Consider the following 143,098-nt stretch of genomic DNA (forward strand, 5'->3'; position numbering starts at 1 on the left):
TATCCATTACTCGTTACCATGTGAAGATTACATACGTGTCTACGTACTATACCCTAGCCCCTAAGCTTATTAAACCCTTAGGGGAAACAAGAAACGTGTGTCCAAACATCATAACATGGTACATCTTATTCGTCTGCATTGCAGTTCACATATTGTGCATTATATAGTCAATTATATGCATTACTCGTGACCATGTGGTGCATTATTCGTAGTGGTTTTCAGCCATTATTAGATTACTATTGTACCCTCATAATGCACAAAATAGGACAAATAATGCAACACGGGATTAATTACCCAATGTTGATCTTGACCGTCCATTTCTCTAATCTAATGGTTGATATTAAGAAGGAAAAAGGAGGAAATATAGGAAAAGGAATGAATACATCCCTATATATATATATATATATATATATATATATATATATATATATATAGGGTAGTGATCTATGACAAACACCCCTTAACCAAATAACTAGAGAACAAATTATAGTCACAAGATCAAAAAAATTAAGGGTTAGTATTAATTTTTGAATTTAAGGAGATATTAGTTCCATTAATCATAAATTTACTCTATAATAAAAATGCAGGGTTATTATGGTCAAAATTAAAGATCTGTGGTAAATGGCCACTCAATTGAATGAAAGTCTACGTCTACGAATTGCCACCAAAATTCAACTCCGACTGGCTAGCAAACAAGCGGTGCAACAGCCATCTATTCGCGGCGGAGGTGGCCATCCACCGAGTCTTGTTGAGCAGTGATATTCGCACGTTCGAGCCATGGGAGGCCGACTTTTTCTTCGTCCCCGTTTATGTCTCCTGCAACTTCAGCACCGTCAATGGCTTCCCCGCCATTGGCCACGCCCGCTCCCTCATCTCCGCCGCTATTGATCTTGTTAATTGCATTTCTAGAGAGAGAGAGAGAGGCGCACGATTCCATCTCTTGGATCTTGCGGGCGGTGTGGCGGTGGTAGCGTTTGATTTTGGCGGGGGCTGCTGCTCCGCCTCCTGCTCGTTGCCCGACGCTCCTTCGATGTGCTGGCTGCCGGAGCCGCTTTCCAATAAATCCTCTTTAGCTTTCGCCATCGCGGTGGCTGATTCTTCCTTCTGTTTTTTTCTCAGAATCAGTCAGCCATTGTTTTCAATTGCAACAAAATCAGAGGAGATCGATAGTGTAGAAGCTCTTACTGGGAGAATTGGAGAGAACATGTTGAAAGGGCTGATGAGAAATTGATGAAGATTAGGAAAACCAGAAACATTTTTCAGGTTCAGCGTGGTAGAGATATTTGGATGGGCTCATTTGTTTGGTGATTTGTTTTGAATTTTGATCTCAGATATATGTACTATATATATTAATTGACACATGTTTTAAAGATTGCATTACTGGATTTGTATTTCATATACATTATATCCTTGATTGGTGATTAATAAAAAAGAGTTGGTCTCTGAATTCTGCAAAAAATTTCACCTTTGACATTTCGCATCCGTGTTTTTTTTGTTAATAAGAGTGAAGTAAAATCATAATAAGAGTGATGTGTTTTGTGAATAAGAGTGAAGCGATATCATAATAAGAGTGATGTGTTTTGTGAACAAGAGTGAAGTAAAATCATAATACGAGTGATGTGTTTTGTGAACAAGAGTGAAGTAAAATCATAATACGAGTGATGTGTTTTGTGAACAAGAGTGAAGTAAAATCATAATAAGAATGATGTGTTTTGTGAGCAAGAGTGAAGTAAAATCATAATAAGAGTGATGTGTTTTGTGAACAAGAGTGAAGTGAAATCATAATAAGAGTGATGTGTTTTGTGAACAAGAGTGAAGTGCAATCATAATAAGAGTGATGTGTTTTGTGAACAAGAGTGAAGTAAAATCATAATAAGAGTGATGTGTTTTGTAAACAAGAGTGATGTGTTTTGTAAACAAGAGTGAAGTGAAATCATAATAAGAGTGATGTGTTTTGTGAACAAGAGTGAAGTGAAATCATAATCAGAGTGATGTGTTTTGTGAACAAGAGTGAAGTGAAATCATAATAAGAGTGATGTGTTTTGTGAATAAGAGTGAAGTGAAATCATAATAAGAGTGATGTGTTTTGTGAACAAGAGTGAAGTGAAATCATAATAAGAGTGATGTGTTTTGTAAACAAGAGTGATGTGTTTTGTAAACAAGAGTGATGTGAAATCATAATAAGAGTGATGTGTTTTGTGAACAAGAGTGAAGTGAAATCATAATAAGAGTGATGTGTTTTGTGAACAAGAGTGAAGTGAAATCATAATAAGAGTGATGTGTTTTGTTAACAAGAGTGAAGTGAAATCATAATAAGAGTGATGTGTTTTGTGAACAAGAGTGAAGTAAAATCATAATAAGAGTGATGTGTTTTGTTGGCACATCAAATAGGAGTATTTAATTTCACCATGAATAATGTTCTCAACTTTCGTCATATTGGATGATTCCACTGCCTACGGCAAATTCAAGGGTTCATATCCATTGGCAAATTATGTGAGTAGTATATACAATAGTAATTGTTAGCAAATTTGACAAATGGAATAATTAGTTTTAAGTTGAATCTCATGTATTTTTGTTAGTAATATGTTTGGAGTGATTGGATTGATAGAATGATTCTTCTAAGATAAGTTTATTTTTTGACAAACCTTGATTCAAGTTATACGTACAGAAAATGCCAATCAGCTGCTTAACAATCAATGCAAATTTACAACAAAAAATGAAGAAACACAAGATCAAAACATACAAATAATCCATTCAATCAAAGCTCATCCTCTTCCTCCTCATATACAATCACCTCTCTCTCCTTCTCCTCAAGATACCCATACTTCCTCATCACATACAACACCGCCCTAGTCATATTTCCGACGAACACCACCGCCATCAGCACCAGCCACAGGATCATCGACACCCTCGCCACGTGGTACCCGTGGAAGGCTCAGCAACGTCGGAGCTACGATCGACGTCGACAAGTGGTACCCGCAGTGTATCCACGATCCTACAATTATTTTATTTTAATTTAACTATCACCAAATCCACAATCTTAATCATTCTCTAATAATGCAAAATATTGAGAACAAACTTGTTTGATCCCCTCTGGATTTCAGAAAAAATTATGCACCGGCGTCTACCTCCTTTTCGCCGGCGATAGGTATGCCGTCATTAACCTCTGCATCAGTTGGTCGGACACCTCCCATGTTTGAGCTCGGCGGCGGAGGCTGGGGAGAGAAGGAAGAGAGGGGAGAGGGAAAAGAGTTTGAATAGAAGCCCAATTTTTTCTGAAATTGGAGTTGGAAATTTGAAGGAGACGATGGAGTTGAATACAGATTCCAAAAATGCCCTTGTTAATTTGTTTTTATTTAAAACATGTAAAAATAGCTAAGCCATATGGTTAATTTGGAGTATTAAGATGTGTGGCTGAGATTTGTTCTCTAGTTATACACTTAATATTAGTTATACTTTGATCATCACCCTATATATATATATATATATATATATATTATAATCAATCGGTATACCGAAGCATCGGTATATATCGACGATTCGGTACACCGATATATACCGATATACCGCGGTATAGAAAATCTAATACCGTTACTGCACTGAATCTTTCGGTTCATACCGTAGCGCAAACTACGGTTTACCGAAAAATCGATATTTTCGATATGATAAGTCCGATATTCCGGTATTTCGGTATAATTCCCCACTCATATGTTGGAGTTCAAATGAAGAAGGAAAGGCTGCCGATTTTGACTGCGAGTCTTAGTTCTAAACACGGAATTTATTTTCATTTATAGAGAGTATTTTTATAAAGAAATTAATGCTAAAATTACAGAATCGCATGCATTTAAAGTATAAAAACATTTATAGCAACCTCTTTTTTTAAAAAAAATTAACTTCATATATCTTATATGAGAGGACTCGAACTCGGCACCTCATACAATAATGTATAAGCTCCTTGCCGCTAGGACAAAGGCTCTGGACAATATTTATAGCTACCTCCTTATATGCATTCATGCTATGTTCATGAAATATTTTATTGTATTGCACAACTGTCGATCTTGTTATTTCCTGGTGTGGGCAAAAAATACAAAAGAACGAAGCCTGGCTATCGATATACATATAATTAAGGACTTCGGAAAAAGAAGACAAATTCTCTTGAGACTTGAAATGACTCAAGTCTACACACCTAAATGTACAAAACCCAAAGGCATGAAGTATATTCTTTGTAATGCAACAGCCGTACGTGAAAAGGACTATATACTTTTAAAGCAAGCTTACGCTTCAAACAATCCAAAACACGATTTGCTTGGCCAAAAACTATGACAGACGAAACCAAGAAACTGAAACAGACACAACGACCAAGTTTAAAACTCAAACATTAAACTAGAGGGCACTTCACAAAACCTTTTCAACCAAAGTTGAAGCCTCCTGGAGGAACATTTGGCTTGCCATTGGTGAAACTGAAGCCTCCATCTCCTTGATTTGCATCCGCGCCATCAGCCAGATTTTGATCTTCATCTTCCTCAACCCAGTACTTCTCTAATATCTTCACAGCCTTTTCGTATATTTCATTGTTGTCATGGCTCTGGAGATTCTCTATTTTGTCCAGTCCTTCACTCTCGTCAATCATTTGTGCATATAGATTGATTCCACCATTTTGGCCGTTTTCTTTATCAGCCTCGCCTACCTTCAAAATGTTCTCAAGTCCCTCCAGGCATACAGTAACAATCCTTGCATCTGGACAAATCAAGAGATCACACAGCGGCTTAATACAACCTTGAGTCACCAAGAATCTGCAATTTGACATTACATGTAGTCAGTAAGCATGTGAAGTTCCACAATCATAAAAACAAAATAAGATATATAAGGGACATAAGTCTGCTGATTCCAGCTAGCAAAAGCAGGAGTTAGGTGGGTCCAGAAATGCAGGAAATGTGGATAAACCAGTAAAGAGATCATTACTAGATCAATACAAAAGAATGTGAACTACAAACAATTCCTGAGAAAGAAAGCACAAGATGGTGCCAATGTATGATAAATCTTGAAATAATATGGCCTACGATGTCTATACTAACATCACTGCAAGTCGGTGACAACAGAAATAACTAAAATTAATTTGAGTTACACCATACTGAATGCCCAAAGTGATAGATTTCAAAATGATATTAATAATGAACAGATTGTGGACTGTGGATTTGTTAATAGAAACAGAGGAGGGTCAAATCGGTACCCGCACCCAAAAATGGCTAGGCACTCTATCCGATACCCAACCCAAATATTATTTTGGGTACCTGATACCCAGCCTGAATATTATTTTGGGTACCCGATAACCGATGCAGGTAACCCAACCAATCAGGTCCCGGAATGGATGCAGCAAACACAACGAGTCTTCTAAATGCCACGCATATGCAGTCCTTCCTAAATACAAATACCAAATCAAGGACAGAAACATTCCAGCCTCAATCATATATGAGAGCATAACAAAATATGTCAAACTAAAAGTGTTTACACAGATTACAAGACTTAATGCTACATACTACATAACACGTGTGTGTATTTCTAGCACTAATTAATTTGGAGTATTGTTATTATTCTCTCACCCTAATTTACATTGTCAGTTCTACAATTATTGTTATTACTCCTATTTTGTCTATATATTCACTCATAATTCACAAATTAATGTTACAGATAAAGGCAATGAAAACTTACACCCCCTTCGAACTTAATTAATCTGTGGTGTTGGAGGGAGAGGCTTAGCCACTTAAAAGTTAATTAGAATTGAAACCCTAACCTAATCCTCCTTGAAATCGGGTATTGGGTAAACTGAATATGCAATACGCACACACCCATTACACCCGATCATATACCCAATACCTGCCGGGTATCAGATCGGAATGGGTAATACCCGATATCCGATTTGACACCCCCTAGATACAGAAATGTGGTGCCTCACCTTATAACCAAAATGACTCTTGGCTTAAGATGAACTATTTTCTGAAAATTCCCTTATACTCCAAAATGCCTAGGCATGGCATGCTATAAATTCATTGATCTCTCTAACATTTTCAAGAAACCCCTAATTTCCAGTGCAAGAGCAAACACAAATTCTTAGATAAAGAAAAACCTTTACATTTATGCATACATTGTGATATTATCTACAAAGAACACTAAATGCATTTTCTTATTGCTTGTGATGGTTTCTGATAAATGTAATTATATGCAATTTTTCTATTTTACCCTGATTTGGAGCTCACATATTATATTCACATACATTAAATAAGATTATTTTTTAATATCGGAAACTTTAAAGACAATTCAAATTAAGAGAGTGGATTACAGTTTGGGCATCCCAGATCGGAATTGAGGACTAATTTCTTGAGAAGGAAGGGGTATATGTGAAAAGAGGAAGGGAGTCACATTTGAGGGTAGAGGGATTACTTAGCATGTCCTTCCAAATTACTTCAGACGACCACCAACCTATTCGTTTTAAATTCCATTATTGGGTGCTTCCAAACTTATCTCTAGAAAAGCATTAAGATCAGCTACATATAAGTATTATGCCTCCACATATATAAACCATATAACTCTGACATACCTAGTCTGCTCTGGTGATCCACCAGAGGTTGCATTCGAGATAGCCCATGCAGCCTCTTTCTTTATATCAAACTCTGCATGTTGGAGAAGTTGCACCAACGGCAGAATGATGCCTGACTCAATGACAGCCTGTTCCAGAAAAATAAGGAAACCAGTCACAAAGCACCAGATAAAAATAGGTAGATTACAAATAAATTTGCTTCTCTACATATTTCTCCCTCACTTCTGAAGAAATTTCAAATAAAAATCAAAGTCTGTAAATTGCCTCTTCGTGCATAATTACATTCAGTTGAATTCATATTGAGATTATAAAATCTAGCCTTATCCTTTCCTTTAAGATTAAACTTTACAGTCATACTGTCCTCTAGGTTTATCAAAACTAAATCATACTTCACAACACCTACCTACAATAGTAAATATTGACTTGTCTTTATCTAATATAGCTGGAAAGTATAAACTATTGGAAATGTTTAATTGGCCTAACAAAAAAAATATGTTTACTTGTTTGGACTATTCCTCAAGTATTGCCATATAGAATGTCTTACATTATCTTCTCAATTATCAAGTATCAACTACATGTGTTAGAGAAGACATTAGATTTTGTTTTCGGTCCATATATTGCAGGAAGAATAGCTATCTAACAAAGACCCACTTCTAACGATATAAAAAATCAACAACCACCGAAAAGCCCAAAAAATTTGAAAAAGTCCATTAGTGTCCATTCATTTGTATTTGGTTAAGTCGATGCAGTATGGTCCATTCATGGATTGGACAACTGAAATGCATTTTATATAATGGATTCCCTAGCAGGAACAAAGAAAGGGTGTCTGTTGAAGATACCTGAATTTGAGCTTTATTACCAGCAGTAATATTAGAGATTGTCCAACAAGCTTCCTTTTTTATGCTTTTCTTATGGTTCTGAGTAAGCAGCTGTTGGAGGCAAGGGAGCACTTGATTGTCTATCACAAACTGCCAAATAAATTAACTGAGTAAACATTCCGAGAACATGAAATTGAAGCCGAAAAACCCCTATAATGAGTATTGCAAGTGTTTTGTGTCTAATGTTCCATCTGAAAACGGTAAACTCAAATATTCTTATATTTGTCTCACTAGTACTCCACAGCGAGTCATCAAGTCATGTGTATGAATACGACAATTAAAACTAAATAAGATCCATGTGAAGATGCTTGCTTAATTAGATCCCCAAGTACACTACAAAAAAAATGACATGCATATAAGATTCTACAGATATTGTCTTTCATACATATCAATTGAGATCTTAATACAGGACACCATTACAGCTAATTAATAAAGTCCTTCATGCATACAAGAACGACTGTTCGGCCTACTACACCTCACTGCATTGAAAAGGGTAAATTCGAACAATCTTATATTTTTCTCACTATTACTCCACAGCAAGTCATCAAGTCATGTGTATGAATACGACAATTAAAACTAAATAAGATCTATGTGAAGATGCTTGCTTAATTAGATCCCCAAGTACACTTCACTGCATTGAATAAAGAAATTATACACATGCATTAATGTATACATATGATTTATAACTAAGAAATTAGATAAATAGGAACAAGAAGACTAAAGCAACATAAACATAACTTGTAAACTTTTACAAGAATATTTGGTAGTCACTATATCATCCATAATCATAATGAAAGTATATCCAATAATCTGAACCAATGGGGACCCAATTTTCATTGTAACTAGATAAGATCTTACCAATACTGGAAGCACATTCATCTCCAATAATTAAAAGGAGAGATAAAATGCATCAAGTTCTGAAGAAAATAGTATGCAGAGAGGAAATGTATGAAGTAACCACATACCTGTGTCTGGGCATCATCACCAGTGACAATATTCCCCACAGTCCGAAGAGCAGGTACTAGAACAGTGGCCGATGGATGGCTTCATGAGAAACAAATTGATGTTAGCAACATATAATTGATAGCTACACATTTTAGTACTTCTGCAGTGAGGCAATATATAAAATTCCATGAATTGAAAGAAATATAACAATAATATATATCTATACATAAAGAAAAAGAAAAAAGAAAAAGATAAATGAAACAGAGCAAGAAAAGGAACATACAGTAGGAGCTCTACAAGCCTTGGACAGACACCTGCCTCAATCACAGCTTGGATTTTGTCATTTGTTCCATCAGACAGATAAGAAAGAGCCCAACAAGCATCGGTCAGAACCTCCTCATCATTTAGATGAATAAGTTGCCGTAGAACGGGCAATCCAGGCCTTACCTTGAAATGTGCAGAGAAAGACAATGCTAATTTTGAAGGCTATTTATAATAAGAGCAGATCTATGGAAGAGCAATGACCAGTAAAGTTTTTGCAACATCCCAATTAAAATCAGTGTTGTCAAAATGTCGTTTGGGTCGCTCGGGTCGCCAGGGTCGCAGCCAGCACCGACCCAACTTGGGTGGGTTGATCGAGATACGGGGTCGCGGCTGGGGCGACGGGGGCGATTGGGTCGAGCCGGAGTCGATACTGTGGGTCGCAGTCAAGTGGAGAAGAAAGAAAATAGAAGATGAACAGTCTGTATAATATTTAAATACTCCTATACTAAATGGAATACAACCTTTACTCTCCTAGATTACATAAATGATTTAGTGGTGCAGGGCTGCTGGCACGTTTTCCTATAGTAATTAATAGGCAGTCTCTCTTTCTCTCTCATTACTCATAGACAGAGTAATATTTAACACATTCTCCATCTCTGTCTTACTCGGCTCTCCATTTCTAACAAATGTTTAATTAATATTTCATAGGCAATTATGCATCTCTCTTTCTTTATAAGCTGCTGTTATATAAATACATTACCTATATTATAATAAGAGCACAAACCTATCTACAACTTAGTTATATTAATAGGGTGAAATGGTAGGTCAATAAAATTAAAAGTTCAGCGTGTTATGCAATTTTTGCACTATTACCACATTTGATTGGTGGGGCGCACGACCCGGTCGACTCATCGCCCCGTGACCCAAAATTTCACTTAATCGCCCCGGTGCGACCCGCGACCCTAACAACACTGATTAAAATTAACAAGAAACTAGACCTCATATTCTAACAACCTGCTCAAATGGAGTAGGTGGCTTCCCACGACAGAAATTTGAAAGTGTCCATGTAGCATTTCTAAGCATAGAGAGCTTCGAGTTATCATTTAACTGAGCTAGCAGTGGCATAAGAGCACCATGCCCAAGAACAAGATCCCTACAAGTTGGAGAATCACCTGCAACATTACCAAGAGCCCAAACTGCCTGCACAGAAAGAGCAGTTAAAGGAAGATGCACTAGCACTCACTTGGATACCAATAGCAAACGATGACCATATACATTTATATTTATTAACAACCTGGGTTAAGAAGTAACATAATTTTGAGAAAACTCTCCAAATACCTGCTCACGAACATCATCACTGGCAGAACTGAGGAGTTCTACAAACTTAGGTACAGCACCGTGATCAATAACAACTCGTGTGTGTTCAGATGTCCCAGAAGCAACATTTGTCAAAGCCCATGCAGCTTCAAACTTTCACAAAAATAAGAAGTTATTGATTATGTTTTGCTTATATTATGAAAGAATTATCCAAAATTCCAAATGGAGAACTTACTTGCAGCTGAGGCAGATCTAGCCTTGCAAGAAACTCAACAAATCTTGGGATAACCCCAGCTTTAATCACCTCATCAATAGGCGGGCTTCGCTCTGCAAAAATATATATGTAAATAATATAATCCAGATAAGAAAGGAAATATAGGCTTATATAGATAGTACCAATTGACAAAAGTTTTCTGAACTGGGTAGTTGCATCTAGTTGAGCATTTGTGTCATTCGACCACACTCCTTGCACCATTGAAGGAATACTTTCTAACTGTCAGGGGAATTCACTGTAAGCATCATCGTAAAACAGATTGCATCAAGTGCTAATAACTTCATCATTTGAATCAAGTAACCGTAGCTTCCCCCAAAATATAGCCAGCTTCAGAGTTCAGATAAAAGTTTTGACAAATCCAACAATAATTTATAGCATAAGAGCTTTCGATATGCATGCCACTTCTTAAGACGTCTCAAATACTTGGACCTATAACCACTGGGAAAAGGTTATTTTGCACTAAAAGGAATGAACAGGAAAGCAATAATCACAGTTAAGTGAAAACTAACCATCCATTGGTTGATTTCACCATTTTAACTGGGAAAATTGGGCTAAGCAAAAGCACATCGAGAAGATAATATAAATACATCATCTTTCAGAACCAATCCTCAATTCCTAGTTAGTTATTTATGACAACTAATTAAAGTCCAAAACCAAAATCGCTCGATAAGAGTTTTCCTTCTCCTACATTATCTCGACAGACCCAATAAAGTACCAAGCGAATCCAATCTGCCAACTATTCCACTCAGAGATCCTAAAAACCCATAAGATCATTATTTTCTCTCCGAAGTCTAAACAAAAATAAAACCCAAGCCACACACGCACCCTCAATTTCAAATCAGTAATCAAAAGAATGACAGATCATTAAGTATTATAGCAATCTATAGTCTATAGCCACGAATTTGCAAAAGGAAAAGGAGGAAAAAACGGATACAAACTTTTTTCTCGACGGCCGCAGAAGATTGCGATGGACCAGGAGAAAAGAGCGGCGTCTGCGGGGGAAAACTGCCATTGAGGAGGCCCTCGCGGCGCTTCTTAAGGAGGTTATCCTCCCTCTTACTCTTCCTGATCTCGACCAAATTGTCTTCCCTCCTCCGCCGCGCCTCGTCCGCGTCGACGCCAATCTTGTAGCCCTTCTTCCGCACCTCCACCCTGCTGCCCGGTCGCAGCGACATGGCTGAGCTCCGATTGCTCTAGTCGAGTTGTTGTGGCGCAGCTGTTGTGTTCGACGAAATGGGCGAGAGAGAAACAGAAGCAATAACCTCAAGAGTAAGGAAAGAAGACAAGAATAGAAACGTGCAAATAGGTGACCCAAGTCTCAGTTCAACCTATTTATCCAAATTCTAAGCCAATGATCGATTAGTAGTGTATCATTTTTTATACTCTGATTCTTGTTAATGGAGACATTTTTTTTTGCACGAGATTTAAAAATAGTGTGTTAAATGAATGACGGAAAAAGTGAGAGAATAAAATAAAAGAGAATAAAGTAAAAGTGATAATTATTTTTGCTAAAAATAAAAATGACTCAATTAACTTGAAACTTCTCAAAATAAAAAAAAATGACTCTATTAATATGAAACGGAGGGAATATATGGTAATATTCATTGTCACTTATTAATCCAATTTTTAAGATTGTAGGAGTAGTTATTTTATGGCACGATTCCAATAAAAATATAAGTCCAATTTACTTACTATTAGTATTAGACTTGACAACTACTGACAAAAGCAAAACAACAACGTTTATTTCATTATAATCGAAGGGCTAATTATAGGTCATGGCGAGAGACCATTAATTCGTAGTTATGTTATGACATTACCTTAAAAAAATTTAGCTTCATTAAATATTTAATATATAAACTATACTATTACTAGTACTACTATACTTATTTCAGCAATAGTATCCCTTCTTTTGACTACTATGATTATAATGAGAGTGAAATTATCAAGATTGTATTGAAAGATTGTATTGCGGCTAACTCGTTGGCATAAATCTACCGTGCTTTTGCAATTTTTTGTTTACTCCGATCTACACATTTTATTCTGTATTCTTGATATAAAAAAAAGGTTATTTGTATTTCTTAGATTGGTGCAAGTATCAATGTAAACACTTTAGGTGAAAAAAAATAATTTTGAATTTAAGAAGCGAAATTGAATGTTAAGCCACATTTCGCCCAATTTCCTTCTATGTTATCATGTTAAGGTGGAAATTGTGGCTTTCACTATGCCAATTAGAAACCTCTGAATTTTATGTTGCATGACAATGATGACAAAATGTTTTAAAGGAAGAAAATGTTGGGATCGTAAATAGTCAAGCAATTTGATTGGATTGTATAAATAAAGTAAGGTTTAATTTTATTAAATTAAACTATATATAGAAACCTACATTTTGAATTGATGATTGGATTGTATAAATAAAGTAAGGTTTAATTTAATTAAATTAAACGATATAGAAACCTAATTTTTGAATTGATGATTGTGCTATATTTATTAAATGATATAGAATCGATCTACAATTTAATTTAGTTTGTCACTTAAATATTGAGTTTATGGGACGCAGGCCTACGCCTAAGCCTAAGCCTACAAGGTGGACTTGGAGTTAGATATTGAGAATTTGTCTTGGGCTATTTGTTGTCCAGTTAATTCGTAGGGGCTAAGTCTTGGACTATTGACTCGAGCTACAACTTGGCCAACCTAAAGATCATTATGCGCTTGGATTAGGCCGGCCTTGTTGTGCATAGGAGAAGGAGATCGTTCAGGTTCATGTTTCAACATGTCCACGTGCATTTTGGTGTTCAAACATGAATTGACACCGTTGGTAACGTGAGGGTGTTACACTAATACTAATGATCGGTCTTGAATGGGTTGGTTGTAACTCCTACGGTTGCAAGTTGGGCTGTCAGTTACTCGTATAATTGCCCAGGACAAAATTGATTACAATAAAACTCCGATGTTGTGGGTAGTCATCCTAATGCATTCAAAAAGAGGCTCAACTCAACAACATTCTTGCTAATTTTAGAAATACAAGAACTTGCTCTCACTTTGAAACTCAAACTTTGCATAGATTTTTGCATTCATACATTTTTAAATCTTTGCACTAACCTTGTCCAGTTCTTCTGAGCTCGTTTTGGCTTATAAGGCTGCTACCTTCAAGACGAAGTTGTTTTAACTTTGGGATGACATATCTAAACCAAGAACATTAATGGGGGTATCTTGTTTTGCGGGAAAGGGTTTCCTTGACTATTTATGTTTTTAAGTTACATTGTATTGTATTTCGATTTTGTAGTTATTTTTCTTTATACTATCTTCTCATCTATTAGTCATATTTGAGATTGTATTAGGTCCGCAAATATTTTGTATCTCAAGCCAATTTATTTAAATGAAAAACCACTGTTAGAACATTTGCATAGATTTTTACATTCATACATTGTTAAATATTTGCACTAACCTTGTCCAGTTTGTATTAGGACAATTGCGAATTGTAATAAAGTTACGATTTAATTTGTAAAGTTTAAAAGGTATAAGGTTAACTAAAAGGTAATTAAAAATTTAAATAAAAATTTTCTCATAGTTTTGATTCAATGACAATCCTGAAAAAATGGATGAAACATTAGAATTTGATAGGATATTTTGTAGAAACACAACAATGCTAGAATGGACGTCTCTCTCATCCCATTATAAAACCTGCTCATAGTTTTAATAATTTTCCATTTCTTCATAAAAACAAAAGAAAAGAAAAGGATGTACTCGTTTTAAAATACTAGCAATTAATTTGAACAAATAGGGAAGTTTTAAGATGATAAAAATTTTCAAAAGTCTAACTCCTTTAGATGGTGAAAAGAAAAATACGAAAAATTGCATCAGATAACTAACAAAATTGTCAAGAAAAAGTTGAACAACAGATGATAGAATACGTGGATCTTATCATCTTATTAAGGTCTTTAGTATTTACCAACTTGAGCATAGGTAGGTTGTATTGTTATTAGTAAGAGAACATAAGAAGGAAATTTAACAAAATCAGGATTTGGAAGGCACTAGAATACCTATGGTAACCTTATACATGGAAGCAGAAGATTCAGATTCCACTGGTGGCACTGCCTTGAAAATATGATACCAGTGAAAATGAAGCAGAGGGTTAAAGCATTTACACTTTTTTCCCAAGAAAGGTCGCTACGAAGACTCGGGATCCTGCACTACAACCAGAACACAATTTAGTTACTCAGTTCTTACACAAAATTAGGAGGTAAGGATTACATTTGTTGATAAGATGAGGCAGTTATGCAGGTTACTACAAATGATTTCTCTTTCTCGGATTGGTTGACTAATTACAGATACATGTTATGTTCTACAATGTGGTACTTACCTCACAAATTCAATCACTTGTGCTGAAAGATATTCTTCACAATCATCACCGATTTTATGATTTGCATATCAGTTTTGCCATTCGCCATTTATCCATTCCTGATGCACCCGCAACTGAGAATGATCATACTTTAACTCCTTGGGAAGCGTCTCAAAGTATACGGAGTATCTTCCTCTTCTATGAACTTTCGTAATCGTACCAACCCACCAACCATCATTGTAAAGAGCATCAACCTTTTCGTTAACTTGAAATCTGCCAGTGACTTCAACATCAGGAGGGCTTGGCCTTAAAAAGAGTCCATCAGTTTCTTTTCTCAAGAGGCTTGTGCCATCATCATTCATCAATGTTTTGTACTCAATCATATAGTTGTCAGCCTCTGTTTCCTCAAGAACAATTGCAGGGAACCAAGCACCATAAAAATCATCTTCATTAATCATGGCTTCAACATGGTCTCCTGAGTTAAAGTTATGTTCAGTCACTGCTTCCACTTCAGGTGAGAACTGCTGTGTTAAAAGGCAAGTTATGTTTAGTCAATGGAGTAAAATACCTTACTACCATAATTGGTAAAGGAATTTATTGAGAAAATTACTTTCACACAAGAGCATACTTATTACCTATCACAAGGTATGGATATTTAGTGGTGTTTGCCTCTGTTTCTTTTTTGAGATAAAATACGATTAGGCTCCAACAACTCTAATACGATTAGCAATTTATTTCACAACAAATAGACTACAATAGTATTTATTTCACAACAATTAATCAGAAACAGCAGGCCACATATCAGCAATTCGAATTCACAGAAGTATCATTTAAAGGATGCTTACATTAGCGTTGTACGATGAGCAGGAGGGCTCTAAAGGGGGGACCCATCTCTCGTTGACCCACTCGCGGTGAGGCCTCAACTTCGAGGGGGTGAAGGAAAGACGCTCCCCTGTCATTTGCAATAACACCTGATATTCATCCGCTTCCTCCAATGTCTGGGTAATCTTCCCCTCCCACCACCCGCCGTCGCAGAAAGCATCAACTTTTTCGGTATATCCTAATCTTCCAGGGACTTCACCATCAGGAGGGCGTGGCCTTAAATGGAGTCCATCGACCTCTTCGTCGAATAGGCCTGTTTCATCATTGCTCATCAGTGGTGGGCAGTCAATTAGATACTTGCCAGCCTCTTTTTTCTCCAAAAAAATTGCAGGGAACCAAACACCTTGAAAACCATCATCATCGCTTCTGGCTTCCACACGGTCTCCTTTGCTAAAGTTGTGTTCAATCACCGCTTTAGACGGCGATGGAGTTTTCTGTACTAAAAGGCAAGAGATATAATAAGCACACGCTCTGTTGCGATTTTAGTTATGGATGAACTGAAATCGCAAGCTCGATTACACCCGCACACAATCCACGGCATAATCGACACAACAACTCCACGATCCACACCAATCAATACAAATCAACACCCAATCAACACTTTAAACTATAACAGAAACTATAAGAACACAGATCAGTAACACCAAATTGCATAAGAGCAACTAGTACTCTACGTAAAGAAAACGATAAGGAATCATGGAGGCAAGCCTATTGACCTTCTTCTTTATCATTGCTGCCTCATTCTCTCTAATTCATTTTTATAGTTGGAACACACTTCTTCTCTTCTTACTCCGCTTAAGCAACCACTCTCCATCTTTGCAGCTCAAGTTCACTTCTCTTCATTTTATCATGCAACACGCTCGTAGTCATTGAAAACTAGGGAGTAAAATGGAGTAACTAACTAGCATAGTTGGAAAAGTAAAATCAAGAAATAAAATCAAATCAAGAAACACATATCAGCAATTTAAATTGACAGAAGTATGATTGCAAGGGTGCTTGCATTTTCCGAAGGGAGGACCCACTGCTCATTGATCCAGTCGCGGTGCAGCCTCAACTGCGAGGCGGTGAAGGGCAGCTGCTCCTTCCACAGGGGGAAGTACACCAGATATTTAACCCTAAAAATTTGGGTGATCTTCCCCTCCCACCACCCGTCGTTGTAGTAAGCATCCACTTCGTCGTTGAGCTTAAAGGAAGGGCGGTTCTCCGGAGGCGGCGACGGCCGCAGCTGCACCAAGTTCAGCAGCTCCCTAAGTGGCCGCTTTCCCTTGTCGTTCTCCGCCAAAGTTTTGTATACCACAAGAACGCTGCTGGATAAGTCATTCGGCGCCCGAAGCACGGTGCCCTCGTACCAAGACCCGCGAAATCCGTCTTCGTCGATCTTTATCTCGATCGCAGCTCCTATCTCGAAGTATTGTAAGATGCCGTCGTCGCCGGCGCCTTCCATTCCGCCCAATTTTTCTAGGGTTTAACTATTGCGGTGATCGGAGATGAAAGAGAAATGGCGGGACTCTAGAGAATTTGAATTTTCAGTTTTCAGATGACGTGTAGTTTGTGCCAAACTGCGTACAGAAGAAGTGAGAGGGTAGAAAGGTTACGCCAGGCCAGACTAAAGATTTCAAATTTAAATTATTTTTTAATAAAGAAATGATAAAATTCACAGCAAAAATACTGCGAGTCTCCAATATTAGAGCATCTCCACTGGGCGGATGTCCCACTCGGACATCCACTAGGACATCCCGAAAACACCTCCCGCCACGTCACTAGAACTTCCCATCCCACTGCCACGTCACTAGGACATCCCCTTCACAATCCGCCCTTCACATCGCCCTTCCCACTAGGACTTCCCGCAATAAAAAAAATCACAAATAAAACAATTTACGTTTACGGAAATAAAATTTCAACACGAATACGAACGGGAAAAATTAACAACTTCATTTAAAAAAAACATACATGATTTGAAAAAAAAGTTACATAGTAATAAAACCAAAAAAAGTACTAACATCAACGTCAACCCTTCCGCGTCCAAACCTCTTCGATAATATCGTTCTGAAGTCGAACATGTGCATCTGTTTGCCGCATGTCGGCAAATGCACGCATCCGCTCGACCTCTCCATGAGGTACCCCCATATTCACATTCGCGGTGGCCACGCCGTGACTTGGACCTGCACCCGTATCATCTTCATTGGTCCACTAAGTCAGTTCCGCACCTTCATTTTCGACAATCATGTTGTGCATTATGATACATGCGTACATGACATCGCCGATGTTGGGAATATACCACTGCCGTGCAGGACTCTAGACTACCGCCCATCGACTCTGGAGCACACCAAATGCCCGCTCCACATCCTTGCGCGCTGCTTCCTGACGGCTCGCAAAGTATGACTTCTTTTGTCCGAGCGGATGCTTGATTGTCTTCACAAAGACGGGCCAGTTTGGGTATATCTCATCCGCCAAATAGTATCCCATATTCTGCTGGTTGCCATTGGCGACGGAACTGATGGCGGGACCAACGCCCGCGCACTGAGCATTGAACAGGGGCGACGACTGGAGAACGTTGATGTCGTTGTTCGACCCGACGACTCCAAAATAAGCATACCATATTCACAGCCGGTAGTCAGCTACAGCTTCTAGGATCATCGTGGGATGCTTGGCTTTGAAGCCAGTAGTGTACATCCTATTCCAGGCGGCGGGGCAGTTCTTCCACTCCCAATGCATACAATCTATGCTGCCCAACATCCCAGGGAACCCGTGCACCGACCCATGCATATCTATCAGGCTCTGGCAGTCTTCGGGGCTCGGACTCCGAAGATACCGCTCACCGAATATCGCTCTCACGCTCGCGCAAAAATTCTGCAGACACTCGACGGCTGTCGACTCGCCAATGTGGAGGTACTCGTCGAACATGTCGGCCGCGCCTCCGTACGCCAGTTGTCTGATTGCGACAGTGCACTTCTGCAAGGGCGTGAGTCCGGGTTTGCCAGCCGCATCCTCCCTGATCCTAAAATACAGGTATCTTCTCTCTAAAGCACCCACGATGTGCAGAAACAGCGGACGATGCATCCTAAAGCGTCGCCGGAATAAGGCTTCCCCAAAACGCGGTTGCGGAGCGAAGTAGTCTGCATACAACCGAATATGTGCAGCAATGTTGTCACGGGGTACTGTAGTTCGACGATGGATCGGCCGAGGTACCGCAGCCTACTGCCGCCGCTGCGCCCTCTGCTGTAGCAGCCTATCTATCGCACCTTCCACAACGACCTCCAATTCATTCTCGCTATCACTGTCACTAGACATTCTAGATATACTTGAAATTAGAGATGTAGAGAGAGAAACTTGTTAACACAAGTGGTGCGAATGAAATAAAATTCAACGAGCCGTATATATAGAGTTTTAAAAAAATTTAAAAAAATTTAAAAATCGAACGTCCGACCCGGACGTCCGACCCACGCCACAATGGCGGACGTCCGGCCGCCCCGTCGCGCCGACGTCCGAGGACACCCGACGTCCTCACGGGACGTCCGTATCCGACCTCCCCTGCCACAATGGCGGACGTCCCGGTCGCCTGTCGCGCACGTCCGACCGGACGTCCGCCATTGGAGATGCTCTTAAGTGAAGTAAATCTCATGCTTAAAAATATCCACCTCCGTGCTCTTCGGATCCATACGCACCTCCTGCCAAGCGCTGAGGTATTTGAATGGTTTGTAATTTAGGGATTGGTAGGTCGCCAAGGCGGCATTGATGATGTCGAGCTCGCTCCTGCCGCTCCCCACCAACCGCTCTTCCTGGAGGTAATACCCTTAGAACTTTTAGATTTCTTCGTTGGCTCTGAATATGGCATTGCGCACCATACTCTCATTGTGCTCGATGGTTCCAGCTGGGCGGTTTTCATTGTTCCGGTGAGAGACGCGCCACCAAAACCTATCACCGCTTTGGTTCGTGCCAACCTCCGGATCTTCGGAGATAATCAAATAGGCTTTGAATAATTGATCCATCTCCGCCGGAGTGTACGGGGTGCTGACACCACGAGGAGTAGGAGTAGGAAGAGGAGGAGTTTGAGAGCCGCCGAGTGTGGGGTGAAATTTTTTGTGTGGAAGTGGGAGTATTTATAGATGAAAATGTGAATTTTGGGGAAAAAATTGAAAAATAAATTAAAAGTGGGGAGAAAAAGGATATAATTTATTAGAAAGTGGGAAAATATTTTTTTATTTAAAATTGATTTTTTAAATTAAATTCGATTTTAAAAAAAAAAAGAAAAATCGAAAATGCCAACGGCTTTGCCATTGGCCAATCCCGTGCCGCCACGTCAGCCTGCTCAGCGGCACGGACGAGCTCGATGCATCGAGCAGCGAGCAGGGGTGAGTGGCGCCAGCGGCACGGACGCCGTCCGTCCCTAAGAGCAGCGCTGCGGATGCTCTAATATCTAATCGTTACTACTCGACGGAGAGTTAATTAATGCTTTGTACATTTATTGTTGTTAAATTTATAATTTCCATTACCATTATTACTTATTACTACACATAAACATCCGTTCATTTGCACTGCGTTTTGGATGTTTGTTTGATAATAACATAAACGTTTGAGGAATAATTAGATATAAATGAATTTGATTGGATCGATGAACTAATTGAAATTTACATTAAAAAAAAGTAAAAATGGTAGTAGAATAGAAGAGAAAGAGAAATGGATAAAATATGAGGAAGAAAAAAAATAAAAATGGTAAAATAAAATTGTAAATATAAATGAAGTTAATTTTGGTGGACAAACTATATTGAAAAATTATTTTTCATGAATGTCTATCATCATATGTAACCATCATCCTATCTAACTTGTTCAACTTTTTAATAAAATAGTTACTTATCCCGTATACACAACCCCAATCCAAAAATATGTCAAAGGTAATGTTCGATTGTTAGAGCATCCGCAATGGGCGGACGATGGCACGCCCGATGGCGCGCATCGTCCGCGCCATCCATCGTCCGCACCCATTGCGGGTGCGCGCCATAGGGCGCGGACGATAGTCGCGCCCTATACTTCAGTCGCGGAGGATAGCGCGGACGATGGCCATCGTCCGCCCCATTGCGGCTGTCGCGGACGATGGCCATCGTCCGCGCCATCGTGGAGGTCGCGGACGATCGACCGCGGACGATGGCACGCGGTTTCGTTTTTTTATAAATACCGTTCATTTGTAACATTTCATTTCACGCGATTTCATTTTCGAAACTTACATTTACATAATTACTTCGAAATGGATTCAAGCCCCAATAGTCCTACGTTTAGCGCAGGGGCGCATTGGCCGGGTACAGAACCCCGGAGATTATCGTTCGTTCGACACCAACACCCATTACGATCCCGATTTCAGTACGGAATCGTATGGGTTGTCTGACATGGAGCCGTCTCCGCACCGCCCAACCGCAGCGGCCGATCCCGACCCCGCCGCGACCGCTTCCGCCCAGCCAGAAAGAAGCAGAACCGGCAGCGGGCGCAGAAGTTGCCGCCTCCCGGTGATTGCGATGAGTACGCCCCTGGCCGTACGAACTACAACGACGACGAAACTTTCACTTTGGCCCGGTGTTGGGTAGATATATCGGAAGGAAGGTCGTACGCTTCCGACCCAGACGGCCACCGCGTTTGAGTCGTTAGCAACAGCGTCGATGGCAAGGACGATGTTGCAGACGCACAGGGCCCTCAAGAAGTGTACCAACCCCGACGAAGCCGAATATCTCCAGGCGTTACTCGATGAGCTGCGTCGGAAGTTGGGAATTGGTCCGACTTAGTTTTTTTTATTAGTTCAATGATGTAACATTTTTTTATTAAAACTTCGCCGTTTGTTATTTAGACCGTTTTTTATTTTCTCGTTACTTGTTATTTGAAAACAGTTAAATTAATTAAACAAAACAATAAAATGATGATGTGGCGCGCCATAGGGCGCGCCCCACTGCGTCGGAGGATAAAACTGCTGACGTGGCGCGCCTTAGGGCGCCCCATTGCTAATGCTCTTACTGTACAAGGACAACAAGATAGATGTGATTGTTCAAAGTGAACTCTAATTACATGAGTTTGGAGCTAAAAAGATAAAAGGGGTCATGATACTTTTACTAGGTGAAATAAAAGGCCAATTCTAAAGACCAATTGAATCAAATGGTGAATATTATCCAAGTTGATCGAGCTGATACTTTTACTAGCTGAAATAAAAGGCCAATTCTAAAGACTAATTGATCCAAATGGTGAATATTATCTAAGTTGATGAGCAGACATACGCATGAAGTGTGTATTGGACATTTTGATACGGTACAACATAATTATCTAAAGATAATACATATTTATGAATATTTATAACTATTTATTAAATGAATCAAATGTGAATATTATCTAAGTTGATGAGCTGACATACGCATGAAGTGTGTATTGGACATTTTAATACGGTACAACATAATTATCTAAAGATAATACATATTTACGAATATTTATGACTATTTATTGAATGACCTGAGTAGGTGATCTACTAAGCCAATCATATGTACAAGTATGAAGACTTTTGTGCAAATACCATTTTAGGTAACTTTTGTGACGCAAGTAGATGGAAAGTTATTAACCAATATTAATTGACCTTGATATTCTTTTCGTCTAGTACCAATTAGAGTTTTTTTTTCTTGTTTATTCCTTTGTAATTTATTATCTTTAAGTTTTTTTTTTCTATAAATTTACGATTTTCTTTGTCTATATAAAGTCCACATTGTTGGACGACAAAAAGCAACATTTGAAGATTAACAACTAATGACTTTTATCTTCTCTCTTGAATTTTCAAGTTATTGATTCTTTTATCAGACGTATAAAACTAATTTTCACATGGCACCAATAGACATACACAAACCGAACCGAACCGCCGGTTCACAAACCGGAACCGGAACCGGAACCTGCGCGGCGGTTCTGAACCGGCAGACGGTTCGGCGGTTCATGCGGGCTAGTTCAGGTTGAAGAATTTCAGAAACCGGAACCGGCAGTTCAAATAAAATTTTAAATAAATATATTTATTTTTTATAAAAGTTAATTTTTATATTTAAAAATTAATTTTCACAAAATAAAACAAGAATTTCATAATAGTCCATATTTATTTGTTAGGCCTATGAATTGTAAGAACCATTCTTGGTTGTTTCTATTTTATAGAGACATCCTTGAATATTTTGTGTTTCACTTTCAGTGTGTGACAAATATGTTGGAGTATTTTCTCTTATAACTACATGTTTAGATCATTCATTCATCTTTTTCCAATATGGGATACAAAACTTTCTTTTGTTTTCTACTTTTCTTTATTTTTTACTACATTTTATTATTCACTAACTTTATCTTTATTTTTGTTATGATTCTTTTTCTAATACAAATTTATAGATAATAATAGCATCAACTAGAATAGTTTAATTAAATTTGAATGTTGCATGTTGATCATAATTTGTATATTTATAGAATGTGGACGTGTTCAAATAATTTGATTTAAATGTAAATATGTTGCTAATTTTTCTCAATATATTGATTAAAATGTGAAAAAAAACAATTAATATAGTTTGTATAATAATGATAAAAATAGATAACTAAAGAATGATATGTATAGCGGTATAATATAGGAGTAGTTTATATATTTATATATTAGTAGTAGACTAATAGTATGATTTTGTATAATAACTATTATTCTAATAGATGTAGTATAATTTATATGAATAAAATTATTATTTGTGAATATATTCTTGATAAATAAGAATAAAAATTATTGAGTGATATGATTTGTATATAGATAAATAATTATTCATATAATAGTTATCGCTAGATTGATATAATTTGTAATAATTATTCTCTTAATGTGTATAATGGTATTTATTAGTTAACATATACATAAAAACTTATACACAAATAAATTGATAATGATAAAGAATTAGAGAATAATACTTTATGTAATAATATTTTTTGTTAAATTATAATAATAGAAGATAGTCAAGATATAAACTAATATAAACAAAGATGATAGAAATCTATCATGTAGTTATAAATAATGACTTTTATCCCACATTGAAAGAAAGAGCAACACATCCAAGAACATATAGCTATAAAAGAGAATCATCCAATACACCCTCTTTCAACTCAAAGGCTCAAGTCCAACATTAAGTGTAAATTGTAACTTATAAGTTGTGACTTGTAATCTCATTGAAATAAACACTAAAACGGGGGAAAAAAAATTGAACCGCCGAACCGGCCTGGAACCAGCGGTTTTGAACCGTCCTATGAACTGTCGGTTTTTTGAACCGGAACCGCCTAGAGCCTTGGCGGGCCGGTTCAGAACCGGAACCGGCAGTTTTTGAACCATGTGCATGCCTAGGCACCATTCATCCTAGTTTTACTACTTATCAACAGAACTTCCGCAACCGTTATGGCGCCATTCACCCCTCTAATCCATCTACTTAAGTCTTCCGCCCCCAATCTTTTGATACATTCTTCGTCGTTCTTCAAACAAGCGACATAAGATCGTATCATACATGGTGGCAGATAGCTTTGGGAACATATGGTCATCGATGTAGGGAAAGAGAAACAACTATTGTTATGCGGAGCACATGATCATGGAGCTGGGGAGGTTGGTTTATCTGAATTACTATCTTTCTAGTTTACACGAGTTGAGATGCAGAAAAAAAAGAATGTAATTGTTAACGATAATGCAAAGCAAGATCAAGATTTTTAGGGTATGTTCACTGTTAAGAGACTCCTACTCTCAACGAAGATCCCTCGATTGATCACGTACGAAACATAAACAATTCCGGCACCCCACGAATAGGGTCGGCAGTTACTCTCTCTCGACTGGCGTGGAGGCTCCCTCCATCGGCACTTAATTTAGGGTTTGTTGTATGGGCAAATAATTCTTCATTAATTGAAACACGGAATTAACGAAAGCCCTATTTATAACCTCTAGGACCCTATGGTTGGTTCGACCTATCCTAAACATCGGGAAAGAACCAACAAAGAAAACCCGACGGAGCTTATAATTCGCTCAACAAAAATAAGTTAATAAAAGGAAACAAAATTACTAAGTTCAACATAATAAAAATAAAATAAAAAAGACGAGCTACTCCTCGCCATCCGTTGCCTACTTGGCGATGTAGTCTTGTAGGCTCTCCGGCGGCTTGAGCTGGTTCTTGGGCCGGAGCTATCTCCCGATCGTGACCTCCTCAGCTGCTGCGGACGTCCACTCTTCTTCCTCCAGAATCTCCTCCAGTCTCTCCTCCTATTCCCCTCTCGTGTCATCATTGGTCTCCGCCGGAGGGTTGGTAGCATCCTTAACCCCCCCTCCACTAGAAACCTCCTTGTCCTCAAGGGAAAGGTTAGGAAAACGCTCCCGTACCTCGGAAAGTGGTTCCCAAGACAGCGATTTCGACCCATCCGACCACGTCAGCATCACATGCTCGACTGCCTCGCCCTTATACCATATGATTTGAGAGTCCAATATCGCCACTGGGTACGCAATGGGGCGGTCACCAACGAATTTAGCCGGTAGATCCACCGACTCATCCCCTTTCACAAACGTACGAAGGAGGCTAACGTGAAAAACATTGTGAACTCGACTCCCTTCCGACAGACGCATGTACGCCACCGGGCCGATACACTGTAGAATCTCAAACGGGTCATAGAACCTTTTTGCTAACTTAGCCGATATCGGCTTGGCCACCGAGTGTTGGTAATACGGTTGCAGCTTCAACCACACAAAGTACCCAACCTCAAAATCAATATGGCGTCGATGCTGATTAGCCATGGCGCTCATGCGCTGTTGTTCTTTCTCCAGATTTCTACGCAGTTCCACCAATAGCTCACCGCATTGTCGGATCAGTTCAACCACATTAGGAGGCGTCTTCACCGACGGTGGGGACGCGCCAAGCAATGGCGGTTCCCGCCCATTTAATGCACGAAACGGAGTCGTCCCCAAACCAGCGTGGTGAAAGTAGTTCAGAGCCAACTCCGCCCACGGTAAGAAGTTTGACCAAGTCGATGGTCTGTCGGCTGTTAACGCCCGCAGATACTGCTCCAAGCCTTTATTCCTGATCTCCGTCTGACCATCGGGCCAATACGTTGCAGGATCTCAAACGGACCATATTTCCTTTTTGCTAACTTAGCTGATATCGGCTTGGCCACCGAGTGTTGGCGATACGGTTGCAGCTTCAACCACACAAAGTCCCAAACCTCAAAATCAATATGGCGTCGGTGCCAATTAGCCACGGCGCTCATGCGTTGTTGTGTTCTCTCCAGATTTCGACGCAGTTCCACCAATAGCTCGCCGCGTTGTCCGATCAGTTCAGCCACATTAGGAGGCGTCTTGGCCGACGGTGGGGACGCGACAAGCAATGGCGGCTCCCACCCATAGAACGCACGAAATGGAGTCGTCCCCTAACTAGTGTGGTGAAAGCAGTTCAGAGCCAACTCCGCCCACAGTAAGAAGTTTGACCAAGTCGATGGTCTGTCGGCTGTGAACGGCAGCAGATACTGCTCCAAGCCTTTATTCCTGATCTCCGTCTGACCATCGGATTGTGAGTGGTATGCGGTGGTGAAATTAAGCTTGGTACCGCTGAGTCGGAGTATCTCTTCCCAAACCGCATTAAAAAACAACAAGTCGCGGTCTGATACAAGTGTCTTTGGAAACCCGTGATGGCGTACCACTGTATTGACAAATATGTGCGCGACTCGCAGAACGTAGAAACGCGTTGGCAATGCCGCGAAGTGGGCGTATTTTGAAATCCTATCCACCACAACTATTATAGTCGTGTAACCTCGTGATTGAGGTAACCCAGTAATAAAATCCATCGAGACATCGTCCCACACCTGCGAAGGTACAGGCAAAGGTTGCAACAACCCGACTAGCTTCGGGATCGAATATTTTGTCGATTAGCATACCGCGCAGGCCTACACAAAATCGCGTACTTCTTTATGCATATTGGCCCAATAAAAACCCACTGCCAAGAGGTGGAACGTCTGCTCGTGACCCGGGTGTCCTGCGAATGGCGTGCTGTGATGTTCTTCGAGCAATAGCTTCTTCATAGCAGAAAACGCACTGACCAATACTCGCTTGTTAAAGTAAATCAGTCCCTCCGCAAAGGAAAAATGGGTAGGGGCTCGCGACATGAAAGTGCATCCGCTGCCTTATTCGTAACACCCTTCTTATATTCAATGTGAAACTTATATCCCATCAATTTACGCACATAGAGTTGTTGATTGGGTGTTTGCGCTACCTGCTGCAGCAGTTTCTTTAAGCTCTTGTGGTCACTTCTGATCACAAATTACCTCCCGAGAAGGTACTGTAGCCAATTCTGTACTGCTTCGACGATCGCAAAGAGCTCCGTATGATAGGTGGAAGCCATGCGACGCCACAGGCCTAGTTTACGGCTGAAAAATGCTATCGGATGGGCATCCTGTATTAGTACCGCCCCTATCCCCACATCACACGTGTCGGTCTCTACGCAAAAAGGCTTATTAAAGTCGATAAACTCAACACCGGAGCGGTAGTCATCATGGTTTTCAGCGCGGAGAACGCCTCGGCCGCAATAGTACTCCAGCTGAAAGAGTCCTTCTTTAGTAAATCCATCAAAGGAGCTGCGATTACCGCGTAATTCGCCACAAAACGGCGGTAATAGCCCGTCAACCCCAAAAATTCCCGCAACTGCTTCACATTCTTTGGCACGGGCCAAGCCGTCATTGCATCTATCTTTGCCGGATCAACCTTCAAGAGCCCCTCTTAAATGGATGTGATACTCCACTGTGTTGATGCAGAATGAGCATTTGGATAGCTTGACGAAGAATTGATGCGTCTGCGTCATAGATAGCACTTCCCGAAGATGCCCACAATGCGATTCCATAGTTGGGCTATATACCAAAATATCATAAAAAAAGACAATCACACATTTCCGTAGCAATGGTTGGAAAATATTGTTCATGGCAGCCTGGAAAGTGGACGGAGCATTTGTTAAACTGAACGGAATAACCATAAACTCGAAATGGCCATCATGCGTTCTGAAAGCGGTCTTAAAAATGTCCGTCATACATTCGGATTTGATGGTAACCCGAATTCAGGTCCAATTTGGTGAAGAAAACCGCCTTGCCCAATTCGTCGAACAGTTCATCCGCCGTAGGAATTGGAAAATGATCAGGTATCGTAGCCAAGTTTAGGGTGCGGTAATCTATGCAGAAATGAAAAGAGCTACCCTTTTTTCGAATTAACAAAACTGGCGATGAAAAAGGACCCCGGTTTCTCTGAATAATACCTTGTTCTAGCATCTACTGTACCTGTCATTCAATATCTGATTTCTGAAAGTACGGGTACCGATACGGCTGCACGTTAACCGGTTTTGTGTTCGGAAGGAGATGAATCCTATAATCAACTACTCGCTTGGGAGGCATTCCCACTGGGAGGTCGAATACTAACTGGTGTGCCTGCAACACCTGGCGAACCTGCTCTGGTAATTCCGCCGGCAGCGAGACCTCCGCAGACATCAACGAACCTGCTTCATCTCCGGAGTCCAAGGGTACTATTTCATAGAATTCGTGTGCCTGAGAGTACGAGGTGAGCAGCGCCAAGGACTACAAGGATATTTGTCTCAGGTTTGGGAGGTTTCCCCGCAATAAAATTCTCTTGTCGTCGCGTTAGAATACCAAGGTTTTTCCAACGAAATCAGCCTGTACTCTTCCCAATGATTCTAGCCATACCAGGCCCAATATGATGTCAGATCCTTGAATATCCAAAATGTGAAGGTCCACCAAAAATTTAGCACCCTGCCTAGTTAGTTTGGTGCGGCGAGACACATGAGAATAGGTTAAAGACGCGTCATTCCCCACATATACGCGGAACGGACGGATGGGTGTCAGAGATAACTGTAACCGCACAGCGACTCGCGGATAAAGGAAGTCATGTGAGCTCCCTGTATCAATCAATTTGTCAACCTCCGTAGAGCCAATAACGCCCTGCACCTGGAACAGTTTAGATCTACTATTGTCGTTTAGAGAATGGAGGTACGAAATATCGGCGGTAATTACTTGGTCGTCCAACTCCTGTAACTCTGGCAGTCCTTCTGTATCACACTCAACATCCTTCCCCATATGGCACAAGAGTTTAACTGCACAAACATACCCCAGGGCATATTTTTGCGGGCAATGCCAACATAGCCCCTTACACATCCGTTCTGATTTATCTGCATTTAACACTCGTATTGGGGCCATCCTTGAGCTCCCCTAGTCCCGATTTGGTTGCCCCGCCGATGACCCGAATTGCGAACAAGGAGGCGTGGCTGTTACAGTCGCTGGCTGTTGTCGATTGTCGCGAGGGGGCCACTCAGTGGCTGCCACTGGCGTTTCTGGGACGAAGCCACCTACGATGAACGAAGCTCCTGGTTGGCGGCCAAACGCAGTGCTAGTGCCATGGCCTCGGCGAGAGACTGTGGTTGTTAAAGTTCGACCTTCTCCTGTATGGGTTGTTTGAGACCCTCGGTGAAAATACGAATAAGGGCGTAATCCGAGAGCCCTTCCACACGATTCAAATATTTCTCGAAGGTATTGTGATATTCCCTAATTGTTCCTGTCTACACCATTTTGGCCAAAGGACCGATGTAGTTACGAAAACTCTATGGGTCGAACAGGTTCTAAACATCCTCCACAAACTCTTCCCATGTGACGAAACTATTATTTTTCTGATAATTAAATACCCACTCCGCTGAAGGAGGGTCGAAAAGCATCACCGAATATTGTAATATTTCCTTCTCAGGTATCGACATGTGATCAAAATAGTACTTCACTCGTGAAATCCAATTTGTCTCATCTGAACCATCAGAGTGCTGAGCCATCATCTTCACCCCGCGTTGATTATCCTCCCTATCATGACGGTACTGGTAGCCCTGATGGCGTGGTGGGTCCCAACAAGTGGGGCGGCGTTGGTTCCGGCCACGACGATGGCGAGCGGCAAGAGGATCCCAGCTCGATGTGCGGCAAGGGTAGGTTAAAGCCAATCCACCTCCCGAATCGTAATCCCGCGAGGAATCCCTCCCTCCATGGCGATCCCCCCGATAATTGGTCGCCCCCCAGCGGCCACGTTCCGGTGGTCTGCTATTGCGTGCCAAGATTGGCGGCGGCGAGGAACTGTGTCCCGCCGGCAAAAGTCATCGTTACGATGCTCCGCGTAGTCCTGTTCATCTGAATCGTATCCCTCATTGCCAAAATCAGATTCACGATTCAACGGATTCTCCAAAGTATCTATTCGAGACCTAAGTTTATCAAACCTAGCCATGATCCGGTCAAACCCTAGTGTGAGAGGGTCAACCGCAGCATCATCGCCCATTGGTCGCTTGCCTTGTTGGTGATCTCTCGCGGCGGTGGTCGCGGATTATTGATGGGTCACGGTGGCCCCCTACATGCTGCCGGCGAGGAGGGCCAATTGAAAGCTCCTGCGCGTTCCCTCCTGTCAGAATCAGCGGGGAACCGCTAACCTCGTTGTGAATATCCATGAGTTCAGGATGAAAAGCACCAGATGTTAAGAGACTCTTACACTCAACGAAGATCACTCGATTGATCACGTATGAAGCACAAACAATTCCGGCTCCCCAAGAATAGGGTTGGCGGTTACTCTCTCTCGACTGGCGCGGAGGCTCCTTCCGTCGGCAGTTAATTTAGGGTTTGTTGTATTACGCAAGTAATTTGGGCAAATAATTCTTCATTAATTGAAACACAGAATTAATGAAAGCCCTATTTATAACCTCTAGGACCCTAGGGTTGGTTCGACCTATCCTAAACATCAGGAAAGAACCAACAAAGAAAACCCGACGGAGCTTATAATTCGCTCAATAAAAATAAGTTAATAAAAGGAAACAAAATTACTAAGTTCAACATAATAAAAATAAAATAAAAAAGACGAGCTACTCCTTGCCATCCGTTGCCTACTTGGCGATATAGTCTTGTAGGCGCTCCGGTGGCTTGAGGTGGTTCCTGGGCCGGAGCTGTCTCCCGATCGTGACCTCCTCAGCTGTTACGGTCGTCCGCTCTTCTTTCTCCAAACTCTCCTCCGGTCTCTCCTCCTGTTCCCCTCTCGTATCATCATTGGACTCCGCTGGAGGGTTGGTAGCAATCTTAGTTGGAGTCCACATAATTGAAATTAAAAACAGGCGTTCAGTGTTTTAGATTTAAACCCAGTTTTGGCTGTAAACAATTTATTTATTTATTCCCTTTTACGTCTTTTGATGAAAATGACCCAGAGGCATGGCGATCGGCCTCGCCAGACGATGACAGAGGTGGCGACAGTGCTGAATTTGGAGGTGGCGAGAACAGCCGGAGTTCGACAGGAGAGCTGGATGTAGAGAGAACAGTGGGGCATCGGTTGCTGTCAATCGATGGCGCTGTGATGGAGACGGTGAGGAGAAAGGTTGAGGGCAACGCTGATGGGATAGGAATCCGACGGCATTGTGGAATCTCTTATAAACCCGGATTCCACAGCAAACTAATCGCAGATGCCGACGTCTCCTCTGCGCCGCCCCTGCTCACCGGCATCCAGTCGCTCGGGTCTGCCCTCTCCCTCTCGGCTTCGATTCAGCACCGTCAGTCCTTGAATCGCGTGACTTGTCATTTGCCTGGTCTCCCCGCCGATGCTACCCGACTTATCTCCTATCCCTCTTCTATTCAGACTCTCTCTCATATCATGCACTAACATCTCACAGCTACTAGTCTTGCCGCTGCGCCGCCGCCTTCGTCTGTCTCCCACTCCCTCACTCTTCCATTTCGATCTCACTCTCATTCGCCTGACGTGGAGCCTCGCAGGCCGCCGACGTCTAGCGGCGGCCACCGCCTCGCCCCCAGCACTCAACGTTCTTCTTTATCTCTCTCCTCACTTCTCCATAGTGCCGTCGAAGATGGGGCGTGCGTGGGTTTTGACTAGAGTTCAATTGATTTGTGAATGTGGTAAAAGAGAGGGGATGGAAGGTGAGGGGTACAACTGTAACTTAGCCACCATTTCTTGATGTAATTAATTGTCCCAGATTTGAAAAGAGACAAGACATTCAAAGATGTGTGAAAATATTTTTAAAGTACGGAGAGCGCAAAAGTGTAATTGACAAAGTTTATTGGCTAAAATTTGAGGTTATTTTCTGGATTGTCGATATGTGAAAATATTTTTAAAGTACGGAGAGCGCAAAAGTGTAATTGACAAAGTTTATTGGCTAAAATTTGAGGTTATTTTCTGGATTGCCGATATGTGAAAATATTTTTAAAGTACGGAGAGCGCAAAAGTGTAATTGACAAAGTTTATTGGCTAAAATTTGAGGTTATTTTCTGGATTGCTGATATTTGAAAATATTTTTAAAGTACGGAGAGCGCAAAAGTGTAATTGACAAAGTTTATTGGCTAAAATTTGAGGTTATTTTCTGGATTGCCGATATGTGAAAATATTTTTAAAGTACGGAGAGCGCAAAAGTGTAATTGACAAAGTTTATTGGCTAAAATTTGAGGTTATTTTCTGGATTGCCCTCGTCACACACATATATATTTTTTTCTTTTTTCTTTTATGAAAAGCAAATGCTTAAGCCATAAAACGATGAGCTACAAAAAAGCAAGCTAAAAGGAGAGAGCACCAACAAATTCTAAACCCCCTGCCTTCTAGAATAAGAGATCCAAAATAAACAAAAAATTAGCCTAACCAAACAGTCCAAAGCAATAAACCAACCACCTCTCACCAAGCCAAAACCCACAAGTTCAACAAAAGTCAGCACAACACACCTCTTCATGAAGTTCTTGTTCATGTCCAGCCTCTGACAACCTTCAACTCATCCACTAACAACCTCGGTGCATATGGAAATTCTGGGCACCATCCTTTCGCCCAAGTTCCAAGACGTCAAAAAAGTCGCTTCTTCTCGAACTCCCGGTTAGGTTTGAAATCTTGGAATGCCATTTTGTTTCTAATATCCCAAATTGTCCACACAACGACATAAAACATGACGGTCCACAAACGCTTATATATCAAATCTTTTGAACGGAGTACCCACCCAAGAAAGCAGGCATGTCTTTGGATTTTTGAAAAACAAAAAGACATATCCCAATATTTATCACTCGAATATTTGCAGAAAAAAACAAGTATTCAACAATTACAAATATTTATTCATAAATCGTAATTCAGCCGCATTAAAGAACATTCATAATATAAGGCTATTTTCTTTTAATCTAAACTATCTTTTTCTTGCAGGAAATTGTAGGGCTGAGTGAAAATTTTGAGACATTGTTACATTATTTTAAAAGTTAGATTTAATTTACATCAGTTTTGCAATATTAATTATGATGTAATTTACAACTAATTAGTCTCGTAATTTAGGAGAGAGTTGTATGAGATAGTCTAATCTAAGATGACAAACTTTGAAGCTAAGCCCATCTAATAAGAGTATACTCTCTATGTTATATAATAGTGAATTTATTTTGTCATTTTGGTATGTTTCATAATAATAGAGTCATTTCTCCTTTTAATAAAAATCAATATATTTCTTCTCACTTATTTTACTCTCTATTACTTTATTCTCTTTATCACTTTATCTATTTTCTATTTTCTATTATTATTATTCATTTACTTGAGTCACTAAAGGCCAAAAGAATTTCACTATATTTAGCTATATCAATGACTACCATATTATAGAGACATTTCGTAGGTTTACTTCCCAACATTTTGACCCATAATGTTCCACGTGTTCAGGTAACAATGACTTCGACTTTAATTACGCGTGGGGTTTACAGCTAATTTGTGACTATGTAAGAGCATCTCCAATGCCGGCGTCAAAACCGCGACGCCGATTTTTCACCGACGCCGGTTCTGACGCCGAACCATTGTGACCGGCGCAGGCGAAATCGGCGTCAAAATCGGCGTGGCCATGCCGATTCGCGCGATGACGCCGGTTCAGACGCCAATCCTCACGGCGCCATTGTAGGCCCCGGATCGGCGTCAAATTTTTAATTTTTTTTAATTCGAATTTTAAAAATTCGAATTTAAAAAAAATTAAAAAATACTATTTATTTATGAAAATTGTTTTTAATATTTAAAAACAATTTTTACAAATAAATTTATACAAGAAATTCGTAATAGCCCATATATATTTAATGAGCTTGCGAATTATGAAACCATTCTAGGTTGTGTCTCTTTTATAGAGACATCCTTGAATATTTTATGTTCCACATTCGATGTGGGACAAAAACCACTCTAGGTAGTCTCTCTTTTATAGAGACATCCTTGAATGTTTTATGTTTCACATTCGATGTGGGACAAAAACCACTCTAGGTAGTCTCTCTTTTATAGAGACATCCTTGAATGTTTTATGTTTCACATTCGATGTGGGACAAAAATCATTCTAGGTTGTCTCTCTTTTATAGAGACATCCTTGAATGTTTTATGTTCCACATTCGATGTGGGACAAAAACCACTCTAGGTAGTCTCTCTTTTATAGAGACATCCTTGAATGTTTTATGTTTCACATTCGATGTGGGACAAAAATCATTCTAGGTTGTGTCTCTTTTATAGAGACATCGTTGAATGTTTTATGTTTCCATATAGAAATATTGTACTTTTTTAATTGTACTTTTTAATTTTTGTACTTTTTAAAAATTATTGTACTTTTTTTAAATTAATGTACTTTTTAAATTTTAATAGTATTATTCGAATTTCCCGTATTTGTCTCGTAAATTAAATTCCGTATGTTGATACGATTGTAAATTAAATTATATAATTGTTACTAGTGATGTGGATATGTAGTTTGAAGGCTATGTGAGGGCTATTTGATGTCCAGTTGATGTGGCAGGAGAATTGTAGTGCTGATGATGTAGCAGTGTGAAGGCTATGTGAGAGCTATTTGACGTCCAGTCTTACTGAAGATGCTCTAATGTCAAAATACAGAAGGCACGTGGTGATTGGTTGGGTCCCATGTTATATCTACACGTAGAAATCTCTAGTCTTAGCAGTTTGTCTTTCACGTCATTAGATTTTGTTGGTCGTTAATTAGAGTCTTCATTTGGCGGTGTGCTAATTTTTTGACTTTGGATTAAGTCATTAGCGGGGATTAATATAAATTGGTAACTTTTGCAATGTCCAGATTTAGCTGACTAAAACCAGATAATCATATTCATGCGTACCTTTGCCTTACTAAAACGACAAATTAATAACTAAACAACTGTAGGTAGTTTGGAATTAATCGTAGTAGGATAAATTGCTGCAGTAGAGGGATATGAAATTTCAGTTACGGATAACTAATCTTGACTGGAATACAAAGACTGATTTACAAGTCTTACATTACAATCCAACTCTTAGTAGTATTTGTTTATTGTTTTTACATAAATTGGAATACTCTAGAGTGACTATCTTAATAATTAATCATTCTGATTTTTCTGCCTATATACGATTAAAATATGCCAATGTTAGATGTGACTCAACGTTTTCTCTCTCTGTCTCTTTTTTAATGTCCACGAGAAACACTTCAACTTTACAATAATGCAATAGCAAGAATAGTTTAATAAATGGATTTAGGAATTAGTTGCAAAACACATTAAGGTGTTTATGCGTATCTGTAACTGTGAGTCGATCGAGTTATTTGAGGTGGGCGAGAGTTTCTTTATAAATGATCAATTTTGAGTTTTAAGCAGAAGAAAGAGGGGTTTTAAAACGCATACATTAGTACTAGTATTAATATTAGGAGCAAAATGCTAAACACATTTGAATTATTATAAAGTGCTCCATATCTGAAGCCCAACTATACTAAAAAAAACACTCCATAAAAAAGGTAAAAATAAAATAAAAAATAAAAAATGTTTGGAAGCCATGTCTAAGTCTAAGCGGCGGAAGGAGCGGGAACATAACGAACCACTCCGCTAAAGGGGATCAACTTCTCGGCAGAAGCGAGGTCAACCTCTCCCTCCAGGGACGGATGCAATGTATAGTGAGAAGGGGCAATTGCCCCACCTCAACTATTCATTAACATGTATGTATATATAAAAATATTATTATAATATAAATTCTAACACTAATTTGCCCCCTTCAATAAAAAAAAAGTTATTTGCCCATTCTCCCAAAAAGTCACGCCACTTTCTGACTTTCCCACTACAATAAAATATTCATTTTCCCTTTCCTCATATTAAAATACACAAACATTTTACACTAACACTTATAAATTAGAAAAAGACCTAATTTGGCTTTATTTGAACCTTTTGAAGCAGGCGCCGTTTTTCAACTTCTTCCTCTGTTTTCCCTTCCATTTCAGAAGCTTCAAGGTTCAAGTAATACCCCTGATATCCGGCCATACTTCTCACAGGTAATTTTTATTACCAAAATTTGATGTATTTGGTAATTGGTATAATGGTATTAATTGTTCATTCTTGTTCAATTGTTCTTATATGGAATATGTTTGTAACTCTATTAATTCTTATAGACTATAGTTTTAGTCTTATTTATTGCACTCATCTAAAATTTTTTATTTGTTTGATTGAATAACTGACTCACTAAATAAATCAAATATTTTGAATTGTTAGTAGAAGATGGATAAATTTCTGAAAAGAAAATTAACGGTAGAAGGAACATCTTCAGTCGGAAATAGAGCAAGTGATGACCTTTCAAAAAGACAACATGTGAAAATCAATTTGGATGCTCTACCTTCTGATCCTGAAAGAATTTCAAGATTGAGAAAGATATATTTTGTAAGATTGATTGTGAAAGAATTTTGAATAGTTTTCAGGTTATGAGACTCCGTCGAGAACAGTTGTAATGTTAGATAACCTTAGTTAACGGTCGATAAACTTTTATCCTTATTATTATACTATATTACTATATTTTAATATTTATTTATTTGTATATTAATATTTTTGCCCCTCCTACTATAATTTCCTGGATCCGTCCCTGTCTCCCTCTGCCTTGTAGTCAAGCGTCTCGTCGTTGTAAATATCCCACCACTTATCCACCAGCATCTTCATGTCCTGCCGATCCATGTTCTCCTCCTCGCCGGTGTATCGCCACGGCTTGGACCCGGCGGCGCAGTAGTGCACCACCTTGACCTCCTCCATCCGCAAGTTCTCCCGGGTGGCGCCACAGCATCGCCAGAACCAGGTTGTAGTTGTTGGGGATGGGGCGGTACACTTCTCGGAAGAACATGTTCAGGAAGTCCTGCTCCGCGAAGGGCGTCGCCGCCGTCACCTTCAGCGTCTGCAGCTGGTCGTGATACGTCGGCAGGCTCGGCTCGAACACGAGCATTCCCGCGTTGAAGTACTTGTGCGGTTTCGGGCCCAGGGATTCGGGCCATTCGACCCGCTCCGGGCTCTGCTGGCAGTAGCCGATCTGGAACTGCGGCGTGTGGCTCCACGTCTTCTTGCAGAAGCAGTCCATCACTGCGTACAAATAGCCGCTTTCCATTTCGAAGAGATGGTCGATGTTCTCGAACACCTGGATATCTCCGTCCAGGTAGATCATCTTGCTGTACTCCACAAACTGCAAATTCGATTTATAAAATCAATTCTGCAGTTAATTTTGTGATTAATTGATACTGACTTCCTATGTCCCTAAAAATTTATCATATTTTTTCATTTCTGTTGTCACATAAATTTATCATATTTCATTTTTTACTATTTTTAATAATGGACTTCACGTCCCACTAATTCATTTTCACTCACATTTTTATTATAAAATTAATATTTTAAAAATAAAATCCACTTCCTAATTACTTTTTCAACTGACTTCCTATTACATTTCTTAAAATTCGTGTTCGGTCAAACTATAACAAAACTTAAGGAACGAAGGGAGTACTATATTATATATACCTCCCAAATGCGGAGCTTGGAGTAGTTGATGACGTAGTAGGGCATGGCGAACTGCGTCTGATTCTCGGGCGGGTACACGGGCTCGATCTCGCGGATGATGCAGCCTTGGTCCACGAGTATCCGGCGGGGACGTCGGGGAGAACGGCCACCACGAGTGGGTAGATGGTGTTGACCTTCCTCAGGCCCTTGGCCAGACCCACCACGCCCTTGACGTAGTCGCCGTTACCGGCAAGGAACGTGACGTAAGCGCGGCTGGGAAGGCTTCCGGCCTTCGCCAGACCCCGATTTAAGGGACGGTTCATGATTTCCGGCGCCATGATTGAAGGGAAGTGTAAAAGCTTTCTTGTTTAGGAAAGAGAGTGAGGTTTTTGTTAATGTGTTCGATAAAGGAGGGGAGCGGCCGCTTTATATAGAAACGTTTTGGGAGGAAAATTTATTAATGTACTACTATTAATCGCCACATACCGTCAATCCTTGCCGGTCTGCTGAGTGTCATTGATCATACGGTTAGTGCACCAGATTCCACCACGTGGCAAACGGGCAGCTTCCTTCCATAAAGAAACAGACAAGGGGTATGGTTATGGATGTTTCCTTGCCGACCATACTTAACTATCTCTTTGAAATTAGGAGATATTTTAGATAGTGTGGTGACCTTCACTTCTCTATACTACTGTATAAATTTATTTTTCGTCCACTAGTATTCCAACACATTCATTGTTACTTGTGGACAAGTTCTTATGAATTTATTTAACCTATGACCTTTTATACGGATTAGTTCTTTTATTAGTTAATTAGAAGAGTATAGAGGGTGACGTGCTTACATAGAATTTTAGTATACTTGTAACAAAAATCTACAAGAAATAGTGGGCTTTCAAAATGGGCTTCATTACTCTTTAAAGGATTGATATTTTCTACTCACTCTAACCCACGAGAATATGTATTTTTTGTTCAACATAAGTTTTAATGCATAATTAGTAAAGTAAGAAATAGAAAGAAAATTTAATTAAAATATTGTTAGTGAAGAATGAGTCTCACCTCATTAGAGAATTTATATTTTTTTTCTAAATTTAGAAAATGCATATTCTTGTGGGATGGATTAAAAAGGAAAGAGTGCATATTCTCGTGTGGGACGGAGGGAGTATTTGTTTAGATTATTTTTTATTTGAGACTATTGGGCATATAAAACTGATTCATCTACTCACCTGATAACTACAGTAGGGTTGACCCAATTCTTATTGGGCTTAGTTTTTAAGCATTAAGTGGGTCTGTTCAAAATAAATGTGCTTGATTCGAATTGCATTTTTTAAAGGGCTGCTAATTGGAAATGAAATACAAAGACACTAATAAAAGAAAGAAGAAAATAAACACCCTTGGTATGCATCTTAGATAACAATTACTACTAATATGAAAATTAAATAAAGCTAGTAAAGTAATTTACCATGGCTGGACAATGGACATGGAGCCAATACATTGGAGCGTTGATGAGCGCTTGAATTGCAGCACAAGACATCGGACTTGGACCAAAATAGAGCAATGGAAGTAGTAGTGGATTGTGATTTTCACATCCTAAAATAGAAAATTTATATTTTTAAGAGATGAACCAAAATGAAAATAGTTTCTATTATTTTTAAGGAATGAAAGTAACACTGATCTACAATAATTTGAAATATTGGACATTATTTATCCAATTTTTACCTATTAAGGAACGCTAGTAGTATTGATCTATGAGAATTTGAAACATTGGACATTATTTATCCAATTTTTTTACTAGTAGTATTAATTAGTAATGAGATATTATTGTTACTTATATAATTTACTAGTAATTGATAATAATGTTTATTATTGTATAACTAAATAAATAATTAGATTAAGATGCTACTTCATTCGTGGTGAGTCGTATTCATTTTTGGTTGTTCCATTATAAAAAAAATTCCTGACGTCATCCCTGAGGAAATAGTAAGAATTAGAGGCGATATAGAAATTATGCGTGAATTCACACACTCAACTCACACCGGAAAATATGGTGTCGTCTTCACTTGTCTCAATTTCTGGCAAAATGGTTTTCCTCCTGGCCATCAATTCATTACTATGCATCCCACATTTAGCTCACTCCTCTACCTGCACAAATCCTCCAATCATCTTCAATTTCGGTGATTCCAACTCCGACACCGGCGGACTCCTCGCCGGGCTCGGTATCCCTATCAGGTTTCCCAATGGCCGTGCATTCTTCCGTCGATCCACGGGTCGCCTCTCTGACGGACGCCTCCTAATCGATTTTCTATGTAAGTAATTAATTACTACTACTTGTCAAATTTGAGTGATGCTGGATCTCTCATTGTCGATATTTCAATTTTTTTCCGGCGATTGTTGAACCAACGCAAGTTAGTTTTCAGTAAAGTGCTGTCCGGAGCATGTGGTACCCCACCCCACCCCACCCCACCCTTGCTAATAATTTGTATTTTATTTGCCATTTAGGATATATCTCAATTAAGGATCGAGACATACTCGATTTTATCGCAATTTTCACACGCAAATTAATGCACTTGTGATTATATAAAATGCCAATAATCATATTATCACTCTCTTATTTTATACTCCTTCCGTCCTAAATTGTGTCATGCCGAGTAACAACAATTAAAAATATAATGTTAATGAGTTAATTACTACTATAATTTTGAAAAAAAATAGGAATAGGAGATAGAGAGTAACAGGAGGGATCAAAAAGATTAATTTGCATTAAAATAGAAAATTTCTCACTTTTGTTGAAATATCCAAAACATGAATAAAAATGTCTTACCTTGGTACAACAAAATTTTTGTAATTGAAAAACATGGATAAATTGTTAAATTATTTTCCAACCCGGTTTCATTCTATAGTACAACATGGAGTACTGCTCCGTCCGTCCCATAAAAATATGAGCAATGGATATGATACGAGATTTAAGATAAAATTGTTAAAGTAAGAGAGATGAGGAGAATGATAGTTAAAGTAATGTTAGTGGATAGGGAGACCTACATTATTAAATTAAATTGATATAACTTTCCAAAAATGGAATGCACATATTTTTATGGGACGGGGGAGTAGTAGTCATCAATATGTACGCAGTAAGTAAATAGTAATGCAATAGTTACATCAAAAATATTTCAGGATCCGGCATAACTATAAATTTTAGAAACTTATGACATGAACACAGTGAATATGCAACTGCTCACTAATTATGCTGCTTAGTGCTTACTAAACTTTGTTTTTGTTATTAGGATTCAACCACAACTTTGAGAAGCATGCACTTTTTTTCCTTGATTTCCATCTTTCATTTTTGAAGATATAATTGAAGAGGATCTAAAGAAATGAAAAGCTCCCATTCATAGTTTTGCTATTCTACATGGTTATTTTGGATTGGAAATGTTTCCATGTAGATAGTCAAGTTATGTTTGAATATTTGATTCTCTATACTAATTCAGTTAATTGTACTGCTTTTCTGAAAAATACTCTGGGCTGCAAACTCAGTACCGTCACGTTGAGTTATGAGAAAGATTCTTGTTAATTTTGCAGGCCAAAGTGTAAATGCAAGTCTTTTAAGCCCATATCTGGATTCTCTAGGATCCAGCTTTTCAAATGGGGCAAACTTTGCGGTTGTAGGGTCAACCACACTACCCAGAAACGTGCCGTTTGCATTGAATGTTCAGGTCATGCAGTTCAAGCATTTTAAGGACTTCTCAGCTGAACTTGCTAGTACAGGTAGTCTAGTTACTGATAAATATCCATAGAATGTACATAACTGTTATTTCACAGACTAGTAGCTGCTGCCATGCTCAAGTCGATGTATGTTACTCCTATAATGCAAAAATGGAGATGAAAGAAGTAGCTAGAATCCACTATCATACATATACACTTCCCTGTCTACATACTCCTTGTTGCCATCAATTTATCTTTGTTTGGGAACGAATATACTACTAGTAATACATTTTGAAGTAATTATTTTTATTCTTTGCAACTACAGGTGTCAATGGTTTGGTAAGTTATGATCAATTTAGGGATGCTCTGTACATGATTGATATTGGACAAAACGACATTGCTGATTCATTTGCTCATGGCCTGTCCTATGCACAAGTGGTTAAAAAGATTCCTTCAATATTGGCGGAAATCAAGAACGCTATTAAGGTAAAGTCACAGGACTAATCTTGCATGGGATGCAGTGGCAGAGTTAGGCCCCGAGAATGCGAGGGGCAAGATTTAGTTTCATTTTGCTCCTATTTTTACACCATTAAACCATGTGGCTCTGCCACTGATAGGATGTAAGAATTCCTTTATGCTTGAGAGCGGCCTTGGGCTGGGTATGATGAAAATCATAGAGTCCTTGCTTAATTTATACATCACTTCATTATTCGGTCACGTTTGGTATGTAAATAAAGTTTAGGCACACACATACATGCACAATCTAACTGTTATTCTGCAATGCAGGAAATACATGATCAAGGAGGCAGAAAATTTTGGGTTCACAACACTGGTCCTTTGGGCTGTTTACCCCAAAAACTTGCTTTAGCACAAAACATCTCACAAAGTCTCGATTCCATCGGATGTATTTCAAGTTATAATGTAGCTGCAAAGTTGTTCAATGAAGGCCTGCTTCATATGTGCACAGAGTTAAGAACAGAGATAAAAGATGCAAGCGTCGTGTATGTTGATGTATTTGCCATCAAGTTTGATCTGATAGCCAACTCGACGTCGTATGGTAATAATCATTAGCTTATAGTCCTCTTTCAGTAACAAGCCTTTCCCATGAAATTGTTGTGTGTATAAAGAAAAATCTCATGTGAATGATGACTGATACAGGTTTCTCAAACCCTGTGACGGCATGTTGTGGGGCGGGAGGGCCGCCATACAACTACGAGAGAAGGGTGGGTTGTGGGTATCCGGGGTATCAAGTATGTGACGAAGGAAGTCGATTTGTGAGCTGGGATGGTATCCACTATACTGAAGCAGCAAATTCCGTTATCGCCTCTAAGATACTCTCCACAGATTATTCAACACCGCCTCTCGCCTTTGACTTCTTCTGTCAGTGATTATATATACATATACTACTACTCTTGTGCTCAGCCATAACTCTATGGTTTGCCATAACCTAGTAAGTATGGTATATATCATGAGTTAGTCTTATCTTATCGCTCAGGCTTTGTCTTTACTACATCTATGATGTTACAGATTTAAGATGATTAAATCTAACGATGATGCTTCTGTATGTATTTGAGAGTGAATTGATATATTGAAACTAGAGTTGGATTTGATTGAATTCTTACACCAGCTGTGAATTGTGATACTCCAAGTACAGATAGTAAGCGATCTCAAAATCAGTTACTGGCATAAGAAATTTAGTGCCAAGTTGTAATAGTAAGCAGTTGAAAAAATTGAAAGTGAGGTAATGATATAATAGTGAAGGAGGAGTGTAGTGATTAATTGAATATAGTGTTGTTGGGACTGAGTGGGAATGCAGAGATTGTGGGAATAGCCTATCTATAGCCGACCCATCACTCAAGTCTTTTTTAGCACAACCTTCATTTGGAATTTCATATTCCTTTTCAGATTGGACCTAGATCAGTTTGTGGATTCATGTGTTTTACTTAACAAATTACAATTTCAGTAGGTTTTATGGCAGCAGACAAAGTTAATGGTCTAAAGCACAAAATATTCATGCTCTCTATAGTTTTAATTTAAGGTACGAAAAACTTGATAGCATTGTTTCTGGGCATCTAAATCTTCTCTAGGCAAAATATTTGAAATGATACATTTATTTCCATGTCTTCTGGTTACTTTATCGCCTACTTTGATTTCACATTTCCGTGAAATATATACACGAATCATTTCTGGATTATAACTAGAACCTCCTCTTTTCTGAATCCACCTCACATCAATAACCCGACCTAGGGAGTTTTAAACGATTTAAAATTATTGCTAAGAAGTAGTACTACATTCGTCCAAAAAAATAGACTAGTTTTACCATTTTGAGTCATCCATCAAAATTAAGCCAATTTCTAAATACGGTAAGTTTTAAATATTAAAATACTACTAATGATGTGGACCTCATAATCTACTAATACTCCTACTTTTTTCTTTTTCTCTTTTTTTACCGATTGCATATTAAAAACCCTTGTCTTGCACAACTATATTTATCTTTGGTGGACTAGTATATTAATATTTTTGGGTTTGGATAATAAAATTAGGCATGTGGTGGTAGCTAGGTCATAACTTTCCGTACCACTTGCAATTGGAGGATAAGCAGTAATTAATTGTGTAGTGCGAGAATCTTATAAATGGGCCGGTCCGGTCGCATTAGAGTTAAACATTGTTTAGTTAGATTGGAATTGGGTCTTGATTGGATTGGAATGACGTTTGATCCCATGCGATTGTAATTAATTAAATAAAAATTATGGAAATCAAAATTGGATGCTGCATATTTAGTCAAAAGTGTAGATGCGGCCGTGCAGGTGAAGTGAGATTAGATTAGATTAGATTAGATTAGATTGAATGATTAGTGAAGGAAGCGCAGCGCCGCCCTTTCCACATGTTTGTCTTTTTCCGCTAATAAAGTCTTCTCCTTTTGATTGCTACACTTATTAGATTTTTAGTAAGTGGAGTATTGAATTTATGTGTGACAACAATCTGACAAGTCACAACATTCATTTCGGTCACATATACAAATTGATGAAATCTCATGCTATTATTCAATTCAAGAACAAGCTCACTTTAAACGTAAAACAAGGGTACTATAGCATCTTAAATGGATAATGTTTATTTAAAAACGAAAAGCACGGATGTTTAAAAAAAACACCAAATTTACGTGATTCCACGTACGCTTCAAAGCTCGAGATCTCGTATTCAGTTGGCTGGTAACTCAATTAAATCCAAAATTTGTGACATGGAATTGGGTTTTTATTCTTTGCTTCTTAACATATTATATTCAATAATAGCAGTATTAAGATACGAGAATGTCACCTTCTTTGTACTTTCATATAACTTGTTATTGGCTTATTGCCATGTTAATGTGTCCAATGATCATTCCACTAATAATAACATATCATGTAGTATAAAGCTGCTAATATCCATGTATATTCACGTTATAGATTAGTCATTCATCCAATTTACTATGCGTAAAATTCACTAATCGACTCCTTCACTTTCTATGCACATTAATTATTTGTATCATCATATTATCTCATCTACATATAAATTGCAGCTTAGTTTGTTATATATACTTTTTTAATCTTAAAAATAGATACTAAGCGTGTGACTCAGAGTTTTAAATTTCTTAAAACTTGCATCAGTCAATTATGAGACAATTAATAGGGACCCAAAAGAGTATGACATAAATGTATTATGGGTGAATAGAATTAATAATATGACTATATTTGTAAGGCATGCAAAGAATCAACTAAGACAGAATATTCCTTCACTAGTATAGCAGGCCACACCCTTCTTAGAAAACCAGAGTGCTGAACTAATGTTCTCCACAAATCCCATCGCTTCGTCTTAAATGGATTAATCTTCTTTCCTTATTCAACTTTACCAATAAAGTTCACCACTAGTATATCAAAATTGGATTTATAAATCTCCTAATTTCTATTTTGATGTTAGCTCCAAACCAGTTACGATACGAGCATTATTTAGTTAGTTAAATTAGAGATTTGCGTATCTTTTTCATATCTTTATTGTAATCATTTGAGAAATCAAGAATATCAATATTATTTTATCGTTCATTCTCTTCTCCAAAGTGAAAAAATTGTCTTGCTCGACGGGCGAGTCGAGTACTCGCCCGTGACAGACATATATCGATCGCTGATCTACGGACGTCAATCACCCCGATAGGAGGTTTATCGTATCAAATTGGTGCTTTCATCGAGATCTCACCCTCCAAAACACCGATCGAACCATAGCTACGTCGCTGCCCGACAGGAATCCACCCGCGCACAACAACTAGTTATGCCTTCCCACCATCTCGAACCAAAGTTGCGCCGCTGCCCGGCAGAAGACGTTCCGCGCACAACACCAGATTTGGTTGTCGAGTCCCGCCTGTCCGCCGAGCTCTAGCCGTCGGACAACCCTACTTCCACAGCCCAATATCACACCGCTAATAGCCCACCAAAGCTGATGTTTTCGACTCTCTTCATCGTGTCATAGTTCCCACCTTGAGGACAAGGTAGATTTCAATTGTAGGGGAGTTGATATGAGCATTATTTAGTTAGTTAAATTAGGGATTTGCGTATCTTTTTCATATCTTTGTTTTCTTCTTCATTAAGTTAGATATTAACATTATAAATAGGAGTTATTGTAATCATTTAAGAAATCAAGATATATCAATATTATTTTATCGTTCATTCTCTTTTTCAAAGTGAGAAAACCGTCTTGCTCAACAGGCGAGTCGGGCACTCGCCCGTGACATACATTTATCGATCTCCGATCTACGGGCGTCGATCACCCCGATAGGAGGTTTATCCTATCATACTCTTAAACTATACCTCAAGTTCTTAGTATAACACTCAAAACAGGTACATTTTGTATAGTACTCCGTCCGTCTCCAAATATTGTCCCACTTTGATCCGACACGAGTTTTAAGAAATGTAATGAAAAAGTGAGTTGAAAAAGTTAGTAGAATGTGAGTAGGAATGAGTTAGTGGAATATGAGATCCACTACCAAAAATGATAAAAAGTGAAATGAGACAAATTTTATGGGACGGCGGAAATAGAAAAATGGGACAAACTTTTAGGGACTGAGGGAGTAATAATTAAAGCAACACTTTTCTTCATTAAGGTTGCAAGACCATGAGAAATACATACATGGTTGATAACATAATTCTGGTACACCACTACTACATTACATCTTATATACTTATACCATATGTTTAAAGTCTTTCTCTCAATATATATGTATGATGCTAACACCGATCGACGTCGGTCGCCGGCAACGTCAGCGGATTACCCTGGATGAGGCAGAAGAGCGGCGGAATGGTAAATTCTGCGACGGCTCCATATGCATTCCAGCAGTAAGGGTCGAGCATCCTCTGCCCCTGCGCAGGAAGCAGCTCCACATCCGTCAGAGTCAGATTGGTGCACGGCACCGCGTCACTGCAGGCCAGGTGCATCGCCGGCGACCTCACGTCGTACGTGCCCTTGATGCCGCTGTATGAGACCCCGCTGATGTACACTGCCGCCGTCTGGTTGGCGCATGACTTGCTGCTGCAGTAGTACTGGTCGATCATTATCGGATTCCTCACGCTCTCCATCACGATGTTGCTGTACGAGACCTCAGACACCATCCCGTACCCGCCCTGCCACGTCTTGATCCGCACTCCGTTGTCCGAGTGCTTGATCACCGAGTCCCGCACCGTTACGTTCGTCACGCAAGCCCTCGTGTTCCTCGGCCCCAGGCTGCCGATGCTGTGGAAACCATCTCCAAATTAGTTTTATTTTTTTTTCAGAATAAATATATAATATTGGATTAATTTAAGTGTACCTTATTCCATGTCCAGGACCACAGGTGATGTTCCTTATGTCTACGTTGAACGTGCCAGCGCCGATTGAGACGCAGTCGTCCCCTGCGATTAACAAATGGGCCTTATAAGAGAATATGGTTATCCACTTATTTATAGAATAGTCGGGATCACCAATTTGTCGATATGAAACATAAAGGGTGTTTGAATAATGAGATAAAAAAAAGGGGAATTAATTAAGTACCATTAGCTATGACAGAGTTGTATATGTTGACGTTGTTGGTGTTCTCGACGTGAATTCCATCGGTGTTGGGGCTGGAAGAGGGTGCTTTGATGTAAAGGGAATCGATGTGGACGTGGTGGCAGCTGTCGAACCGGAAATGGAACTGCGGGCTGTTCTTTATCTTGATTCCTTTGACCATCAAGTTTGAGCTCCAGAAAAACCTTAGTGCCTGTATAGTAATCCTTTCAGTGATGCATGTTTTATTAGTACTATAACTTAATTACTGTATATGTTTATTTAAATTACCACTGGGCTGTCGCAGGGGCCAGGTAAAGTAGTTCCATTCACGCCCTGTGAATATCAAACAATAAGCTCCTTTTGACAAAAAAAAAATGAATATATATTGGAGAAGTGAGTGAGTGAGTTACTCTGTGAGGTTTGCATGGAAGGTCCCACCATTTCTGGCCTCGTCCATCTATGAGGCCACTGCCTTGCATTGACATTCCATCTATCCTGTAAAACACTAGCCACTGTCGCTTGCTGTTGTTTTTCGGCCAAGAGTCCGGACCATCCGGCGCCAATATACTTCCGTCAATCTATAATCATCAACGCTGTCAGTGTGTCACCTTTCACGAACTATTGCATTCAATAAATAGTTACCTGAAAAGTAAGTTCGTTTCTACAGGGGCCAGAGAAGATGGCGGACTGGATCATGAAAGTATAATGCCTGGGGACGAGGATGACAGCCGGGTCCTCGGCTTGGCAAGCGGCGTCCCAAGCCATTTTGAATGACTGCGTGTCGTCAGCCACGCCATCTCCTACCGCTCCATACGACAGCACACTGAAAACAGGAAGCGGGCTGGATGGTGCAAGGGAAGGTGGTGCGGAGATTTGAGATAGGATGCGGTGTTGAGCGGAGTGAGTGAAGGAGCATAATGTGATAGCCAAAAGCAAAGCAAAATGTAGATGCACAGAGTCCATCACCTTCTATACCTATTAGTATTACTATTAGGAAGTTTAAATAAGAGAAGGGGGAGATAATAGGGGCAAGTTGTGGCGCATGCAATGGAAATTTGAAAAAAAAGGAGATGGATTGAGAGGAGAAGGATTCAGGGTAGCATAGGTGTAGTAGAGTTTGAGAGTTGGGGCAGCATGTGACCACTGGATGAGCAAGTTGTTTGAAATGGAGTTGAGCTATATACTGGGAATTGGGAGTGGAAGAAGTAGCTATGCTTTTTTTATTTCTTAGGTCGGTATTCGGTTATTATTATTATTATTATTATTATTATTATTATTGTACCACCCCATTCAAAACCGCCCAATTCCATTTGGGGAATGTTAATGGATTTTCTGGTGAGTAGAGCTCCCACTCACAAAATCAAACCTCTCACGTCACTCATATTATTATATGCCCTAACTAATTAGTAGTAATGTGTACCAACTACCAAACTCGTCTTAAGTATACTGAATCTATCAATTATGTTTGAGAGTTTAAGGACTTGTAGTTAATAAAACGGTTGTTTAAGTTTAGATCATTTCTTTTTTCTCTACCAAATTCCATAATGCAGAATTAAATTTTTTATAAAACAAACAATCATTCGCGTGTAAACAAACAATTTATTTTTGACACGTAGGAAAGCACCGGTGTTACGTATGCAAATTGGATCATACCAATTTCCAATCAACAATTACAAAATCTGCGATTTGGGGACATGAAACTCACCATTTATTCAACTCCACAATGTTACAACAGAAACTACATAAAGAAGAAGTACCACTTCAAACTAGAGAACAAGAGATTCAATAAACACAAGCAGAGAAGCTTATTCAGAGAGACGGTGAGCGAGCATGCCACGATAACAGATTAGGCAGCAAGCGTGGTGGGTTCACAACCATCATGCACGCAAGCTAAGACATCTCTGTAGTCCCTTGAGATGGTGAAGGAGTCATACACCTCCCCATCACTGCTCCTCTTGTACTCGAAAAGAAGGGAGCTACGGTTGAACGCCGTCATCTTCACAAATCCAAAGTCAAGGTCCTTGTAGATGCTCCACACCGTATCAATGGTAGTGAAATCCGATAGATGGCTTCCTCCTCCTCCAACTACAACGTGGATGGTTCCATTCACCGTGCCAGAATAACGTGATTTCTCCGAGTTCACACATTGATTCTGCAAATACCAGATAAGATTTGTGTAGATAGAATACCTAGGTTTATACATATATATGGACAGCAAGGCACCTCACCTGGTAAATAGGGCAGATCCTTTCATAGTTATGCACATGACCATAGAAAGCAATGTCTACTTTGTACTTCTGCCACAGCTTCTGCAAACTCTCCCTTCCCATAGGCTCTTCGAAAGACCCTTCTAAGCCGTACCAACTGTTAGACGAGTAGCCAAGAACACGATGAGCTACGAAAATCAACCAAGGTTGTTTTTGCCTGTCTGCAGATGCCAGACATTTTTCAATGAACTTGTACTGTTCGGATCCTTCCCTCCAATCATGCTCCGAATCTGCAATGCAGAAATGGAACATACCATAGTCCGTTTCGTACCTGCAAGGAAAAACTCCCTCGTTTAAAATCGGAGCGCTACAATGCTAAACCACCGAAGCAAGGTAGCCATTTAGTTTGCATCTATGCTCCTATACTACAGCAACAGCTCAAGTGAACGGCCACGAGAAAGTTAACTGGAATGATTTTACCAGAACTTGGCTCTATTTTCTGCAGGAACGTAGTACATGGTCTCAGCAAGCACACCACATTCCCCACCAGAGTCATTAGTGTCGTAAAAAGAACCTGAATTTGGCCAATCACGCTCATGATTGCCGCTGCAAGAAATATCATTTATGTTTCCAGATTTACAATGAGGAAAACAATACACACACATGCAGAAAGATAAAATAATGAAAAACTGAAGATGAAGTAGCCATAGAAGATCAACCTTGCAATCATATAAGGCTTTGCTGATTGTATAGGATCCACTTGTGCAGTAAACTGATCCCACTGAGAAATGTAACCATTCGCATATGGGAGATCTCCAATGTGGAAAACTATGTCATAGTTATCAAGGTCTTCAATAAGACGATCAGTGGTATTGAGTGAGCCTGGCTGATAATCAGCATATTCATTGGAACCATCACGCTCCGCCTGAAAGTTTGCATCATCCGGTTGTGATTTATATCGATTATTTGAATTACTTAGTACAGAATGGAAAGGACATTGAAATAATTTAGTTTCCTCACACCATGGAAAATTACTACCTTTCCCATGTCACCAAATATTATAACGCGCTGCAATGATTCTTGTCCGGGATATGGTGATGACTTAAAAGAATATAATTTGCTCCAAACATATGAACCATTAGATAATACGTGACCCATCCTATAGGTGTACCTGGAATATCAAGGATTGCGAATTGAGAAAGAGTGATAGCTAAACTCAATGCTTGCCGAGGACAATAAGATTGGAGGGAAGGAGAGAAACGAACACAGTGTTAGGCCACAAATCCTTTAAGAAACTTGTGTGGAAGAAGCCTGGATCACGCCAACCAACTGTACGAGCAGGTCCACCTAAAACCAGTTTTAGAAACTCCATGAGCTACAGTCCCATATGCTCTAAAGTCTACATGGAACATCTATCTCATCATTTCTTCATTCTACAGGATTCAAAGCTATGCCCACATAACATGATCAAGAGGAGCTATAGATCTATTCTTCAGAAAAACATGTCAACCAGCTTCCATGTTGTGCAATGTTAACTTTTTGTTCACAAACTTGACTTGAACCACCCAGTAGAAACATGGAATGAAGTTCACAATCTTCTTTACCAACACTAGAAAGATCTGTCATTCAACATATTACTAGGATGATAAATTTATTATTTATTGAGGGAGTCTAACATATTTGAGGAACAAAAGTTGAAATATTCAGCTTGATTTACTTCACCTCTCCAATTTATACTCAACAAAGTGAGCAAAACCTTTAACCGTAAGCATTTTTGCTTGAACTTTCCAAAAACCAATTGAATTTAATCTAGCGATAGGAACATAGAGCCTCCACAAAATTTTCTTAGTTCATGCTTGTCACAAGAAGTTGACTTAACTGGCATTTTTTGATAACTTGCTAATAAGAGATTCTACTAGTGAAAAACAATACAGAGGGATCATCCTTATTTTGAAGTAGGTGCGCTGAAATTTGAGGTCAGAACCAAGTGGGCTTACCGCACATGCTTCCTCGAGAAAATGTCAGTGTCCCAGCCGGGGAACGTACTTGAGTGTGTCCCTTCCAGCCCCATTCAACAAAAGGAACGGCTTCATCAATATTGTATCCGCTGGTCCAGGTAACTGTCATCTGCAGAGAGCAAAAAAAAAGAGGAATGATAATGCCAACATTTTATCAAAATAAGACAACTGTTTAGACTATCAGTAGAAGAACCAGCGCAATGGCAGGCCAGATTAGCTTACAATGTCCCAAGATTTTCCATGAGCAAGCCGTGGGTATAGAGGTGCCTTTGGATTTGCAAATGATATATGATTTGAAACCGCCACCAGTTTTGGCTGCATGCCATGAAATTCTCATCAGTTCTATTAGAACTATACTGTCTAACAAGAAGAAACTTGTACTACCAACCTACAGAGACAAATAAGCTTTGAGTACTTACATTATCCAGTCCACCAGTAAAGAGCGCAAAAGAGAAATCAGCGCGCTGATTGATCAATTGGAACTTCAACGTAGTTTTTCCAGTGTTGGTGTATTTGAGGTTGGAGAAATTGGCATATTTGTACTGAATCAAACACAAGAAGATAGTATAAAATATTGTGGATTAGATAGATGGAATTAGATTATAAACAAGGAAACCAACCTTGATCGGGGCCGTGCATAAATATGGAGTTTCGCCTTCATCGAGAGCATCTGGTTCCGGCTCACAGATTGATTCACTGTCGCACAATTTGAATGAGAAATACGAGTCATTATTATGTAAACAGCGGAGAGAAAATATGAAAGTAGAGAACGAAATTTACTTGAATTTAGCTGGAGAAAAAACTCCAACCCAATCATCTTCAGAGGGTTCAGCATTTTGAAGATGGACTTCCACCCATTCAGTGTCCTCGCCCTGTATCAAAACTCACTCTATTTTGTTAACGAATGATCAAAATCTTTCCTCAGTCTATATTCATCATTTTCGAATTCAAAGAAATTGTTAACGAATGCAAAGATAACCAGTTCATTATTTACTTTTCGTTGGGCCTAGTCTATGATTTTGGTCATTTGTTTATAGATATAAATGTTTGGTTTTAGTTGTAAATACTTAAGGCATGTTTAAGAATCATGTATTTAATGTTTCTAGTAATTAAGATGTTTATTAAGAGATAAATTAGTAGTAGACTCGATAGGCAAGAGTAAGACTAAAGAACGACTTGAGACTATTAATTGGAACTGGGTGGATATAATGTGTAATTTTGATAAATGCAAGGTGCAGAAATATAAAAAGTGGATGTATAAATAATATTCTTTTCGAATATGCTTTTGATTGTTTGATTGAAGCTAAATTATTGTAAGTTACTATGTCCCTGAAAACTTATACTCCATCCGTTTTACCATAGTTGAGGTGAAACTTTTCGGCACGAAGTTTATGAAAGAGATATTGAATGTGTTGAATAAATAGATAAAATAAGTAAGAGAGAGAAAAAGGTGGAGAGAATAAAGTAGAAAGTGAATAAAACAGAGAGAAAAAAGTAAGAGCGAGTAAAGTAAGAGAGAGAAAATAATTACTATATATGGAAATGACTCAACAATGAAGAAACTTCTCGAAATGGAAAAATGACTCAACTATGAAGAAACGGAGGGAGTAACTTATTTCCATTTTTATCCGTTTTTTAAAATTTATTAGTTCTTCCGTCCCACTGAATATGACTCGCTTTCCTTTTTTTGTTCGTCCCAACCAAGATGACCCATTACTAAATTTGAAAATCCATTTATCTCTACTTTATTCACTCTCTCTTACTTTACTCTACACACTTAGCACACAAAATAAAAATAAAGTTGCATAAAATTTCGTGCCGCCCAAGGTAGGGGTCATCCTCCTTGGGACGGAGGGAATACCTTTTATTTTTATCATTTTTTGTAGTGGACCACATTTCCACTACCTCATTCCCACTCATATTTTATTAAATGGAGGTGTTTCTTTTTTACACGAGATTTAAGAAAAATTGTGTTAAGTGGGTTAGGCAAAGGAAGAATAAAGTAGAAAATAAAAAAAGAAGAGAGATGAAGAGAGAATAAAGTAAGAGAGAGTAAACTAAGTGAGAAGAAATGTGTTGACTTTTTCTAAAAAAGGAAATTACTCCACTACTATGGAATGTATCAAAATGACAAAATGACTCTACTACTATGGAACGAAGGGAGTACTAATATATAAGAAGAATCTACATACCATAACATTTTTAATACACTTTCTATTATATTTTTAAAATTTGTATTGAGTCAAATGGTGACAAATTATTAGAAATGGAGGGAGTATAAAGATACACAAAATAAGTGTGCAGTGTACATTTATTTCTTGCTGTCCATCTCCGTTGAGATTTGAGACATTGTTCAGATAGAAAGAGTAATAATCCCCATTCCCCAAACAAATAAGTTCCAAAAATTGCAAGGATAGTAGTAGTATAAATTTAGATATGCATTTTTCAAGTTAAAGGAAGCCAACTTGGGTGATACAAATCCAAAAACAAAAGATAAATAAATTAAAGAGTCATGTGATTCAAATTGCATACCAGCAGCATATACACAAAAATAAAAAGTTCATTGAGGACAGCATGTGCACAAAAATGCAAATTTAACATGACTACAACTACCACTTAAAATAGAAAAAACAAATAGTACTAGTAAATAGTGTATATATATATATAGGGGGAGAGAGATATACATTGATTCCGAGGAGTCGTGGAGAGGCTTTAACAGAGACAGATTGGCGGAGAGCAGCAACAGTTTTGTGGATTGCTATTTTGGACAAGGGTTGCTCTCCCACCACCACCCTACCACCACTGTGTTTTTTAATAACTGATGAATATGATAAAGAAGAAGAACACACAAATGCAACTGCAAAAACTATAGCTATGAGCTTCATCTTCTTCCTTGCTTAATTATTGTCTCTGCTGCAACCACAGCTCCTATTTATAGTTCCAATTAGAAGCATAAAAAACGTGGGAATATACACATTTCATTTGTTTTGCTTTCTTGCGTGTGATATGAGTGAGTGGTCCTTTCTAGTATGGTATCAAAGCGGGTCCAAGTCGATGATGGATTTTATCTCTTTGTTCTTCTCTTGCCTACTCACGTGATAGACGTCCGATGAGTCATTCCGGCCCACACATGAGGGAGCGTGTTAAAACTCTTAAATCTTGTCCCACATCGATTTGGTGATGATTCTAGCTCTTCTATATATGGATAACCCTCCTCATTATAAGATCTTTTAAGGGGTGAGTGACCAATTTCTAATAGGTGCAGTTTTATTCTGGGCCGTAAGAGCGTCCACAATAGTTTGGACACTCTAAGGCCGAGCCACAATTTTTTGTCCACGGCCACAAATCACATTATTTTTTCAATTGTTGGCACAAATCACATTATTTTATCCCAAAAAAATCGAAAAAATAAAATAAAAATAAAAAGTTTTTCGGCGGCCGCGGCTGCCGGAGCCCTGCAATAGTGAGCCGCGGGCTGGGCTGCAGCGCCCCTTCATGAGCCGTGTCCAGGCCGACTACTCGTCTCACGCCCATCCACCCCCACCCCCTTCCCCCGCTGCGCCCCACCGTTTCCACCCCTATAGGGAGCCGCGGCTCCCTACCGTGGACGCTCTAAACCACATTTCACTGCCCAATGCTTATAAATGTCGATAATATTTTATCCGTATACAAAACTCTAGAGCTATAGTATTGGGGACTACTTTCACCCCCCTAAAATCCTTTGTTACTTTTTCCCCAATAAAAGCTCCTTTCGGAATGGCCAATCAACTGAGATTTTATAATTGATGCAATCCAATGAAAATTCATACAGAGCATACATTATCCTCAAAAAATATCATATTATTGGAATGGTCGGATAAATGGATGAAATATCTATTTCAATAAGGAATAGAATGGTGACTTCTAAGCAAAAAATATACCTAGCGTCTTGTGTTGTTAATGTTTTTATTACCTCGCCTATCAATAAACTTATAAACTCTAGGGATTTGAGAGTAGCTCTGTATGTTTATTTAATTCCAGTTTTTGATATCCAAGATTTATATTTACTACGTTCAATCTTGTTAGATAATACTTCTAGTGACACAACCTATATATGATTTAGCAGCATGCGGTAGATCGAGAGAGGATCTATGTGTTAGATTAGGAATGATGACAATATAGCCAATATCTCAAAAAGGTAAACCTATGTGTGAAGGATTGATGGGGTCTAATTAATCTATTTGGAATTATTGGAAAAGATTGACAACCATAATACTAGTAATCAACGCTATTCGGTGAACGTCAATAATTAGGTGACTCGCCCTATTATCTCCGAAGTCGTTCTTTGGATATCATAACTGTGTTTTAATAGACTAAAATAGTGAAATTTTATCCATATAATTCCCTTGTCTCTATTGTTTTCTCGTCAAATCTGATTACTTGCTTTTGCTTTGTTTACCTGCTTAATTGCTTTAGTTTAGTTAAATCACTTAAAACCCCGTTTCTCCAAATAACATACGAAGCCAAGTATTTGATAGTCAATTTGTGAAACTATTACTCCCTCTGTCCGCGAATAGGAGCCTCATTTCTTTTTGGCACGAGTTTTAAGAAATGACAAGAAAAGTAGGTGGACAAAAGTGAGTGGTATATGGGTCCTACTTGAATATAAACTAAATGGAATGTGAGTGAAATGAGTTAGTAGAATGTGTGGCCTATTACTACCATTTATAGTAAAAATTAATCGGGACTCCTATTCGTGGACGGACTGAAACGAAAAAATGGGACTCCTATTCATGGACATAGGGAGTATCTGTGTTCTATTCCATGTGCTTACTTTTACTATACTATTTCTGTCTTATATACTTGTAATTAGTTGTAGTGATATAAATTGTGCATCACATATATTGTCTATTGTTCTATCTGTTTCACACTTCATTGACAATTTTTATAATATAAATAACTAAACAAAAAATAACCTTTAATTTTATATTTAAATTGAAGGTTATTAATATAATACTCTCCCGTCCCATAAAAATATAGACTTTTTTATTTTATTTTGGTATGTCCCATAAAAATGGTCAACTTATATTTTTAGTAATTTTTCTCTCTCTAATGAGGCGTGCCATATTTCCCATTAACATACTCCAGTACTTTTTTCTTTCTCTTTCTCTTTCGTACTTTACTCATTATGTACTAAAACATGTGTCGTCCCAAATGTCTCTAATTTTATGGGATGGGGGAGTAATTAATAAATAAATTGGAAAATTAAAATTCACTATAATAAATATTTTAATTTTTAAAACATGCTTTAAAATTTCTGAAAATATGTTTATATTTTATATTTTATATTATTTCACTAATATTAAATTAATATGTAATCATAATTAAATATTTTATTTCTTATAACTAATTTTCATTATCATGTATTGGATCAATCACATGTTAATTTTATCGATAGCCACTCGATAAGTCTATTGGTCTCTCAAGTCACTTGATATTTAATCATAATTAAATATTTTATATCTTATAACTATTTTTTTCATTATTATGTATTGGATCACATGTTAATTTTATCGATAGCCCGAAATCCAAACCTTGAGGAATATGGTTGAATATTTATAACCTAATAAAAATATAACTTGATTAGACTGCACCCAATTAACCCGCAACCCGCTAGACTGACCTGATTGACATCCCTATAAAAAATTAAATCTCTCAAGTCACTCGCATTAATATATGTTCAAATTAGGGACGTTGGTTTAGCTTGAACCAGTTGGATTGACCCGATTAGCCTGCTAAAATTAAAGGGCTAGTGTTAACAAAATTACAAATAGACTAGAAAATCGGCCTAATGGAGCTTAGCCCCCTCGGGGTGGCGAGTCAGGTGGGTGGGCTGGGCTGCGCAAATATAATTTGTTTTACGTATTTTTCATTTGTCATGTGTCACGCCCTTTTATTCGAACTATTTCTCCACATTTTCTTCTTTTTTTCTTTCTGAAAAATATACGTCCTTATATAAAAGTTAGACGAAAATTCATAACTATCCTAAATTAAAAAAGAAAAAAGATTAATACAAATATTCTACTGTATAAATAAGGGCTTAAGAAATAACTATATTTCCTTATTTTCTTGCAAATCGGATATTCTTTTTAATATCCACCTTACATTTCATTTTTTAATTCTATTTATGATAAATATTTTTGTATTATAATATTGATTTTGCTAATGATGTAAATGTATATATTATCAATAAGAAATTTAGAATTTGTGTTTAATAAATAAAAAAATATTAATTATTAGTCTGTAGTCCGATTAGCCCATAGGGCTGGCTACCCAAAATCCGATCGTTTAATGTTAGGATGGTAAATGTTAATTCCAATAAAATTCTAGGCCAATGAGCTCGTACAGGATTAGCATGTAACCCTAATAGAGTTAGACCAAAAGCCGATAGAATGAGCCGATTAACATCCCTAGCCCAAACAGATAAATAATGACTGCCAGAGTTTATTATCATCATGTCATGTAGTATAATCTAGAGTAAATGACTACCAGTTGATTATTGTTCAAGATTATATCATTTCTTCTTTCTCTTTGAATAAATCATCCATTCAGTAAAGTTCCTTAGTAATTAACATGAAACTCACCATTTATCCAACTCCGCATAGTTACAACTTACTGACTTACAATACATAAAGAGCTTCAACAAACACAAGCAGAGAAGCTTATTCAAAGAGACGGTGAGCATGTAACGGAAACTAGTTAGGTAGCAAGCGTGGCGGGTTCACAACCATCATGCACAAGTCCCTTGAGATGGTGAAGGAGTCATACACCTCCCCATCACTGCTCCTCTTGTACTCGAAAAGAAGGGAGCTACGGTTGAACGCCGTCATCTTCACAAATCCAAAGTCAAGGTCCTTGTAGATGCTCCACACCGTATCAATGGTAGTGAAATCCGATAGATGGCTTCCTCCTCCTCCAACTACAACGTGGATGGTTCCATTCACCGTGCCAGAATAACGTGATTTCTCCGAGTTCACACATTGATTCTGCAAATACCAGATAAGATTTGTGTAGATAGAATACCTAGGTTTATACATATATATGGACAGCAAGGCACCTCACCTGGTAAATAGGGCAGATCCTTTCATAGTTATGCACATGACCATAGAAAGCAATGTCTACTTTGTACTTCTGCCACAGCTTCTGCAAACTCTCCCTTCCCATAGGCTCTTCGAAAGACCCTTCTAAGCCGTACCAACTGTTAGACGAGTAGCCAAGAACACGATGAGCTACGAAAATCAACCAAGGTTGTTTTTGCCTGTCTGCAGATGCCAGACATTTTTCAATGAACTTGTACTGTTCGGATCCTTCCCTCCAATCATGCTCCGAATCTGCAATGCAGAAATGGAACATACCATAGTCCGTTTCGTACCTGCAAGGAAAAACTCCCTCGTTTAAAATCGGAGCGCTACAATGCTAAACTCCCTTAAAGAATATAATTTGCTCCAAACATATGAACCATTAGATAATATGTGACCCATCCTATAGGTGTACCTGGAGTATACAGGATTGCGAATTGAGAGAGTGATAGCTAAACACAATGCTTGCCGAGGACAATAAAATTGGAGGGAAAGAGAGAAACGAACACAGTGTTAGGCCACAAATCCTTTAAGAAACTTGTGTGGAAGAAGCCCGGATCACGCCAGCCAACTGTACGAGCAGGTCCACCTAAAACCAGTTTTAGAAACTCCGTCCCGAATGCTCTTAACGTTTACATGGAACAAGTGCCTCATCTTTACTCTATTCTACAGGATTCAAAGCTATGCCCACATAACATGATCAAGAGCAGCTATAAATCTGTTGATTCTATTCTACTGCAAAACATGTGAACCAGCTCCATGTTGTGCACTGTTGAATTTTTGTTCACAAACTTGACATGAACCACCCAATAAAATTTGCAGGGAAGCACTAAACAGTTCCCTGAAGATTGTCAATTTGCAAAATTGGAGTAGGCCATTCAGTTCTGACAGTGGTATGGTATCTACTTGGATGACCTTTACGATTGCCAACGATTCAAACAAATTACATTATAGGTATCAACGTGCACTCCTCCGCGCCTATAACTCTTCAATTATATCTTGCTGGAGTCAAATATGCGCTTCTTGTCGTTGAAGATCGGCAAATGCTTTGACCCTATCGGCGTCCCCCCGAGGTATCCCCATTCGTACATTGGCGATGGCCACGCCGTGGCTTGGACGGACAACATCTTCATTGGCCTTGTTCGTTTCTGGATTACAAGAGATAAAAGCCGGGCGTAATACAACCCAAAAGAAGGAATACAGAATGGAAAACTGAAACTGAATTACAATGTAAAATTCGAAACAGATAAATCGTGAAACAGTAGTTAGCCAAGACGAGATACGCCCCGGTAGTGCTCTCGGTTTGGCGTGTCGTCCCCAAAGATGAAACGGCTACGTCTCTGGTGAAGCAGCACCGATATCAGCAGAGCTCCGGCGAACTGGATGGAGGAGAGGGCGGAGCTTTCGACAGAAAAATAATGCAGGAGAGGGAGAGCTTATGATGCAGAATGCTTGTGTATTGTTGTCTAGAGATGCATGGAATGGCTAGCCTATTTATAGGCTCAGTCCACTGCTGGGGGGTCAACAGCCATGATGGGTTACAAACCGTTACGAGAGCTTGTGGCAGGAGTGTGTCTTTCGCGTGTGGATTTCTCACGTGTCAGCAGTGTAGGCTTTGACTGTGCCACGCTTGACGATGTGTCAAGCCGCGGTGGTCTAAAAAGATTAAGTTTGGGCCAAGTCCAAGTCCAAGTCCAAGATCGAGATCGAGATCGAGATTGAGACCGGGCCCGGGCCCGCGACCACGAGCACAGGCTCGGGCGGGCGGGCGGCGGCGGCGCGCGTGTGGGCTCTTTCACCCATCTTGGTCCACTATAATTATTAAGTAAAGTCACTTAAGTTAAGCACATTAAAATATGTTTTACTCTCCTATGTGAGATAATTAACACTAGTTAATTATTCTCTAAGCTCAAACTCCAAGATTTAATTAAAAGCTAATTATGCCCAACTTTAATCCACTATTTCTCACTCACGGGAAATCGGATTTGAGAAAGTGAATATACTACATTTATCTACGTAAAATGTAGATCGACGCTATATCATTTAATTTCACAAAATTAAATGTCTCGTCACATTTATTATTTGGTCAAAATCCATTGACTGGGCATATTTAATCCATGATTTTTACGGGCCCAATCAGTCAGTTCTGCACCTTCATTCTCGACGATCATGTTGTGCATGATAATAGATGCGTACATGGCATCAGCAATGCAGTCGTCGTACCACAAACATATTGAACCCTTCGCCGCCGCCCATCGAGCCTGGAGCACACCAAATGCCCGCTCCACATCCTTGCGCGCCGCCTCCTGTCGTTGCGCAAAGTAAATCTTCTTTGGATCTGTTGGACAACTGATCGTATTCACAAAGACGGGCCACTTAGGGTATATCTCATTTGCAAAATAGTAGCTCATACAGTGCTGGTTGCCGTTGCCGACAAAACTGATGGTCGGACATGTGACATTCCTAGTTCAAAACCTATAGTATTAAATTGCATATTTTATTATTCTTTAGATATAATTGTCACGACCGCCCATGCTAGGGGTGTTACAAACGAGACGATCGTGACCAAGGGACAAACATTTAAGAATAGCATTTAAGGATTTCAGTTCATAAGAAAGACTCAATTAGCTTAAAAGAATTTTAGTTCAAAATATATATAGCAGCGGAATTAAGGTTTCAAAGAGAGTCAAGGATGACGCCTGTGTATGAAGACACAACGCATCCATATTCCCTAAGCCGATTCAACATCCACCGCAACATCCCGCTCAACCTGCACATAGGGAAAACACATGCAGGGCTGAGTACTTGTTGTACTCAATGGGCTCATGCCGAAAACATTTTCATAAAAACAGTTATGTCATCCATACCAGTGATCTCGAGTTTTATATGTAGTTGAGAAATATCACGAGAACACAAAAATATTTCAAAGTCTGGCCAGACAATCAATCTCCCCACTTTCTCATCAATCATTCAATCACATTCTCTTTCCATAGTGCGACGAAAGTGTGGCCACACTATTCGCCCACGAGACCGGCCGACTAGCAAGGACGGCTCACGATCCCACTTGTGTACACTAGCCTGATAGGGTTTGCGGCCCTACTCAGACCCGAATTCGTTTAACATAGCCCTATAGCCTAATGGAGCGCACTCACAAACTAGGCATTAGGCACAATCTCATCATCAAAACAAACATGGCATGACATAACATTTTAAACCACCCTTATTACATCATAATCATACTTTTGAAAGCGTAAAAGAGTTTTATAAAAGAAAGCCCACCTCGTTTGCTTAAACCATTCAATATCCATTTAAGGCAACCCTCGTTCCTCGAGCTCACGTATACTCAATCACCCTTGCCAACGACAAAATAGATCAGCCTTTCGTAAACTTATATTATCATGCATGTCCTATCGTTCCTTTTATCATTCTCTTACCCATATATAAATCATGTATATCACTTATAACATAACAATATAGTCATCTTGTAAAGATAAAAATTTGGCAGAACTGCGCAACCATTTTGTAAAAATCATTAAAAATTCACCCGACTTCCGTTGGGGCTAAAACTTTACCAAAATGCAGTAGACTCATCAAATAACTTCCAGTTTAAATTTCATATCAAAATACCCCCTTTTGGTCGGTCAATTCGGAAACGTAACCTACTTGTCGAGAAAATATTTTCTGGCAGAATTGCACAGTCAACTTCAAAAATTCACCAAAAATTCATCCTTCCTCATATGATGCTAAAATTTGGTCACGACACATTAGACACATTCAAGTTCACCCAGTTAAAATTTCACACCGAAATCATATCATTTGGTCAGTCAAAACATTTATGCAACTCTCTGATCGGAACATAAAATTCTAGCAGCACTGCACAGTTCATTTGAAAAATTCACCGTAAATTCATACGATGTCCAATAAGGCTGAAATTTTCACAAGACTCATAAGACACTTAAAATTTTCATCTAGTTCAAGAATCACATCAAACAGAGGTCATTTGGTCGGTCAAACGGATTTCGAAACATTCTGGCCGAGAGCACACGTTACTGGCAGAATTGCGCAGTCGACTTCAAACATTTTTCAAAAATTCATTTTTCAACAAAAAGGGCTGAAATTTATACGAGACACAGAAATCACCTTGAAATTTACTCAGTAAAATTTTCGTATCAAAATTCGACCGTTTGGTCAGTCAAATACACGTCGGAATCCACTGTCCGAACACCACAAATTTCATACTCAAAATTTCGAAATTTGAGTTTCTTCCCCAATCATCCAAACAAAATTTTCTCATGCTTATAACACACAATCATGCTTGATAAGACTCTCTTAACATGTTTGCACATAAACTTAGATCATTTACCAAGGATTCAAATCAAACTTCACACAACTTAATCAACAATCGCATAACTATCAAAGTTCTCAAGCAAACTCACTTTCCCACCGATTAACTTTGCGATCTATGATTCCTACACCCTCTATATGCATGTAGGATTCAAGAATAAAGTTTCAATGAAGGAGATGAGAAGAAAATCTTAGTTATACCTTCTTGAATCAAGAAAAACGAACGGTAGAACAAACGTTGACACGATTCGTCCCTCTCCCTTCACCGCTGTCGCCGCTGCCACGAATCCGCAGTCGCGGTCCGCAGCGCCGCCGTCCACCGTCGCCGCCTCCGGCGGCTCTCTCTCTCTCTTCTAACTCTCGGTTTTCCTTCTCTCGTTTTCTCTCTCTCGGATTTCTAAATTGACGTCAAAGAAATGAAATGAAAGGAGGTGCTATTTATAGAAAATATTTATCATAAAAGACAAAAATTCACGTCTTTTCGTTTTGATGTGACGCGTAATTAATGTGGCGTTGAAAAACGTGCCTGATGTGACGCGATTCTTATCCAACTTTTCGTCTCGATTTGTTGTCGAAAGTGTATTTGATACGTGGTTTATTCTTTCGTGTAGGTAACGATTTAGCGGGTCGTTACAATAATACACTATATTTAATGGTTGTTTATACAGAAAATATTTTATTAATTATGAGGAGGCAATATAGTTAAATAAAGAATTTATATATGATTAATTGATTATAAAACAAAACAAAATAAAAGTACTAGTGAATTACCAATGAGAATCCGTACATATGATGGTAATATTAGATCATTATAGTGAAGTAAAATATAGTATCGTACATATGATGGTAATATTAGATCATTATAGTGAAGTAAAATATAGTAATGTACGTCTTAGGGCATCCACTACGCTGTCCCCCCACCGTCCCTTAAACTACTATTTCAGGACCCCACTGTACTTTATTCCTCCATCCCTTAACTAAGGGACGGAACCTGCAACGTTCCGTCCCTTAACCGTCCCTTAATCATCCCTTAAATTACTATTCATTCAATTTCAGTTTTTTATTTTTTTTTCAAACAAATTCAATTAAAAAAATAAACTTCATTAAATAAAATAAAATTACAACTTAAAATCCTAAAAAAATACATAATTAAATTCGTGGCAAAATAAAAAAAAGACATAATTTAACCTTGCGGCGGCTTCCTCCCGGTTACGATGGATGTACGTCCGGGAGCGTCGTGGGGGCGGCGCGGCTTCCTCCGCCTCTCTGCATCGATCTTCTTCAAGCGATTGTTCCATTATTTGACGCATTTGCTCAAAAGGATCCATTTGTTTGAGTTGATTTAAGATGGAAATTGGAGTGGATATAGAGAGGATTGAGAGGAATAAATGTGTATTTGTGTGTGAAATGAATATGAAATAGGATTATTTATAGAGTAAATAAATTAAAAAATTAAAAAAATTAAAAATAAAAAACAAAACGGTAATATTACCGTTTGAATTTTTTTTAAATTCGAATTAAAAAAAAAATTATTGCGTCATCAGTGATGACACCCACTCGCGGGCCAGCGAGTGGGCGTCACGCGTGCGTCGGGCGCTCGACACGTCGCCCGGGCGGGTGGCGGGACGTCGCGTCTCGAGTGTCCCGCAGCGACGGGCTACCGGACGGGCTGGGGACGGGCGCAACGCTGCAACGCGTCCCGCGGTGGAACCGTCCCTCCGGGACGGAACACGAGCCGCGCACGGGACGCGTATTGGATAATCTTAAGATTGTTAATTCAATAAGTAGCTATTTTATTCATTTAGTATAGTTGAAGTCATTTACATTATTTTAATAATCAAGAATAGCTCTTTTTGGAAACTTAATAATTTTCCATAAGATGATTCAAACGTAGCACTCTTTCCTTGTAGTGCACGTGTCATATATAGTGATGTGTGAGACAATAAAAATTGAAGCATCACAAACTGTTGGCTACGGCTATGATAAAATTTTCTTATTATATATAATGAGTAATTCATGTATGGTAGGTGATGAATATATAAAATGAATTATCCACTCAAAAGCCATTACAAACTCAAAAGCCACGGTTTGACCGACTATGAATCCCTATAAATGGTTACATTAATTTTGTAGTATATTGGAGACGAAAAGCCTAAAGCAAAGAATTGAGAAAAAATATCCGACGAGAGAGAAGGATGGGTTTCGGTGGAAGGAAGAGCAATTCGAGAGAAGAGAAATAAAATAATTAAAAAGGTAATTGAAAGGGAAATTTTTCGTTAAGTTCATTCAGGCTATTTTACACACTCGCACTTGTACTTATATGTATAACTGTCGTATTAAAATTCTTACTAAATAACATTACGATTCACGACTGGAAATCATGAGACAAGATCAGAAGTTCAGTTAATCAACCTATCATAATCAGGGGTGTATAAATCACGCTTTTAATTTTACACGTTTTACGTGGTTCATTGCTATGTGTTAAATTGGAATAAATATTTAAATTATATGATGTGAGCCTGAACTGGTTATATGTTATTTGATATTGATAGTGTAATATGACGTGAATATGTGATTTGTGCAATGGATATGTTTATCTATAGTGTTGGAGTTAATTGATGGAATATATGGATATGTAATTGATGCAATGGATATGTTTGACGTATGGTATTGGGATTATTCGAATCATGGGATTAAAGATGATATGAGACGGTCTTGCTCTGGGTCTGATATACAATGACAATGGACCTACGGGTCATATACAATGATAATAGACCTATAGGTCAAAGCACAAGAGCAAAGAGGGGCCTTCATGGAAATATCAATACAAAGATTGGCCTTCGTGGAAAGGTCAAAATGCAAAGAGGGACCTTCGTGGAAAGGTCAAATAATTAAAAGGGACCTTCGGGTCGTATACAATGAAAATCCCGGGCAGATACCAGGCTTGATCCGTTACAGAATAATAAAAAAGAAACAAAGAGGCATATGCATATGGATATGGAATTGTTTATGAAATATGTTATATATTGTTTCTGATTATGTGTGTTGGTTAAAGAATATGTTTGATATTTATGTGATGTGAAATTAAAGGTGGAATTTATATACGCTGAGTTGTGGCTCATATAAACCACTAATATTTTTCAGGAATATTGTAAGTGACAATTGATGACATAAGTTGTATAGACTCCAAGATATAGCAGGTTCGGCGGCTGACGCATTTTGGCAACCTTCTCTTCCTCGTTATTTTGCATATAGACAAATGTATAGCATATAAAGTTATGAGAGGGTCTCACCACGATCTAAAATGTTTTAAAATATGATTCTTATATATTTAGGCTTTTGTAATTATAGAATTTTGGTGGTCATGTATTTGAAAATGTGATTACTTTAATGTAATTTGTATTTATTTATTACAAATGTATTTATTAGAAGGGTTGGGTGAGACAGGACCAATACCCATGCACTGCTCATTGAAAATGGGCGACGACTGGAGGACGTAGACGTCGTTGTTCGACCCTGATATCCCAAAATACGCATGCCAAATCCATAGCCGGTAGTCAGCTACGGCTTCGAGGATCATCGTGGGATTCTTGCCTTTGAAGCCGGTCGTGTACATCCCTTTCCAGGCGGTGGGGCAGTTCTTCCATTACCAATGCATACAATCTATGCTGCCAAACATTCTGGGAAACCCGTGCACCATTCCGTGCATTTCCATCAGACCTTAGCGGTCTTCGGGGGTAGCTTTCGAAGATACCTATCCCTGAATATGTGAATGACGCCCCGGCAAAAATTCTCCAAACACTTCGTCGGGGTAGGTCTTCGGGGGCAGTCGTCTCACCTATGTGAAGGTACTCGTAGAACATGTCGGTCGCGCCTCTGTAGGCCAACTGCCTGATTGCAGCAGTGCACTTTGTATGGGCGAGTGACCAGGTCAACCACTCGCATTCTCTCTGAACCGGAAATACTTGTACTGACGCTCTAAAGCGTTCACGATACTCATAAATAGCGGCAGGTGCATCCTAAAACGCCACCGGAAAAAAGATCTTCCTAAACCGCGCCTGCTCAGCGAAGTAGTCGTCAAACAACCGTTGGCGGGCACCGAGGTGGTCGCCGGGGACTACAGTTCGATGATGGATGGGACGAGGGACCGTTGGCTGCTGCTGAGCAAGTGCTCTTGCACCAACCGATTTATCTCCGCGGACGTATAGGCCCGCACCTCTTCGTTAATTTGTCTTGAGTCGGGAGCATCCCCATCGCTGGCCATTTTTTATCTACATATCAAATGAGAAATGAAGAGAGAAGGAAGAGAAATTCGTTAACACAAGTGGTGCAATGAAATGACGTGCAACGAGATGTATATATAGAGTTAAAAAAAATTGGAAAAATGCGGACGCCGATTGCTAGCCGATCGCGTCACCACAATAGCGGACGAGCGATCGGCGAGCAATCGGCTAAGGGCCTCCACCGACGCCTGACCGCTTGTCCGTCCCGTTCGTCCGTCGTCCATTAGCCGGCTCCAGTAATGGACGAACGCACGCCCTAACCGCTAGTCCGTTTCTATGAATGCTCTTACAAAACGCTGCTGGATACTTAGTTGAGCATATATGAAAAAATCGGTAACTGTTACTTAATTTTTAATTTTCGTCATATATTTTAAGCAAATTATGTTGTTTCAGTTTCGTATTTTAGTTATCGTAATTTATGTTTTTGGTTTGTTTATTTACATTTTGTAGTTTGTCATTTTTTATATATTTTTTTATAAATTTTGTAGTAATAAAATGTTTTAATTGTCTTTATTATGAGTAATTATATTATTATTAAAATTAATATAATAAGATATACTATAATAATTTGGTTAGAAGATCATTAATAAATCTATAAAAATACTACTGTATATGATTAAGTTGGAAGAACAAGTGATAAAGTAATTGAATACTAAAAATAATAACTAGTTGGATGATCTAAGTGTTGTAAATATTAGGAGTATCTAAGAGTACTTAATCCAAATCCAAGGGTAGCTATAGAATATTGTATGCAATAAGATAAGGGGCAACAAAATCACGAGAAAACTACTTTTGTGGCCAACTTCGAATTCCCAACCAATTTTTATTCTTAACCTCTTCTCAGGATGCCCTGTACTGAATTTATCTACCTCGGCTTTGCCCTTATGGCATCCCATTCATAAGGGCGTCGTTAATCCCGGTCCGGTTTCAGGTCTCAAGTCCCCTCTACGTCATCATTCCCCAAATTTGAGTCTCAGGCCCCAACAGCTCTAACCCTGCAGGCCACAACCCGGGCCACAACTAATAATTGACACTATTCACAACTTCAACCTATTTGACTCGTAAATGCAATACGTTGAACAATTCAAACCGGGAAAATAAATTGTTCATTCGAAAAAAAAATTACAAATCCTAGAAAAAAAATACAAATGAAAAAAAACTAAAAATTATAACATAAAAAATGCAAAAAAGACTAAAAATTATAACATAAAAAATGCAAAAAAATGCAAAAAAAATTAAAAATTACTAGAAAATTGGATCCGCCGCCCCTCTTCTTCATCTTCCTCCCTCTTCTTCCTCTCCCCCTCCCTCTTCTTCCTCTTCCAAATGCAAAAGAAATTAGAAAATTGGGCTCCGTCACCTATCTCCCTCTCCCTCTTCTTCCTCTTCCTCCCTCTTCCTCCCTCTTCTTCCTCTTCCAATTTTTGGCAAAAATTGCAGCTCCGTCATGGCCCCGAACCATCCAACGCGAGCCAGGGCCGGACCCTGGGACCGTCCCCAGGCCGCAACTGAGGCCCCGGGGCCGGCCCAGGCCGCAAATCCTCCCCCTCCAACGCGCGTCTCGGGCTAGGACTCGCGATTTGCGGCCCGGCCCCTTGCGTTAATGATGCTCTAAGTCATGAATTTTTTTTACTCAAATCATATTATTTAGATTCCGCTTTTCTTACTTGGTATAGGTGAGAATTCATTCAATAAATCTCACATGTATTACCAATGTAAAAAAAAATCTCACATGCATTGCCTTAAACAATCAAATTGGAATATCGCGAGTTTAGGACAATTGACCATTCATAAAAACCAACGTCCTCATTAGTCATGACTATGTTGGATCATAGGACAGTAGAATCTGTAACATTCGATCTTTCTTGAGGATCAAATGACCAATGATGACACTACTCCAAGTCGGTTTACGCAATAACAAGTGGTGTAAGACCCTACTGGAATGATTTAAATACTAGTACTATTAAAATTGAAAATGTTTGATATTTACTAGATAGATTGAGATATTTTTAAAAAGTATTTCAGCAAAAGAACATAAACCCTGACAAATTGGCTTGTTTCTAAAATCTGCGCATTTATATATTGGTATTTAATCTCCAAGTTTAAAATACTTTCAGGATATTTTTTCCTTTTCCAATAGTTTTAGAATTAAATCAAATAAAACTTTGAATATATTTTTGGAACTATACTTCCAATCAATGTACTAGTTGGTTTCAAACTCATTGAATTTCACCCATTTGTACATACTTATTTATCTTGATAGACTCATCAATCGCTATGGTGAACCGGAATAAAATCTAGTACAAAATCAACGTTGAAAATAACATGTAAGTTTGAAGTATAAAAAAATCAGAAGCAATATAGATAATGGTTTAGAGACGTATTAAATATAATAAAAATTCATTGAACAAAAAGAGCATAACGTGTAAGTAAATAATGCCACACACACTTGAAATCATTGCATCCAAAATCCACCTCTCCCCTTTTTTTTCTGTGAGAAAGGTTTGTCCACATCAGCACTCACAATCCCGCCAGCCAATGGCATCGCTCCACCTCATCAGATAATATATATATATATCCCATGATAGAATTAATTAATAAGTCAATTAGATTAGGCCTTTGGGATTACATAATTGCCCTTTTCTACTAAACCAAATCCTCACTCTAATTATTAAAAGCTAGGGCCTTTTTAGTAAAGTAAAGTAAAATAAGAGATGAGCAAACATTGTGGTCCATTCACAGAAGCCATGCTGCTTCCGGTCATCCCCATTCATCATAAGAGGTGTGTTTTGTTGTACACTGTAATTACAGATAACAGTCTTTCCTTCCATTTTTTTTCAATCCCACCTCTCCCGTCACTTACTACTAAATACTACATAAATACTCTTTACTCATTCATTACACTACGCCATCTTTTCTCTAAATTTGAAATTGATGAGCTGAAAACAGAGAATGTCGTCGTCTTGTTTGAGCAGCAGAGCATACAGATTAGAGGCGCTGGACCTTGACATTATAAAATCCCCTTCTTCAACTTGTTGGATTTCTAGCTCTTCTTCGCCATCATCAACGCTATCGGAGTCCACCACCAGCAACGCCCTCTCCACGACCACGAGGAAGCCGCGCACTCCGAGGAAGCGCCCGAACCAGACCTACAATGACGCGGCTGCAATTCTGTCCACTGCGTACCCCAAGATTTTCCCGCCTACCAAGCCGGGAAACTCCCACGGCGGCGCCTTCATCTTCGAGCCTTCGGAGCTGCTCATGCCGCTCCAGCAAGTGGACACGTTGCGGAGGCTTCTCGCCCTCGATCTCGAGAAGCCCGTTGACATCAAGGGCCTGAGGAAGGCGTGCCGGAGCACCCCCGAGATATCGAACTCGTCGCAGTGTGAAGACGAGGAGGAGGAGGAGGAGTTCGATGCGGAGTCGATTTTGGATGAAGAGATTGGGGGTGGGATTGAGAGCATAATGGGGAATCTTGAAATGGATAAGGAAAATGATGCTCCAGTGAATAACACGTTTTGCTATGGATATCCGGTGGGATTGGGATTGGGATTGGAATCGAGGGCGATGAGGGTCGCCGATGAGTGGTGGAAGTTCCCTTGCGTTAATGTGGTTGATGTGAATCCGAATGTTGTTGGTGGCAAGAAAAAGAAGAAAGTGGAAGAAACAGAGGACTCTGTTTCTCCCGAGCCGAATGCTGGGATGCTCGGCCTCAAATTGAACTACAACAGCATCGCACACGCTTGGTCGGATAAGCCGTGGCCATTCTCCGAGGAGTCCCCCGAGTCCGACATTCGGGTAAGTTAATGCTAATCGCTTTCTGGTTTCAGTTAATATCTTAGTAAACACTCGTCCCAATAAAGTTGAGTTAGCTATTTTATTTTATGCATTTGTTTTGAAAAAATGGTAATAATAGTAGAGTAGTGAATAGTCTTCTGTATAGTTGTAATTTGAATTTTGTGAAAAATGAAAGAATAATAATGCAGGCAAGATTAGCACAGATAGAGCTGTTTTCGGAGAAGGGGGGAGTGAGAGAGGCGAGCGTGCAGCGCTACAAGGAGAAAAGGCGGACGCGCCTCTTCTCGAAGAAAATACGATACCAAGTCCGCAAAGTCAATGCCGATCGTCGCCCTAGAATGAAGGGACGATTTGTTAGAACGCCCACTTCATCTGATGATTAGACCTCTTTTTTCTTTCTTTTTCTAATAATTATTTACACTGGAACTGCATATATGAGTTGCAATGCCTAGTGAAGGAGTAGATGAAATTACTAGTCTTACTTTTTCTGCTTTTTCCAAAAATTTTGGCCCCAAACTTTAGTTTGCATTTTTCACTTATTTATGGAGTATAACAATATTCTCTTATCTTTCATTATGAGTATTCATTATTTCCAGATTAGGTTAATTTGTGTTGAGGCTTTAAATTAAATAAAAATATACTCCGAATTTAAGTGTGTCATCTTTCTTTTATCCACTATTGAATCTTGTTATCAATTATGAGTCTACAGCAGTGGTCCGAAATTACACAACTTTTTAGGGGTGGGTCATTTAGACATTCCTATATTGTCAAATTAAAAATGGTTACATTTTCAATTGAAAAATAAGATGATGTGGTAGACGATTTTTAACATGCTACACACAACATACCCTAAGAAATTGAATGTTAAGTACTAACATAGGTATAACATCATTGCGTAGTATATCACCTAAAATGAGACTCTTATGAAAATTGAAAACAAACTTCATGATTTATAGTAATTCAGTTTTAAAAAATGTAGGATGAACAAAAAATTGATTCATTTGGCAATGCAATCTTAGACATTAGACATTTTCTTCTCACTCAAACATAGAAAATAAAAAGAGACAAAAATAGTCCAAAACAACGTGAGCCGGTGAGCGTGAGTAAATCACTTTCTGGTACAAATTCGTGATGTGGGGAGCATCTCGACCATCCAATTTCCAAATTAAGCGATTAGTTTTGTTTCTTCATCACAAATTCTCATGCTCGGATGGAGCTGAGTGTGTGTAACCTTGTTCACCTATCGTTTATTTATACCTATCTAACTTTATCATTCTTTTTTTCTAGAATGGCAACTTTAATGGTTTTTTCTAAAATGACCAACCCTATCGTTTATATTTCCTACTTTCTACACTTTAATATATTTTGATGAAATAATACACGTCTGATTACAGTAATTACATCATTATTCAAGTTGCTTTGTTTGTTCAAGGTAAATATTGTAAACAAGTAAACTGCTATTTTCCAAAAATGGGGATACTTTTTGAAAATTTATTACAGGTCACTGGGCATAAACTGTAGACTGGTTACCCAGAAAACAAAGATCTAGATATTGACAATAATAGTAATATAAATATGCCTAAAGCTGTAAGATTTATAGGTGAACATCAAATATTCAGCCAACATAGTAGGGTGTAACAAAAGAATTGGAAATAACAAGATTGCCCACTATAAGTCTATAACTAAAAAACTTCATCTGTTACTATATTAACTCATTGCTGATTTTCATCTGATAATACATGGCCGGACTCAAATATCTACAACTACAGCACAAGTCTTGAGATGCTATCTATTCACCAAAAGCAAATGACTCTCATCTCTCTAATTGCAGAGAAACAGGCATATTGCAGAAAAATGTAATGCAAAAAGTGTCAAATAATAATTTCAAAAAAAGTAAAAAAAACATGGTCACATTTTCTCCTTTAATTCTGCTATTGGTACAAAAAGAACAGAGCAATCACCTGAATTATTACCCTTGGCTTTACCTAATCTGGAGCATGGAAGTTCAAGGAGACGTCGATGCAGTATCTCTATCCTGCTCTTGATTTCACAGAGCAATTTCATCTTGGCTTCTGATTCCAGCATACAACCCCTGCTTTTGCTATTCAGCTTCTTCTTGGCTTCTTTCGCTTTGTCTCTAAGATGTTTCAGGCTCACATCATCACCAGGATCCACACTCATCTGACAGCAGCAAATTTCAATGAATAAGGTGCCCGTGTATACTTTGGTGCAAGTCAGCATTTTATATCCATGAAAATTATATTCCATAGATGATACATCAGAACAAGAATCAGAGATGCAGTTGTACTTTTTAGGAATAATACCTGGTTTCTGCCTGATGATTGTAACAATGGTTTCCGTCGCTGCTTTATCTTATTAGAATGGTTCAGCAAGTGGGTATTCCTTCTTTGAAGAATCCCTTTTGAAACCTTAGTCTTTGCTGATGCAGTATTGTTCCTCGATTGGATTTGATCCCAGACACCCTCCTTAGTATCTGATGAGGATTCCTTTTGAATACCAGGGCTAACTGGAACTTCTGCGCTTCCAGTCTGTTCAAAGTCATTGCTAATCAATTATTCCAACTTCAGATCTAAATATGCATGCTTAATACACGTATAATGATTTCACTTAAGACAAGACATACAACTGCTATTCCTTCATTAGAAAAAAAACAGAAGATAAAATGGTTGTTATTTGGTTTGTATTATATCCAGTTAGACCACCAACACTAGAAGACTCAATGATTTGGCAGCCCCAAATAAAAGGATGAAAATAAGAAAGTTCAATAGAAAAATTTTATAAACTGGGAGCTTAAACAGATACTTACTTGCTTTCTCGATTTCAATGCCAGGTAACGTGCATTCTTGAACCATTTGTTCACCTACAAGTACAAATTCAAAAAAAAAGTAAATTATGGATCATGCATAGCCAACAGTAAATACTCTGTGCATCTACATATGTCTATTCTGATGGATCAATGTCCGGCATGTCAGTATATTGGTTGGCATAAGGATTAGTAGTCTCTTTTGCCCCTTCTTTGTGGATACTCTGATTTCCTTACAGGTGTAATCTGTGACTGGCACGCAATAACACACACAATAACATCACACATGCGATTAATTATCTTATTTCATATTTCAGACTACTTAGCAAGCTGTGATCAACTTCATGTTAGCTAGCATAAATGCATTGAAAAAATGATGAAGTCAGCAAACTTAAACAATTTTGGCAATAGATGTTGTTTATGAACTTCGTCTGAAATTTGTATTATCTCCCTTTCATTTGTTCAAATCCAAATCTTTCCAAATATAACAAGGCATTACCTTCTCAAATTCTAGGCCTAGCTGCTTCGAAAGACTCACTCTCAAAGCTCTTTCTGGAAGTTCATTCTCAGCAAAAACAAGTCTAAGCTTCTGAAGAAAATAATAACAAACAATGAGCATACCTGGTGAATTGATCATACTTACCAAGAAAACAGAAGCAATGTTACCTCGACTGCATCATGTGGGAGTCTGAAAATTGGTCTTTTCATCTTCTCGGTCAACTGTTTCTCTTTCAAATCTGAAAGAGCTTCCACACAAAATTTGTTATCAGTTTCACCTAGAGTTATCAAAGTGCTGGCAGCATTAGTCTCCGTTGTTTTCCGCTTCTTTTTGGTGGGACCCCAGTCTTCATCTTCACTGATTTGTTCACTTTCAGTAGCATTCTTTCCAAACATTTCCTAAAGACAATGGGGCAAAATCACATGCCTGGCAATATGGTTTCTGGATTTCTATATATTTATGGGAGGTAGATGAAAAATATCAAGATTTCAAATAATGTTCTCACTCATGCATGTGCTTAATGGTTGAAGACATAGATTTCAACTTGTGATTCTTCCTATCTCAATAAATAAGCAAAAGAAAATCATTCAAGAATTCAGAAAATAAACCCACATCCCCTTCAAAGAATTCAGTGAATAAATTAGTCTTCCTTATCCTCGAGATAGCAGATTTTCAGAAGATCTTGGAACTTTTTAGGTAAAAGTACATTAAGCAAGCACAAATCAATCATTATTCACCAAGAAGTATAGCTGTGTAGAGTAAATCTTGATTCCTTACATTGTATAGCTTGATATAGTCGACAGCTGCTCTCTGTCTAGGATGGGATACAACTTCACCATTCTGGATCTCATCAGAATCTCCTCCAGTTAACTCCAGAGTTTCATCAAAAGATCTATTGCTTCTAACTTCAAATCTTCCATCTTCATCCTCAAGCGAGCCCAGGAAACTGGAACTACACCGAGAAGCATCAGATTCGGATGTAGACGTATTGCCACTACAACTGCATTCATTTCTATCTGGATCATAGTCATCATCTTCAGAATCATCGGAGGGCCATTCTTCTTCTTGAAATAACACAGAATTTGCACCATCAGGTAATGCAGCTTCGTCCTTGAAAACATCCTGTTACAATTCATGATGGCACTGTATCAAACTATGGACAATGCTTGTGTAAATATCTATGCGACTAGTTATAGAACATCCTACTTGCCAACTACTATCCAGGGGAAAATGAGTCCCAAGGTGAGCATTTGTTGCTTCCAGTATCTCTGTCTTCTTCTTACAAAATTTGCAAAACCACCCTTCATCCCCTGGAGGAACTGGCAACATGGCTAACTTCACATGTAGTTCACAAAGAAATACAGAGTTTTGGCATATGCTACTGTAAAGGTACAAAATCCAACCTATTGATTAATCTACAGTAAACAATAAAAATATAGCTCACTATTTTCGGTAGACAATGGAGGATCCATGCACTCTTGGTGAAAAGCACGGTTGCATGTCCCATCACAAAGAATAATGTCATTATCTGGGAGATCTTCACGCAACTTACATTTGGCACAGATTATCTGAGCATAAAAAAATAAGAAAGCCATGAATCTTGTGAAAGAAAAATGCTATGTAGGAACACATAAAAAGGATTTTGCTAAAGAGATTATTTACTTCCAAATATGACAAAGAGTAACTATATATGCTTAATGGATTATGGTTCGGCAGTCAAGAGATCAGTTGCTAAACATATATGAACATCATATATCCCGTCAAATTATATGAAGAGAGAAAAGGGGGGGCTGACATGTTCATGGTGCATAGATCCATCAGGAGCAACTGCTGCATCATTTATACGCCCATCCGAACTTAGCAAATCCAATTGATGAATGGCTTCACGAATCCCAAGTTTGCACTTCAATATCTGCTGTTTAGCTCTTTGTAGTTCTTTCTCTGGTTTAATCTTTTCTCGGCTGGAAGGAAAAGGTCACTTCATGTAAGTAGAATGCAGCAAGTTCCAATGAGAAAAATATGAGATAAAAAAATATAATCTGATGGAATTGATCCTGAACAAATTTAAGCCGCAGCTGACTTTTCCCACGAAGGAAACCAGTTTTACATCCAAATAAATACAAAAACAATGTTTAAGCAGTACACTATCCACTCTTCAACTATCACCCGAACCTTCTCCAACTTAAAACTACTCACCCTAAGGCTAACATAATAGTTTGATTGCAGGATATACAGCAACACATAATAACTGCATCCACAAGTAGGCAGTTTAGATTAAAAACAAAGGGGCGTGATTATATACCTCTGACCTTTCCAACCTTCTGCTGAGTATGCATCAATTAGATTCTGCTCCAGCTTCACTTTTATTAATAGGTATCTTGTCCTCCTTTGCAAGCGAGAAGCTTCGTCAAGCTCCACATTGTTTTTTTTCTTCTTTTTCCTTCTCTTTGATTTCCGTGAGTTCGCATCTTTATCATTGGCTTTATTAGCATTAGTAGATTTATCTTTCGGACCACCGAAAGATGGTTGCTTCTTGAAGGTTTTGGTCCTATTCAAAATGGTTTTCTTGACAACCTTTCTCCTCTTGAAGCTCACATTTCCATCATCTTTTCCTGAGCTCTTGCTTTTACACTTAGATAAGGATGAGTGAACCTTGATGCCGGATTTTATTTCTCTTGCTTTACTTTTAGATTTTGAAGAGTGGCCCTTGTTTTGGGGTTTTAGTTCTCGTTTCAAGCTTTCCAAAGTTCTTTCATCATCTTCTACATTCAACTTCTTACGAGTTGATTTGGCCGCCCCGGGCATACTGAATATACGATATGAAGTATCAGCATCAAAACTGAGAATACATACAAAGATAAACAGACATGAGCAAGATCAATCAAACAAGTAGACTTCACCTTCAGTTAATCGTACCAAAGGAAAAACAGACATGAGTAAGATCAATAGAAACTAATAAACTTCATCATCAGAATATGGGAAGCAGAAAACTTTTTTACAATAAATATATCCAATTCTTGGCAAAAAACCCATTACCCCCTTTCACTTCAACCAAAGAAACCCCAATTCGGTAGCTACAACACGATCACTTAGACAATGACCCACTCTGGATTAACAATCAAATTCTAATCATTTGATCAGGCACACAGAATTTAAAGTACCTTCGATATCATCATACAGAGAAAGAAACGCACAGCAATTCAACAAACTCCGAAAAAAAATTATTCTAGATTTCCATCCAAAATGCTCAAGATAATAAATACTCATGTTCAAACAGCTAGTGGAGCAGGAAATAATAGGTCACCTCAGAAAAAAAACAGAGAATGAGAGATCTGCAAAAGCGAGCGGAGGCTCATGCAATGACCGTTGCCGGTAACATAAAATTCAACCGATACTGGATAACGATTGAGAGACGAGAAATCTTAAATCATGACTTGAATTGATAAACTGATTGATTTGATGTGCATTAGGGAAACTGTATTGAAATATTTGAATACAGTTGAATCTGGTGCAGAGAAAACAAGTCGCCGGCGCTATGAGTGTTCACGGCCAGCCAACCGTCTTTTATTTTGCGTGTTCAAACGCAGCTTATTATAACACACGACTACTTAAAATCCTAAACAGAGAATTTAATGGTTAATAGATTTCAAAAACTCCACTAAATAGAATTAGGGCAGTAGTCATATTTGTTACTAGTAACACATCTCTCTGCGCATTATATTTCTTTGCGACATTTTAATAGTAGTATCAAATGCACCAAAAATAAAAATATTTACTAAAATTAACTCTGATTAAAATCTTTTGATACCTAATATAATTATAATATAAATAAAACTTTGTTTAAAAATTACAAATATTAGTTTATAAGTTTTCGAACACTTATTTATAAACAATACTTACTAAGTAGTAGAATAATAAGTAACCATTAACCTCACAGCTAGAGTTATAAATGAAAGGAGACAAAATTATATAGGAGGAAAATTTGAGAATTAAATATAAGGAAATTTCAAATTTTTTTCAAAGTTAAACAATAAGTAAGTAAATTGGAGCAGGGGATATGCAGCACCTTGTTATAAGGTAGACCCGCTTAGGTCTGTCAAATCGGGTATCCGATCCTGAATTTTCCAAAATCTAATGCCTGATACCCAATCCGGAAATGATTTCGGGCACCTGGATACCCGACTCAAGTATCCAGTCCTGATTTTTGGATTTTTATTTTATTTATTATTTTTTAAAGAAAATTAACTACAAAATTTTATAAATACAAACTTGTAGTTCAAATTTGATACAAACTTGAAGTAGTTCGAATTTAAGAAGAAAAAAACTACTGCGAATTTTTAGAAATAAAAAATTCATAAGTTATAACCTTCATCATGCATCCATAATAAACATCACAATTCACACATTAACCTTAAATGTGACTTAAGAGTGAAGGATTTTGGGAGTACATTTAATTATGTAATTTTTAAAACAATAGAATAAATAAATAATATATTAAATTTTAAAAAATTAAAAAAAGGGTAATTCAGGTAATTTAGATTACCCGATAATCCAAAAATTATATACCCGAACCCAATCCTGAAACCCGAAAAATCAGGTATCTAATTACTCGATATTTCGAGTTTAGATATCGGGTATCCAATACCCGATGTCCATTTTGACAGCCCTAGATCCGCTAACAAGGTAGACCTACCCTTACTCATCATTATAAATTTAAATCGGCAATCTTTTACTATTCGTGGCTCTAAACACAATACCATGCGATTGTGCATAGCTAATGATAGATCTATTAAAAATAATTCAAAGTGAGCAAGGGATTGATCTTGCCTTTTGTTAATTGTTATAGTATAGTACAACAGAGTCAAAAGAAATTGCTAAAGTCAAATCTAAATGACAACCTTGGATCAGAAGGGTGTTAATGACATTCGAGAAATCAACACTTTATGACCTTGATTATCACCACTCGAGACTTTGAATTCCAAAACCTAATCACCTAAATGTAACACTAACAAGCAATCGTGTGCCCTTGATACGATCGTGGAAGCAGTGCATCAAAGGTTTCACTCAAGACGTGAACCATGGATAGATTGGAGCCCCAAGAAGAGGGCAAAGCCATACCAATGAGCTAAGTTAAAGTTGGAACAAAATTCAAATAGTAATCGGCCTATGAAGATGACATCCAAACAGACCAAACTCTCTAGAAAGACTACAATTGTCTTCATCTTCAAAAAAGCTTCGCGCGAGTACCTCGTCGCCTCAATTAGAGTCCGATAAAGAGAGTTATGACCCTTATACGAAAGTTGCACATTCAAGCGTCCAATGTACGAGATGACCGAGCCTACTCCAGGGGACCGAGCGCCCGGGTGGCTATCTTGTCAATGCCACACGATCCAAGTGAGAAGCCTAGAAAAACGCACCAAGTCCACTTGGTTCGGGTGAGTTGTGCAAGATGGCCAGTTTCCCAACTTATGTTATTTTTAATTCCTTGTTTAGGGGCTAGTATAAATAGACTCCTTAGTTATTTTGCAAATGCAAATTAGACTTTAATGAATTATTATATTGTGAACTCTCCTTGTGAGGTTTCTTCCCTTTGAGAAAATTATCAAATTCCTACTTTGTAGTATGTTTGTTTTTTCCCTTGATTGAATCAAACAGAGGTATGCACCCATGGCTTGTGTATCCATGAAGTAGTGGAGTGATAGAGTGATCTAGCATTGTAAAAGTTACCTAGACTTACTTCCATCTTTTTGGTTGAGGTCTTGAGGTCACAGACTCACATGCTTGATTACTCAACTTATACACTTCTTTCCTTTTTAATCACCCATCAAAAGTAAAAGTATATTCTATATCAACTTACTTTTTTATACTCATAAAATCTAAAAAAATTTGACTTAGATTCATTTTAATGCAAATTCAAAAATAGATAATCCAAAAACCTAAAATAGAATGTGTTTTGTAGTACTGTTATCTACTCTATTTTGGATTTTATATGTTAAATTTTAGAGTACTATTGCACAGTTCCTATAGAAGAAACGAATAAAAGATGATTTCCTAATGATAAACAAAACTTTAGGTAATCCAAAGTTCTCATGTACTCCCTCCATTATATAAAGCTATCTCACTTTCTTTTTTATTTATTTTGTGAAAGATGATGGATTTCCTTTTGTAGAAAAATCCATTTTTTAAAATGTGTCTCTCAAAATAAAATCTTTTAAAATTTATATTTCATCCGTTCCATTTTAGAAGTTTCATTTGAGTTCGACACAAGTTTTAAAATTTTTAGAAATAGACGATGTTAGGTTTATTATTATTTATAAAAAATTTCAACCAGAACTCTGAAATTGGAACACCCGAAAATGATAAATTGAGAGCAGTAAAATAGGAGGGAGGAGTGTCATCTAAGTATAACATGTTTTTGTGAAATGAGGAAATACATTTAATGAAGGTACTAGCATAAGATTTAATTACGGTAAGGTTTGATTATTAAGAGGAAGGTAGTTGATGTATTTTACACCCAAATTGTGCACCATTTCTCTTGTTTCTAGATCACATTCCCTTGCTCTCTTCTTCCCCATCCCTTTTCAGTTTTCATCACCATCTGATGGCTATGTCTCGAACTCTCTCCCAATCCCTCTCTTGAAGATGGTAATCGAGAGAGGTGATTCATGGTGGTGAAAGGTTTGAAGGAATCGAACAGTAGAGTAGAATAGGGAATATTTTTCTTATTTCTTGTTAGATGATTACAATGTATTACAACCTTGAATATATAGGTAAAACTCTCCTTTCAATATGGTAAATACCATAAATGTAGGATCAATCTATTCTAGGCTATTGTATGATTGAATCTCTAATTTATTCCCTAATCTTTTCTTATTGGAGGGAATATCCTCCGTGATATATTCTGACACTCCCCCTCAAGTTGAGAAACGGTATCCCTGATGCTCAACTTGCCCAAAATTTCCTTGAAGGCCTTTGGATGGACTGCTTTTGTCAAGATATCTGCCAGTTGGTCTTCGGATCGTACGAATGGGAATTCAATGGTGCCTGCCTCGAGATTTTCCTTGATGAAATGCCTGTCGACTTCTACAAGTTTGGTTCTATCGTGTTGCACCGGATTCTCTGAGATGCTGATCGCTGCCTTATTGTCACAGAATAATTGGCTCTTCCGTGTTGGTGGATAGCCAATTTCTGTTAGCAGTTTCCTTAACCACATGATTTCCATAAGTCCACTCTTAATGCCTCTGAATTTTGCCTCGGCGCTTGATAAGGCTACCACTTTTTGCTTCTTGCTCCTCCATGTGACAAGATTGCCTCCAACAAAGGTGAAGTAACCTCCCGTGGACTTCCTATCAACGGGATTACTTGCCCAATCAGCGTCAGTATATCCGTTGATCTCAAGGTCTTCCCTTTTGGCCAAGAATACTCCATAACCTACCGTTCCTTTCAGGTATCGAACGATTCTTAAGGCGGCTTCCATGTGGTTGGTTTGTGGTCGGTGCATGAACTGACTAACTACACCAACTGCATAGGTGATGTCTGGCCGTGTGTGTGATAAGTATATAAGCTTTCCTACCAGCCGTTGATACCGTTCTCGATCAGCAAGGTCGGCTCCTTCTTCCATCTTCAATCCGTGATTTGCGATCATAGGGGTTTCAGCCGGTTTGCACTCCAATAATCCTGTTTCTGCCAACAAATCCAGGACATACTTCTTTTGTCTCAGGAATATTCCGTGTCTGGATCTCAACACTTCGATTCCAAGGAAATATTTCAATGCTCCCAGATCTTTCATCGCAAATTCCTTGAACAAGTTCTCTCTTAGGCTTTGGATTTCTTCACTGTCATCTCCTGTGATAATCATGTCGTCCACATAGATAATTAGGCAGGTTATCTTGTCTCCTCGTTTCTTTGTGAAGAGTGTATGATCTGATTGGCTTTGTTCAAACCCCTGTTTAACCATGGCCTGGCAAAACCTTCCAAACCAGACCCTTAGCGATTGCTTGAGCCCGTATAGCGTTTTCCTCAGACGACACACTTGGCCAGTTCCGAATTCTGCCGAACACCCAGGTGGAACTTCCATATAGACTTCCTTGTTTTCTTCCAATTCTCCATGAAGAAAGGCATTGGTGACGTCAAACTGATGTAGGGGCCAATCTTTACACGCTGCTACAGATAACAAAGTTCGAACAGTGTTCAGCTTCGCAACAGGGGAGAAGGTCTCTTCATAGTCTATTCCGTACACTTGAGTGTATCCTTTCGCCACAAGTCTTGCCTTATATCTCTCGATCGAACCATCTGCTCTTCTTTTTATTGTGTAAATCCATCGACATCCAACTGGCTTCTTTCCCTCAGGGAGTGTGCACTTCTCCCATGTTCCATAAAATAGAAATCCATGGGTTCCATCCTAAAACCAATTGGTGATAGGAGGAGGGGCCATGAGACTTATATACTAGTTTCAGTTTTCTCTTGACACCGATGTGGGACAGTTATATGTTATATTTTTAGTTTCAATTGCCAACACCCTCCCTCAAACCCTTGAAGGTGAACATTGGAGGGGTTGGACTTTTTTCTAATCGATTGGACAATCGGTCAAATATTTTTCGATCGGTTGGGACCACTTGGCCCAAATTTTCAGCCCAGTTATACTGCTGGGTCAGTCATTTTTTTCGGTTTCAGCCCAGATATACTGCTGGGTCAGTTAAATATGACCCACAGTCGGCGACCCGCTCTGATACCATCTTGAAGATGGTAATCGAGAGAGGTGATTCATGGTGGTGAAAGGTTTGAAGGAATCGAACAGTAGAGTAGAATAGGGAATATTTTTCTTATTTCTTGTTAGATGATTACAATGTATTACAACCTTGAATATATAGGTAAAACTCTCCTTTCAATATGGTAAATACCATAAATGTAGAATCAATCTATTCTAGGCTATTGTATGATTGAATCTCTAATTTATTCCCTAATCTTTTCTTATTGGAGGGAATATCCTCCGTGATATATTCTGACACCCTCACCCGCGCTTCTCTCCGTCCCACAAACCTCCTAATCACCCACCACCGCCACCGCTCCACGCTCAACTCATCGAGCTCGACCTCGACCCCGCCTCTCCATCGCAGCCCGCCATCAAGAGCCTCGAGGACGCCATCCACAGCATCATCGTCCGCCGCGCCGCTCCCGATTGGCTCCCCTTCCTCCCCGGCCACTCCTATTGGGTCCCCTCCGCGCGCAACACCAACACCCCCGCCGCCGGCATGATTCAAGCCCTTCACAGACTAACTTCCTCGGAGGCGGAGGCCACCACATTGCACCATGAATTGTTGTCCGAGGACGAGCAGATGTCGCTTTTATCTGCCAAGGGTTGGCCTTCCTCCACTTATTTTATTCAAGGTAATCAAATTAATCATCAATTGCTTTCACTTCTGTCATTGTTTACAGGGAAGTTGCTATTTCGATTGAAGTTAATTAATTACCATCTAGAATGCTGAAAAGGTTAATTCCTCCTGCTATTAAACTAGAATTCGATAAATGGAATAAGAGTGGATAAAAACGTGAACTTTTATGTTACTTCCTTATTAGTTGATAGTATATTTTCTATTTGAGAATTTGAGCTCCTCATCCACTGGTATTGGTAAAATGGGGTTCTCAATCAGTGTATAGCCTGTCACCTGCTAAACAAAACTTATTAGGACTAGTTCATAATCACTGTTATTCAGAAACGTGTCTGCTTTGATTATTTGTGTCTCTGCCTAACTTAATTGTCTAGGATTATCCTACAAGGCCTTTTGTGTCTGATTAAACTGAGAGGTCTCAGTTCTCATTTTCTTTACACATCTGTTGTATTTTATCTAGCGCACCCATACACGCAAATACGCGCAGCCAGTTTTGGTTAAGCATATAGGGGAGGTTGTAAGATGTTTCTTTAATAAAGTAAGCAAACATTTTCGGGGGGTTGTAAATTCCAAAACATCGCATCATGAGTATGTTTTTAAGATTTTATATAAGTTAGTGGAGTAGCATATTTTAGTTTGAACTTCCACCTTATGTACGAGTGCACTGTGCTCTACAGATATTATTACTAGCATATTCACGCTTAAGTCTCTATGAAAAAGTGATGTGGCAAATCTGAAGACTCTCTTTCACATATTCTTACACTTACGTTGAGATGATCTTTAGTAGCTGCATCCCATGTCTTGCAGAATCTGATATCTTGTTTGTTTTCTCTACCACCATGTTAAATTTTAAATAATCGAAATATTTGTTACAAAGTAAAACTTTTGAAATATGCAAAAGACCATCACCTACTTGTTTCATAACAGTTGTATTTGTATTCATGATGTGTGGTGTTTTCCACTCTAGGTACTTCACCGCATCATCCAATCCAAACAATGGTACTCCCGGACACTTCTAGCTCCAAGGATGAACCTTGAATGTCAATGTTATTCCCGGGGCTCATCAGCTCATAATGCACAATCTTGTAATTTTGGGAATATATTATTTTTATGTGGGGTGATCATTCAATGCCTATTTTCATTCTTTCAAGTGAGTTACATTTGTATCCTTTCTCTTGGCTTTTAACAAGTTCCAACTATTTGACCAAATATCTTCAGCACAGTCCCCTGAAATTTGTCCCCCCTTTTTTTGGCAGGGTTTCCGTCGTTGCAGATATGGAAAGTATGGAGAAGGTCAAGGAGGAAGGCAACTTTGAAGGAAGAAGAAGCAGATGCATCATCAACATGTCCTTGGTAGAGTGAAGATAGTCCTGCAGTCTTTAAAACGTACTTGTTTGGTAGTATCTTGTACCCGAATACAGAATGTATATTCTTAATTAAGGTTATTCTAGCCGATACAATTGATGAAAGCTGAGTTGATTAAATAAAGAGCTCGTTTTCTACACACAATTCTATTTATCTCCTCCTCCTGAAGTGAATACTGTTGTTATTTAGGTGGTGGTGGTCACTGGAATTGGAATATATGTTGTACAGTTAGCCAACCTCATTTTCTTTGCCCAGAGACATGAACTATTACTGGCTCTATCAAAGTAATTTGTTGAATGGAAGGGTATCTAAATACTTCACAAAAGCTTTTACTGGATATTTATTTCGTACACTTTAACTTTTATTTCGAAGAAGTCTGTATATACAACCAACCATGTAATGGTAATACAAAAAATGATGGGACACAACACAATAGAGCCGTAGGACCGTTTATTGTGTTTACTCGACAGGGAAATGATCTGAATATTCATATTAGTAATAGCATCAAAATCACATCTCAGATAGAAGATTGCTGATCTTTCTGAGCTCTTTGAGCGCAGCAGTGGCTGTAACCTGTCCTTTCCCGACTAGACCATTCTTCAACATGTTGTCCGAGGATCCTCCAGCTTGACCACGGTCCTGCTGGAACACAGACTCCAATACCTGCAAGATTCAAACAGATAGGTTAGACACTACACAGACTACAAGTAACCATGTATGGGAAAAGACCTTTTACAGATAACATGGTAAAATCAGATGAATGGTTAAAAATATGCAAGCTTGTTCTTTTTGAAATTCCTCAAATTTCTAGAAAATATAAAACGGTTTCATTTCCATGCCTACCATTATTCGAAGCAATGAAGGAAGAAATAAAAGTGAAAATTATGATATTAGAAGATGTATGAGTATGACTAGAGAATACTGAGATCCTTTGTCCTAACATAACAACTATACTTCAGCAGAGTTTAGATTAGTACCTGAATGTTCTCAATCATGGATTGACCAAGATTCTTCCAGCTAACAATCAAATTTTGGTCCACTGTCTCCCCCTTGCTGGTTCCAGACGAGCGGTTACACCCATCAGCAGTGGAAATACAACCTAAATTGTTCGGATCACTTCCATTGTTGCAAGCTTTTGCATCCTCAGGAGCAGTTCTCACAGATGTGCCCTCGTTTAGATTCCTTCCGAACTTCCATAACCACTGAAACTTTCCAGATAGATGTTTAATCTCCTTTATCCCTGTAGCTAATTTCCCTGCAGAGTCATCATTTCCTGCTGGTTTTGATTCATGGTGGCTTGAGACAGATACAGGGGAGCATTCAGGATTATTAAAAGACATCTGAGTATCATTTTCATCAAATGATGAAGCGCCATCTTGGTGATTTGAGACAGGCAGCGGGGAGCATTCAGGATTATTAACACACGTCTCAGCGTCATTTTCATCCATTGATGAGTTTGACGCAATGCTACTTCTTTCTAATTCGTTCTCATTATCACTACTTCCATGAATAGGACCAGAAGGATTTGAGAAGTTGGAATAATTGTCTTCACTTCCAGCAGCACTAGATGAACTCTCATAGTTTTTATCAGATACATCTTCTCTGTTGACTTCCATTGAACCACCAACGCCAACATCTGCATCAGATTCTGTATCCTCTTTAGCATCTTCATCTGCTCCAAGCTGTCGTGCAAGATCCGCCAACAAACTTCTCCTGACAGATGGCTTCGGAATTTTGGTTCTTTCATTTTTCTTTGATGGGGAAGGAGGGGATTCATTCCTAGACAAGCGGAGTCCTACTCTTTCAGACCAACCCTTTCTGCGATTCGGAACTTGATTTTCTCCAGCACTTTGCTTTTTTTCTTCCTCTTTGTGCAAAACTCTCCATTTCTCTTCCCAGTAGCTATCAGGTACCACAGTTAGAGGAGATTTTGGAGAAGAAGGATCCACAGAAAGGCTATGGCCTCTAGTTAAGTTTGACTTCTTTCTGTCATATAACTCAGATTGAATCGGCATAGGGGTTAACTTCTTTGCATCTCTGGCAACCGCATGCAAGGATTTTGCCTTCGCCAATAGCTTTACAAGTTTAATATCATCAGGGAAATTCAACAATCTCTGAAGACAGATAGTAGCATTCTCAGTGGCAAGCAATGAAGACCTCAAGTTAAGTATCATAGAAACTGCAAAAGCGCAAATGAATGCGCCCCTAGGTGACTCGAGAAGTGCAAAGGTGGATTCAGCATCACAAGCAACATCAGTACTAGACACCTTATTTTCATGCGCAAAGATTTCATCCCAGATTACCAGAAGATCTTCCAAAGAAAATTCACGTCCAAATAATACCCTTAGCCAGCGAAGTGCAAAATACTGGGGTTCAACTCCCAATTCTACAAGGTGAGTGTGAAGAGATGAATCTACATTGTAAAGCAAATGATAAAAGGCAGCAGAAGCTTCAATAACAGGAGGGCTTCCAGTATGTGACTTCCCTGAAGTAGGAGAGTAAAAATCGACCATTGCTATGGCACCACCAGATCCACTCATTAAAGAATCAAACATAGAATAGGCATCATGTTCCATAAACTTCTCAGACAAGACAATCCCAAGTTCACCTTCTGCTCCATAAGCATCATTTAGGAAGACAATAGTTTGAATCTCAGAATCAAGTTCACTGAGACTACTAGGCTTTGCAGAAGTGTTTTCAAATCCATTATTATCCCCCTCATACTCTGAGAATTTCTTGAAGTCAAACTTGTATGTCAAGTCATTTTCATGAAATGAGAAGCCATCAAATTTATCAACAAAGTGGTCAGCATATGCTCTTTTCACTTCTGACAGATGTTCCACGTCACCATGAAGAACATATAACAGGGGAGCCAAGATTTCATGCATGCCTGAAAATAATGTTCGGAGAGACGCATCAGTACCCAGAGCTAAAAGATTAAACAAATATAGTAATTCAGAATGTTTTAAAAACTATAAGCTCCTTGGTCTCATTTAATCATCAAAAACACTTTTGAAGTTGGGGCAATCAAATGCCCCAATCTAAACAAAATATAGTCAAAATTTTGAATTTATTCTTCCACAAAGGGGAATTATGTCTTGAGGATGGTTGATTCTACACTGCTCCAAAAATTCCCTAAAGAGATGATCAGATATTTATATTTCAAACCTAAAAGAGCCCATAAAAATAAGCCTTGTCATGAAAATAGCCATCTAAGAGTGAACATCTTTCCCAAAGTGAAGGACCAGAGAAAACAGATACAAATAATAATAACCTACCTTGTCTGTAGCCATATTCTGGGTGTCGAAGGCACCAGAGCAGTAAAATCCGTCTTAAAATGCCTTGGCATACACTTGTCTGGAAATAGCTGCCTCTTTCAGGATACAAGCGCGTCAGATCTTGATCCAACATTCTCTCCAGTTCAGCATTTTTGAAGAATCGACCCCACATGCTATCTGATAGAGGAAACATCAGTTACAAATAACTCAGAGACGTAGGAGGAGGAGTACGTTAAACAATTGTCAGTCAAGCGCAAAGCAGATAGAAGACGCAGCTGACGGAGTAGGAGTATATTTTTCAGTGACGAAAAGAATTACAAGTTGCATTTCAGTGACTTTAAAACAAAGAAAAGCGTCATGCCAAACCACTCCCCCAACCAAAGGAAATCCCCCTAACGAGAATCCATGTCCACCCACACATAGCTTAAGGGATGTTTTCAGAGAGATTCACAAGGCCAGTATCAGAACGTCAATAATATTACAGAAAATAGAAGTAACGTGCATTCATCCAAATCCTACCTGGGTTTTGGGATAGTGGATTGTCCATGACACGATCAGGAGAGCTACTTCCATCTTTCGGCACATGCGGATCAACTAGAAGCTGTCTCCTTAGCGCAGCATACCTGCATCGTCATGAATCCAATTCAAGATCACATCAAAACAGTGGCGGCGAGAAAAGGTGACTCACTACAATTTGATATACTTTCAGATTTAAATCAAATTACTGACTAGAAACTGGAGTAGTACATACAAATTCTAAAAGATCAATTGAGTTGAAATAATTGCTGAACTCGCTTAGTATTGAAATGCTGAAGCCTTAAATTGGTAAATTCAACCCCAAAAGTTAAAAACGACCGACAATTTCGTACAACCAACCAAAAAGAGTAACAAGAAACACGATATCTTCAATCATTGGTCTCAAAACTAAGCATAAAAATTAATACTCACAATATGAAAAGCTATGTGTTTACCTTCTCCGAGAATCGGCGGTAATCCGGCGGAGATCGTCGACGGAGGCTGAAGGATAAGATGGTAAAATCCCCAAATCTATACGCCACCTTACGCCTCTCAGATTTCTGAAGGGGTGAGAACCTCCAGAGCATGACTCCGTTTCAACTATCTCTGTATCGATAGAAACCTGTGACATGTGTGAGTCTTCTTTGTCTTTCTCCTTTTTTCAGTCAATTCAGCTCAGAATCGAGAACAGAAAGCGCAATTCTCCACTTGATACTTCGGCTTAGAAACTCAGAATTTGCTATAAAACAGCTAGAATTGTGGAGAACCCAGAATCGTCACTAAATTCATCCGTAACATCAAATAAATGACCTTCACGGAATAGATCTCGATTCCTCGAGAAATAAGGACTTTGCAAGTAAGGAATTATAGAGTGCGTGCAGAAGATCAAGAGTAGTAGAGAAAATTAAGCTAAAATGTAGGCAGGGATTCGGAAATGCAGAAATTTAGAGAGAGAGAGAGAGTCGATGAAGCTAAAATCCGGAGAGGAATTTCGGAAGGAAAAAATAATTATTAGGTGAAAATGCCTTTTCAACTGTATTTTATTTGTATGAGTATAAATCTACCAACCAATGATTTTTTATGACCTTTTCCAAGAAAATACTTACAACACCTATAATTCATTTTGCTGCATTTATATATTCCATTCGCCCACAATTTTTTATTTACTTTGATTTTCCTTAACATATTCTTTAAATTCTTAATTATTTTATTAGTATTAATATTTTATATTTTGGTGAGTACGTAGCCTTTATTCGGATATTCTTGTGGCCAATTTACTCTTTCAAATGCATTGAATGTGTAAATTAAAGGTTGATGTTATAATTTTGATAACTACATTCCTTGCTTGTAAAAAAACAGAACCTAATCATGAAATCTAGAGCTTTTTTATTGTTTATCATAGTGAGTAAATAATAAATTTGTTTTTTTTGTGAAGAAAAGTAAAGTAAGATTGGCTTGTTTTATGTGGAAGGTGCGGGACACCAACTCAACGTACATCTCATGTTGGACTCAACTTTTCTTTTTGTGCGCAATCCAAATTCAACCAATCAATCATTTCTATACTTGTACTAGTATTTTGAATATATAAATTGTCCTAATTTCAACCGAGTAAATCAGTATTTAAAAATCGGACCGGCGCATTGTCCGTTCCGATTTGGCACTAAGAGCATCCACAACCATGCTCTTTCCAGCGGCACGGTTGTGGGCCCGGGCGGTACTATTCATGCCTGCTCTCTGGCAAGAGCACAACACCCACAACTGTGCTCTTCCGCAAGGACGAGCACAATTAATTTAAAATTCAATTAAACAATAACATTTCCATAATATTAAAATTCATTTAAAAACCACAATAAATATTACAAATGACAAATAAAATTAAACATTACATAATTAAAATCCTAAAAATGAAAAATTACATAATTAAAATCCTAAAAATTAAAAATTACATAATTAAAATCCTAAAAATTAAAAAAACCACTACTCGTTGCCGAATTTCGCCCACATGTGGTTGATTAGGTCTTCTTGTAGTTGATTGTGGATTCGAGTATCGCGCATTGTGTGTCTTGTCTCGATCCTCTGGCCAACCGTCGTATGCTCGCCTCGGCGTGGAGGAGACCTCGATGTTGAGCTTCCGGCTTCGTCCTCGTCGTAGAAGCTAGCCGCCCTCGGCCCTTCGTCGGCTATAATCATGTTGAGTAATATAATACACGTGAACATGATGTCGGCGATATTATTCACGTACCACAGCCGAGCCGGGGCCTTCACAATGTTGAATCGAGCTTGAAGGACCTCGAAGGCTCTTTCGACGTCCTTCCGCGCTGACTCTTGACGCTGCGCAAAAATAACCCGGCTCGGGTCGTGCGGGTTGTGGAGCGTCTTCACGAACGTCGACCACCTTGGGTAGATACCATCGGCGAGATAGTAACCCATGCGGTATGTATTTCCGTTGATGATGAAGTCGATCGCCGGTGCTACACCATTCATCACATCATTGAAGAGTGGTGAAGAATAGAGCACGTTCAAGTCGTTGTTGGATCCGGCAACGCCGAAATATGCATGTCAAATCCATAGGCGATAGTCGGCGACCGCCTCAAGGAAAAGTGTTGGGCCGCCGCCTTTGTGACCGCTTAAGTGTTGCCCCCTCTAAGCAGTCGGGCAATTCTTCCACCTCTAATGCATGCGGTCAATGCTGCCAAGCATTCCGGGAAAGCCATGGACTGATTCGTGAAGACGAAGCAACCGTTGGCAATCATCGGTGGTGGGTGCCCGAAGGAATTCATCCCCAAAAGCAGAACGAACGCCCTCGCAAAAATTCTTTAAACAAAGGATTCCAGTGGACTCACCGATATGCAAATACTCGTCGAAGATGTCGGCCGTTTGCCCAGTAGCGAGTTGTCGGATGGCACACGTACACTTCTGCAACGCCGTGATACTTTGCCGGCCGGCTGCATCTACACCTATTTGAAAGTATTCAACACGTGCGGACAATGTGTTGACAATTCGCATGAACAAGCGCTTTGACATGCGAAAACGGTGCCTGAAGTAATCTGCCGGAAACCGCGGATGGTCGGCAAAGTAGTCGGCAACGAGCCTTTCGTGGGCTCCCTCCCGGTCACGATGGATGTAGCGGCGGTTTGATCTAGTGCGTTGAGGAGGATGAGCGGGGGTATTCGCCGCGACATATGCTTCGTAAGCGGCACGATGTTGTTCGTAGTATTCTTGTTCTTCGCGCTCCGCTTCCGCCATGAGATGAGTGAAATCCATTTGATGTTTTGAGTGAAGGTTGAATGTGTTGATAGTTTGTATAAGAATTATGAATGAGAGATGAATAAGAGATGAATTGATGTGATAAATGAGTGATGAATGTGTGTATTTATAGATGATTTTGGGAAAAAAAAAATCAAAAAAATTCAGAAAAAACGGGAAAAAAACGGCCATATTTTTGGGATTTGGAAAATATTTTTTTTATTTTTTAGCATTATTTATAATTAAATACCGATTTAAAAAAAAAGTTTGAATGCAACGGCTACGCCGTTGCCCAATCCCGTGCCGCCACGTGTGCGTCCGCTGGCACGGACGTGCTCGATACATCGAGCAGCGCCGTGCCAGCGGCGCGAGCGCAGCGGCGGCGACCCTTCTCCTTGCCGCTGGCACGGACGGCGGTGGCGACGACCGCCACCGCTGCGGATGCTCTAAAAACCGCTGAGCATTTGAGCCGTTTTGACTCGGGTTGAACCGATGTTCTGAAAAAAAATTGGATTTTCTGCCCTCCTTGAATCGTTTCAGCCGTCCACTGGTTTTAGAGATTGTGGTTGCCAGAGAGAGAGAGCAAGGATATGCTGAACTTAGAACACAAGAGAGCAGTGGCGAACGCAGAAAAATTTATTGGCAGGGGCTAGATTGAATAATTTTAGACAATGCGAAAGTAATTTTTATTCAATTTTTGGTTATTTTAGTAAGGATGATTTAAAACGATCTAAAAATGATCTCTATGTTCTTAAAATCCTAATTTTAGAAAATGAACTTATAACTAACTAAAAATTACTTCCACGTTATCTAAAAATGATAGTTCCGCGCTGGACACTACATTTTCTATTGATTAAAAACGCTAAGATATGTATGTTACGAATCATTGAAAAAAACTCATTAAATATACGCAATGAAAAATCTTTTAGTTTAAAAGATATGGAGTAATATATAACAAATACATTAAAATTTATAATAATTCAATGGACTAATGAAAAATGAAATATCTTTTAGTTTAGACAATTTTTGTAAAAGTACTTCCTAAATTTCTAATTGAAACAAATTGAGGATCACACTCTTATTAATATTAAAAATAAATAACTTGTTATATAAGAGATTAAAACATCTAATAAGTAATAAGCCGTTTAAATATAAATGCACTCCATTGAGGAAACAAAATTTAAATCTTTTAATAAATATTTCATCAAATTAAATTGATAAAACTATTAGTGTAAGAAATTAGAATGCTAGATGAAACGTGTCTAAAATCGCGTGAAAAAGGCTTAAGAATTTACTTAATTAATAATTTTATACTACAATTAAGTAACTTTGGTTTGCTTCTTCTTCATCAAACGATCGGCAGTCATTGTTGAGAGTTGATACTTTCTCATTCTCTAATTTCAAATTTCAGCCCCTTCCAACTAATCACTTTTCAATAATTTAATCTTTAATGACACATTTTGGTAGGGGCTAAACATGATTTTCAATAAATCTGGAAATAACAATAGTAGAAAAAATGATTAAAAATATCTTTTGGAGGGGCATAAGCCCCTTATCCCTTCCTCTTGTGTCCGCCAATGCAAGAGAGATGGGAACACTATACTTACTGAGAAGGGAATTGATTTTGAAATATTAGAGAGAGAAGGTGTGACTTTTGAGACGTTGGAGAATGGAAAATATCATGGCTGATTATAGTGGCGGCGGATACAGAACTTTTGATTTGGGGATGTTATAAATTTTTACATTCATCTTTTACATTATTTTGGTAAAGTATTATTAAAAATATTTTCAATGGTTACCGTTCTAGACATCAATTTGTTTTAACAGAATAAGAAAATTAAATTGGTGTCTAAATAGAATCAAACACGTGATCTAAGCAATGAGAAAGGAGTGCAACACCATTGGACCATTGTGATAGCTTTGACATTGGTTACAATCAAATAACAATAATTATATAATTTTGGGGTACCACCGTCCCCCCTGTCCTTAATTGGCTCCGACCGTGGCCGACTAGCTTGGTGGCATGCTATTTAAGGTTATTTAATTGTTAAAAGTTTTCCTTCAATTTTTTTCATAGCACACATGTTCAGTTATTACAAAAGTTTAAACAATATGTATTTAAGTGTGCTTATAAGTATATATACCAATATGGAGTACTCCATATAATTGTGGTAACTGGTACGAATGATTTTTTATAAAAAGAATTTAAATTTCATCCATTAATATTTGCAGCTTGGAGATGATGATATTACTGGAGTTAGTTTTAAAAGAGAGAAATATTAGTATATGTTTGGATATAAATAGTTGTACCCAAACATATATGCTTTATCTATATTTGTATATCTATATATTATTTGAAATTAAATTATGTATATTGTATTAAAGCTTGTTTATTTACATGTTTTGAATATCAATTGTATTATATATGTATTTAATTATGGATTGCGTTAGTGTCCTAATTAATTTACAGTAATAACTAATAACTTTCAATTTTGTGTATTAAAATTATTAACACAAAAACATAAATATATCAATACAACATGTAAGTTTAATTATCAACACAAAGATATAAGTTTATCAACACAAGAATATTAATAAATTTATGTCTTTGTGTTGATATTTTTAACATACAAAATTGATATTAGTTATTAGTTATTACTATAAATTAGTTAGTATTTGATCACACGCCTTTAATTATATACTCATATATATAGAGTATATATATATATGCTACAGTAATCCGGCTCGACCAGTGGTTGGACCGGTCCAACCAGTTGAACCGTGAACCGATAGCCTCACCTGTTCGTTTACCGGTCCGATTTTTAAAAACATTGCTTATGACTAGTCAAATCTCCGCGTTTCAAGTTAAGTTTCCAGGAATTTGACACTAAATTTGATATTGATATTGTGATAATAATAAATAAAATTTGTACTAGTACTTTATTACTACTCCTTGATAAAATCCACGTCACAAACTATGACAGATAAACCATGTTTAGAGCATCCACAATGGCGGCGAGCCGGTCCGCTCGCCGAACCATTGCAGCAGGTGAGCGACAAATCGGCGAGCACATGCCGATTCCCGGGCGCTGGCCGATGCGCTCACCGATCGGCTGGCCGCCATTGCAGGCTCCCGATCAGCGAGCGATTGGCCAGTCGATTTTTCATTTTTTTTATTTTGTTTTCAAAACACTATATATACGCGATTTGCACGTCATTTTCATTCGCACCGCTTGTTTTAACGAGTTTTCTCTCTATCTTAATTTCTGTACAAGAGCAACAACGCGAAATGGAGCACAACAACGAGTCTACTCCAGTGACGAGCGGGTCTCAAACTCCCATGGTACCCGTGGGAAGTGGATGGGATCCTTGAATCGGCATCAACCGGCTAAAAGACCGGGTCTTACCCTCTTTTTCTTTTCCACTTTTGGCTTCGATGGCCGGGTACTACAACATGTACCCTTGGCAGCAGATGATGCCCGGGATGGCATCCGGGGGTAGTATGCCGGGATGGCAGGGCGGACCGACGATGTCGGGCGGGCAGGGGGTACCCGGGATGCAGATGCTGTCGGGGTGGCAGCCGGGGACGCCGGGGGGGGGGGGACAACGTCTATCGCCCCAGTTTTGATTTTTTGACTGCTTCTTCGCACACATCGACCCCATCGGAGACGCAGTTCACTGGGTGTGATACTTTCTCCTTAGAGGAGTTGGGGATAGATCTCGGGGATGCAGACACTCCCGTTCAAACTGGGGGAGTAGAGCGGGGTCGGGGCGCGCCAAAGAAGAAGAAGAGCAAGGGCAAGAGGGTGGTCGGCGAGTCGTCGCAGCCAGCTGATGACGAGAGCCCGGCACGGAGAAGTGGACGGATGCGGAGAACGTCGTGCTGTCCAAGGCGTGGGTGAGTGTTTGCGATGATCCCCTCGCCTCGAACAATCAGAGGATCATCAACTTGTGGGCTAAAATAGCAGCAGCCTACAAGGCATTTTGCCCGGAGGGGAGGCCACGCAGCGGGAAGGAGTGCCGGAAGGGGTGGGACCGAATCAGGGCTGCGGTCTCCTGATTTTCGGGCTTGTACACCAACGCCCTCCGCATGCAGACCAGTGGCCAAACTGATGAGGACTGCAGGAGGATAGCGGAGAAAGCCTTCCCCGTGCCCGGGCTTTATAAGGAGTTCACCTACTGGAACTGCTATGAGGTGCTGATGGACTCCGAGAAGTTTCGGGCAGGTATCGATGCTAGCTGGGCGAAGAAGCAGCGACTGAACTATACCGGTGATTACAGCGGCGGCAGCAGCGGTGGTTCCCACGACCTCCCCGAGGATGTTCAGGAGTTCCCGTCCCCTCCCGCGTTTACTCGTCGCACTCGCCCGGTTGGTCAAAGGCGGGTGCAACGGGCTCGCCAGGGGTCCCAGGAGGTCCAGTCGACATCCCCCCATGTTGGCAGGTCGACAGCCGAGCTCGCCTTCTTCGCGCGTCAACAAACGCGGGCTCAGATGTACAAGATCTTAGCTGACTGGAAGGCGACAACTGACCCCGAGGAGAAGAGTTTTCTTCACTCAATGCTCTTGAGTATGCGGGCCGATTTGAATGCCGCTGCGGCACAGTTGGGGGGCTCAGATGCGGGCTCAGATGCCGCAGATTTGAGGCTCCCGGATAGCGGCGACAACTGTGGCGGCGACGGCGACGACGGCGAGGAGTGAGGCGGAGGCGGGGGGCTCGTGTGTGGAGGAGTTTTTTTTTAATTAATGTAATTTTTTTTAATTAATGTAATTTTTTTAATTAATGCACTTTTTAATTTTTAATATTATTATTGAATTTTCCCATATCTGTGTCGTAAATTTAATTCCGTATTTTGTGTGATTGTTAATTATTTGTTTTTATAATTTTGTTTATTGTGGCTAGGCTATGGCTGACCTATTGCTTGTCCAGTTGCTTGTCCTGATGATGTGGCAGGAGGAGTTTTTAGTGCTGATGATATGGCAGGTGGAGTTTATACTGGCCTATGGCTGGCCTATCTCTATTGGAGATGCTCTTATAAATTTTGAGCAATAGTCTTATTTCAAAAGGACTTTATATGTGAGAAATAATAACTCTTGTGTTCTTATCGTACGGATGCGATGACAACACTAATAATATAGGAAATCAAAAATTTAATTATTTGTTTTAATACAATTGTTGACGCATTAAAAAATATCCCACCTAAATCAAGTATTAGAAGTATAAACAAGGCCAACATTTACCTAATACAGTAATACTATATGTACTAATTTCATCTACCAAGCTCATAAATTGATTATTTATTTCGTGAGTAATTAATAATGTTGAGTAGATTATTCAATTGGAGAAGTTTGTGTTTGCTGAGACGCTATATGCTTTCATGGCTTGTGAAAGTAGTTAGTTCTTGTTTTAATAGGAGTATTTTCCAACTGCGTGTATCTAAAATATTTCCGGTTGCTCAAATATTACTATATTATTACTAGTATATTATTTTTTTATTACGGTTGTTTGACCTAATACATCTAAAATATATACGAAAGATACCCCAAGTAGATTATTTGAATCATTTAATAAGTTAAGACAAGAACTCATTAAGATGAAGCTAAGATAGTAACAGTATGCATAGAGTTGAGTTGAATTAAAATAAAATAAAATGTTTAAGACATATAATGAGGAAGCAATAAATTAGGCATAAAACATTAATCCTAGTCCTACCAAAAGATAGGCTATTCTGCCCTTGTAACACGAAATCAGCCACCAAATTTGATCGACTGCAGTGTTTTCCAATGAGGAATCAATAATTGAGCTGGAAATTATTACTATTATTTTATTTCATTATCTGTATATAGTAGTAGTACGTAGTAATTCAATATTGGGTAAATGAGGAAGAAACGTAGCATGTGGCAATTGGCATGGAAAGACACCGTAGAATCTTCAATTTGGACAAGAAATTGGAAATCAAAATGTAGGGGTAACTACAAAAGAACCATATCCAGAATGACGTGGCCAAATCGCTATCTCTCCCAACCTTTTTTCTGGTTGCACAATTTCATTTGACAAAATCCTATCCTAGTCGGACATCACAATCACACAAGTTTCTCGTTATTATCTTTTACTACGTGCTTATTTGGTAGATATGTTAAATTAGCATAAGATAATTAATTAAGATAGGCTTTAAGATAATAATATGTTATCTCACTCTTTTAGATTATTAAATTATCCAACATTTTGAACTAATTCACTTGGAGCTTCCGGACTTTGATGACCTAATATGACCTTATTTTATCTACCAAACATCAAATAATCCATATAACTCATATATCTTAGTCTTATCTAGGTTACAGTATATACTACTACATAAAATAATCAAGTATATATACTTTACTTAAATAGAAATAGATCTAAATAACGACCAATATTATTAACATTACAGTTATTTTTATTATACAAAATTCCAGTGGCAAGTATAATTTCTGTAATCTTTGTTGTAATAACTAGGAAACTGTCTCAAGTCTATCAATAGCAGTGTAATTAAATAAACTATCATCATATTAAAGACAATTTTTTAGCATAATGTGAAGACTATGATATTGTATGGTGTAGCCAATATCTCCAAAATAAGAAAAAACAAATCATTTTATTTTTTTTAAAAGAAAATTGCGAATCTAACTCCCAAGTGCATTTTTGTCATTTAAACTATATAATGGCAAAAAGAAGTAGTATATGAAAAAAACTACATCTACATTAATTTAGTCCAAACCTCTATTCGTCGAATATAGAAACAATTAATTCCAGCCTGTCATGGTGACGAAAATAGTGGCTATTTTAATGTTGTTTGCCATATATCTATCATGCATAATAATTGAAAGGCTTGTAGACTGGCCATATTAGACAAAGCAATTAACAAGTAAGAAAACGCCACCTTTATTTGATTTTGGAGATGATTAAGACCTACCTATCTCAGAGTCAAATTAATCAAAAACAAAAAGATAAGTCATAAACACGAATATCAGAATTATGTTGCGTTCGCAATCATATCATACATACATATATTCCATAAAATAAATATAGAAAAGTGATTATGGCCTAATTCCTGTGGACTCTTGAGCATCACTTTCACATTTAGCTGTACCTAATAAACTAGGAAAATGACTCCATCATTTATCAGATTCTTAATTTTATACCTAATATTCACATTAATACGCACTTAAATTTCCACCATTTCTCAAAATCAGAAGAAATTTGATTAATTATATTACCAATATGTTTTCTTATATTCTAGAGTAGTTCAATCAGAACAGGCGCTAAAATATTCACCTAATTTTGATTCTATTTCTACCCCATATACCATTATTTTATTGATTTCATATATACTATTTACATTTGTATTTTAATAATGAGGTGTGGATCTATCCTGCAGTGTTCAATTATTATAACTAATTCACAATAAGATCCACTAATTTTGTTAACGACTGACTTAATTTTACTTAATGTGCTTGTTTTGTTTTCAAGTGAATGGGGTAGAAACCGACGATTGATTTAGGACCATACAATCGCAGCTCCGACTCTTAGTTTAGGGCCACATGCGAATTCGACAACATGTTTAAATTAAATTATCAAATTGCACTATCTTACCACACCGACCACTACTGCACTCTATTTTTTTTTCTTTTTTTTTATTTTTATTTTTGGTGGCTTCCAATAATAATTCTTCCACTTACGTCCACATTTTCTAAAGTAATCCGAGTATCAAATTGATTTGTTTCTGGATGGAGACATCTTAGCTTCATTGGTGTGCTTTGTCTCAAGAATGATGTGTATTCCTGTGCTACATCAATTAAAAGGTTGTTAATTTGGAGCTCAACAAACCTCGGAAAATAATTGTATCTGCTTTTTATTTTAATTTGTGGACACGTCATTTCCATAATTAATAACTCTTAATTAGTACTTTGAATATGTCCAATGGAAAAAAGCCTAGTCTAAGATTACCAAGTTACAAAGCAAGGTAGTTTTGCTTTAAGCAGACCATGACTAATTCTTCCTATTAATATTACTATAATAGTAACAAATTAAATTATGCAACAAGTAAGTAATGGTCACAACTTGAGCCTTGCTCTAGTATCAAAAAGCATATGTCCCTCATCCATCCACACACACCTAAACCAACTTGGATTCATCCCCAACTTCATATTCACATGTAAATCTATTTGCTTTTGCATTTTAACTAAAAGTGGACAAATATATGGATGTTCGAGCAGCCTCCTTTTCCATGTCTCCATCTTTCAGCAATCGTCTCGACCTCGAAACAGCATCCCAGTTGTTATTCATGGCGTATAAGTTGGATAACAGAACATAAGGTGAAGCTGCTGAAAGAGGACCGAGTTTTACGAGCCTCTTAGCTATCCGTTCCCCAACACCAACATCTCCGTGCAGTCGGCATGCAGAAAGTAAACATCCCAAAACAACTTCATCTCTCAACTGTTTATCATCACTACATTCTTCAGCCTCGTTTAACCTCCCAGATCGCCCTAGCAGATCAACGAGGCAGCACAGATGCTCGATTCCAGGGCTTATTCCGTAAAGTCTGCTCATAGAGTCAAACACCATCCGGCCCTCATCAGCAAGCCCAGAGTGACTGCAAGCAGTCATCAGTTCAAGAAATGTGATGGAGTCTGGCTCCACACCTGCTCTCTTCATCTCCTCGAACAGTGCCATAGCTTTCTCAGCGTGGCCGTGATTTGCAAACGCAGCAATGATGGTGTTCCAAGATATAAGAGTGCGAATCTCCATTCGCTCAAAGACAGTGTATGCTGAGGTAATGTTTCCGCACTTAGCATACATGTTGACAAGTGCATTTCCAACGCCAACATCCCAATCCGGCCCTGTCCTGATCAGACGGCAGTGAATCTGTTTGCCAATTCTCACGGAGGCCATGTTAGCAGCTGCCGAAAGCACACTAGCATACGTGTAATCATCTGGAGCCAGGTCCATCTCTCTCAAAACATCCAGAGCCTTCGAGTGATCATCACAGTGGCAACAATCAGAAATGATAGTATTCCAGGAACAGACATCTCTTTTCGAAATGGCCCTGAACACCTTGTCGGATTCTTGAAACAAACTAAACTTGGAGTAGAATGTCATCAGAACATTCCCAGAAAACGACATACAGTCAAGCCCGAGCTTCACCATTTGACAGTGCAGTTGCAGAACCATTGATAAACCATATAAGGCTTCACCAGCGCCTAATAATCCCGCAAAAGTAAACCGGTCCGGAAGCAGACCCCGTCTTAAAAGAATCACAAACAACTCCATTCCCTTCTCGAACAGCTTGTTATCCACTAGCCCAGTGATTGCAATGTTGTAGGAAACTAGAGTTGGGTGAACAAAACTGCTATTACTAAAAACGGATAGTGCATCAGCACACATGCCGCATTTCATGTACACCAAAATCAGTGAATTAACAACGAAACTAACAGAACAATAGTTGAGCTTTAACGCGGACGCATGAATTTGCTGCCCGAGATTCGAGTCCCTTGAGCTGGCGCAGGAGCTAAGAGCGCTCGAGAATACTGAATCATTAGGCTTAAAATGCCTCTGCATATTGCTGAAGAGTTGAAGCGCTTTACGGGATCTGCCCCAAAGGTTATAGCCAGATATCATGGCGGACCACGAGACCAAATTTCTGTGCGGCATTTCGTCAAACATCTGGTGGGCTGGGTGAAGAAGTCCACATTTGGCGTAGAAATTGAGAATGTGATTGCAGATGGAAGTGTCTGCTACTAGTCCTATCTTGATAGCTGCAGCGTGGAAAGAAATCCCACTTCTTAATGCCTTGGCTTTGGCGCAATGGTGGAGAAAAAAACCAAGATTTTGCAGCATCATCATTCATCAGTTTTCGGATGACCAAATTTGATGCAGACCTCAAAATTGGTACAACGTATATATATATATGTCTTTTCTTGGACTTGGCCAATATATCTATCACATTTCGGAGCTGAGTTTCAAATATTTGTTTGGACCGAAGCAACTCCAATCAGCTGAATCAAAAACTGTGTAAAACGATCACTGAATTACTCAACTTACTTTATGGACACTTAAACCAAGTAGTAGTGTGAAACAATTAGAAAGTTTCTTACATCACAACGGCACAATGTCGGCATCCCCATTTTGGAATACCGACTTTAAAAGAAGGAAAACCAAATTGGAATCAAATAAAAATAGGGACAAAAATCGTAAGAGTGCAGCTCAAAGTCCCCCACAATGTAAACATAAAATAAATAGCTCCAATAAAATGATCATACTGAGGTTGGCTATTTCTTCATCTTCTGTGGCTCCGCTTGCACTTGACACGGCACAACTTGTTTTACAACAACGGAAGCTAGATCAGAATTGGAGATTAATGGGGTCGAATGCAATCGACCAAAGAATGCATATTGTTGGCTGTCAGTCCGCCTCAATAGATGTATAATTGGGGAAAAGGCGTAGCAACTTATTCAGTGTTTCAGGTAAGAACTTCCTTGCAAATAGAAAACATGGGCGTTCGACTCCATTCCACAAGCATGGCGTAATCCTGGATTGTCTCTGAATTCACAAGGAAAAGCAAGCAAGGTCTGAGCATCATAATTTCAACAGAGTAATACTACTGTACAAGTATTATTATACTAACCTTTTTGTCACTTGTTACATGCAAACTTTCTGCGATAGACTGCAAAAGTTGTAAAGTTTAGTGTCTAGATAGTTATCAGGCACAGCTAGTTTACAGGAATAATATCTTATCCAAGGAATATATTTTCAAACAGAAATCCAAATAAAGTTATAACTATAGTTCATGTATAAGCTTTGGAAGAACATTGCCATACTGTGATATTTCTTAAAAGCTCCATGGTAACATCCTGCGATTTGTATGATTTTGGGTGCCACTTCATTTCTGACCAGTCAACATGTGTTACTGACCAATTGGCTATTCCACCTGGATCAAGCATCTGAAAATGCAAACTAGAATTATACACAAAAAGAAGGGATGGAAGAGTGCATCTTAACCAACTGAAAGGATAAAATTACGAAATCTCACATAGAAAAATGTTGGCAAATAGTGTTCATCCGAGTAGCAGTTGCGTCCTCCTTCCATGCCAGGCTGTTCAATCAAAAGAGGCATACGCATTACCACTTCAATACAATGTGATAGTGTGATCTCCATATTTGATCAATATGCCACAAAAAAATTAATAAAGAGTGAGTAGTTTTCGTGAGCATGATAGATCTTAGAGAAAAAGCAAGAAAAATTAAAAACCTATGACGTAGCATGAGGCATGTGGTAATATATGTCCTAAAGCCTCTAAGTAAAGACTTGCAACACATCACTAATACACAGGATGTATGCTCCTGCGCGCAGAGGAAGACATTATTATCGACCAAGCAAGAAACAAGGGGTGCATTTTGATGTTCACCATTCCAAGATTAATCGGGAAGATATCAGTCAATGAATGGAGTAGGAAAGCCGACTAACCACTGAGATCAACTAAAAAACTTTGAGGTCCTTCTGTATCTATACTGTGGTCTATTGGGAGTTAATTTTGCAATTAGCAAAGAAATGAACATTTCACAGAAGAATAGTCAGCACCAAATTTAATTCACTATGTGTAATGTTTCATATAAAATGTAGTCAATCAAGACAAAGTTCTGCAGAAATAAAGCTCTATTAATTATTGTGTTAGAGCAAGAGATATCCATGGCTTGTTACAGTGGGCGACCATGTACAAGTGCAAGGAGAGAGTATTGATATAGTAGAGAGAAGGGCATGTCACAGTTTAACCGACAAGAATACATAAAAAAGAATTGCTAACAGTCAATTACTTGTGTTTGTGAAATATCATACCCTATAATAATTTTTGAACTAAAACTCATACGGAGTAATATACTTTCTGTTGAAAAATTGATACACCCTCCATCCCAATGAATATGACCCACTTTCCTTTTTTAGTTTGTATACCAACTAAGATGACCCATTACCAAAAATGGAAACACTTTTATCTCTACTTTATTCTCTATCCACTACATACAAAATAACACTGTATAAAATCATGTGCCATCCAAGGAAGGGGTCATCTTCCTTGGGATAGAGGGAGTAATAAATTTCTCTTTCGAAATCAGTAAAACTTGAGTACAAAAGGACTCTCTTTTTCTGTTTTTTCACACCGATGGACATTTACAAGAAAACACCAAATGTAGAATTTTCAACTAAATTCCTTCATCCTTTTCAGACTAGAAACTGGAAAATTTTATGCATTAATTCGATAAACACGAAACATGTAGTTTTATGTGTCAAACATTAGATAACGTCATGTGCATTATAAAAACTTTGAATCAGTAAAGAATTCAAGTATAAACAGTCTACCTACCATAGTACCATGTAAAAGTAACTGTCAACATTGTATGCTACAATATAGCCAAAGAAAACAAATGTAGAATGTCACAAATGGAGAGAAAAGTAAGGTCGGTATCACAAAAGTTAGAAGAGTATGGTGAATATGCATAAGACAATGAAATGGAAATTATATAAGGGTTGTAGTACACATATCGATTATCGAGCATATTGCTTGTCCTCTAACCTCATCTTCCTAAGCATACACATGCATACATAGCATGCTGATAATCTACTTTATTTATGGTATATTAAACCTGCATTCCTAAATTTTACACAAAGAAAAATAGACAATTTAAGGTACATGCATTTCTAGTAACAGTAAAAACAGTTGGCTTTTGTGCATCTTGTTCACGCGAATTAAAGGAATATTCCAATACAACTCCCAAAACCACAAGGAAGAAGCCTATGAAAGTGCAAGAATAAATAAAATTTTTATAAAATGCCGAAAGTTGAAAAATTACTTGTAGAAGTATTATTTATAAAATAAACTATAATGACCTTGCAATGCTCCCTGAATTTCCTAAAGTAGAGACTGTCAGCCATGATTATAATAGCATGCTGCCGCTTCATTGTGAACCACTGCATGTTATTGAATGAATTAGAAAGACAAGAAAAAAAGTGAATGCATCTTGTCATCTCCAATAGCTGAGTAGCTAAAAGAGAAATGTTTAAAATTATCGTACAGCAGAAAGAGCCTTCAAGGTCCAAATACACATTGAAAGGCATTATTAATACTTGGAATAATACAACATCTTGACACTTATTAGGAGTAGAGCAACTCCTATTTATTAAACCTTCAAGATTTGGGAATAATTTTAAATCTGTACTTATTTTTCAAATAATCAAATGATTATTATGCAATATGATATACACCTGGGCTCCTTTGCGAAAGTCTTTCTTCTCTACTTCAGGTAACATGTATTTGATGTACCTGCCAGTTCCATGCGGACCAGGATCCTCAAAGCTGCAGAAACAGTATCGTAATTAACTCTGATTAGTATTCACAAGTAAAGGTCATATTTACTAGTATACATTGATACCTAAAGCAACATTAATCGTCAAAATCATTCAACAGTATGAATTTCTTTTATGGTCAATACTTTTTAAAAACCTTTTATGATAAATAATTGGAATGGGAAATAAGTAGTGGTTCTTACGTGGCTTACTACATGAAAAATATTTTTTTGTGCTTAACTTAGTTATAGATTTAGATATTTTGCTCAATATGCCACAAATCTTAAAATGCAAAGTCATGAATACAACTCAGTTTTCAGTCTAGTTCTTCATTAGATTCTTTATGTTATCCAACATATAAAATTGAATCAAATGGTATTACTTGGCTGAAAATAAGCAAAGGAAAAGGATTAAGGATGGAAATGGCAGACTTACCAATCTACAAAGCTAACATTTGTCTGCATGAGATAATCGTACACAAAATCAAAACTACGAAGTGGTATGCAGCTGCATTAAATAAAATGCTTGATTAGTATTCGAGTGTTTGCATGAGAGCAAACCATAGAGAAAATGTGAAGAAACTTGACAGAAATAACATTCATTGTACAGCTACCTGTCAGAAAGCAGTACGAATTGCTGGTTGTCTGGATCTTTGAGTGCATTGGCTAGAAGCCGTCTTTCAGCATCAACCATTGAAATTTTCCCCCACTCTACCTGCAATTGTGACATTCACGAATCAGATCTAATGGATTTTTCAATCCATCAGTCATAACACGGATAAATATTAAGTATTGTTACAAACTAGGATGCAGAAAAGTCTTGGCTATACTTTTAAGTAAAATATGCTGACTCTTAAAGCAAAAGAACTTCATTGATCAAATTTTGAGAAACAGAAACGATTTGGTTAAAAAAGAAAGCAGTCAACATAAACTTAATGCCAGTAACAATAATGGTTCAGTTGAGCATGCTAGCTTAGTTCAATGCATATTTAGGCTAAAATCTTAAGAAATAATGCTAATCTTAACTGAGGTTTGTTATCCTATTCTGATATAGTTTGCATAACTGTTTATGCTTTTTTAAGAAGCACAAGAAGCTCCACAAAATATAATAGGTTGAATTACAATAGCACACAAGTAATAGATTCACTTCGAATGGTAAAGAAATTGAGAACAGACCGTGTCACTACGAATTTCTCGATTGACAAAATAACGGCTAAAATGAACAGGTTTATCCTTGGATGCATGCACATACACGGAAAATCTTCCTTCATTACCCTGCCATAAAACATGAAATTTTTTGAGAAAAAGAGGTTGCCAAACTGAATAACATATAAAAAAAAGAATGCCATATGATTCAAAGCACATAATCAATATTAATTCAAATTCATATAAAAAGAAGTCTTTATTTTACACCCTTCACCTCAAGGAATTTAGCTGCTCTTGCCAGCATACCTTGTGGCTGGAAGAGTTGGTTCATATATGGGTGATGGAGCTATTTGGTGGATACTTTAGCTTCCTTTATCATGTGTGTTTTCTTAGAAGGGCTTTATTTTACACCCTTCACCCGAGAAAATGATTTTATTCCCCTAGCAGCTTTAATCTCTTAGAAGGGCTTTGCTTTCAATGTGTGTTTTCTTGTATGCTAAAGTTGATATTCAATAAGATCAACCACAATCATATATGCTCTAATCAAGTGGAATTTTGTCAACCAACATCCTTATGAACTAGAGACACCAATCTCACTGAAGCTTTTAACAAGTGGACCAAAACTAACATTAGATAAACATGTCTGTAAATGATTCCTAAATAAACCTCATCTCGTGAGATAAATAACTCTACATAGAAAGACACTATTTTCCTGAAAAGACATGGTGGCAATGTTGAGAAAATAATATGTGATCATAAGTGGAATCGGACAGTAAAGAGAAGTTGAATTACCTGGAAAAATTTGTCCCATAACTTCTCAAACGGTAAAGCACCGGGTGTCAAAAATAAGAAGGCAATTTTGGGGTTCAAGGATATAACAGAAGGCCTACTAAGGAGATCTTTAATTACAACTCGAGAAGCAAATTCATCATCAGTCAGTCCTCTGGTAAGTGCAGGAGGAAGCCAATTTTGCAATGCCTCGCAACCATTATATGAGAATATATAACATGCTGCGAAATTCTGAGGAGGATAAATATATGAACAGATTACGAAGAAGCTGACTAATGAGACCAATACAATAATCCATGTCGGCTTCTTTAAATGGCTGCGCGGGCGAGCCATAAGCAACATAGGTGATTCTTTTGTGCCCATACGCCAGCCCTGAGTTGACTTCATCTAGAAAAGATGCATCATTGTATGTCAATTCTAAAACAATACTCGATCGTGTTCCACTGCCCGCCTCAAACACGAAATGCACCAAAGTAAGATCACATAAAGCGGAGCCTGCATCAAGAGTCTGAATATTAAGAAAGTTAAACTTCATCAGGCTCATTAATTCAAACTATTGTGATACTGATTTGGCACAATACGGAAATTGCAAATAGGAAAATCATGTTTGCAAAACAGGGATCAGAGAGATCAAATGAACGGTGCATATAAATTACTATCACTATAGTACTAAAACTGCAGATTCAAATTCCCAAAATTCAGCCGGCCACACAAAATCCAAAAGGCAAGGCCGAATCTGAATCGACGACTTTCTGGAAGCTGTAAAAATTGACAACTGAAATCGGAGACGGATAAAGCTAGTCTAGATCAAAATCAGGATGAGTCATGCAGTCGCAGAAGAATGTAGAGAAGAAAGAAATGAGCAATTTACCTGAAGAAGAAGAAGAGGAGGGAAGAGATGCGAAGAATTGAATCGTGGAGCAGAATGATGTGTATGTACGTCTGCGTATATATAATTATAGTATATGTGTGTGAGATCTAGGGCACATCGAGCTAGTATTTGACCAATGAGGGGTTGACGGACGCTATAATATAATTAGGCTCAATTGATGCATAGGAGATGGGTGAGGATTCCAAGCTCTAGTGTGTGTTCGTTCTGGTGTTGGCTTCTGCATTGAGAGAGAGAGAGAGAGAGAGAGAGAGGGATTGGCTTCTGAATTCCGTCCAAGCATAAGAAACATTAGAGCCGGCGAGGAGTGGGGAGCACGCGCAGGGAAAGCGCATGTGGTCGCCAAATTGAAGATGCAACAAGTGGGCATGTGGGTTTTGAACTTGTCCATATATTTACCAGTCCCAAATTCGTGGACCAAATCAATCATAATTGCAATATTTATTGTATCTGGTGGCTAAGGAAAGGACGACGAAATTCACTACTAATTTTCAATTTGAATGACCGGCTCCGGCTCCGGCTCCGGCTCCGGCTCCCCATTTTATATTTTCATAAATTGGACGATAAATAATTAATACAGTAGTATTTTGTTGTAAGTAGTTCAATAAGGGGGGGGGGGGGGGGGGGGGGGGCGAAACAAGTCCAACTTGAGACGTGAGAAGAGCATGCAAAGTTTTATAAATTAATGGATAGAGGCAAGAACATGCAATATTCATCCAGATTCCTTCTCCGGTCAAAACTCAACCCAACCGTTGACCCCCTTTCTAATTAGGGAGTCTCCGCTTCCAACTATACCGTAACTTGCACTTTCTTTTTCTCTCTTTTTATTTATCTGTTTATTTGTTTTATTTTTTTTGAATTAAATAAAAAATCCTATTTTTTCCAGAGAGTATATATATATATATATATATATATAAAACTGACTTGCAGTACAATTTGCATATTAGTCCTCAAGTGATTCGGTATTCGTACTTACCTTTAGCTAAGTTGTACAATACTTCCTTTATACCATAAAAATACATCATTTAGGATTGACAAGGACTAATATGCAAATTGTAACCATTAATAACTTAATCCCAGTAGCTGAACAAACCAAATAATTAAAGGCCCAAGGCCCAAGCCCAACATTAAACATCCTAGTCCTCATTACTTCATCTGTTGTCATTTCTCCTTCTCACATCTGGGCGGGATGGCCATAGCAGTAGAGGAGTACTGGGTCCGGCATCGGCTAAACAACCCGTTGTAGGAGCGGCTTCGGCTTCATTCATTTCGTCCATGTACATGACACACTTAAACAAAGTTATAGGTGATATTTAATATCAAGGAACAACATAAAGTAATACTCCCACGTCACACACTCTTTCCTTATTAGTTAGTCCGTTACACAAAAATATGCACTTTCTAAAATTGTAAACTCTTTTTTCCATTAACAATATTTTAATTACTTTTTCTTTCTACTTTTCTTTTAGTTACTAATTATGCATTAAAATCTGTGTTCAATCAAAAAATGCATATTATTGTAGAAAGGAGGATTCAACATGTCAGCAAAGCATTCATTCAAGTAATTAAGAATTATTTTTAAGATTTATTTTTATCAAACTAGTGTCATGTGCTATGCACGGGCCATATAATTTTCAAAGAAAGAAGATATATTTACAACTAATTAAATCAAAATAAAGAATATATAGAAAAATATAAAACATTATTGCAAATTAAGAATATAAACTATTTAAATATTGTATTCATGAGATTATAAACAATTAGAAAATATTATAAACAACACCAAAACATACTTCTACTTCTACTTCTCACAATCCACTCTAACGAAACATTTCATAATAATAATACTATTGAATTATACATATAAAATATCAGTTATAAGGGTAGAAACAAAGGGTATGAGGGAAATAAATAGAAATAGAATAGGATATACAAACAAAGGATGGAGAATTATTAAATACCAAAGCAAATAAAGAAAATTATTTGAAAATAAATAAATAGTTCATTTTACAATCGATCAACAAAACATAGGTATTCAAACACGCAAAAACAAAATCGTTAGAAACATCTCTCTCAAATCAATAATTCATACATTTTGAAAGACTTCTTTGTAAATAACATTAAGAGTAAAATCACTTCTACTATTAAAAGAATTCCCATAAAAACGCTACTTCTATTAACATATTTATAAAAGAAAATAGAAAACATACACAACCAAATGTTATGAATAATGCAATAGTTCAATAGAAGAATTTTAATTTTTAATTATCATAATAATATTAACAAAGTTTAACGATAAAATAGTTATTAAAGTAGTATACCTATAGGCATTAAACCTTACAAAATACAAAAATTAATAGAATTCAATTCAAATAATGATAAAAAATACTTCCACATTGATACAAAGATGACGAAACAAAAGTGCTCTCATCCGCAAGAGATGTGTCAAGTTCATCACAAACAACTTCACTTATAATAATAGGACTTTCAACGGATGAACCAATATCGACTTCAAAAAATATTTATTAGTACAATGGAATTAAATAATATAAAATTCAGGGATTACTTCTATTAAACATGTAGCAAAACCGAAATATTCTTATTAAGTTTTGAAATTTACTATAATAATTCAATTAAAGCATAATAAAATTATAAAGATATACTTCAAAAAAATGGCCCAAAAATAATTTAGGGATAACTGCCTTAAAAGTCATGAACTTTGCCCGAATTCCGGTTTTTCCCACGAGCCATTTTTTTGGCGTATAAAGTCACGAACTTTACTTTTTGTCACCGATTTCCCATGGTGTGTTTTCCGGCAAACGAGTGAGATGACGTGTCGCGTTTAATTGACCTGGCGGATCGTGGCAGCTGACATGGAAGCTGATATGGTAATAAAATTAAAAAATAAAAACACAAAAAACAATTTAAAATTAATAATTTAAATCTAAACTTAATATCCCCCACCCCAACTCCAACACAAAAAACAATTGACCTGCGACGACGATGAACCAATCGACGAGGAACGTTGAGGCGACGCCATGGAGTGCTTGGCCGGGTTTCTTCCCAGACAAGCCGAATCCGAACCCGTAAGTTTATGTTTACCATTGTTTGGAGTATGTGGCCGGATAAAACTATAAAATTGTTTGGTTGTGTTGATTTTTTCAAAATTATTTGGAGTATCCTCAAGTTTGGTTGTGTTGATTCTTTCAGTGAACCCTTTCTGCTGCGGATTTACCATGGGGGTAAATTTATACCTGATGGGAGGATTTGCGAGAAATACGTAGGTGGGGAAATGTGGGAAGGCAATGGGTTTGATCAAGATAGGTTTGGGTACTTTGACCTAGTGGATGAACTGAATAAACTAGGGTTTCATAGCTGGGATAGACTATGCTTCAAGAGAAAATGGGGAATGGAGTTTCTTAACATAAAGGGTGATGCAGATGTGATGTTAATGTTGAAGTTTCTGACAACAGTTAGGCAACAAATTTGTGATGTGTATGTTGTAGGTGGGAAGGGTGGGCTTGAGAACATTGATAAAGATAAATCAGTGGGTGGGGGAGACAATGTGGGTGAGGAAGCTGCCATGAATAGAGTGGAAGTGTTTGAGTCAGTGAAAATGAGTAAGGTTGATACTGTGAATAAGAGCCTGTCTACCAGAAGGAGTAGAAAAGAAACAACTACAAGGGCTGACAAGTTAAAGTCTATTTCTACCGAAGATGTTGTGGAGAAGAATGCTGAAAGTAGTGTTAAGAAAAGTTTGTTCCAATCTTCCAAGAAGTCAGTGGTTGAAAATATGGGTGATTCAGTGGGGAATAGGAAGGCAGCAGCAACTAAGGAGGTGGGAAAGAGTGTGGGTGAAGGTGTGGGAGGTGAGGATAATGATGCTGAGGATTTGGGTTATAATGTGGGAACTATAAGTGAATCTGTGGGGATGAGAGATATAACTGAGGAGAGTGTGGGGGATAAGACTGATTACAGTCTGGGAGTGGGTCTGGGAGATGACAGTGAAGATGATGGGAGTTATATGCCATCTTCTGAAGATGAGGAAACTGATGATGACATGGAGGCTGAGGAGTTGGTATCCGAGGATGAGGAATACACTCAGGGAAGGAAGAAAGTAAAAGAGAACAAGGAGAATGAGTTTGTTGTTACAGATGACATATTTTATGGCACAGTGAGTGGAGGGAAGCAAAGTGAATATGTTTCTGAGGATGAGAATTCTGAAGAAGGGGACATATACTCTAGCTCAACTGATTCTCAGGATGAAGGGAGGAAAAGGTTAGAAAGGCATGCAAAGGTGATGTATGATCCACGGAGTGATCATAAGAGTTTGAAATTGTGTCTGGGTATGGGTTTTATTGATGGTTTTCAAGCAAGGGATGCTTTGACAGACAATGCTGTGGAAAATGGTAGGGAGATTCATTTTAAGAGAGCAAATAGGAAGCAATTTGAGGCAGGTTGTAAGAGTCCTTGCAAATGGTTTTGTGAACACCAAACAATGACTGTATCAATTTGTATGGGAGCATGAGACTTTGGAATTGGATGCTATTGTATGTATTAAACCGTGTGTTGTGTTAGCTAAGCTACAACAATAACTCACACTATGCTGCTTTTGAACTCAAAACTCAATGCATTCATAGAGGAAAATTCACTACATAGGAGTGTATTACATTGGAGTTCAACATGCATAGATCATTATACAGAAGTTATGTTAGCTAAGCTACAACAAGATCCGAAGTTATGTTAGCTAAGCTATAACAAGATCCACAAGACGATACATAACATGCAAATGACAACCTTCAAGTTCCGGTTTTGACGCTGCAACTGTGCGACAACACCTTGGAGTGCTTCAACTTCAACGGTTTTCGAACGGACGCTCTCGTCGAGTGCATCCTGCTTAGCAACCCTATCTCTCAATGCTCTTTGCACGTTGTCCCTATCAAGCTTCAGTTGTTTGAAAAAATACTCTTGATTCGGTGACAATGATGGATCAATCCAACGAAAGAATTTACAGTCGTCCTCCTTCCAGACTTGGCAACGATAGAAGCGTCGTCCGGGATTGGCATCCGTATTGGATGTCACCACATCAGCTTCAAGACCGTGATCACAGACCACTGCCTCAAACCTCGGCCACGTTCTGCTCGAATGCTGGGAAGAACTCGACATCCTGCATTTGAACAATCAAAACTCATATTAACAGTCATGAACCCTAAATACCCATTGCCAATTGCACACGGGAAATCGCTAAATTGCAGGTTGCCAACTGCACAATCGACCCCTAAACCCAACGAAATCAATCGCATCTTTAACGAAAAATCGGTAGGATGAATCGCGAATTGAACCCTAAAATGAAGCAATGGTCTTACCTTGTTACGGGATTTTCGCTTCCAATGGGGGTGGATGAATCGCGACTTGAATCCAAGAATGGAAAATGGTTGGGGGTGGATGAATCCAGCGAGAGAGGAGGAGTGAATAGCGTTTGATTTGGGCGATATAACCTAATTTTGACTGATGATGTATAAAACGACGTCGTTTTGACCATCAGAAACGACGTCGTTTTGAATTTTTCCGATGCCTGACACGTCGGAATTCAGGCATGCCACATAGGATTTTAAATTGCCGGAAATCACAGGGTCGGGTAGGGTTGGGAAATACCAGACAAAAAGTAAAGTTCGTGACTTTATACGCCAAAAAAATGGCTCGTGGGAAAAACCGGAATTCAGGCAAAGTTCATGACTTTTAAGGCAGTTATCCCTTTATAGAAGTGCAAAAAAAAACAGACTTCTTAGCTAATACTCCCTCCGTCCGCCATTAGGAGTCCTATTTTTTGTCGACACGAGTTTTAAAAATATTAAGAAAAGTGGGTGGAAAAAAGTTAGTGGAATATAAGTCTCACTTGTATATATTAGTTTTATATGAAATGTGAGTGGAATGAGTTTGTGGAAGATGAGATCCTATTACCATTTATGATGAATGTGACATCCCCAACCTAAAATATGCTTTCTTTTACATATTTCTTTGCAAGTGGAATGAGTTAGTGGAAGGTGAGACCCTATTATTATTTATGGTAAAGGTGATATTCCTAACTTAAAATATGCTTACTTTTACAAATTTCTTTGCAAGGGCATATTTTGTTATTATTTGAATAAAAATAAAGTGAGGTAATAGAAAAAGAAATTGATTGAAAGAAATTAGTTAAATAATAAATATATATATGTGTGTGTACATGCATAATAAACATGTGAGTATGTCCCTATGCTGTAGATATATACTTATATATAAATATAGTACATGCATGATGTTTTAAATTTGTAAAGAGACGTGTCTCATTAATATTTCTTGTAGTATGACTAATACTTTTTAAACAAGGGTGATAAACATATTAAGTCGGTCTGTATAATAAAATAAGGAGGTAAAAAGAATTATTTTTCAAATAAAAAATACTCCTATTGTAAGCTACGTTTTTGTTTCAAAAGAACAGAAAAAAGAAAGAAAGGAGAAGAACTCTATAACGCCCCACTTTTTGAACCCTAATTTACGAACCCTAAAGTACATGTATTTAATGCTCTTGATATTGCGAGGTCCGCGAATTAATTATCGAGTAAAATTATTGGATACCTTTCGTGACCTAATTTTGAGTTGGAATTTTGACTGGGTCAACATTGTCGAATATGTGACGTGGCTGCTTGAATAATTGAATGCGGGGATAAATTAAAGGTTTGGATAATGGATTAATTGTTATGAGAGGTAGAAATTATGAAATAATTTACAATGCGAATTTAAATAGTTTCCTTTCCGTGAGGAATATTTATTGGACTCAATTCCGTGTTGGATCCGATAAATTAAATAAATAAAATGAAAGTCCAGTCCGTGATAAATAAATTGTGTACTGCACAATTTAAAATAAAATACAATGGGCTGTGAATTAAGCTAAACTAATTAAAATAAAATATCTTTGATTCTAATCTTAATTAAAGATTTTACACAGATTTTCCTGCTCCGTGATGGAATTTTTCCTCCTCCGTGATCTGCAATTAAATCACAAATAAGTTGATTCAAAATAAGAATCATTCACGTCAGAATCCCCTCAACCCACGTTGAAAAAAAACGCTCCCTCTCTCCCCAAATCTCTCCCATATCTGTAACCCCCCTTCTATAATATTCACGTCAAAACCATCCTTCCTCCTATTCATTCTCTGCAATCAAGAAACCAAGACTTCTTCTTCACAACTTCAATTTGAGAAATCGAAAATTAGCAGCTTCAAGAACCTCCCTTTTCAACCTTGTGAACTCCACAACCAAGTCCTACTCAAAGAGGTATATTTTTTACTCGATCCTAAAGCATGAAATTTTCTTTAGCAATTGTTTCACAGCATATCATCATCCACCTTTCCCACACGTAACACAATTATCCAAACCATCACCGATCAAACACTGCACCACAGTTAGACAATCTGTAATTAATCGAAAATTTAAAACGAAAGAAGCATACTTTGAATGAGAACCGGTCTGTTCGGCTGAAATCGGGGCGGAATCGGAGGCTGACCGGAGGCAGCGTCTCCCGGCAGCGACGGCAGCAGCAGCAGCTCATCCCGGCGACGAAGGCAGCGGATGGAGGAGGCGAAGCCTGAGATGGCGTCGGCTCAGCGGCGCGATGGCGTGACAGCAGCAGCCCCGCTGGCCGGACTTCCTCCACTGCGACGGCAATCTCCGGCAAAATCAGAAGCCATCTTCGGCGGAATCAAGGAAACAGTAGCCATCTCCGGCGGAAATCAGAAGCCAACGGGAATTTGGGATCTTTTTTTTCTTTTCTTTGAGTCGGCCGAGAGAAGGAGAGAAGAAGAGGGAGTGACTGACGTGGGGGAGTATGAATCCTTAGGCCCTTTTGTATTTAAAAAAAAAGGAGTTGGGCCTTGGTTAAAAAAAAAGGGTTGGGCTTTTATCTTGTTCAAGAAAAAAATAGGATGGGAGTATTTTAGTTGGGTCAATAATTAAATAAATCTTTGAAGTGATGATTAAATTAAATGTGGGGAATTATTTAATTAATTCCGAAATATTTCAACGAATGAATAATTATATCCTAAGTCCGAAATAAAGTCCGAGGGAAAATGGTTGCGATAATTTAATTGCACACTTTTATAATTTTGGGGATTTTATTTCAATATTGTTGAGGAAAATACGAGGAGCCAATGGAGGAATTAGGGGCGTAAGCGGCTGCCGAATAATCGAAAACCGAGATAAAATGAGTTAAATAACTTCTCCTAGGATGCATGCATCTTTTTATTTAAATTGAAAGTGTGTTGATTTATGTGCTATATTTAATTCTAAAGGTGATATCTTGCAAGGGAATCGTGAATGCAAAGGAAAGAAAATAGCTTCGGATTAAACAATCGAGGTTGGCTTTCTTTTAAATAAGGACAACGCCCTAAATATTTTATCGATGGAAATAAAACTGTATTTATCATGCCGTGATTTGATTTTTAACGTGCCTATCTGATGTGGCTATGCGCCATTGTTATATAAATCGAATTCGGGTCCTCGTAGGGCCGCAAACCCTACTTGGATTAGTGTACACCTATGGTAGATCGTGTGCTAGCGTACGGGCTGGCCGGTCTAGTGGCTTGGTTTGTGGCCACATTCCAAGTCATGTATTGGCAGATATGGCTAACGTCTATGGGAAAATGACTGATCAGTCGATGTTTGAAATGGAAATGATTTTGAGTGCCTCGGGCATTTCTAAAGCTAAACCCCGATGGTTACTTGTGAATGGAATGATAAATTACATTTTATTGAAAATGTTTTCGGCATGAGCCCATTGAGTATTTTTATAGTACTCAGCCCAGCATGTGTTTTCCTTATGTGCAGGTTGAGCGGCGAAGAGAGTACGGTGGTGTTGAGCAAGTCAATTGTTAAATGAACTGTTGTTTTTGAATTATGGGTGTCGTTGTGTCTTCACACATGACGTCTCTCTTACTCTTGGTCGTTTCCGCTGTGACATTTCTTTCACTTATCGTTTATTGGGCTTGCAACCTAAATTATTTGGATATTGAATATTTGGGATTTTACCAATTTATGTCAAATTCTTGGTCGTTTTATTTGAATATTAATTGTTGGTCAAGCTCGTTATTAAAACCCTAGTCCTTTTCGTCTTTATATTAAATTCTCTTAATCACGATCGCCCATATTTATTAACCCAAAAGGGCGGTCGTGACAGTTTGGTATCAGAGCCTCAGTTTCTTTCCGCTCTGGACCCAAGAGTCTTTTTGAGTTGTAGTCTACCCTTGTATCGATAGACTAAAGTGTTAAACGTCGAGGGCTCAACACCACAACTCGTCACGCCCAACCACGAAAGAAGAGGTAAGAATATTTTGGCGACTTTTGAAATGAATTACTGAAATTTTTAAAATTCGATGGAAAAATGGTTCCTTGTGAAAATGGCAAGTTTGGGCCTATTGGAAATTTAAAGTAAATGCTATGGCTTTTGGAAATGATGTGGTCATATGAGACGTGAGACACTATGGGAGTATGTGATTGAAGGTGTTGAATGTGGTAAATATTGAAGTGTGAATATGAATCGCATGCTTGAGGCGGAGATTTGTTATTACATGTCTGAGCTGCGAATTTAACTTGAAGGACATACATGTTGATTACTTGAGCGGCAAATTATTTTTTTTATGCCTATGTGGTCGAAATTGCATGGTTACGAAACTGTGAATGCAAAGCATGATGAGTGCAAAGTTACAATTTTGTGATTGTGATAAAGATGTCCATGAACTGTATGATTTACGAAATGTGATTCCATGGACGATGGATTGACTGAGTTACTATTTTAAATATTAATATACGCTGGATGAAATTCTATGGAATGCCAAATGGTTTATATGGATAAACATGTTTGACTGCACAATATATAAATGACGTTTTATGTGATGATAATTCATGATTGATGAAGTACGAAGTATCGTATATGAAAGTGAGATGTGGAATTTTGAACTTTGTTGCAAACGTAGAATCCATATCAAGCTTGAATTAAGCAACGATCGAATATATGTTGAAGTATGAGACTATGAACTATGTCTGGAAAACATAGAGTGCCTAAGAAGTATGCTAGGCTGAACGTGCTCGAACATAGTTGTAAACTGATAACTACAACATCACTTTCCTGAGTGATGGGACAAACGAAAACATATACTTCGAACTAGACGTATTATTATAGCTGCCTATTGTTTTCCCAGGATGATAAGGACAAAACAAAAGGAAATTTCTAACGAGATCAGGACAAGAAGAAATGTTAGGTGATGTATCCTTACGACGACGAGAAATTGTGCCTGCCATCAGATAAAGTGAATGCAATCGTGCATAACATGTTAATGCGACGACGCGTTACAAATAAGACAACCCTTATGACACGTTAAGGCCAGGAGGGTTATTATCATGTTCTAATGAGAATGACCGCTATGGCGTGCCAAAAATAGTATGAAGATGTGATCTTCAAGGACAGTTAATTGCTTTAACGACACCAAGAATCTTGACTTAGGATCTAGAGTTTTCGAGAACTCTTCTATTATCTTCGGGAAATGACGGAGTGCCACCTTTGTAGCTAGAATGGATGAATTTAATTGACAGTACTTACTTGGATTCTCATAAATTTCTTTCTATGAAGCTCCTTGACAATGGTATTCTTTTCGTGCATTTAAAACCTTTGATTGACCTGCAATTTGCAAGTGATGCATCACTGTTTCTTTTTAATGAAAGTAGTGACTCATTCTTGTTCCTCTTGAGTCATTTTCGGAGCCATTCTAATAAAGGGCAATGTCAATAGTGCTCCTCATGTTGAAACCCGTTCTGATCCAAGTAAGACTGTTAAGTAGATTTACAAATTCTTGATACAAGACTCTCAAGAAAGACAATGGCTCGATCTCTGCAAACACATATGAGGAATAAGTTTCAAGAGACACATACAAAATGATACACCAGCAACACGTAGAGTCGAATATTTACGCATCTATGCTTAGTTGTAGCAAGCAGCCAAAGAATCGAATGTTATGCCATACCAGGCATTAGGTCTTGAGAAACAAAAAGTTGAGAGAAGCCGTGTACACCAAATGATCACGTTTCACGGCTCAGAATTTATGTAAGTGGTTTGATCAAGGGATATACGGATAACAACTTAGAGTCGGAATATTAAGGTCGTCGCATGAGATCATCACTGTACGATAGTATTGGAATGAAAATACGAGCACCCTGATAGATTATGATATACGAACGAAGGTCGTAGACGAGAGAAAATCGTCCAGCAAGTGGCGAAATTGAATCAACTAAAATGGGAAATAATCGAAAGGAGAAACGCGTGCAAGCACCATCACCATCACCTCCTCCACCTAAGCCAGAATGGCATATTGAAAGGTTTTGCTAAAGCAAAATCCTCCCATCTTCGATGGGATAGGAGAGCCAGCAAAGGCCGAGACTTGGATATGCGCTTTGGAGCGTATTATCACAGTTCTAATGTGCAACAATGAGGAACGAATGACTTGTGTGACCTATGGGTCAGCCGACATCTGGTGGGATACCAAGATGAAGACTACGCCACGAGATCAAGTGGGTAGAATGACTTGGGAGAACTTTAAGGAGGAGATATATATCAAGTACGTACCAACGAGCTACCGAAAAGCAAAGGCGGCTGAGTTTTACAACTTAACCCAAGGGCGCATGTCGGTGACTGAATATGATCGAACATTCTGCGATATGACTCGGTATGCACCTGAACAAGTTGACACCGACGAGAAGCTAGCCGATAAGTTCCGTGAGGGTCTAAGGCATGAGATAAAGATGGCACTAGCTAGTCGTGGGAGACTTACATACGCGGAAGAGTTGGCCCTCGCACTAGATGTTGAGGCAACTATGCCCATGGAGAGGGCGATGTGAAACTCTACACTGGCACTGCCTCCCACCACATTATTCTCGAGAGAAGAGAAAGTGGGATGAAAAACAGGACCCACTATTAAAACAAGAGTTACCAGCCCACCCAAAATCGACCACAGTATGGGAGTAGATAAAATTTCTCTAACCAGAGGGGTGACTTTCGACCCAGACCACCACAATGCAATGTGTGCTCCAAGTACTATTTCGGAGAGTGTAGAATGCAGAACACTACCAAGTGCTTTAACTGTGAGGGAAATGGCCACTTCTCTAGAGAGTGTCCGAGCAAGAATGCGGGGATGGGGTCAAGGCAGAACAATCAAGGATTCTGTCAGCAGTCGAGGGCACCACCGGCTGAACCAAGGATGAATTGTGATCAACCTCCGCGACAACAACAACCTCACCGCCCAAGACTTCCCTCCCAGGCTAGAGCATATGAGCTGAGTTTTAGACAACCCAAGACTGAACAAGGACGGGAATTTGGAAGGTATGGGCAAACTCCTCGATACGGGCGCATCACATTCTTTCATATCAGAACTATGTGTGGACACATTAAGTTGCCAGCAAATAAATCTGAACATAGGATGATGGTGACCTCACCAGTGGGAGAGGTAGTAGAGATTTCTCGAACATGCTCGAACATAGAAATTGTTATGGGAGAACTTAGGCTAGTCGCGCACGACTTACAAGTTATGGCCATGAAGGATGTCGATGTAATATTGGGAATGGATTGATTGACTGCGAATTTTGCTACGATTCGATTAAGGAGAGACAAATATCAATACAAGCCCCTGGAAAGGAACCAATCGTGTATCATGGAATCACGATGAACAGAAAGACGTCTATCATCTCCGCGCTCCAAGCCACTACGATGTTGAGAAAATGGTGTCCTGCCTATCTGGTCTATCTACAAGGAGACGAGAAGGAGGAAAAGAAAGTGGAGGATGTCGCTGTGGTACGAGAATTTCCAGACGTCTTCCCTAAAGCTTTACCTGGCCCACTGCCAGATCGACAATTGGAGTTCACAATCGACCTAGAGCTAGGGTCGCACCGGTGTCTAAGGCCCCATACCGAATGGAGCCTAAAGAGTTGGAGGAACTCAAGATACAATTACAGGAGCTTATGGACTTGGGTTTCATTAGACCCAGTGTTTCACCGTGGGGCGCGCCTGTGCTTTTTGTGAAGAAGAATGATGGATCGATGAGAATGTGCATCGATTATAGAGAGTTGAACAAGATGACTCTCAATAACAAATATCCACTGCCGATGATAGATGACCTATTCGATCGACTTCGAGGAGCCGGTGTGTTCTCAAATATGGACTTAAGGTCCGAATACCATCAATTGAGAGTCCGAAAAGAAGACATACCGAAGACTGCTTTTCGCAAGAGATATGGTCACTATGAGTTCGTGGTAATGCCGTTTGGATTGACAAGTGAACCTGCAGTATTCATGGGTTTGATGAATCGAGTATTCCATCCATATTTGGATAAATTCGTTTTGGTCTTCATAGATGATGTACTCGTCTACTCGAAGGATGAGAAGGAACACGAGGAACACCTGCGAATCAAATTCGAGACGTTGAGGAGTGAGAAACTGTAAGCCAAGTGCAGCAAGTGCAAGTTTTGGCTTAAGAAAGTGAACTTCCTTTGTCACAAAGTGTCGGCAGAAGGAATACGAATGGATTCCGCCAAGGTTGAGGCAGTACAACAGTGGAGAGCACCTTCAACACCAAACGAGAATAGATGATTGGTTTGATCAGCTTCGACGAGTTGGTGTCTTTGTGAAAATGGATTTGACATCTGAATACCATCAATTGGAGTCCGACAAGATGTACCCAAGACGGCCTTCCGAACTAGATATGGTCATTATGAGTTTATAGTGATGCATTTTGGATTAACAAATTCCCCGGCTGTATTTATGGACCTTATGAATCGTGTGTTTCATCCATACTTGGACAAGTTCGTCTTACTCCTCATAAACGGTGTCCTTATCTACTCAAAGAACGAGGAGGAACATGAAGAACATTTGAGGACTACCTTGGAGATGTTAAGGGCCGAGAAACTCTACGCCAAGTTCAGTAAGTGTGAGTTTTGGCTCAAAGAAGTGAATTTCCTTGGGCACATAGTGAGCACGGATGGAATTCGAGTAGACCCCGCAAAGGTGGAAGTTGTACAAAAATGGAAAACACCAACCACACCTAACGAAATTCGGAGTTTCCTAGGACTGGCGGAATATTATCGGAGATTCATCGAGGGATTTTTTTTAAGATAGCAAGGCCAATGACTCAACAACTCAAGAAGGGGGTAGAAGTCAATTGGACCCCAGAGGGTGAGGTAAGTTTCCAGCTGTTAAAGGAAAAGCTAACTAGTGCACCGATTCTAGCTGTGCCAGAGCCTGGAGTGAACTATGTGGTATACACTGACGTTTCAAAGGTGGGACTTGGATGAGTATTGATGCAAAACAACAAAGTGATTGCTTACGCATCATGACAGCTGAGGCCACACGAGTTGAACTATCCAACCCACGACTTGGAGCTAGCAGCGGTAGTACACGCCTTAAAGATTTGGAGACATCATCTCTACGGAGTTCGATGTGAGATCTTTACGGATCACAAAAGCCTGAAGTATTTCTTCGAACAGAAAGATTTGAGCATGCGACAACGAAGATGGCTCGAGTTGGTGAAGGACTACGATTGTGGCATCAATTACCACCCTGACAAAGCAAACGTAGTGGCAAAAGCTTTGAGCCGGAAGGACCATTCCCAACTGGCCACTTTTCTCACCAAAAAGGAAAGCCTGATTCGCGAGTTTAGCAAGATGCGTCTGGAAGTGGTGAGGACACCTGAAACAGTGAATGCACGAATCGCCACTTTAGCTGTTGAACCTGATCTAAGGTCGAGGATTATTGAAGCACAACGGCAGGATGCGAAATTGGAGGAAACTCGTGTAGAAGTGCGAACTGGCGAATCTGGGAATTTTTAGTGAAGAAGGTGACAATGCCCTTACCTTCGAAGGAAGACTATGCATGCCGGATAACGAGGGGCTAAAAAAATGAGGTTATGAGTGAAGCGCAAGAGACTCCTTACACCGCCCACCCAGGAAGTACGAAAATGTACCAAGATCTGAAGAAGTCCTTTCTGTGGAATGGTATGAAGAGGGACATAGCGTCATTCGTCGAAAGGTGTTTAGTCTGCCAGCAAGTAAAGACTCTACATCAACGACCGTATGTGAAGTTACAACCACTAGAGATTCCTGAGTGGAAATGGGAACACTGCCATTTGGGTAATTATAGATCGATTTACCACGAGTGCGCACTTCATACCAATTCTCATAAGCTATGGGTCCAACAAACTGGCTCAAATTTATATAAGGGAGATAGTTAGATTGCATGGAGTCCCAGTGACTATCACGTCTGATCGTGACCCAAAATTTACTTCAAGATTTAGGGTAACTCTACAAAAGAGCTTGGAACCAAATTGAACTTCAGTACAGCGTTTCACCCACAAACCGATGGACAGTCCGAGAGAACGATCCAAACTCTCGAGGATATGTTGAGAGCCGTGGTGCTCGACCGAGGAGGAAGTTGGGAGGCAGCACTACCACTAATTGAGTTCGCCTACGACAATAGCTTTCATGCAACGATAAACATGGCGCCGTATGAGGCATTATACGGAAGAAAGTGTAGATCGCCGCTCTACTGGGACGAAGTTGGCGAGAGAAGAATACTTAGACTCGATGCAGTTGAGGAAATGGTGGAATCGTTCGGCAAATTCGTGAAAGGATTAAAGAACCTCAAGACGGACAAAAATCATACGCGGACGTCCGATGAACTGACTTACAATTCCAAGCTGGTGACAAAGTTTTCTTAAAGGTATCCCCGTCAAAATGGATAACCCGATTTGGCGTCAAGGAAAAAAAGATTGAAGCCGCATTTTATTGGGCCTTATGAAATTCTTGAAAGAATAGGCCCCGTTGCATATCGATTGGTGCTATCACCAAACCTTGGAAATGTGCACAACGTTTTCCATGTGTCGCAGTTACAGAAATACGTGTTCGACTAGAAACACGTGATCCAATACGAAGAAGTCGCCTTGAATCCAGACTTGAGCTACGAGGAGAGACCCAATCTATTTTGGACCGAAAGATCCAGAATGTGAGAAATAAACATGTTGCTTGTGTGAAAGTACTTTGGAAAATTCATGGGCATGAAGAAGCCACGTGGGAGAATGAGGATAAAATGTTGGAACTATACCCAGAACTCTTTACTTGAGGGTAACAAATTTCGGGACGAAATTTCTGTTAAGGGTGGTAGGATGTAACGCCCCACTTTTTGAACCCTAATTTACGAACCCTAAAGTACATGTATTTAATGCTCTTGATATTGCGAGGTCCGTGAATTAATTATCGAGTAAAATTGTTGGATACCTTTCGTGACCTAATTTTGAGTTGAAATTTTGACTGGGTCAACATTGTCGAATATGTGACGTGGCTGCTTGAATAATTGAATGCGGGGATAAATTAAAGGTTTGGATAATCGATTAATTGTTATGAGAGGTAGAAATTATGAAATAATTTACAATGCGAATTTAAATAGTTTCCTTTCCGTGAGGAATATTTATTGGACTCAATTCCGTGTTGGATCCGATAAATTAAATAAATAAAATGAAAGTCCAGTCTGTGATAAATAAATTGTGTACTGCACAATTTAAAATAAAATACAATGGGCTGTGAATTAAGCTAAACTAATTAAAATAAAATATCTTTAATTCTAATCTTAATTAAAGATTTTACACAGATTTTCCCTGCTCCGTGATGGAATTTTTCCTCCTCCGTGATCTGCAATTAAATCACAAATAAGTTGATTCAAAATAAGAATCATTCACGTCAGAATCCCCTCAACCCACGTTGAAAAAAAACGCTCCCTCTCTCCCCAAATCTCTCCCATATCTGTAACCCCCCCTTCTATAATATTCAAGTCAAAACCATCCTTCCTCCTATTCATTCTCTGCAATCAAGAAACCAAGACTTCTTCTTCACAACTTCAATTTGAGAAATCGAAAATTAGCAGCTTCAAGAACCTCCCTTTTCAACCTTGTGAACTCCACAACCAAGTCCTACTCAAAGAGGTATAATTTTTACTCGATCCTAAAGCATGAAATTTTCTTTAGCAATTGTTTCACAGCATATCATCATCCACCTTTCCTACACGTAACACAATTATCCAAACCATCACCGATCAAACACCGAACCACAGTTAGACAATCTGTAATTAATCGAAAATTTAAAACGAAAGAAGCATACTTTGAATGAGAACCGGCCTGTTCGGCTAAAATCGGGGCGGAATCGGAGGCTGACCGGAGGCAGCGTCTCCCGGCAGCGACGGCAGCAGCAGCTCCTCCCGGCGACGAAGGCAGCGGATGGAGGATGCGAAGCCTGGGATGGCGTCGGCTCAGCGGCGCGACGGCGTGACAGCAGAAGTCCGCTGGCCGGACTTCCTCCACTGCGACGGCAATCTCTGGCGAAAATCAGAAGCCATCTTCGGTGGAATCAAGGAAACAGTAGCCATCTCCGGCGAAAATCAGAATCCAACGGGAATTTGGGATCTTTTTTTTCTTTTCTTTCAGTCGGCCGAGAGAAGGAGAGAAGAAGAGGGAGTGACTGACGTGGGGGAGTATGAATCCTTAGGCCCTTTTGTATTTAAAAAAAAAGGAGTTGGGCCTTGGTTAAAAAAAAAAGAGTTGGGCTTTTATCTTGTTCAAGGAAAAAATAGGATGGGAGTATTTTAGTTGGGCCAATAATTAAATAAATCTTTGAAGTGATGATTAAATTAAATGTGGGGAATTATTTAATTAATTCCGAAATATTTCAACGAATGAATAATTATATCCTAAGTCCGAAATAAAGTTCGAGGGAAAATGGTTGCGATAATTTAATTGCACGCTTTTATAATTTTGGGGATTTTATTTTAATATTGTTTAGGAAAATACGAGGAGCCAATGGAGGAATTAGGGGCGTAAGCGGTCGCAAAATAATCGAAAACCGAGATAAAATGAGTTAAATAACTTCTCCTAGGATGCATGCATCTTTTTATTTAAATTGAAAGTGTGTTGATTTATGTGCTATTTTTAATTCTAAAGGTGATATCTTGCAAGGGAATTGTGAATGCAAAGGAAAGAAAATAGCTTCGGATTAAGCAATCGAGGTGGACTTTCTTTTAAATAAGGACAACGTCCTAAATATTTTATCGATGGAAATGAAACTGTATTTATCATGCCGTGATTTGATTTTTAACGTGCCTATCTGATGTGGCTATGTGCCATTGTTATATAAATCGAATTCGGGTCCTCGTAGGGCCGCAAACCCTACTTGGATTAGTGTACACCTATGGTAGATCGTGTGCTAGCGTATAGACTGACCGGTCTAGTGGCTTGGTTTGTGGCCACATTCCAAGTCATGTATTGGCAGATATAGCTAACGTCTATGGGAAAATGACTGATCAGTCGATGTTTGAAATGGAAATGATTTTGAGTGCCTCGGGCATTTCTAAAGCTAAACCCCGATGGTTACTTGTGAATGGCATGATAAATTACTCTTTATTGAAAATGTTTTCGGCATGAGCCCATTGAGTATTTTTATAGTACTCAGCCCTGCATGTGTTTTCCTTATGTGCAGGTTGAGCGGCGACAAGAGTACGGTGGTGTTGAGCAAGTCAATTGTTAAATGAACTGTTGTTTTTGAATTATGGGTGTCGTTGTGTCTTCACACATGACGTCTCTCTTACTCTTGGTCGTTTCCGCTGTGACATTTCTTTCACTTATCGTTTATTGGGCTTGCAACCTAAATTATTTGGATATTGAATATTTGGGATTTTACCAATTTATGTCAAATTCTTGGTCGTTTTATTTGAATATTAATTGTTGGTCAAGCTCGTTATTAAAACCCTAGTCCTTTTCGTCTTTATATTAAATTCTCTTAATCACGATCGCCCATATTTATTAACCCTAAAGGGCGGTCGTGACAAACTCACTCTCTAGGAAAATAGATTATGAAGGTAAGGTTGGAATACTTATTTAATATGTTATTTAGTCATATACATATTGAATTATTTAAAATCATAGTGATGAGATTAGTAGAAACAGTGCATAAATATATATGCCCCTTTTTAATGAATATTTTCAATAATTATTAATTTAGATGTTATTGCATTTAATTATATTATATTGGAACAATTATACACCTAATTAGTATTTTGAAGTATGTGAGTGTTTTTGCAAATATATATATAAAGTCGTGATCATATGATAACCCCTAAATATCGTAATAACCCTATAACCAAATCTGGACCACACATATTTCTAATCATGCGGTTGAGATTCAAACTTAGATTTACTTCATAAAAAAAAAGCGCGGGGGTAAAACTGTCATTTCTCTCATTTAATTTCTGAATGTTGCCAAATATCACGTAAAATGATAAAATGATAGGTTTATTACATAGAATGATAGTTTTGAGATTCAAACATAGATTTACTTCATAAAAAAAAACGCGGGGGTAAAACTGTCATTTCCCTCATTTAATTTCTGAATTTCGCCAAATATCACGTAAAATGATAAAATGATAGGTTTATTGCATAGAATGATAGTTTTGCCGGATAGAATGATACTCTGAGTTGATAAAATGATACTTTTAACTGACTGATAAAATGATAAAATGATAGGTTTATTGCATAGAATGATAGTTTTGCCGGATAGAATGATACTCTGAGTTGATAAAATGATACTTTTGACTGACTGATAAAATGATAAAATGATAGGTTTATTGCATAGAATGATAGTTTTGCCGGATAGAATGATACTCTGAGTTGATAAAATGATACTTTTGACTGACTGATAAAATGATAAAATGATAAAATGATAGGTTTATTGCATAGAATGATAGTTTTGACGGATAGAATGATACTCTGAGTTGATAAAATGTTACTTTTAGCTTATAAATGTTAGATTTGCTGCATAAAATGATAGTTTTGCCGGATAGAATGATACTTTCAGCCAGAATGATAGTTTTGCCTGGTAGAATGATACTTTCAGCCGATAGAATGATAGGTATTTTTGGTGTATAAAATGACATTTTTGTTTAATAAAATGATACTTTTACCTGATAAAATGATAATCTAAGCGGATAAAATAACAGAAACCTTATAAAAATGATAGTTTTTCCGGATAGAATGATACTCTGAGTTGATAAAATGATACTTTTAGCTTATAAATGTTAGGTTTACTGCATAAAATGATAGTTTTGCCGGATAGAATGATACTTTCAGCCGATAGAATGATAGTTTTGCCAGGTAGAATGATACTTTCAGCCGATAGAATGATAGGTATTTTTGGTGTATAAAATGACATTTTTGTTTAATAAAATGATACTTTTACCTGATAAAATGATAATCTAAGCGGATAAAATGACAGTAACCTTATAAAAATGATAGTTTAGCTGAAGAAATTGCATATAAGCTGATAAAATGATACTTTAACGTGACAAAATGACATAAAACTGATAAAATGATAGTTTTTCCGGACAGAATGATACTTTCAGCCGATAGAATGATAGTTTTGCCGGGTAGAATGATACTTTCAGCCGATAGAATGATAGGTATTTTTGGTGTATAAAATGACATTTTGTTTAATAAAATGATACTTTTACCTGATAAATGATAATCTAAGCGGATAAAATGACAGTAACCTTATAAAAATGATAGTTTAGCTGAAGAAATTGCATATAAGCTGATAAAATGATACTTTAACGTGACAAAATGACATAAAACTGATAAAATTATAGTTTTGCCGGATAGAATGATACTCTGAGTTGATAAAATGATACTTTTGACTGACTGATAAAATGATATATGTTAGGTTTATTGCATAGAATGATAGTTTTCCCGGATAGAATGATACTCTGAGTTGATAAAATGATACTTTTGACTGACTGATAAAATGATAAAATGAGCGAAATTCAGAAATTAAATGAGCGAAATTTGGATACGTAAATTTTATCATGAGCGAAATGACATATTTACCCCCGCGCTTTTCTTTATGAAGTAAATCTAAGTTTGAATATCAACCGCGTGATTTTAAAAATGTGTGGTCCAGATTTGGTTATAAGGTTATTACGGAAATTGAGGTTATCATTATAATGCACCCCTATATTGATATATATATATAGAGAGTTGTGATCATATAATAACCCCTAAATCACGTAATAACCCTATAACCAAATTTGGACCACACATATTTTCTAATCTTGTGTCAGAGATTCAAACTTAGATTTACTTCATAAAAAAGGAGCAGATGGTAAATATGTCATTTTCTTCATTTAATTTCTGAATTTCGCTCCATTATTTCACTCCCATGAATTTCTTCAATCCATGGAACCTCTACGTTGCCATTCATATATGTGAATTGATATCTGCTGACACGTGATACATTGTTAAAGATGCTCAGCAATTTTTTGTTAGCTCATCACAATGATTGCAATTAATTAAACTCTATAATTTTTCTATGCAGTACATGAAACAGAGCCCATCCATGGAGGTGTGTCAAAGCTCTCAGCCCAAGTACCCTACAGCATCTAAACTTCCTAATCCCATTTCAGACGAAGTTGCCCAACTAATGGTGTAATAATAATGGTTAAATAATTTAGAAGAATAAACAATAATGTAGTCTGTAACTATCCGAATTTATAAATTGTGCAAGTTTTAAAAGTTATTTGTTGAGTATAATAAGATACTTTTACTTATTTGTAGGTATGTACATAAAATGATAGTTTTGGCGGATAGAATGATAGTTTTGCCGGATAGAATGATACTCTGTGTTGATACAATGATACTTTTACTTATTTGTAGGTATGTACATAAAATGATAGTTTTGGCGGATAGAATGATAGTTTTGCCGGATAGAATGATACTCTGAGTTGATACAATGATACTTTTACTTATTTGTAGGTATGTACATAAAATGATAGTTTTGGCAGATAGAATGATAGTTTTGGCGGATAGAATGATACTCTGAGTTGATACAATGATACAATGATACAATTCATACAACAAACAACACACTTTCCGTGAAACTCTCTCTCCACTGTAAAAACCAAAACCAAAACCAAGCATGGCCAAACATTTCCATGGTTCACAACTAAGAAACTGTGAAAATCTATAATAAAAAAAACAAACTTACGACCAGCCGAAGACAAAGTCAAGAACATACACTAGTGCTAGAGAAATCGTATTTGCTCGCCTCCTCTCCGGCGAACTTACGACCAGCCGAAGACAAACTTACGATCGCTTACCGTATTTGCTCGCCTCCTCTCCGGTGAGAAATCGTACACCATCTCCGCCTCCGATTTGCAGGCTTCGATCGAATCAGCGATCTTCTGCGAGACAAGATCAAACAGACCTTCGATGTTGAGATAGTTTGCGGCCTTCAGAGCATCTCCAGTGGGCGGACATCCCACTAGGACATCCACTAGGACATCCTAAAAACACCTCCTGCCACGTCACTAGGACTTCCCATCCCACTGCCACGTCACTAGGACATCCCCTGCACAATCCGCCCTTCCCACTAGGACATCCCGCAATAAAAAAATCACAATAATTTAATTACGTAAAAACAGAAATATAATTTTGACACAGAATACCGGAAAGCAAAATACGGGCAAAAGTCATTCAAAAAAAGAAAAATACATTTCCGCTGACGTTTCCCTCCAGGTCGATGGGAAACGCCGGAGTCTGCGACTCGCTCGTGGCCGGGGAGTTCCTATCGTTCTCCATTAAAAGTAGAAATGAAATTTGTAGTAAAAGAAGAGAGAAACTTGTTAACAACAAGTGGTGCAAATGAAATGAAGTTCAACGAGCCGTATATATAGAGTTTAAAAAAAAAATATTCGGACATCCGCTGCAGCGCCACCACCTCCGCCTCTAACAATCACCTGATAGACGGCAGATTTTGGAGTGACAATTTTGCCGTTAATATATCCGAAATATGATAGTTTTGTTTGATAAAATGATAGTTTTGTTAGATTAAATCTAGACCATATATTTTAAAAATGTGTGGTGGAGATTTAGTTATAGGGTTATCACATAAATACGGGTTATCATTATAACGCACCCTTATATATATATATATATATATATATATATATATATATATATATATATATATATATATATATATATATATATATAGGGTCATGATCTATGGCAAACACCCCTTAAACCTATAACTAGAGAATAAATAATAGCCACAAGATCAAAAAAATCAAGGGCTAGTATTATTTTTGAATTTAAGGAGATATTAACTCCCTCAATCACAAATTTACTCCATAATAATCAGGCGGGGGTATAATAGTCATTGCAACCCTTAAATATATATATATATATATATATATATATAGATATATAGGGTCATGATCTATGGCAAACACCCCTTAAACCTATAACTAGAGAATAAATAATAGCCACAAGATCAAAAAATCAAGGGCTAGTATTATTTTTGAATTTAAGGAGATATTAACTCCCTCAATCACAAATTTACTCCATAATAATCAGGCGGGGGTATAATAGTCATTGCATATCCAAAAATAGGTTGCGTCTCCAAATTGAATTCATATCCTCTTCTCCTCTTCGAGTGGCCGTCGCGACCACTCCAGTCGCTGCTTTCTTCAATTCGAGAATTAATTCAATTTCATAAAAGTGTATATTCTAAATTTGATGCAATGATTTACAACTATGCGACAAGGAAATGTGTGAGTCAATTCACATTTGAGTTAGTAAAGTTAGGCATTTAATTCCTCGGGATTCTATGTTCCGTGGTTTGTGCATTCTGTGTCTTTCGCTTTTCTTTTAATATATAAGTCGTGTTTTTATTGAGGAATTTCAGTTTAGCAGAGAGGTCATGTGGTAATGCATCGTTTTCCTCAATAAATCAGTCAGATTGATGTCTTTATTAAAGTTTGTGTACTGTACAAAATTTATTCATCCCGAAGTAGAATTTCAGTTTCATGACATACATGTTAAAGCTGAAATGGAAGTGTTATAGTATTATTTATAGAAATGAAAAGAAAATTCGGTGGGATATATCACTTTGATTTTTACAAAACACAGTACTCTTAGCATGATTTTACTTCACTCTTGTTTACAAAACATATCACTCTTATTATGATTTTACTTCACTCTTGTTCACAAAACACATCACTCTTGTTTACAAAACACATCACTATTAGCATGATTTTACTTCACTCTTATTATGATTTTACTTCACTCTTGTTTACAAAACACATCACTCTTGTTTACAAAACACATCACTCTTATTATGATTTTACTTCACTCTTGTTTACAAAACACATCACTATTAGTATGATTTTACTTCACTCTTGTTTACAAAACACACACTCTTATTATGATTTTACTTCACTCTTGTTCACAAAACACATCACTCTTGTTTACAAAACACATCACTATTAGCATGATTTTACTTCACTCTTATTATGATTTTACTTCACTCTTGTTTACAAAACACATCACTCTTGTTTACAAAACACATCACTCTTATTATGATTTTACTTCACTCTTGTTTACAAAACACATCACTATTAGTATGATTTTACTTCACTCTTGTTTACAAAACACATCACTCTTATTATGATTTTACTTCACTCTTTTTCACAAAACACATCACTCTTGTTTACAAAACACATCACTCATAGCATGATTTTACTTCACTCTTGTTTACAAAACAAATCACTCTTACTATGATTTTACTTCACTCTTGTTTACAAAACACATCACTCTTATTATGATTTTACTTCACTCTTATTCACAAAGTGGCAAAATGTAATAAAATAAATTGTAAATGTAAATAAAATAAAGGTCATAAAGTTGTTTTTGAGATATCAGTTCAGTTGCTTTTATTATAGGAAAGTGTACTAACACACATAAAAAGGTGCTTACAGTGATCCATGATTGTTTCATTTCATTCAAATTTGATTATGTTTCGTTTTTAAAAAAAACTGATTAATTTTGGTAATGAAACAGGAGTAAAAGAGAGTAAGCATGAATATTTCATTCTCGGCCGCGTGCAAGCAAACGCAGCCGCCGATGGTGAACTTCCCGGCGGCCTGACAACGTCATTCCCCGCCACCGGCGCAAGGAGAAGGTGGTGGTCGTAATGGGCGCCACCGGGACCGGAAAATCCCGGCTGTCGATCGAGCTGGCTACCCGATTCGACGCTGAAATCACCACTGACGGCGGTGGTGCAGCCACCGGAGCCATCTGAGAAGGCGTCGAAGTGGGCGGCGGCGGGAGGCGGAGGGTCACAGCTAAGCCCGACAGTCACTTGCCATATTCACATTCATGTATTGAGTTCCCAAAATGCCCTTGGACAAGTTTTTTTTCATAAAAATCTGAAAGTTTGTTTAAGCCATAGGATTAATTTGGAGTATTAAGATGTGTGGCTGAGATTTGTTCTCTAGTTATACAATTAAGATTAGTTATATCATGATCACTACTCTATATATATATATATATATATATATATATATATATATATATATATATATATATATATATATATATATATATGGAAATGATCCAAACAAGTATCACTTTAAATCCAGACATGAAGGTCGAATTTAGACCATAGGATTAGGTGTTTTAATCTTGAGATGATAAGATCTAATGGCTTAAACATTTTTGCAAGTTTATTTTTTTTATTCACTTATAATCCCAAAAGGTTAATAGTGTCATTCTAGTTCATTAGATTGTTATTCCGATTCCTATAATGATGCACATCTCTATTTCCATTAACAATTCCTTCCGTGATTGGGGAGTTAACATCTTCTTCATCTCCTGCAGTTTTTACATCTTCTTCAACCGATCTGCCATTATTATTGTTTTATATGTGATCATTTTCTTGTCCGACTCGTATGTGTTGTTAATATTATTCTACACTCTGTCGCCGTTTGTTTCATCGGTAATTTCGGTTCACATCAGTTTTTTATATCGTAATTAATTTCTTTAGTCGATTTTCATTGTTTAATATGTAAATTCATTTTCGTAATTTTTTTGATTCTGTTTGACAATATCAATTTTCATTTTAGTTGTTTTTTTGTGGCATAGATTTATTGCATCGTTTCTCCTTAAATGGAAACCGTAGTAGATCCTTCTTCGTTGGGAAACAATCAATCATTCTCCGATGACGTTTTAGAAAACACAAGTTTTGTTGTGAAATTTTTGTATTACAGTTTTCGACATATCTCAATGGCTTGGTTGTGTATTTAATCGCAACAATGTTCTATGTCGCTTGACGTTATGTTTGCATTTCATTTTTTTGGGAAATGTTGGCAATTTTAATTCATTTGTTATGATATGATTACTTGTTTAGTATGACTCATTATCATTGTTATTTTTTGAATTTTTTTAATTTAACTTGTATGACACATTTTTTGCCTTTGTATGATACGTTCTATTATATACTCTGATTTTGCCTATGTATGATCTATGTGGTTAGTTCGTGAAGCAAGCAACAGATTTTTACCGATGGCGTAGTAATGTCTACAGCACAAAAGAAGAAACTAATAGAGGACTTTTATTGGGTAGAGGCACCCCAAGAAGTAGATGTTCACCCACCAGAAGTCTTCAGCACGAAGGGATCTGGTAGTAGAGTTCCCACAAGAGTGGAGAAGGCTTTGAAGCTTAAGTGCAAGCCTTTGCGTCAATGCAAGAAAAGTCAGGAGTTGGGTCACCGCGATTCAAGGAATTGCGACAAATTCAAAGAGAAAGAAAAGTGGCGGTCTAGAATAAATACTGAAGTTTGATACTATGTATTCTCTTTTTTAAAGTAACGTCAGATTAAGTTTTTTTTGGACTCCATTTTATTTGCATTGTCAAGTTGTTTGAAATTACTCAGTTCGTTCAGATTTGTATGAGGCATCTTGGTACTCGGTAGTTTTATGTAATGACTCGAATATTGGATTATTATGACCCAATTTACCCATAAGTTGACATGACCCAAATATTCGTTTAGTATGACCCAAAGAAGGGTTGATGCTTGAGTTATTGTTTGTGTATTCTTCGGCTGTATTAATATTGATATTTTTTAATATGTCAAAAACATGAGAATAATCGTGTATTTTACTTCAGTTTGTTTGATACGAACATTTCGATCAGATTTGTATGACGCATTCTGGTACTCCTTAGTGTTATATAATGACCCAAATGTTGGTTTATTATGACACAAATGAACCATACGATGCTATGACCCAAATATTCATTTACTATGACCCAATGTATGAATTCTCAGATGCTATTATTTTTTTGCCTGATTATGCTCATAATGACTCTTACATGCATATATTATAACATGAACATGCATCAACATTCGCGTCTTTTGATTTATGACATAACAATTGCTTAAGATATGTAGTTTGCTGAACTGTTCAAACATTCTTAATTTAAAACAGTGGTAAACTATAAAAAATGAAACAAAGTTTCAGTCTTTTGATTTATGACATAACAATTGCTTAAGATATGTAGTTTGCTATCATTTTTTCAATGTCAACCTTCGCGTTCTTGTAATTCAGCTGCATCAACATTCTCTACCATAGTACCTGTACAGATAAATGAAGTCATTCTTATTCTTTTTAGGGCATAATAAAAAGCATGACCTAAAATGATCTAAAAATGATATCCGTATTTTTCAAATCCAGACTTTTAAATTACATACGGCTTGTTTAGACAACACAAAGGTCATTCTTAATATGTTTTTTTATGTTATGATATTAAGCATGCCCTAAAATTATGTAAACATAAACTAACAATGACTTCAAAAAGTAAAAATGTTGTGGAATAACCTCAAACAATCCTTAACACTAAGCTCTGTTCATTCCAATTTTTTAAAAAACAAAATTGCAACAATCAATGTTTCTGAACTATGACACAAAACAGTCAAAGCTATGACCTTATTCATTATTTGTGTAGCTTAGCACATTAACCTTTAACAGCCTATGAAACATCCACTACGACAGTCCGAGTATGTGATCCTAAGTTGAACTCAATTTGTAGACAAAATTCATTGTTTCATTGTAGAAAACCATAATAACCTAGTACTACATAATAATAACCTAAAAAATAACACATTAACCTTGTTTTGGGTCATCGTTTCCAGCCGCCTTTTCATCTGACGTGTGGAATAGTTGCAGTCGCTGTTTAGGAAGACAAACACCAACATGAAAGATTTGTCAAATGAAAATTCAAATATGATCCGAACAGAAATTACCCAAATATTTTAGACAACATACAATTTTTAGTTGTTATTTTTGGCGGTACCAACACAAAAGAACACTGCGTCAATTCAGATTGCACATTCTCAAAAACTAGGGATTTAGAAACCCTTGCTAACCTTTTCCTTCATCCTTCACTGCTCCGGCCGAGCGTGTATCCACCATTGCTGAAGAATCGTCGGCGAGGAGAGTTTTGGTTGATTGGAGAAGCGAGAGATAGAGTTGATTAGGTTTTGGGTTTCTGATTTTGGATTTAAGCCGTTTGATTTGAGTGATTTCAATAAATGAGTGATTTTAGCATGTGCAGTAAACACTACCATTAAATCCGCCCACTAAAAACGGTAATGACGGTCTTATTATGACCCAACAAAAATGAGGAGTCATTCCAGATCGTAGCCATTTATCTCCAAATCTGACGGTCCATATATGGTCTGTATTTCTATACTTAGGGACTTTTTTTGGTAGATGAATATATATATATATATAAGGGAGCGTTATTCTCCTATTCATCCCTTAGATCCTTTATTATTCTTAATATGAGCCGTTAGATCTCATTCATCAACGATCCAGATGATCTGCATTATTACACTATAACGGTGCATTATTAGTCGGTGTGCATTATTCAACTGAAATTCTGCATTATTACACTATAATGGTGCATTATTAGTCGGTGTGCATTATTCAACTGAAAATCTGCATTATTAAATGACACGTGGCACCAATCTAACCGTCGGATGATAAAATCGTGGGGCTGAGATTAAAAAGAACAAAGAACAAAAGATACAAAAAGGAAATGAATACATATATAGGTGTGATCAAATACAAACTCTCTAAAATACAAACTATACAAACTATGTCACCGGAGTGTACAAATTATGTCACCGGAGTGTACAAATTATGTCAACGGACTGTACAAATTCTGTCACCGGGGGTCGATGTCAACGGAATGTACAAATTATGTCACCGGGGGATGTACGGAGTGTACAAATTCTATCGACGGGGGTGTCCAAATTCTGATTTTTCGATGTCAAAATGTTGACATTAGAAAAATCTCTTATATTAACCGTTGATTAATTGTATTAAGTGAGTATGATTAAAGTTTGTATAGTTTGTATTTTAGAGAGTTTGTATTTTATCACACCCCTATATATATATATATATATAGACATAACTACTAGTCTAGTATTTTGATTCCACCGTATGTACACATGTATATGTTTATTTACAAACTATTATTTTTCTATATTTATATGTTTATAATAGGATGATATATATGCCATTAGAACTATATGTACGCAAGTGGAAGGTATAATTGCTTACATATAGATAGAGAATATAGTTATACATATATTATACAGTACTTAGCTTATAGCTAATTATAACTCCAAATCATGTAGAAAATATGAAATTAATTTGAATGTGTATCAGTTGCATAGCGTCAAGAAGCAGGAACAAGTGCTAGGTTAAATTATTTTGAATGTGTATCAGTTGCATAGCGTCAAGAAGCAGGAACAAGTGCTAGGTTAAATTATTTGACCTAATCAGGTATGTAAAAGTTATACTTTTAATTTTACATATTTTATGTGATTGATTGCTATGGGTTAAATTGGACTGAATATTTGAATTATATGATGTGAGCCTGAAATGGTTATGTGTTATTTGATATTGATGGTGTAATATAATGTGGACATGTGATTTATGCAATGGATATGTTTCTCTATAGTATTGGAGTTATTGATGGAATATATGGATATGTAATTGGTGCAATTGATATGTTTGATGTATAGTATTGGAATTATTCGAATCATGGGATTAAAGAGGATGTGCGACTGTCTTGCTCTGGATCTGATATACAATGGAAATAGACCTACGGGTCATATACAATGATAATAGACCTACGGGTCAAAGCAAAAGAGCAAAGATGGACTTTCGTGGAAAGGTCAATACAAAAAGCAAAGAGGGGCATTCGTGGAAAGTTCAAATAAATATAAGGGACCTACGTGTCATATACAATGGAAATCTCAGGCAGATACCAGGCTTGATTAATCACATAATATTAAAAAGGATCATAAAGGCATATGCATATGGATATGAAATTGTTTACGATATTTATTGTTTCTAGTTATATAATACTCCCTCCGTCCCATGCTACTCGCACTTTTCATTTTAGGCCGTAAATTTGGGATTGATTTTTTTATGTAATTAAAAAAGAATTTTAGGTGTAATGAGACATTACTTAATAAAAGAGCTCTTAACTTAAACTAACATATTAATTATATGCATTAATTCTAACTTAAATTATAAATAGTGTAAGGACTTTGTGACGAGCCGAAAAGCAAACGTGCGAGTAGCACGGGACGGAGGGAATATATATTATAGTTAAAGAATATGCTTGATATTTTATGTGAGGTGAAATTAAAGGTGAAATTTATATACACTGAGTTGTGGCTCATATAAACCCCTAATATTTTTCAGGCAAAGATATCGCTGATGTTTTGGTTGATACGAGTTTTAGAAACTCAACGTGTTATCAGGGTTGGCGGCTGACGCATTATAGCAACCTTCTCCTCCTCGTCATTTTGTATGTAGACCAATGTATAACATATAGAGTGGTGATGAGAAAGTCTCAATATAGTTCAAAATGTTTTAAAATATGAAACAGATAAATGTTGATTTCTGAGTTTATCTTATATGGGTGTTTTACGAATTTTACAAGTAGGTTGTTTGGTTAAAATATTCATATTTATATAATTATAAGAATATACGACAAAGGGGTTGGTTGGGGTGTGACAGTAAAAGTGAACTGAGACTCTTATTTATAGACGGACTATAATGCTAAAACGGGCCTCCTATTCGCGGACGGAGGGAATAAAACTCTTGGATAAGTCAATTATACAAATAAATGAAAAAAGTTTTAATCACAAAATTAATCTATGCCTGATTACAGCCTATTATTAATACAATGAATCTAATGAGTAATATTTTATATTAATCATATAAAATATTAAATAAACCAAATTCGAAATATATAATAAAAATAAATATCAATCATACTATAAGAATTAGAATGTAAAAAACATTATAAAATGGCCCAATAAACATTAAAACACCTACCCAAGAAAAGAATAACATTACACAATAGCCCAAACCAATTTAGTAAATAGGCATATAATGCTAAAAATAACAAACCCAAACAATGAGCCCCAAACAAATACAGTACATTAAATTAGTAGGCAGATAATAAAATTAATTAGACTATAACTAATCGAATTAAAACACTTGGGGATTAAAAGCATAATTTATATACAACATATAAAAGAAATTTTCTCTCAGTTTTCTTTTGTTGGATCCGTTCAACAACGAACCCTAGCGAGACTTCCACTCCAATCCGCCGGAAATTTCAAACAACCACTAAATCGGCGACGTCGCCGGCACAAAACTCAGCTAACAAAAACTTATCCTCGCCGTACCAAAGATTTTAGACCTAAACGACTACCAAATCGAATCCCAAACACTACCTTCAAAAGCGGAGGTCGCCGCTGCATAACCTAATCGACGAAAGCTTAGCGACGACAACCAAAACTATACGACCTCCTAGCCCCAACTCACGGCGTTCAGAAGCTACTCGATTAGATCGAAGACGGTTTCGATTTCAGGTAAATTCGAAACAAATTTCACTTATTTTTGGCAAAACGTCGAAGATTAAGTCTAATCTGACATTTTTCATGTATTATTTACTAGAATTGGAGAAAAAGTGAAAGACTTTAGACGATTCAAGGAAAAGATCCAGAAATTTGCAACAACAGACGACGAAAAAATTTACAAAAACCCTAGGAATTTGGGGCTAAATTTGACGGCATAGCAAATGAAAATTTCAAATCGGTCAAAAGCTAAAGAGAGGGTTTAGAGCTAAGTTTTCGTCACATAAATTTGGTTTTTTCTATTTTCTAAGAAATTGCATGGCTGAAGGTTGTTCACAGACTATATTTTAGGACATCTATACCTGTGACTATTAATAAATTTTAACATTGTTCACTATTAACTTTCAGATTTGATACAAACTTCTCTCCCTATTATGATTTTTTAAAATTTGCCAACAAAAATTGGAAAATCAGTGGACAAAGGGTAGGGATTCAAACAGTGTTGAATTTTCTACATGAAAAATTAAATGCTTCACATCATAGACATGTAGAATATTTTTTTTCACTGCATGTTTAAACATATCTCAAAATGACTTGAGAGATGGGATAAAAATGAACATGTGACTCAGAAGTTATAAATAAGCATAAATTGAAGAAACTGCAAGTGTATATATGAAAAATGGAAGGTTGTTCAGTGATATGAAACATCATCTATAATAATCTGATTAATAATTTGCAGATTGCTCAAAAGAAGAAGGAAAACAGATTCATAAATGTTTACATAAGTGAAATAGAAAGTGAATCAAGATTACACTGTAATGTACATTTTATTATATAATTAGAACTTATATTTGGTTTTTGGCAAGAAAAATATTGACAGCCAATGCAATATGAACGACAAAGAAGAATAAACAGATATACCACTCAATTCTTCACACCAATCAAAGGTATAATACTCACTTGAAACTTCAGTTGATATGTTCATAGGAGCAGCTCTTTATGGTTGAAGAACTCTACAATTTTTTCATTGCAAACACAAAACAAAAGTAAATCACAACTACTGCAACAGTAGAGTGATTAAATTAAAGCAATTGTATTAGGGTTTGGGTTTTAGAATGAGATCAAATACTTCTAGATAATTTGTTTTAAATCATAACGCAGTGTTTAAATATACTGATATATAATCTTCAAAAAATGAATTTGAATGAGAAAGAAAGTTTAGGTAATTCAATGGAACAGTAAGTGATAGTTAGTCTTCTGTTTTAAGTTGTAGTTTTTTTTTAAAATTAACTCCTATATAAGGGAGGAAATTATAAATAAACTCCTATACTATAAATAGGAGGAAATTACAACTGATCTCAAGAGGACTCGAACTCGGCACCTCATGCAATAATGTCTAAGTTCCTTGCCGCTAGGACAAAGGCTCTGGACTGTTTTAAGTTGTAGTTTAATTAGTGACTCATGCTAATTTTGCAATCAAAAGTGTCACCCAAAAGTGTACGGGATAAGCAGCACGTGGCAAGCTAAAATGATTGATCCACGAAGACTAAAAGCCGGTTTGAGTACTATGATGCAACTTTGAACACTATCTAGACTAATAAAAGGGGTTTTTGGTTTTCTTAACTAAGATCAAAGAACAAATAAGCAATAAAGGTAAATTAACTAAGTAAAGCAAATAAAAGATGATTTTCACACAAATTGGGAAAGGTAGGGATATGGATCTGTCGGTATGGATCACGGGTGTCACCTAGGAATCATGCTCATCTATTGGGTCTCATGTGTGGCTAGGAAAGTGCATCTAACACGTGGATCAATCTCTAATGTAGGAGTCTACTCCATACAATTCGAGATTGACTCCCTAAAACAACGGACCCAAGCCCTCTCTCTACCTCATGCATCTCTCGATCACATGTAAGGCACGGAGTTGTTGATTACCTAACCATTCTAATCATGCATTTCTCAATGTCAAAAATTAGAACAAGATATATCAAATTGGTAGCTAATCAGTTGGATAATAAAAGCCCAATAACCAACAAAACCAACACAATGAGATAGAAAAGTATAAATCTAGGTTCAACCCATGGATTCCATACAAACTTCACCAAATCCCTAAAGAAAGATAGCTACTCATGATCAAAGTCAAAACAAATGGAAATACAAAGGAAATGGAAAAATAACATAATAGAAAGATAAACTAGAACTCCCTATAGGTGGGATTGATGGTGGGGAGTCTTCTCCTTCAATCTCTAGAGAGGAGAAGCTCCTTGGCCTTCTAATCCTCTTCATTCTCTTGTTTCAGCTCTTGATTTGGTAGTGTGGGAGTTATGGCTCAAATGTGTGAAGTCCCCCTTTTATATCCGGAGTGAAAATCAGGGTTAAATGAGGGATTAGTCAAAACACCCGGCCGGGTGATCTGTAAATGGAGAAACACCCGGGCGGGTCTTCTCTCTGGAGCCCGTAACCACATGGAAAACACCTTACCGGGTTTTCCGGGAAATGGAAAACACCCGGCCGGGTTTCTTCTCTGGAATCAGCCTCGTTCGCTCCGTTTTTCCCGTTTTACCTGTTTTTACTTTAAAACTCCAACAAACTCATTATTTCATCTAATTGATAACTAAATGGGTGAAAATATATAATAAACACCTTAATTCAACAAAAACATGAGTTAATCACCTCTAAAACAATCCTAAACTATGAGTTTGTCAATTAGGTTTGTAAAAACAGAAATATAATTTTGACACAGAATACCGGAAAGCAAAATACGGGCAAAAGTCATTCAAAAAAAGAAAAATACATTTCCGCTGACGTTTCCCTCCAGGTCGATGGGAAACGCCGGAGTCTGCGACTCGCTCGTGGCCGGGGAGTTCCTATCGTTCTCCATTAAAAGTAGAAATGAAATTTGTAGTAAAAGAAGAGAGAAACTTGTTAACAACAAGTGGTGCAAATGAAATGAAGTTCAACGAGCCGTATATATAGAGTTTAAAAAAAAAATATTCGGACATCCGCTGCAGCGCCACCACCTCCGCCTCTAACAATCACCTGATAGACGGCAGATTTTGGAGTGACAATTTTGCCGTTAATATATCCG

The 143,098-nt window shown here is 38.0% G+C and overlaps 12 protein-coding genes and 1 pseudogene across 20 annotated transcripts; 2 read left to right on the plus strand and 11 right to left on the minus strand.

Moving 5' to 3' along the window:
• Nucleotides 1-4,085: 4,085 nt before the first annotated feature.
• On the minus strand, nt 4,086-11,587 carry LOC121795389 (importin subunit alpha-4-like). 3 transcript variants are annotated; one of them, XM_042193915.1, is made up of 11 exons: nt 11,212-11,587; nt 10,396-10,492; nt 10,235-10,326; nt 10,021-10,152; nt 9,697-9,882; nt 8,702-8,865; nt 8,439-8,517; nt 7,435-7,563; nt 6,596-6,723; nt 5,292-5,418; nt 4,619-4,793 (listed from the first exon to the last, which is right to left on the minus strand). In XM_042193915.1, exons 1-11 carry the CDS (start codon nt 11,446-11,448, stop codon nt 4,767-4,769), a joined length of 1,398 nt encoding a protein of 465 aa, XP_042049849.1. In that variant the 5' UTR covers nt 11,449-11,587; the 3' UTR covers nt 4,619-4,766. The 3 variants fall into 3 exon arrangements, with proteins under 3 accessions (XP_042049847.1, XP_042049849.1, XP_042049848.1); XM_042193914.1 differs by having other exon boundaries at nt 4,661-4,793; nt 5,231-5,418; XM_042193913.1 differs by lacking the exon at nt 5,292-5,418 and having other exon boundaries at nt 4,086-4,793.
• A 2,574-nt stretch (nt 11,588-14,161) lies between these two features.
• Nucleotides 14,162-17,058, minus strand: LOC121793792 (protein AGENET DOMAIN (AGD)-CONTAINING P1-like). Of its 3 annotated transcripts, none has more exons than XM_042191825.1 (4): nt 16,495-17,058; nt 15,458-15,928; nt 14,634-15,133; nt 14,162-14,463 (listed from the first exon to the last, which is right to left on the minus strand). In XM_042191825.1, exons 1-3 carry the CDS (start codon nt 16,936-16,938, stop codon nt 14,702-14,704), a joined length of 1,347 nt encoding a protein of 448 aa, XP_042047759.1. In that variant the 5' UTR covers nt 16,939-17,058; the 3' UTR covers nt 14,162-14,463; nt 14,634-14,701. The 3 variants fall into 3 exon arrangements, with proteins under 3 accessions (XP_042047759.1, XP_042047758.1, XP_042047757.1); XM_042191824.1 differs by having other exon boundaries at nt 14,162-14,458; nt 14,634-15,136; XM_042191823.1 differs by having other exon boundaries at nt 14,634-15,136.
• Nucleotides 17,059-35,603: 18,545 nt separating this feature from the next.
• On the minus strand, nt 35,604-37,681 carry LOC121797238 (annotated as a pseudogene).
• Nucleotides 37,682-39,296: 1,615 nt separating this feature from the next.
• On the plus strand, nt 39,297-42,601 carry LOC121793751 (GDSL esterase/lipase At1g09390-like). The gene is made up of 5 exons (XM_042191785.1): nt 39,297-39,598; nt 40,869-41,054; nt 41,317-41,477; nt 41,778-42,048; nt 42,150-42,601. Exons 1-5 carry the CDS (start codon nt 39,337-39,339, stop codon nt 42,377-42,379), a joined length of 1,110 nt encoding a protein of 369 aa, XP_042047719.1. The 5' UTR covers nt 39,297-39,336; the 3' UTR covers nt 42,380-42,601.
• A 3,527-nt stretch (nt 42,602-46,128) lies between these two features.
• Nucleotides 46,129-48,156, minus strand: LOC121794013 (polygalacturonase At1g48100-like). Its single transcript, XM_042192024.1, has 6 exons — nt 47,682-48,156; nt 47,450-47,617; nt 47,328-47,372; nt 47,043-47,250; nt 46,822-46,903; nt 46,129-46,745 (listed from the first exon to the last, which is right to left on the minus strand). Exons 1-6 carry the CDS (start codon nt 48,000-48,002, stop codon nt 46,244-46,246), a joined length of 1,326 nt encoding a protein of 441 aa, XP_042047958.1. The 5' UTR covers nt 48,003-48,156; the 3' UTR covers nt 46,129-46,243.
• Nucleotides 48,157-48,724: 568 nt separating this feature from the next.
• Nucleotides 48,725-54,172, minus strand: LOC121795392 (nucleotide pyrophosphatase/phosphodiesterase-like). The gene is made up of 12 exons (XM_042193917.1): nt 53,949-54,172; nt 52,045-52,136; nt 51,885-51,960; nt 51,684-51,806; nt 51,487-51,579; nt 51,244-51,373; nt 50,512-50,593; nt 50,285-50,417; nt 49,966-50,171; nt 49,727-49,852; nt 49,268-49,577; nt 48,725-49,191 (listed from the first exon to the last, which is right to left on the minus strand). Exons 1-12 carry the CDS (start codon nt 54,147-54,149, stop codon nt 48,886-48,888), a joined length of 1,878 nt encoding a protein of 625 aa, XP_042049851.1. The 5' UTR covers nt 54,150-54,172; the 3' UTR covers nt 48,725-48,885.
• A 3,826-nt stretch (nt 54,173-57,998) lies between these two features.
• On the minus strand, nt 57,999-58,467 carry LOC121796716 (nucleotide pyrophosphatase/phosphodiesterase-like). The gene is made up of 2 exons (XM_042195506.1): nt 58,366-58,467; nt 57,999-58,289 (listed from the first exon to the last, which is right to left on the minus strand). Exons 1-2 carry the CDS (start codon nt 58,465-58,467, stop codon nt 57,999-58,001), a joined length of 393 nt encoding a protein of 130 aa, XP_042051440.1.
• Nucleotides 58,468-69,758: 11,291 nt separating this feature from the next.
• LOC121797259 (protein CHLOROPLAST IMPORT APPARATUS 2-like) lies at nt 69,759-71,373 on the plus strand. 3 transcript variants are annotated; one of them, XM_042196021.1, is made up of 2 exons: nt 69,759-70,807; nt 70,983-71,373. In XM_042196021.1, the coding sequence occupies exons 1-2, from the start codon at nt 69,962-69,964 to the stop codon at nt 71,142-71,144; spliced, it is 1,008 nt and encodes a 335-aa protein (XP_042051955.1). In that variant the 5' UTR covers nt 69,759-69,961; the 3' UTR covers nt 71,145-71,373. The 3 variants fall into 3 exon arrangements, with proteins under 3 accessions (XP_042051955.1, XP_042051954.1, XP_042051953.1); XM_042196020.1 differs by having other exon boundaries at nt 71,011-71,373; XM_042196019.1 differs by having other exon boundaries at nt 69,763-70,807; nt 70,996-71,373.
• Nucleotides 71,374-72,486: 1,113 nt separating this feature from the next.
• On the minus strand, nt 72,487-77,759 carry LOC121795393 (pathogenesis-related homeodomain protein-like). Of its 2 annotated transcripts, none has more exons than XM_042193919.1 (11): nt 77,435-77,759; nt 76,433-76,936; nt 75,926-76,091; nt 75,575-75,698; nt 75,337-75,449; nt 74,908-75,252; nt 74,298-74,528; nt 74,131-74,220; nt 73,635-73,688; nt 73,132-73,356; nt 72,487-72,988 (listed from the first exon to the last, which is right to left on the minus strand). In XM_042193919.1, the coding sequence occupies exons 2-11, from the start codon at nt 76,933-76,935 to the stop codon at nt 72,716-72,718; spliced, it is 2,124 nt and encodes a 707-aa protein (XP_042049853.1). In that variant the 5' UTR covers nt 76,936; nt 77,435-77,759; the 3' UTR covers nt 72,487-72,715. The 2 variants fall into 2 exon arrangements, with proteins under 2 accessions (XP_042049853.1, XP_042049852.1); XM_042193918.1 differs by having other exon boundaries at nt 76,433-76,969.
• A 7,438-nt stretch (nt 77,760-85,197) lies between these two features.
• Nucleotides 85,198-89,693, minus strand: LOC121795395 (TBC1 domain family member 5 homolog A-like). Its single transcript, XM_042193920.1, has 5 exons — nt 89,134-89,693; nt 88,682-88,785; nt 88,163-88,339; nt 85,862-87,774; nt 85,198-85,547 (listed from the first exon to the last, which is right to left on the minus strand). Exons 1-5 carry the CDS (start codon nt 89,307-89,309, stop codon nt 85,395-85,397), a joined length of 2,523 nt encoding a protein of 840 aa, XP_042049854.1. The 5' UTR covers nt 89,310-89,693; the 3' UTR covers nt 85,198-85,394.
• A 10,271-nt stretch (nt 89,694-99,964) lies between these two features.
• Nucleotides 99,965-101,885, minus strand: LOC121795396 (pentatricopeptide repeat-containing protein At3g53360, mitochondrial-like). The gene has a single exon (XM_042193921.1). It carries the CDS (start codon nt 101,803-101,805, stop codon nt 100,141-100,143), a length of 1,665 nt encoding a protein of 554 aa, XP_042049855.1. The 5' UTR covers nt 101,806-101,885; the 3' UTR covers nt 99,965-100,140.
• Nucleotides 101,886-101,990: 105 nt separating this feature from the next.
• LOC121795397 (glycosyltransferase BC10-like) lies at nt 101,991-108,485 on the minus strand. Of its 2 annotated transcripts, none has more exons than XM_042193924.1 (11): nt 108,104-108,485; nt 107,236-107,727; nt 106,474-106,572; nt 105,912-106,012; nt 105,734-105,805; nt 105,218-105,308; nt 104,843-104,923; nt 102,992-103,054; nt 102,780-102,902; nt 102,587-102,625; nt 101,991-102,501 (listed from the first exon to the last, which is right to left on the minus strand). In XM_042193924.1, exons 2-11 carry the CDS (start codon nt 107,617-107,619, stop codon nt 102,364-102,366), a joined length of 1,191 nt encoding a protein of 396 aa, XP_042049858.1. In that variant the 5' UTR covers nt 107,620-107,727; nt 108,104-108,485; the 3' UTR covers nt 101,991-102,363. The 2 variants fall into 2 exon arrangements, with proteins under 2 accessions (XP_042049858.1, XP_042049856.1); XM_042193922.1 differs by having other exon boundaries at nt 107,236-107,740.
• Nucleotides 108,486-112,873: 4,388 nt separating this feature from the next.
• On the minus strand, nt 112,874-113,663 carry LOC121796717 (uncharacterized protein At4g04775-like). Its single transcript, XM_042195508.1, has 2 exons — nt 113,488-113,663; nt 112,874-113,288 (listed from the first exon to the last, which is right to left on the minus strand). The coding sequence occupies exons 1-2, from the start codon at nt 113,661-113,663 to the stop codon at nt 112,874-112,876; spliced, it is 591 nt and encodes a 196-aa protein (XP_042051442.1).
• Between the last annotated feature and the right edge of the window lie 29,435 nt (nt 113,664-143,098).

Source organism: Salvia splendens, chromosome 3 (genome assembly GCF_004379255.2).
Source record: "Salvia splendens isolate huo1 chromosome 3, SspV2, whole genome shotgun sequence".
NCBI lineage: Eukaryota > Viridiplantae > Streptophyta > Magnoliopsida > Lamiales > Lamiaceae > Salvia > Salvia splendens.

What these genes read in the sequence shown, in the direction of transcription:
- LOC121795395 (XM_042193920.1), bottom strand. Translation starts at nt 89,309, where the DNA reads ATGTCACAGGTTTCTATCGATACAGAGATAGTTGAAACGGAGTCATGC. An exon ending in TCCACTATCCCAAAACCCAG is followed by an intron (nt 88,340 to 88,681) that starts GTAGGATTTGGA and finishes TTCCTCTATCAG; the next exon opens with ATAGCATGTGGGGTCGATTC. An exon ending in CCATGATTGAGAACATTCAG is followed by an intron (nt 85,548 to 85,861) that starts GTACTAATCTAA and finishes TGAATCTTGCAG; the next exon opens with GTATTGGAGTCTGTGTTCCA.
- LOC121796716 (XM_042195506.1), bottom strand. Translation starts at nt 58,467, where the DNA reads ATGGGAAGGGAGAGTTTGCAGAAGCTGTGGCAGAAGTACAAAGTAGAC. An exon ending in GGATCTGCCCTATTTACCAG is followed by an intron (nt 58,290 to 58,365) that starts GTGAGGTGCCTT and finishes TGGTATTTGCAG; the next exon opens with AATCAATGTGTGAACTCGGA.
- LOC121795397 (XM_042193924.1), bottom strand. Translation starts at nt 107,619, where the DNA reads ATGAAGTCAACTCAGGGCTGGCGTATGGGCACAAAAGAATCACCTATG. An exon ending in TATGGGACAAATTTTTCCAG is followed by an intron (nt 106,573 to 107,235) that starts GTAATTCAACTT and finishes GTTTTATGGCAG; the next exon opens with GGTAATGAAGGAAGATTTTC. An exon ending in ATTTGCCAACATTTTTCTAT is followed by an intron (nt 102,903 to 102,991) that starts GTGAGATTTCGT and finishes TTGCATTTTCAG; the next exon opens with ATGCTTGATCCAGGTGGAAT.
- LOC121795389 (XM_042193913.1), bottom strand. Translation starts at nt 11,448, where the DNA reads ATGTCGCTGCGACCGGGCAGCAGGGTGGAGGTGCGGAAGAAGGGCTAC. An exon ending in TAGATCTGCCTCAGCTGCAA is followed by an intron (nt 10,153 to 10,234) that starts GTAAGTTCTCCA and finishes TTTTTGTGAAAG; the next exon opens with TTTGAAGCTGCATGGGCTTT. An exon ending in GGATCACCAGAGCAGACTAG is followed by an intron (nt 4,794 to 6,595) that starts GTATGTCAGAGT and finishes GTCAAATTGCAG; the next exon opens with ATTCTTGGTGACTCAAGGTT.
- LOC121795392 (XM_042193917.1), bottom strand. Translation starts at nt 54,149, where the DNA reads ATGAAGCTCATAGCTATAGTTTTTGCAGTTGCATTTGTGTGTTCTTCT. An exon ending in CACGACTCCTCGGAATCAAT is followed by an intron (nt 52,137 to 53,948) that starts GTATATCTCTCT and finishes GTTTTGATACAG; the next exon opens with GGCGAGGACACTGAATGGGT. An exon ending in TTTTCTCCAGCTAAATTCAA is followed by an intron (nt 51,961 to 52,044) that starts GTAAATTTCGTT and finishes ATTGTGCGACAG; the next exon opens with TGAATCAATCTGTGAGCCGG.
- LOC121794013 (XM_042192024.1), bottom strand. Translation starts at nt 48,002, where the DNA reads ATGGACTCTGTGCATCTACATTTTGCTTTGCTTTTGGCTATCACATTA. An exon ending in GCCCCTGCGACAGCCCAGTG is followed by an intron (nt 47,251 to 47,327) that starts GTAATTTAAATA and finishes ATTACTATACAG; the next exon opens with GCACTAAGGTTTTTCTGGAG. An exon ending in CAACTCTGTCATAGCTAATG is followed by an intron (nt 46,904 to 47,042) that starts GTACTTAATTAA and finishes TGTTAATCGCAG; the next exon opens with GGGACGACTGCGTCTCAATC.
- LOC121793751 (XM_042191785.1), top strand. Translation starts at nt 39,337, where the DNA reads ATGGTGTCGTCTTCACTTGTCTCAATTTCTGGCAAAATGGTTTTCCTC. An exon ending in CCTCCTAATCGATTTTCTAT is followed by an intron (nt 39,599 to 40,868) that starts GTAAGTAATTAA and finishes TTAATTTTGCAG; the next exon opens with GCCAAAGTGTAAATGCAAGT. An exon ending in AAATCAAGAACGCTATTAAG is followed by an intron (nt 41,478 to 41,777) that starts GTAAAGTCACAG and finishes TCTGCAATGCAG; the next exon opens with GAAATACATGATCAAGGAGG.
- LOC121795393 (XM_042193919.1), bottom strand. Translation starts at nt 76,935, where the DNA reads ATGCCCGGGGCGGCCAAATCAACTCGTAAGAAGTTGAATGTAGAAGAT. An exon ending in CCCTGGATAGTAGTTGGCAA is followed by an intron (nt 75,253 to 75,336) that starts GTAGGATGTTCT and finishes GAATTGTAACAG; the next exon opens with GATGTTTTCAAGGACGAAGC. An exon ending in CATTGAAATCGAGAAAGCAA is followed by an intron (nt 73,357 to 73,634) that starts GTAAGTATCTGT and finishes GACTTTGAACAG; the next exon opens with ACTGGAAGCGCAGAAGTTCC.
- LOC121796717 (XM_042195508.1), bottom strand. Translation starts at nt 113,663, where the DNA reads ATGGTCAAAACGACGTCGTTTTATACATCATCAGTCAAAATTAGGTTA. An exon ending in AGCGAAAATCCCGTAACAAG is followed by an intron (nt 113,289 to 113,487) that starts GTAAGACCATTG and finishes GTTCAAATGCAG; the next exon opens with GATGTCGAGTTCTTCCCAGC.
- LOC121793792 (XM_042191824.1), bottom strand. Translation starts at nt 16,938, where the DNA reads ATGGAAGGCGCCGGCGACGACGGCATCTTACAATACTTCGAGATAGGA. An exon ending in GGGTCCTCCCTTCGGAAAAT is followed by an intron (nt 15,929 to 16,494) that starts GCAAGCACCCTT and finishes CTTTTAGTACAG; the next exon opens with AAAACTCCATCGCCGTCTAA. An exon ending in GCTCATCGTACAACGCTAAT is followed by an intron (nt 15,137 to 15,457) that starts GTAAGCATCCTT and finishes CTTTTAACACAG; the next exon opens with CAGTTCTCACCTGAAGTGGA.
- LOC121797259 (XM_042196019.1), top strand. Translation starts at nt 69,962, where the DNA reads ATGTCGTCGTCTTGTTTGAGCAGCAGAGCATACAGATTAGAGGCGCTG. An exon ending in CCCCCGAGTCCGACATTCGG is followed by an intron (nt 70,808 to 70,995) that starts GTAAGTTAATGC and finishes ATAATAATGCAG; the next exon opens with GCAAGATTAGCACAGATAGA.
- LOC121795396 (XM_042193921.1), bottom strand. Translation starts at nt 101,805, where the DNA reads ATGATGATGCTGCAAAATCTTGGTTTTTTTCTCCACCATTGCGCCAAA.